The sequence below is a fragment of the Meles meles genome, chromosome 4 (assembly GCF_922984935.1).
Source record: "Meles meles chromosome 4, mMelMel3.1 paternal haplotype, whole genome shotgun sequence".
NCBI classification, from domain to species: domain Eukaryota; kingdom Metazoa; phylum Chordata; class Mammalia; order Carnivora; family Mustelidae; genus Meles; species Meles meles.
In genome coordinates this window covers 31,634,017-31,773,532 of record NC_060069.1, presented here as the reverse complement: position 1 = coordinate 31,773,532, position 139,516 = coordinate 31,634,017, and the positions used below count along the sequence as shown (strand labels likewise).

General features: G+C 39.6%; 1 protein-coding gene and 1 pseudogene across 3 annotated transcripts; one reads left to right on the top strand and one right to left on the bottom strand.

Moving 5' to 3' along the window:
- Positions 1-5,254: 5,254 nt before the first annotated feature.
- On the bottom strand, positions 5,255-6,105 carry LOC123940661 (annotated as a pseudogene).
- A 19,842-nt stretch (positions 6,106-25,947) lies between these two features.
- Positions 25,948-127,907, top strand: OXSR1 (oxidative stress responsive kinase 1). 3 transcript variants are annotated; one of them, XM_046002261.1, is made up of 18 exons: positions 25,953-26,356; positions 48,079-48,191; positions 57,115-57,223; positions 65,614-65,755; positions 79,248-79,303; positions 93,587-93,696; positions 97,190-97,291; positions 99,617-99,750; positions 104,200-104,248; positions 104,896-104,961; positions 107,817-107,939; positions 113,168-113,203; positions 116,305-116,451; positions 117,917-117,981; positions 122,348-122,400; positions 123,886-123,954; positions 124,807-124,871; positions 125,280-127,907. In XM_046002261.1, the coding sequence occupies exons 1-18, from the start codon at positions 26,287-26,289 to the stop codon at positions 125,352-125,354; spliced, it is 1,584 nt and encodes a 527-aa protein (XP_045858217.1). In that variant the 5' UTR covers positions 25,953-26,286; the 3' UTR covers positions 125,355-127,907. The 3 variants fall into 3 exon arrangements, with proteins under 3 accessions (XP_045858219.1, XP_045858217.1, XP_045858218.1); XM_046002263.1 differs by lacking the exon at positions 48,079-48,191 and having other exon boundaries at positions 25,948-26,356; XM_046002262.1 differs by lacking the exon at positions 124,807-124,871.
- Positions 127,908-139,516: the final 11,609 nt, after the last annotated feature.

The following is a 139,516-nucleotide window of genomic DNA, read 5'->3' as shown; positions in this document are numbered from 1 at the left end:
ACCAGTACCCCTAAAGATTTGATTTTTAAGTAATCTATACACCCAATGGGGGCTTGAACTTACAACCCTAATGAAGATCAAGAGTCGCATTCTCTACTGACTGAGCCAGCCAGGTGCCCTGGTTTTGATCTATTTTTTAAATAGAGTGCCACTTTTTTTACTGTTCACTCAAGAAAATTTTGAAAATACACTATTTTTAAAAATTCAGTGATGGGGGTGCTGGGTGGCTCAGTGGGTTAAGCCTCAGCCTTCGGCTCAGGTCGTGATCTCAGGGTCCTGGGATCGAGCCCCGCATCGGGCTCTCTGCTCGGCGGGGAGTCTGCTTCCCCCCACCTCTCTGCCTGCCTCTCTGCCTACCTGTGATCTCTGTCTGCCAAATAAATAAATAAAATCTTAAAAAAAATTCAGTGATAATTCTAATCCAAGATCTAACTCGAGTGATCTTTTAGAGTACCCAGACATTATCAGTGACCATAGCTTTTCACTCAGTGGTCTGTTACCATGTTCTGGCCCCTGAGGCTCCTGGATACTGGAGGCTCGCCAGCCTTGCCCCGTGCCCTCAGGGACTACTAGAAGTGCCCCATGTATTCAGGGCAGCCCCGAGATAGGACTTCCTTCTCCAATGTGCCCTGGGAAGCAGAGCCTCAGTGTGGTCCTGGAAGAGGCCCCCCCCCGCCCCCGGATCTGCCCTGTGCCACCTATGACTGGGGAGATAGCCTGTGGGTCGGCTCCTGGTCTTGGGGTTGGGCGGGGGGTGGGGGAGGGTGGTCCTCTGGGTAACACCAGTAGAGTCATGGAAAACACTTCCATTCTTTCAGGCCAGGCTGGTGACCTGAATGTGTTCACTCACTCCTTTCTGATCCTCATACCTCTCCCACATTCCTTCCACCGATGCCCGGTTCCCCGCAGGCAGGTTCCCAGATACCAAAAAAACTTCCTCTCCTCATTTTGGGCACAGTCTTCTAGGAACCTTTTATTAAGAAATCCTCATTTTTCAGTAGGGGAGATTCACTGCTGAAATTATCAAAGGTAAAAGCAGAAAATTTTGGAGGGCAAAGTTAAAATACAAAACAGTAAGACTACATGACTATGAACCTGAACTCTGCCATGAGTTAGTGACAGGGGGAAAACAACAGGAAGAGGGATTTCCTCCAGATTAGACAATAAAATATACATAATATAGGGTGACTGTATTGGATCCCGGTTCAAACAGATCAATTGTAAAAAGTCATTCTTGGGTCATATAACTGATGATAGATGATGATGAGAGGTTAATATCCAGAACTCCTACAACTCAACAGAAAAGAAATATTAACAATTTAAAAATGGGCAAGGGACTTGAACAGACATTTCTCCAAATCAAAACCATAAGAGGCACCTTGGTAGCTCAGTAGGTTAAGCGACTGACTCTTGATTTCTCGACTTGGGTCATGATCTCAGGGTTGTGAGATTGAGCCCCACATTGGGTTCTGCACTGGGCATGGATTCTTAAGATTCTCTCTCCCTCTCCCTCTGCCCCCCCACCCCCGGCAAACACACACAATCACACACAAGACACCATATCACACCCATTAGGATGCCTACCATCAATAAAACAATACCAGAACATAACAAGTGTTGGCAAGGATGTGGAAAACTTGGAGCAGTGTTACTCTCAACAGCCAAACCATGGAAGCAACCCAAATAACCCCTGACAGATGCATGGGATAGCAGAATATAGTATACACACAAATGGGATACTATTCATCCTTAGAAAGGAGTGAAATTCTAATACATGCCACAATATGAATGAACATTGAGGACCTTACACTAAGTGAAATAAGCCAGTTGCAAAAAGATACATACTGTATAATTCCATTTTTATAAGGTATCTAAAATAGCCAGATTTATAGAAAATAAAGTGGTGGTTTCCAGACTGTGAGGGGAGGAGAGAATGGAGAGTTACTGTTTAATGGGTACAAGGTTTCAGTTTTGTACCAAGAAAAAAATTCTGGAGATTGGCTGTATGACAATGTGAATGTACTTAACACTACTGAACTGGATACTTAAAAAATAGTTAAGACGGTATGTTTCATGTCATGTGTATTTTGTCTCTTAAAAAAAGACATTCTTGGGACGCCTGGGTGGCTCAGTGCCTTCGGCTCAGGTCATGATCTCAGGGTGCTGGGATCAAGCCCCACATTGGGCTCTCTGCTTGGCAGAGAGCCTGCTTTCTCACTCCCTGCCTGCCTCTCTGTCTACTTGTGAATCTCTGTCAAATAAATAAATAAAAATCTTTTAAAAATAAAATAACCTCATAAAAAAAAAAAGACATTCTTAGGACAATCGGGGAAATTTGAGTATTAGGTGATGCCAAAGAATGATCACTATCTTTCTAAGATGTGATAATAACACTGCAGTTACACAATATCCACATTTTAAAAAAAAGATTATTTATTTATTTGACAGATAGAGAGCACAAGTAAGCAGAATGGCAGGCAGAAGGAGAGAGAGAAGCAGGCTCTCTGCTGAGCAGGGAGCCCAATGCAGGGCTCGATCCCAGGACCCCATAATCACGACCCCAGCTGAAGGCAGACACCCAACCAACCAAGCCACCCAGGAGCCCCAAAATCCAAATTTGTTAAAAGAGTCCAAATCTGAAATATATTGGTATGAAATAAAAGGTATCTGGGATTTGTTTTTATTTTTATTTTTTAAACATTTAATTTATTTATTTGTCAGAGAGAGAGGGAGGGAGGGTGTGCACAAGTAGGGGGAGCAGCCCGCAGAGGGAGAAGCAGGCTCCCCATTGAGCAGCTAGCCTGATGTGGGATTTCCCAGGACCGTGGGATCATGACCTGAACCAAAGGTAGACACTTAACCCACTGAGCCATGCAGGTGCCCCAGGAGGGGAAATTTGATAATATATTTTCAGACGTTTGAAAATCTCATCTCTGACAATTGGCTCTAAAAATTACTCATTCATTTTGAAGCTAAAAATAGTATATCAAAAATATTTTAAGTCAAAATATTTTTAACTTTATCTTCAAAGGGATTTTCATGAACGGCATGGCATTTGAGTTAGAAGGACCAGACCCAGGGGCGCTTGGGTGGCTCAGTCATTAAGTGTCTGCCTTTGGCTCAGGTCATGATCCTAGGGTCATGAAATTGAGCCCCATGTCGGGCTCCCTGCTCAGTGGAGAGCCTGCTTCTCCCTCTCCCACTTCCCCTGCTTGCCTTTCTTGCTGTCTCTCTCTCTGTCAAATAAATAATTTTTTTTTTTTAAAAAGTAGAAGAAGGACCAGACCCACTGATACTGGACAAAGGGAGAAGGGCCATGGTTCCGTTTTGGCCACACCGAAAGCCTTGCTTCATAGCAAAGAAGGACCATGGCTCTTCAGCCAAGCCAGGAAGATGTGGATACAGTTCTTTCCCTCAGCAATGCAGAGCAGCCTCTCTGAGGCCTCTGGCAGACTGAGAAATCTCAGTCGTGGGGCTGAGAAGTGGCAAGTGGTGGAAAACTGGTGTATGCCTGTTCAAACCAGGCTGGAATGATTTCAGATTCTAGAAGGTGAACTCAGAATCCCAGAACAGAACACATTGGGCCATTGTGCAGGTAGGTGGGTGGGAGAGGAGGGAATGCACCATCAATTCGGGGCAACTTTGTCCCTGCTGGCTGCTGTATGCCAGATGATGCAGAATAAATGGTTTAAGAGGCCCTGGGACTTCTGGTCCTGGGAAAATATGGAGTAAACACATCTCTCCCTATTCCCTCTATTAAGTGTAGTTAAAAGAACAACATACGGAGACTCTGAAAGGTGGCGAAAAGGAGACATACTGGCTAGGGACCTAGGGACCCACAAAATGACATGGTGGTGATTCCCAGGGTTTTCTTTTTGCCTTATATAGCTCACACTGAGTACTGGAGAAGCCAGCAACCCAGAAACTAATTGGTACAGACCCCAAAAAGGGGGGGGGGAGGGTTTGCTCTCTCTAGCCAAAGGACTAGTAAGGGACAGCCTAGAAAGAAAAATTTTAGGGGAGCCTGGGTGGCTCAGTCAGTTAAGCGTCTGCCTTTGGCTCAGGTCATGATCTCAGGGTCCTGGAATCGAGCCCCGTGTTGGGCTCCCTTGCTCAGCCAGAGTCTGCTTCTCTCTCTGCCTTTCCCCTCTTCTTATGCTCTCTCTCAAATAAATCTTTAAAAAAAAAGAAAGAAAGAAAACTGTTAGATAATAACCACTCTACTCCAGCCATAAAAACTGTAGAAAAAACTGCAATACCACCTATGCCCTGCCAGGCATGGACACTTCTATTCCTACCTGCTGGGTGGTGGCAGAAGAGGCCTAGTAGGGAGTCAGGATTTTTCCCTCTGCCAGGGGCCATGTTGCTCCTCCACTATGCCCGTGGAGGCCACACGGGGGCAGTACTGACGCCTCCTGCCCCCTCCAGCAGGGCAGAGGCTCAGTGGGCAATCTGAATTCCCACCCTGGCCCAGCAGTTACTACAAACCCCCCATCCCCACTGCCCAGGATGTCAGCAGAGGCTGAGTAGGGAACCTGAACTTGGGACAGCACTGAGAAGGGCTTCTAAAACAGAAGGTTTAAGTAAGATCCAGAGTCTCATAGCACTCAAAATTTCCAAGGCTGAAAGTCATTCTTCACACCAACAACCAGGCAAATCTGGAGCAGGAAAAGACACTCCAATCCCACTGATGCTAATACCCAGGTGACCCTGATGTTGAAATTACCTGACAAGGATTTTAAAACAGCCAGTGTTAAAATGTTTCAGTGAGCAATTATAAACTCACTTCATTTTTTATTTGCTTTTTATTAACAAACAAAATAATGATTACAAAACAACAACACAAGGGGTGCCTGGGTGGCTCAGTCAGCTGAGTGTCCAACTCATGATTTAGGCTTAGGGTCGTGGTCTCAGGGCCACGAGATCAAGCCCCCTGTCAGGCTTCACGCTGAGCATGCAGCCTACATAAGATTCTCTCTCTCTCTCCTTCTCCCCTGCAACTTGCATGTGCTCACATGAATGCATTCACTCTCTCTAAAAACACCACCACCAACAACAACACAAGAACAACAAGCTTAAAGTTAGAACAGCAACGAGTCAGATTGCTGCTGGAGTTCCTGAATATACCAGGGGTCCATGCTCTCTCACTGCGAGGCAGGACCCAAGCACGACTGTGCATTTAGGTATATTTATGACCAAGAAAAGTCGGAGAGAGGGAAACCACTGGAGAACAGAAAGAATTAAGAGCTTTTCATCAGGCAATCCCAAAGCACTCTGCCCTTTTCCTCTTCTTGGCCTCTGTATCCTCTGTGGTTCTTGTTCCATTTGAACTTGTAACAATTTCAAATCACTCCTTCCTATTTCTGCTTCTCATCATCTTCAGACTTTCTGGAGATTGATGAGACATTCAGACCAAATCTTTGAGCTCTTTCCTTTAGTTTATCCAGGTTAACCATTGGTTTGGCATCAGATGGCAGGCCTTTTAACCCACGGAGCCACCCAAGCGCCCCAGATGACAGGCCTTTTGATGGAACTGAAGAAATCCCAAATCTCACTGCCCAGGCAGTGGTCTTACTCTCCAAGCTCACAGGTGCATTGAATCATTGACCTCTCTTCTGCATTCCCTGGGTCTATGGTATCTCCGATGTAATTTTTACCACTTTCTTCTCTGCTGCCGCCTCTTAGGAGTTCTTCCTCTTTGACAGACTGTTCTGTGGGCTTTGGTTCGTCCTCTGTTTCATCTCCCAGTACATCTTCATTTGTCTCCTCTTCAGCATGCTTCCAAGACATGCCTGGGTGGCTCAGTTGGTTAAGCATCTTGCCCTTGGCTCAGGTCATGATCCCAAGGTCCTGTGCCTGAGTCCCACATCGGTCTCTCTGCTCACTGGGGATCCTGCTTCTCCCTCTCCCTCTGCCTGCTCCTCCCCCTGCTTGTGTTCTCTCTCTCTTCTCTAATAAATAAATAAAATCTTAAAAAAACAAAAAGATTTGCCTGGAGCCTGTAATAAGATTTTATTTTATTTCCTTAGTCTCCAAACCATGAACAACACATTGCTGCTTTAGTTCAGCAAGCTTCAGATTATGGGCTCCACCTTCTGCCATCATCTTGTTACCCTTCTAAGTCCACTCACAACTGCACTTAAAAACAAACAAAAAAATTGTCTTGGAAAAGACATAAAAGAAATGAAGAACTAAATGGAAAATTTGGAACTGAAAAAAGTAGAAAAAAAAAACCCTCAGTGGATGAGTTCTGTGGTAAAATGGAGAGGACAAAGGAAAGAATCAATGAACTTGAAGACAGAATAATAGAAATCACCCAACCTGAGCAGAGAGAGAATAGATTGAAAAAAAAAATAAATGAAATCTCAGGAGTTTGTGGAACTTTAAAGAAAACATCTAATATTTGTGTCACTGTGATGTGGAAATGGTGGGTATTGGAACTGGTGGTCCAGAATAATTCTTGAGAGGTCTTGAGTACAGTGGTTTTATTAAAGCATGGGGATAGGACCGGTGGGGGGAAAGAGGTGCACTGGCGTTGTGACGAATTATACTTTGGAGTTGGGAGAAGTAAAGACAAAGGAAGTTTCCAAAAGGATTTTCATATTTAAAGAAGATTGGATCTTAGAGGTCAGGTTAGTATTAAGATAAGTTTGCCTTTTGCAATTAGCATATTATCACTGCGGCAGCTAAGCTCCTTGAAGAAGGTCACTCTGCCTGTCCCAAGCACTTGTCAACCAGCTATAAGTCATAAGATTTAATTTTATGTACATTTCCTTTGCCTTTGTTCTCCACATCAACTGGAATCCCAAAATTAGAGGAGAAAGAAGGTGGGGCTTTAAAAGTATTCAAATAAGTATGGCTCAGTATTTTCCAAATACGGCAAAAGACCTAAACCTACAGATTCAAGAAACTCATCAAATCCCAAACAAGATAACCCCCCCTGCCAAAAATCCATTCCAAGATAATACATCATAGTCAGACTTCTGAAAACTAAGGACAAAGAAAAAATCTTGAAAGCAGCCAGGGAGAAATGACACCTTCCCTATAATGGAAAAACATTTTGAATGACATAAAATTTCTCATTGGAAGCTTTAGAGAGCAGAAAAAGTGGCACAATATTTCCTTTCCTTTTCTTTTCTTTTTTGGCACAACATTTCCAAGTGCTGAAAGAAAAGTGTCAACTCAAAATCCTATATCCAGTGAGAATTGGGAATAAAAAGGACATGGACATTCTCAGACAAAGAAAAACAATGAGAATTTGTCAACAGCAGAACTACCCTTAAAAAAGTCACTACCGGAAGTTTTAGAAAGAGAAATTAAGTGATTAAAAAATGATTGAAAAAAGAATCTTGAATCAAGAAGGAAGAACTGAAGTGTAAAAAAAGTCTTAAAAAAGTTAATATAATATGCTTTCCTTCCTTATTTGAGTTTTCTAAATGACATCTGATGGTTTAAGCAAAGAATTAGTGGTTGAGTGCATGATAAATTAGGGAAGTTGGTAAGTGTAAGTTATAATTTCTCCTTCAAGCAACTGCACAACGAAAAGGAGAAATGAAGTGACAACTGGCCAGGAGGAGGGGCTCTGTGGTCCCCATGATTTCCTCTTTCCTCAAAAGATCAAAGCCCATCAGGCCCAGTCTAGTGTACCCTCCCAGTCTAGTGTCCCCAGTCCCACACACTCACTCATTCATTGTCTGATGTGATTCTCAATTTATGTTGAAGAAATATTTAAGACCGTTATAAACAGGGGCAAGTAAAGGGACTTAAACTTTTTTTTTTTTTTTTTAAGATTTTATTCATCTAGGGTCACCTGGGTGGCTCAGTGGGTTAAAGCGTTAAAGCCTCTGCCTTCGGCTCAGGTCATGATTCCAGGGTCTGGGGATTGAGCCCCGCATCAGGCTCTCTGATCAGCAGGGAGCCTGCTTCCCCTTCCCTCTCTGCTTGCCTCTCTGCCTACTTGTGATCTCTGTCTGTCGAATTAAAAAAATATATTAAAAAAAAGACTTTATTCATCTATTTGACAGACAGAGATCACAAGTAGGCAGAGAGGCAGGCAGAGGGGGCAGGGGGGAAGCAGGCTCCCTGCCGAGGAGAGAGCCGACATGGGGCTCAATCCCAGAACCCTGGGATCATGACCTGAGCCAAAGGCAGAGGCTTTAACCCACAGAGCCACACAAGTGCCCCTGGAAGAAACTTTTGATATCTCATTGAAACTGGTAATGTCAACACAAGTAGAACTGAGATAAATTATACACAGATAATATTATACTGACTGCCTACTAAATATCTATACAAAGAAATACTCTTCAAACACTGTCAATAAATCAAAATAAAATTCTACTCAAAATAACCAAAATTATTTGGAGTGCCTGGGTGGCTCAGTCAGTTAAGCATGTACCTTCAGCTGGGGTCATGATTCCAGGGTCCTCAGATGGAGCCCCACATCAGGCTCCCTGCTCGGTGAAGAACCTGCTTCTCCCTCTCCCTTTGTCTGCTGCTCCCCCTGCTTGTGTTCTCTCTCGGTCAAATAAATAAATCTTCGGGGAAAAAAATGACCAAAATTACAGAAATGGAGAATAGATTAGACAGCTGTTAGGGCTGACTAAGGGGAAAGGGGAGTGGTCAGTCTATAAAGAAGTAGCCAATAGAGATCTTGTAGGTAAGAGTTCTGCATCCTGACTGTAGTGATGGTAACACAGATCTCTATATGTGATAAAGCGGCAAGGAATTGCACACACACACTGTACCAGTATCAAGTTCCTGTTTTGATATTGTATCACAGTTACTTAAGAGGTATCCAGTGGGGGAAATTGTATGAGAGGTTCAGAAGCTACTCTGTACTATTACTGCAACTTCCTGTGAATCTATAATTATCTCAAAAGTTTTTTTAAAAAATTTTAACATAAAAATGAAGTAAAAAAATTATGCAATGATCAAAGTTTAATTTTCTATCTTGCCTCCCCCCCACCCCGCCCCATTTCACCGAGATGTAACTGGCATATAGTACTACATAAGTTTAAGGTATACAGAACAGTGACTTGACTTACATGCATTGTGAATGATTACCACTGTAAGTTAACATCCATCCTCTCATATAGATTTTTAAAAACACTTTTTTCCCTGTGATGAGAACTCTTAGGATCCACTCTCTTTAACAAGTTTCATTATACTATACAGCAGTGTTAACTATAGTCATCATGTTGTACATTGTATCCCCAGTGCTTTCTTATTTTATAACTGGAAGCTTGTACCTTATGACCACCTTCATCCATTTCCTCCTCCCCCGACCTCCCACCTCTGGTCACCACACATCTGATTTCTAAGAGTTTGGTTCTTTGTTTAGATTCCACCTTTAAGTGAGATACCATAGTGTTTTTCTCATCTGAGTTCACTTAGCATAAAGCCCTCTAGGTCCATCCATGTTGTCTCAAATGGCAGGCTTTCTTTGTCAAAATGGCTATTTCATTGTGTGTACACACACACACACACACACACACACACATGCACACACACACACACACACACACATATACCACAACTTCTTTACCCATTCATCTATCAGTGGGCACCTAGGTTCTTTCCATGTATTACATGGAAATTAATACAATTTCAAATTGTATTACAAATAATGCTGCTATGAACATGTTAGCGCAGATATCTCTTTGACACAGTGTTTTCATTTCCTCTGGATATATACTCAGAAGTGGAATTGCTGCATCATACGGTAGTTTTAATTTTTTGAGAAATGTCCATACTGCTTTCCATAGTGGCTCGGCTATGGCCAACAGTCCACGAGGATTTCCTTTTCTTCACATCCCTACCAGTATTTATCTTCTATCTTGTTTTTTAAAAAAATACCCTTCATTATAAAAATGATCCCTGACAATATATACTTATGTGTGGATAAAAGTCTTTGTATTTCCAACTAGCAATTTATGTTGGGAAAATGAACCAAACTATATTTTTTGAGGATCTACTTACTATATTGGTCCTGATATAAAGCAGAATTCAAACATAAACAAAACAGGGCTCTGTCCTCAAGGAACTTAAAGCCCAAGGAATCAAGGCACAAATGCAGGAAAACCTTCATAACTCAGGAGTTAGACAACATAGTCCCTCCATAACAGATGCTCTGGCTTGGGCCAGAGACAGCACCTCTTACAAGTTCTAAAGGCAGGCTTCGTGGGGCCAGTCCTTAAAAAACCCCCATGGAGGCAGATAACCTTGAAGCGGGTTTTAAAAGGTGGAGATGGTGAAGCCAGAGATTCAAGCAGTAAGGGAATAACTTAGACAGATGGTGAAAATGAGAGACACACTGGGGGCTGGTGCACTGGAAGACAAGACCCTCTGGGTTCAGTGGGGAGCCCCTGGAATGCAGGCTGCAACTGGGTGCATGTATCTGGGCAGGAAAGGGCTAAACCAGAGTGTGGAGATTATTTTAGTGGTTGTGTGCAGGACAGATCAGGGAGCTGGATAAGCACAGTGGTAATTTCTGCTTCAGACCACTGCACAAATAAGAATGAGAAATGAAGTGACTTCTGGTTGGGAGGGGCACCTCTGAGACCCCCAGAATCTCCTCAAACCTCAGCAGGCTTATTCCAGTGTCCCTATCCTAAGCACTCATACATTAATTCAACCTGCAACTACCTAACCCTGAGGTCCTGAGGTCCGAGGAGTGGGCCAAGTTCAAGGACCCAGGAGGCAAGTCTCACATGGTCCTTGCTGTATTAGGTTCTTCTGAGTATCCATAAGTGAAAGTGAATGTGTTGAAAGGCCACCACCCTTATCTACTTCATTACCTCCTTTCTAGAGTAGCACTATCCAACAGAAGCAGATAAGCCACATATGTATTTTTAAATTCTCTAGTAACACTTGAAAAAACGTAAAAAGAAGTAGGTGAAATTAACTTTAAAATATATTTTATTTAACCCAATATATCTAAAATACCATTTTAACATACAATCTATATGAAAACTATTGATGAGATTTTAACTAGTTTTCATATTAAGTCTTCAAAATCCAGAGTATATATACACTTACAACATATCTCAAGTTAGACTAGCCACATTTCAAATGCTCAGGTGACCAGTGGCTACCATATTGGACGATGTAGCTGTAAAAGCTTGCTACTCAAAGTGTGGTCCCTGGACCAGTAGCATCGACATCAATGTTAGAAATAAGGAATCTTGGGGCACCTGGGTGGCTCAGTGGGTTAAAGCCTCTGCCTTCAGCTCAGGTCATGATCCCAGGGTCTTGGGATCGAGTCCCGCATCAGGCTTTCTGCTCAGTGGGGAGCTTGCTTCCCCCCCCCCCCCCCCGCCCCCGTCCCCGCCTGCCTCTCTGCCTACTTGTGATTTCTGTCTGTCAAATAAACAAATAAAATCTTTTTAAAAAGGAGGCACCTGGGTGGTTAAGTGGGTTAAAACCTCTGCCTTCGGCTCAGGTCATGATCCCAGAGTTCTAGGATTGAGTGCCGCATTGGGCTCTCTGCTCGGCAGGGAGCCTGCTTTCCCCGTCCCCCTGCCCCCGCCTGTCTCTCTGCCTACTTGTGATCTGTCTGTCAAATAAATAAATAAAATCTTTAAAAAAAAGAAAGAAAGAAGGAATCTTAGGCCCCACTCCAGAACTAATTCATCAGGTTCTTTACTTCAATAGGAAGTACCTGAGTAATCCACAGGTACAAAAATGGAACAGTTCTGCCTCACACATTAGAGAAGAGAGATATAGGGTGCATAGTGTTTGGGCTATTCAACATCAACATTTCTCCTAGTCATCGAAGTTCCATGCCATGATTTAACTCAGTCCTAGCTCCAGACAGAGATCTAAGCCAAGCAGCACTTCTCCTTGGTGCTGAGCACTGTGGTTGGTTCAGGCATTTCATGTGACCCAACAAGACTCAACGAGACCCAATGGATCCTTTGATAGATTCATATGATAGAATCCTTTGATAGACTGAATGAAAAAGGTCGTGCATTCTGGAGCCATTTTTGAGCATGATGGGAGAGCCTGCCTGCATATGTATGAAGCCTGTGAATGGAGGAAAAACCAGAAACTGATGACCTCATTTGAGTCCCTGCTTCAGGGCTTACAGGTGGACTTTTCAGATTTGTGAGCCAGTAAATTACCTGTTTGTTTAAACTTGTTTGGGTTGTGTGCTAGTGAGGTATCTGTCTCCTCCTCCACATCCTCTCCTGGTTCTCTACCAGGCTCTGTGCCTCGGGATATTGACCTTCAAGGAGTACATCAATAGGCTCCCTTTGCCCTCTGGTTTTCTACGGAGCTTGGCCAATGGGAGGTACCAGCAGCAGAGTAGGAAGAGACTGAAGCCGGGATATTTATTTGCTTGCCTCCCTCCTTGTGAGCTTGCTGAGGGCTAACTTCCTTTCTATCAAAGCTACTCTCAGGTAGCTTTCTCCTTCACTTACTTTCTCTGGTTCTAGTAGTCCTCTGTCTCCTTACTCCTTTATGGCCTACAGCTGTCTGCTCCCCAAGGTGGTCAGTCCTGCACTACTGCCCATTCCTTCTGGTTGCCCTATTCCCTGACCATGACTCTGCAGTAAGTTCCTTTATCAAACTCTCCTTGAGGCATCCATTTAGAGTGTGCCATTTGTTTCCTTTTGGGAAAAGGAAGTCAATATTGTATTGACTGGTACAATAATTAGTATCAGGAGTGATCTTAAAATAGGATTCCATGGGTAAAAAAGAGGTGGTATATGTGTGTATGTGGTGTATGTGTATATATGCACACACACACACTCACACACACACACACACACACACACACACACACACACACACACACAGAGTGGACTGTTACCCAGGCATAAAAAAGAATGAGGTCTTGCCCTTTGTGACAACATGTTTGGACCTAGAGGGTACTATGCTAAATGAAATAAGTCAGAGAAAGACAAATACCATATAATTTCACTTATATGTGGGATCTAAAAAACAAAACATATAAACAAGCAAACAACAAATAAACAAAAGAAACAGACACAGAAATGCAGAGGACAAACGGGTGGTTGCCAGAGGGGGATGGGTAGGAGGATGGGTGAAACAGATGAAGAGGATTAAGAGGTACAAACATCCAGTTATAAAATAAGTCATGGAGCTGAAAAGTACAGTATAAGAAATGTAGTTAATGATACTGTAATAACACTGTATGGTGACAGATGGTAACTCCACTTACTATGGTGAGTACTGCGTAATACATAGAATTATTGAAAAAAAAAAAAGAAGATTCCAGAATTGAGTTGCCCATGTATCTGAGGAAACATGGATAACCTCCTTGTGGTGGTGACATGGGACCCTGGCAATCCGTAACATGCAGGGTCATCACTGCATCACTGGGCGTGGCACGGGATAAAGCACGGGTAGAGGAGGATAAAGACATGAGGAGATTCAAGATTTAACCAACTTGAAGTACCCATCACAAACTGTGTAATATCTGTCCAGTGAGCCACAAAATTGGAGAGGCATATCAGCCTGCCATTATAAAATGGAAATGGGTATACACTGGGCAGATCCAAAGGCACAGTGAACTACTTGATTCCCCAGGCATCCAACACCTCTGCCTGATTTTATCTCCTTCAACATTCTACCAGTGCCCTCAAGAGAAACAAATAAGGTCAGTTAGTGGCAGAAAAGAAAGCACAGCCTTCTCTTCCAGAAGCAGCCAGAGTGTTGCACCGCAGCCCACTCTGGAGTGGCTCCAAAAGCCTGGAATGAAGGGATGTTCTCCAGCGAGCAGTACTCTGCTACAGATCTAGCTAAGGCTCAGATCTACCCTGATGTGTGGGGAGTAACTAACAGGCTGGCCAGCTGGTCAGGAATTTTCAAAGAATAAGATCAGAAGACCAAGGGCAAGGCAGTCAAAGGAAAGGTGGACTTCTTGCTATCCACAAAGGAAAAAGATACTCATGTTCCACAGAAATGGCCATCCAAAGGAAGAAAAAAAAAAAAAAAAGAAATGCTCATCCAAGGGCCTCTGTTGTAGATGAGACTTTCAATAATCAGGAAGATAAGATGACCCAACCTGTGGACATCAGATGGCCTCTTCCTCAGATACTCTGGTGCTTGGTCAATGGACCCACTTACAAAGTGGTCATGATGACAGAAAAGGAGACAGTGATGGGCTTAACAACATAGACTTGACCTCACCAAGCTCATCTGGCTACTGCCAACATCTTCTGGGGGGGGGGGGCAGATTTTTAACTACAAATTCAAAAATTTTTATAGCTGTAACTCTATGCAGGTTATCTATTTCTTCATTGATGAGATTTGAGAGTTTGTGTCTTTCAAGAAATGCATCGATTTTGGGTCACCTGGATGGCTCAGCCAGTTAAACACCTGTCTTCAGCTTCGGTTATGATCTCAGGGTTTTGGAATCAAGCCTCACATTGGGCTCCCTGCTTAGCAGGGGAGTCAGTTTCTCCCTCTCCCTCCCCACACTCATGCTCTCTCTCAAATAAAATCTTTAAAGATGCATTAAAAAAAAAAAAAGCATCCAGGGACACCTGAGTGGCTCAGTGAGTTAAGCCGCTGCCTTTGGCTCAGGTCATGATCCTAGGGTCCTGGGATTGAGTCCCACATCAGGCTCCTTGCTCAGCGGAGAACCTGCTTCTCTCTCTGTCTCTGCCTGCCACTCTGCCTGCTTGTGCACGCTCTCTCTCTGACAAATAAATAAATAAAATCTTTTTTAAAAAAGTATCCATTTCATTTAAATTGTTAAATTTATTGGCATTAAGTTATTTATGAAATTTCTAAATTATCCTTTCAATACTTGTAAAAACTGTGATAATGTCAATTCAGTCATTCCAGATACTGGCAATTTGTGTTTTCTACACTTTTTCTTGATCAAAACTATAGGTTTAACAACTGTAGAGATCTTTTTTTTTTTCTTAAAGAATCAGTTTTTAGTTTCATTTATTTTCCTCTACTTTTTGTTTAATATTTCACTGAATTTCTCTCTGGTCGTTATTTCTTTTCTTCTGTTTATTTTGAGTTCAAATTACTCTTTTTCCCCCAATTTATTAAGATGGAGGCTGAGGTCATTTGATTTTTGACTGATCTTCTGTAAATACAACATTTAGTGCTACACATTTTCCTGAATACTGCTGCTGGGTGCTCCGCATGTTTATTCAGAAGCTGTGTTGAGCCCAGAAATGGTACCACTGCCACAGGGACCAGCCAGCCACCCAGGCACTGAACCCCTTTCAACATGTTGGGGAAAGTTATTTGTCTTTATAGGAGGAGACATATAGCACGGGTACAGATTTGCCTCCCCTGCCTAAAGCATTTCTGCCAGAATCACCAGTTTATGGGATTGCAAAATGCCTTACCTCTTGCCACATTTATCTCACACGATGCTGCTTCCATCAAAGGGACACATTTTATTGCAAACCAAGTGGGACAGTGGCCTCACTTAGAATTCCTGGTCTTACTACATGTTCTATCACCCAGAAAGAGCTAGTTTGGTAGAACAGTGGGTTGGGCTGTTTAGCTCTCAGTTTATAGCCTTAAGAATCAGCAGTCAGTCTATGGAGCCATCTCCCCATAGCTAGAATGCATGGCTTTGGGAAACAGGGGTAAAGAGGGGGGGTGACCCTCCTCACTGTTATCCCAGTACACTACAAAGAAATTTTTGTGTTTCCTATCTCTGCAGACTTGGGCTTTGTGGGTTTAGAAGTTCTATTGCCAAAGAGGATGATTCTTCCAGAGAACATATCCATAGTTCCATTAAACTATTAGAAGAAACTGCCTCCCGAGTGATAACATTGTGACAGACAGTGTCCTCAAACTCTAGCTTCCTTTTCTTTCTTTGGGAATAGAACTCTAGAATTTTAACTGGAGTTAATATGGCGACCCTGCTGAAGACCACAGACTAGATTATCATTTATAAGACATTGATTCCTTCCCTCCTCTCTTCCCTTCGTGAGCGTATACTTTCTGCCCTACTGATGTTGAGCTTGGGTATGTCACTTGTGTGGGCCAATGGGATGTTAGCAGACATGATCCAAGCTAAGGCTTTAAATGTGCTTGTGAAATTGGTGGGCTCAGGCCTTCATCTTGCCATTCTGATTCTGGACAGGGAAGAGCAGAAGTAAAAGGGTTCATACCTCTGCCAGGTCACCACCAATCTTGCTCTAAGGCAACCTTCTCCGCGTAGCTTCTAACCTATGTACATGACTTACCAAGGTGTATGTATGCTGCTTTTACCATGAAAGTCATTACTGTGAGGAACGCATGGCCTGGGAGCTTGCTGGTGGCAAGAGGATCAGAGATACATCCCAGAGGATGAGATCTGAACTGAAGGTGCAACGAGCCATGTCCAGCTGAATCCAACATAGACAAGCCAAACACCAGTTCATCTGTAGGTACATGAATGAGAAGTTAATGCTTACTATTGGCCGCCACTGGTATTTTGTGGTTGTTTGTTACACAGCATTTTTGCGGCACAGCCAACTGAGACTCTAAGGGTGGCCATGTGACTAAGTTTTGGGCTTTAGGATGGAAGAGAAAGTTATATGTGCAACTTTTAGTTCATGACCTTCACAGAAAAGTGTGTGCCCTCTGCTTTCCCTCTTCTTCGTGCTGCAGAAATGTGTGATGGGAGCTAAGTCTACGTGCTGAGGATGACAGACACAAGGTGGGAAGGGCCTGGGACCTCCACACTATGGCAATGAACTATCAGCATAGGACTGCTTACACTCAGACTTTTATATCAGAAAGAAACAACTTGTCATTTTGGCTACTGTTGCAGCAGGAATGCTAGCACCCTAATGCAGCATAGGTTTTCTGCCAGTAGCAACCAGGAGGTCCTGAGAAAATGGGTTGTTGCAAGCCCCCTGCAGTATTCATGCAACCACAGTCCCACCATGGCTGCTGCTGGTCTCCTCCTTGCTCTGCTGTGGGTCCTGCTCATTTTGCTGTTGACCACTGGACCCAAGGTCTGCCTTGAATCACTGCTGCCCCTATCACAAAGGCTCCCATTTCCTGCAGCACAGCTAGTGGTGAGGGTCTGTCTGGCTTGACTGAAGGGCTAACCGCAACTGGACACTTTATGTGCTTGCCCTATATTCTAAAGCACAAAAAAAGTTAAAGCAGGGATGCATGTCTACTTACCCTAGAAGTTGGAGGTGCAAAGACAATGGAGCGTCGTTGTTTTCTAGAATCTAATCTTTCTCGTAAGCCCCTGCCCTGCTGGGTGCAAAGGGGAGATTTAGATTTGCCAGTAAATAGTAGGTGGGATGAGTTTGGTTCAAGCAGTGTCTTTGGGGGTAACTTGGTTTCTCTTAAGTAAATGCTGCTTCTCTTTCCCCTTCCCCTTCATCTTTTCCAGATGGTTATCTGGGACTATGGAAAAGGAAAGGCACAAACATAACTGTGTGATAGAAGGAAAGAATTGCCTTGGATCCCTTTAAGTAGGTCCTCGTACTATTCTCTGGTTCTGCCATGAAATACTGGGTCTGATTCCTGAGTTCCTATAATTATCCGCTGAGACGCAGTGGGCCTAATCTAGTCTTTGGAGTGTGATGCCAGCACCCAGAGCTGGTGTCCATGGTCCCAACATTTGCCTTCTGCCACAAAGTCCTCCCTCTGAAGGCTTTTCATACCAGCTCTCAGTGCAAGCCTCTACAACACTTCTCATGCTTTCCTGGGGCACAGGGAAGATTTTGGTCTCCTGCAGAACAAGTATAGGTTGTCAGGGACTGGGTATGGTATCCTGGTTTTCATTGGCCTAGATTCTGCCCTCCATCGCTGCTAAATTATTGTTCCTACAGTATTTTGGTCATGATGCAAAGCCAAGTGCAAGGCTTCTCCTAGCAGCCTCCAGCCTCCCTCATGCCTTACCTGGGGAAGTGGTCCACAAGCCTCTGATGTTCTTGGATTCTTCATAGTCTCCGTACCTGTCTTCTATAGTTTCCCCTGGTCAAGATCTGGATGGACTGGGGAGGATGGACAGGGGAAAATAAGAACCCTGGAGCCTGCCTGCCCTCCTTCCTTTCCCTCCTCTGTTTCTCCTGTCCACATGCTTGCAGATTAAAAGACACAAGTGTTACTTTTATTTCCTCTTCCTTTTTTCCAGGGCAGTGACCCTTACGGTCTGGACACTATAGGTAGGTGGAGTTTCATCCCTGCAGTATGGAACAGGCACCATGCTCTGAGTGAATTAGTCATGGCTTTTGATAAGAGGGCTGCAGGGCAACTGTGAACTAGGACCCTCTAAGAACAATTATATTGATAGTCCATCCCTTGAATGCTACCTATTAAAAGGTTAAGATGCTCTGCTGGGGTGCTTGGTGTAAGCACCAAGCCTAGTCGCTGGCTTTTGTTTTGTGGGGTACCAGAAACACCAGTACTTCTCTTTGTCAAATATTTACAGTGTAAGTTCCTTTCTATCCTTTCTACATCCAGGGGTATGGCACGAAGTTCTGCTCCATTACCCCAGGCAATCTGTGGGCACACTCATCTCCTGGCAGTGCCTTTCCTACAGCCTTGCTTATTTAGTCTAGAAGAATGCCATATTTGTATGTGCCCTTGCATATGCACCTGCTTCCCCAGCACCCTCCAGGAGGTTCTCGGCACTCCAAATTTGTTTTTCAAGGTCTCCCTGCCAGGTGAAAAGTTAGTAACACCGCTTACGTACATTTACAGGTGAAATTACCCAACTCCTTACTGAGAAAGGCTTATTCCTAGCTGTGACAGACTCTACAGCTTTACTTTCTGAAGACCGGGGGTATGCGCTCTTGCAACATGTGCAGTTAGTTCCTCTTTGTTTCCCTGGTCACAGGCTGTTCCCCAAGCCTTACCTGCCACACAGGATGGCCTATGGGAGTGCCAGCTGTTCTATAGTAGTTACCAATATGCTACCGAATCTTTAACTAATGTTCTCTCTGGGATTTGGGTGGATTAAAATCTTGGGCAGGGCATACTGTAGGACACTTTTATGGAATTCTATATAAGAAGTCAAGGTGGGCTTTATTATCTTCATGTCCAACTAGATGCTCTATGCGAGGATGGAATGGGGACGGGGCTAATGGGGTTACCCACTTACCAAAGAGAGATCAAGTTTCCCCCCTAAGACTGAACCAGAAGAGTCTGTGAATAGTAGAATAACACCTTCTCTGTCTGCTGGATGAGGTGCTCAGACTCTGCTCTAAGATCATGGGGAGCCCTCCCTCTGTCATGGTTTGCTGCCATTCACCGAGGAAATAACACCAGTTCTGGGGGCCAGGTCCCTTTGGATGATGGAAGGCAATTTTCTCCTTAGGCAGACTGCTAACAGATGGAGAACAGTTCATAAATGTCTGGGCACTCCATTTGATAGGGCGTTTTTGTCCCCATTTCTTGAGTCCTGAATTTCCCAACTCAATGTCCAGGCAAGTCGGTAGCCTAAGTTTGGTAGACCTGAAACCTGCATTCACTTTTTCTATTTGGGTACTAATGGCAAACAAGCCTTCAAAATTCCCTGAGAATCAAAGAGAAAGACTTTATTTGCGCCATCAGATTTTGCAATCAGAAATGAGGCAGAGCCGGGGCAGCAGGGGGGCAGCAGCGGTGTGCTGTGAATGACATCACAGACATGGTGGTGGAAACCTGTTCGTCCTGAGTAAGCAGACCCGGGTCAGACATACAGCAGGCACTCGGCTCAGCTTCCATCCCTGGAAAGCTTTCTTGCTTTATTCCCACCAGCTAGTAAATGACATCCATTACTTACTAAGCACTTACAACAAGGCAGGTCCTACGCTAGGCATTTTCAGGAATTTCTGGAGGCAAGTTCCCCAAACTTGATGAGTTTGTTTTGTCTGTAAAACTGGCTTAAAAACCTCATGAGGCTATTTTACTGGCTACCTGAGCACATTGCCTGGCACGCTATGAGCACTTAAATTTAGTTGTTGCTATAAAGATTTTACTGGGCTTTGTATCTGAATTTATATTAGGAAACTAGGCATTAAGTTCCAGGCTGTCTGAATCCATTCAGTTCCTGAGTTCAGAAGGAAAGGATACCAAGTTATCAGAAGATAAATGAGTATTAGGTTTCTGAGTTTAATAAGAGATACTTGTATTTTTAAACGTTTTTTATAAACTACAGCTACCCTCAGAGGTTCTGAAACCCCTACCTGAGGTTGAGAAGTAAAATGGCATACACCTTTGTGCAAACTTTCCCAGAGAGAAATGTGGTTCTTCGTACATTTCTAAACTGTCATCATGCTGGCAGAGCTTAAGGTGGGCAAAAAAGCAAAACAAAATACCAAACCCCAAACTCCACAAGAATCCTTTACTTCCTTTCTAGTGAGAGGGTATTCCATGCTCCTGATGGGTGACCCACAACCTATTCTGAAATACAGGATAACCATAAAAAGAGAAGACTATGGGTCCATGGCAGCACAGGCTCAATGCCCAGAAATGATTTGGGTGAGGCAGAAAGTGTACATGACTTTGCTCAGGCCTGGAACAATGTCAGAGCATTCAAAGTGGAGGTGGACCATCAGCCGAAGCTGATCGAGTCAGCAAGACTTGGACACATGGACAAGAAAGGTGGCATCCCTGAAAAGAGGAACAGTCTGAACAGAGGGGCCAAGGGAAGCGCAGTGAAACCAGGTTGAAGAGCGTGTTGGAAGTCCCCTCAGTTTTCAAGAAAAAAGCAGATCATGGGGTACCAGAAACATCAGTACTTCCTGATAGGAGAAAACCAAACTTCAAACTACAAAATATACTTTATTTTTTTTTAAGATTTTATTTATTTGACAGACAGAGATCACAAGTAGGCCTCTAGAGAGGCAGGCAGAGAGGGGGAAGCAGGCTCCCTGCCGAGCAGAGAGCCCAACGTGGGGCTTGATCCAGACTCTGGGATCATGACCTGAGTCTAAGGCAGAGGCTTTAACCCACTGAGTCACCCAGATGCCCCATATGAAATATACTTTAAAAGAGCACATATACATATACAAACTTGTAACCCGAATCTTGAAAGTCTTCTGCGTGCCCGCCCCGGATGCATCCCTCTCCTTTCTCTAGAACCAATCACCAAACTGCATTTTTTTGGTTTCCTTGCTTTCTGTAAGTATTGAATACAGAAAAACTTATTCAGTTGGGCCTACTTTTGACCTTTTTGTGAGTGCAGTCATAGTGTATGTGTTCTTCTGTTACTATGTTTCTACCGTTTTGGAGATTCCTCTGAGTTTTTTTATATCGTTGTAATAAGTACCTTTACACTGTATAGTACCCATTCTATAGATGCTTTTACACCCCATTTGAGTGACTTCCTTTGCTTAGCTAATTATTATAAAGCATACTGATGTAATTATTTTTATATATATTACTTGGGATATACGCACAGGAGTTTATTGAGGATACAGACCAAGGAGTGGAAGTGCTGGGGCTGTGGGGGAACTATAGGTCCTACTTTACTAGGTAATACCAACCTGCTTTCCAAAGAGTTGCCTCAAATGATGTTCCAACCAGCAAAGTCATAGTTTATGCTGCTCTTCATCTTGGCCAATACTTGCTGTTCTCTGGCTTTTGAATTTTGCGCAGCTGGTGAGGATGAAATGGTACCTCACTTTAGATTTAATTTGCATTTCCTTGATTATTGGGGTTTCTATTTCTGGGACTCCAAAATACTGTTGGGGAATCAATCTTACTGAACTACTTCAAGAATTTACATCATTAGTGCTATAAATTATTGGAATGTTTTGTTCTTACAGTTATAACAATACACATAAAGCAAATGTGAATTGCGCCCCCAAACATCTCCCAGACCTTATTCTACACACTCACATACATGTATGTTATAGAGTAAACATTTGTGTCTCCCCCAAATTCATATAATGAAATCCAAACCCTGAATGTGCTATGAGGATTACTTTTGGAAGGCAATTAGGTCATAAGGGTGGGGCCCTTAAAAATGGGATTAGGTCTTCCTCCTGCTCTCCGCTCTGCGCCATAGGAGGAAACAAGGAAAAGACGACCATCTACACGCCAGGAAGCAGGCTCTCACCAGACACCAGACCTGCCAGCACCTTGATCCGGGACTTCTAGATTCCAGAACTGTGAGAAAAAGATGTCTGTTGTTTAAACAAGCAGTCTATGGTGATTTGTTGTAGTAGCCCAAACTAAGCAACGCTGAAATCTAATTTAACTACAACTTGCTTCTTTATGTGAATTGTGGACCATCCCATTCCAGTATGCATGGACGTACTTCATTCTTTCTAGCTGCTGTGTAATATTTCACGGTATGGATGACCCATAATTTCACAATCTTCTCTTTATTAATTTTTTTGAGCATGTACTATTTGGATTTATAAAATCTAGTGTGTATAAGAGCATATTCCTCCTACTCCTCTTCCTCAGGAACTCAGTAACACTGGCCTGGAGGCAACCAAAGTTATCGGATGCAGTAAAAACTGACCAGATGGGGCGCCTGGGTGGCTCAGTGGGTTAAGCCTCTGCCTTCGGCTCGGGTCATGATCTCAGGGTCCTGGGATCGAGCCCCCTATCGGGCTCTCTGCTTGGCGGGGAGCCTGCTTCCTCCCCTCTCTGGCTGCTGCTCTGCCTACTTGTGATCTCTCTCTCTCAATCTGTAAAAAAGAAAAAAAAAAAACAAAACAAAACAAAACAAAAAAAAACTGACCAGATGCTCACCACTGCCATTTCTTCTTCCTGAGCACACAGGAAGCCATGTCCCAGTTTCCTTGACTTGGGTTGGGGTCAGATAACTCGGTCTGACCAACACCACATGGGAGGAAGTAACAAGCACAATTTCCAGTGTTTGCTACCTTTCGTGGTTTTCTCTCCCTTAGCTAACCAGCTGGCTGAATGCAGAGTCCAGTGGAGAACTCCAAGGAGGCCCTAGAAGATGCTGCCATAAGACATTATACGCCAAAATCTCCAATTCTCTGCTTGGAGGAGAGGAACTAGGAACATCTGCATTAAGAAATAAGCTTTTGGGTTAAACCAGTCAACTTTTGGGGCTGTAATTTTAGCTAGCATTAATTATAACAATACACATATTTCTTTTTTTTTTTAAGATTTTATTTATTTATTTGACAGAGAGAGATCACAAGTAGGCAGAGAGGCAAGCAGAGAGAGTGTATCATGAAATATTCGAAGTAACAAGCAGTTGCCAGTTCTCTATCAATGAACACGTAGATTATTTCCGGCTTCTCCCTATTACAATGATGCTATAATAAACATCCTAATGAGGTAGGTTTTTAGACATATTAAACCCTTAAGTGTTTGAAATGGAGCAGGCACCTAGGAACCTGCTCCACCTCGATGAGGTATTTCCTATCTCTTGCTTCATTCAGCTGGAGCTCATCAAGTTGGCAGCATGGTGCCAGTCTGGCTGAGCCTCAAGCTACTCCCTGGCTCAGAGTCCAGCTGATGCTGAGATTTGCCCTTCTGCACAGACTGATTTTTTTTTTTTTTCTATAGTAACCTTTGCACCAACCAATTTCTTATATGCTCTGAGTGCCTGTCCCCTTGGACATTCGATTCCTGGGTAAGCCAAGACATCAGCTTCTCACCAGGCTCCACACTCCTAGTTTGTGCATGTCTCCTGTATTCTCATGCTTCCACCACACTGGAGTAGATGCTGTCTCCATCATAAGTTGGAGATCTGCACTGGCCTTTTCTGCATGATGCTTTGCAATGATTTACGTATTTGCTTAGTTGTTTACTATTTCTCTACTAAACTATGAACACAGTAACGAAGTCACTTTGTTTACCACTGTATATCTGAAGTTTATGACAGTGTTCTCACATGGAAGACATGCCATACGCTGAGAACGAGGTTGAGGTTTGGGCTCCTGGGCTCAAAGAGTCACCAATTCCTTGCTCATTAAGAACATGGAATCTTAACTTCTATCAGGCCACATGGAGAAAGCCCTGGAGATAGCCAAAATTAAATGACCAGATCTGCAGAGCAGATTCTGGCTCAACTACACCATTAGGCAATGTGTGGAGGAGGGAAAGAACTCACTGATGAATGTATAGTAACTCTCCTCCCCACCAGAAATGTGGGTCAATTCATAAACTATTTTCACTATTAGGTTAGTAGCTCCTTTCCATTGAGGAAGGGGGAAGGAGGAAGATGGTCAAAATCTCTCCCTCAAGTATATACTATTCAGCATATAATTTCAAGGGAGTAAAACAAAACAACAAAAAACTTACACAAACTTCTGAAGTCTGTCCATGGTCCATGCAGGCTAACAATCCCAGGTTAACAATCTCTATGGATTTTTTTTACTGGTACAAACCTCGAGATCTCTAATCTTTACCATCAGCTTTAGCTCCTATCTGATATATTTGATCCTTATCCCTCTTCTCCCTGCAAAAAGGCAACACATGGCAGTAAAGGTGTCAGTAGTGATGGCTGAAACCAAGTGCTACAGCAAGGCCTGTGTTCTGCTTTCAAACTTGGGGGCAATGGCTCTTTGGCTGTCACTGGAATATTCCACCTTCTCAATTTCCACCTGTTGAAATCATTTTACCTTTGCATGGTCTGGTACGAATGCCACCTCTTCAGGAGAAACGTTCTCCAATTCCACCAACCAGGTGGAAACCTAACTTCCACTCCTGCGGCTCCTAACTGAGTACTTTTGTTTTGTGGTCATCCGCCCTCCTATAGCTGAGCTCAGCACAGGGCTTCCGGGCCTGGCAGGGTCTTGGCGAAGGTCTCTTTTTCTTTCTTCCTTTTTAATATTTTATTTATTTGACAGAGAGAAATCACAACTAGGCAGAGAGGCAGGCAGAGAGAGAGAGGAGGAAGCAGGCTTGGAGCAGAGAGCCCGATGCGGGGCTCGATCCCAGAACCCTGGGATCATGACCTGAGCCCAAGGCAGAGGCTTTAACCCACTGAGCCACCCAGGCGCCCAGGTCTCTTTTTCTTAATGGCTACTATTGGCCTGAAAGATGTTCAAGAGGGAACAGTTTCGCACCTGGCCCAATTCATGCCGATACTCTTTTTTCCATTTTACCAAGCGCGCTCAATTTTCACCTTCAGGAATTTCCCCAATGGACCTAAGTGGTCAACCTGAGAAAACTCAAGTTAGGGGAGGTCACACAAAAGCCAAGGCCCTTGCAACGATGCCAAACCACAGGGACCGAGTCTCACTTGTTTAATGGCCCAAGCCGCGGCAGGAGAAAAGCCCCAACTTTTCGAGCCCCGCCTCGAAAAGACAGGTGCTCCTTTGAGCTCTGGACTCAAAGCTGAGACTGGACAAGAACTCCCTCTCTGCCCAATAAAGTGACAAAGAGGGCGGCGATAGACGCTGCAGAGAGCACTTCCGCCTTGAAAAAGGTGTCGTCAAGGGGCAAGCTTCCACTTCCATTCCTTCCACAGCTCAAGGCCTTTCATCGTGGGCTGTTGTCCACACCCAAGGCTACCACACCCAGCTGCGCCCTCCAGCTTCTCCACACCCTCCCGAGCTGTTTGCACGTCTCGAGGGTGTGACGGTTACGCCGTGACATCACTCCAGGAAAAGGGCAAAACGAGCAAGGTACGGGCGATCTTCACGCGGCCCTGGCGCCAGGAAGCGCGCGGAGAGTCCGGACGCAGGACTAACTTTGACTGACGTCCACACCCACCCATTGCCTTGCCGATCCCTTCTCAAACAAACCAATAACTGAGACGACGGAGACGGCAACGTGCCCCAGCCGTCAGGAGTGGCTCCGCCCCATCCATTGAGTCGTCTTTTGGTCGCCATGATTAGTGTGGCTTCCACTTTCTTGCTACTTTAGGCTCTCTGGCTATCTGATACCCTCTCTGAACTCCTTCTTGAGCCTTTGTTCCCTCTCACTGTCAACTTCCACATCCCCGGGGTTCTTGCTAGCTCGGTGCCTCTACAGCCACACTTGAGATGGCGGCCGGAGGCGGGGCCAAGGCGGGGCCTGCCCGGCGCGGTGACGTCAGCGCGCTGCGTGTCGGCAGGTGGAGGGAGAAGGGAAAGTTTGGCCCGTGCGTGGGGCTGGGGTGGAGGGCGGGACAGAGGGGTTGGGCCCAGGCGAATACCCTGTAGCTGCTGCAGCGGAGGCCGAGGCCGGGACCTGAGCCGGTCAGGGAGTGCCGGTCGCCGAGGAGCAGGAGGCGAGGTCCGCCGGAGCTTCGAGCCCTCGCCGCTCTGCCGCGCGGTGACCCCGCGCCCAGACGCCGTCCGACCCGTGGTTGTTCCCGAGGCGGTTGGTGGGGGCGCGGCGGCGGCGGCGGTTGGGGGTGGGGAGAGGCGCGGTGAGGAGACGAGAGGTCAGCGAGTTTGAGGGAGGATCGCGAACCCTGCAGCCGTCATGTCCGAGGACTCGAGCGCCCTGCCCTGGTCCATCAACCGGGATGATTACGAGCTGCAGGAGGTGATCGGTGAGCGCTGGCGTCGCTGAGGGGGGGAGGCGCCGCGCTGGGCGGCGGGTGACACGCGGGAACGTGGGGGACCCGCGGAGCTCGGGGAGTCCGGGACTCACGGATACTCGTGGGCACTCGTGGGACCCGGGGTTTGTAGGGCGCGTGGGTGAGGCTCTGGGTTTGTGCAGCGCGTGCGAGGCGGGGAGGGGATTTTGTGGCGAGCCTGTGAGGCCGGCGGGATGGGGTTTGAGCGGCTCGTGAGAGATTTAGGTAGTGCCAGATATTTGAACCTGAGCGATAGATGGGTTTGGGAGGGGAAGAAAAGTGCAGGCACAGGACAGGCCTTTAGCAGGCTGTGTGAGAAATAGGCTGTTGGAATTGTGCGCACAGCCACCTATTTGGGGGATTGTGGGACGGGGGCTTTGGTTCATTCCCGCGCGGGTATGAGATCACTTGAGTGCCCACGAAGTGCCAAACATTACTGGGGTGGAGCTGGGGATTCTCTCCGGATGAAGCTGAAGGTACCGGGCACCGAGACAACGTAGGCACAACTTCCCACTCTTTGGGAGTGACTTTCTGGTCAGAGAGGTAGACATTGAATAACCAGACAAATGAAAAGAATTTCAAGGTTTGGCAAGTGCTAGGAAGGAAATAAACAAGATGTTCTGATAGAGAGTGACCTGGAGACCTAGTTAGTGTAATTTCAAGGAAAATTCTTTTTCTGAGGCGTTGACATTTAAGTTGAGCGTTGAAGGATGAGTCGTCTTCGGATTCCAGGGAAGAGTTTTCCCTGCTGAGGGATGAGGAAGTGCAAAGGTCCTGAGGAGGGAAAGAGCTTGATGTGTTTCAGGACCTGAGGGAACACTGGCACGGACAGAAAGGCAGAAAGGGGATCTTACCAGGCTTGATCAGGATTTTGGAATTTTATTCTAAGTGTATTGGAGGGCTTCAGGCAGAGACAGGACGTCATCTGAAGGATCTGGCTGCTGTGTGGAGTGGATTTGAGGTCCAGGAATACCAGTTGGCAGAGACCAAAAATTGTACAAAGGTGGATTGTAATTCTCAGGCGCAGTGATGGGGGGAGGGTGGGGACTTGGGATGAGGAGAGTATTTGTTGGACAACAATAATCCAGTGACTTTAGAAATCAAAAGGGGGTGGGTTTAGCTTCACAGAAGCTCAATCTCCCTGACATGAGCAGACCCCTCTGTATTGGAGGAAGGAGATTGTCTGCTTTGCTAGATCAGCATCCTGTCCTAAAATTAGTTTTATAACAAAGACTGGCTGAAAGCTCTTTAGCTGCCTTAGAGGTGTGTTTATTGCAACGTGGCTGTATTTCAGAGAAACTTTTATCTCATATATATATATTTTTTTTCTTCTTTTTTTGCCTCTTGTTTCAAAACAAATCTGGGCTAAGTTTTATCTGAAAGAAATCACATCTTTTTCCTTAAGCCACATCATGGGTGTCCTTTCTGGGTATTTGACATACACTGGTTGGTTCTAAAGACAGCTCGTTAGGTGTCTGTCTTGATTGATTGCTTCTGGGTCCCTCAGTCAGTTTCATATTGAAGAAAGAAATTAAGTGAGAGATTTCAAAATGATGTCTGAAGTGCAAGGGAAGGGGATCCTTATCATTGTTTTAGAAGAGAATTTTGCTTCCTTTCTGGGAAGGTATACATCTTTCTGTGGTCATTTTTTATGCCTAGTCATTAAGGTGGCATAGGGTTCTAGATACTTAAAGACTTATTAATTTGGGATTCTCAAGCCTATAGGGTGTCTGTAAGTGGGCAAAAGAGAGTCTTAGTCCTCTGGGATTGGGTTAGTTTTCATCTCATTCTTAAAGTGGGCCATGGGTAAAAGGTTACTCCAGTGTGATTTGACCGTCTTAGGTGTTTTGTTTTGTTTTTAATTTTTTTATAAACATATAATGTATTTTTATCCCCAGTACAGGTCTGTGAATCGCCAGGTTTACACACTTCACAGCACTCACCATAGCACATGCCCTCCCCAATTGACCATCTTAGTTTTAAAAGTAACTTTACTGAGGTATTATTTACTGCTATAAAATTCACCCATTTTTAAGTACAAAATTCTGTGGTTTTTAGTAGATTTACTGTGGTGTGCACCAGCCAGCATAATCTAGTTTTAGAATATTTTCATCACCCAGTAAGATCCTTGTGCCTGTTTACAGTTTATCCCTGCCCACCCCCCAACCCAAGGCAACCACAAATCCTTCTGTCTCTATAGGTTTGCCTTTTCTGGACACTTTTCTATAAATGAGATCATAATAACATATTGTCTTTTGTGTTTGGCTTCTTTCACTTCACATAATATTTCTTCATTTGTAAAAAAACAATTTTACTGCGTTATAATTTCTATACCACAATCCACCTGTATAAGTATACAATTGTATAATTTTTTAGTAAATTTGCAGAGTTGTTCAATCATCCCTACAATCCAATTTTAGAACATTTCCATCATTCCAAAAAGATGCCTCATGTCCATTTGCAGTCACTCCCTGTTCCCACCCCCTGCCGCAGGCAACCACAAAACTACTTTCTGCTGCTATAGATTTGCCTTTTCTGGATATTTCATGTAAATATAATCATATGATATGTGACCCTTTATAGTGGTTTCTTTGACTTGCCATGTTTTCCAAAATTCATCGATACTGTAGCCTGTTATCAGTACATTATTCCTTTTTATTGGATACCATGTGATGAAATTGGCTTGTTTCTGCTTTTTGGCTATTTGGAATAATGTTGTTATGAGCATTCACTCAGCAGATCTTCATGTGAACATGTTTCCTTTTCCTTGTGTGGAATTTCTGGTTCATATGGTAAATTTATGTTTAACTTTTCAAGAAACTGATAAACCTTTTCAAAATGACTGTAATTTTTCATTCCCACCAGGCATGTATGAGGGTTCCTATTTATCTTTGTCAGCTTTGTTGTCTTTGATTATAGCCATCCTAGTGGGTATGAAGTGGTATCTGGTGGTTCTGTTTTGCATTTCTTTAATGACTAATGATGGTGAGCATCTTTTCATGTGCTTATTTACTAGCTTTTCATCTATCTGCTTTGCTGAAATGTCTATTCATATGTTCTGCCCACTTGGGTTGCCCCTGGGTTCTTTTTTTTTTTTTTTTTTTTTCCGATTTTATTTATTTATTTGACAGAGATTACAAGTAGGCAGAGAGGCAGGCAGAGAGAGAGGAAGGGAAGCAGGCTCCCCGCTGAGCAGAGAGCCTGATGTGGGGCTCGATCCCAGGACCCTGAGACCATGACCTGAGCCGAAGGCAGAGGCTTTAACCTATTGAGCCACCCAGGCGCCCCGCCCCTGGGTTATGTTCTTATTGAATTATAGGGTGTTGTGTCTATGTGTTCATTTGGTTGTCAGTCCTTCACCTGATACATGATTTCAAATATTTCTTCCCCTAGTCTGTAGCTTATGTTTTCATTTTCCTAATAGCGTCTTTTAAGGCAAAGAAGTTTTGAATTTTGACAAGTTTTAATTATCCCTTTTTCTTTATTGATTGTACTTTTGGTGGCGTATCTAAGAAATTTTTACTAATCCAACTTCACAAAGATTTTCTTTCCTGTGTTTCCTCCTAAGTCTTTTTAAAATTTTTTTTATTTTTTTTTAAGATTTTATTTATTTATTTGACAGAGAGATCACAAGTAGGCAGAGAGGCAGGCAGAGAGAGTGAGAGGGAAGCAGGCTCCCTGCCGAGCAGAGAGCCCAATGTGGGACTGGATCCCAGGACCCTGAGATCATGACCTGAGCCGAAGGCAGCGGCTTAAACCACTGAGCCACCCAGGCGCCCCCCTCCTAAGTCTTAAAGTTTTATCTCTTACATTTAGACCTCCAGTACATTTTGAGTTAATTTTTTAAGGTATGGTGTGAGGTAAGATGAACCATCTTGTTTCACAGATGAAGACAGTGAGCGCATAAAAAGGTAAAATGACCTTCTAAAATCATAGAGCTAATTACTGGCACAGCTAATACCTGTGTCCAGCTCTCCTGTTGCCTAATTCAGCATCCTTGTTCTGTGTAGAAATTTGATTGGTTTTTGTATATAAAATGGAAGATAATGGTCATAGTGTGAGGGTGTAAGTGAAATTAATTAAGGGAAATATTCTTACAATGAAGGATTAAGGGAAATATCCTTACAATGAAAGATCAAATAGGAGCAGATATTTTGAAGGTGACCCTTTTGGATGTAGTAGAATTTTTCTTTTGTGTATCCTATTTCAGTTTTAAATGTCACCCCCTCATTTGTAAGTTCCTGAAAGTTCCTAATATCCTTCCATTCCACTCCCAACAGGGAGGGGGAAATTTTTTTTCCTTGAACTGTAGCTTATATATTATTATACATAATGTATTATATCATGATATACAATATATACATTATATAAAATAATATATTATATATATAATGTTATAATAATATAGCCTCAACAAAGAGGTGTTTTTTTTTTAAATTAATTAATTAATTAATTAATTTGACAGAGAGAATGGCAGGCAGAGGGAGAGGGATAAGTAGGTTCTCTGTTGAGCAGGGAGCTGGACGTGGGGCTCGATCATAGGACCCTGGGATCATGATCTGAGCTGAAAGCAGCCACTTAATTGACTGAGCCGCCCAGTCACCCCAAAGTTGTGTACTTATTCTGGATTTGCTTCCATGCTGAAATGTTTGGAATACAGTATTTTGAAATAAGCTATAATCTTCAAAATGAATCTTTATGATTTCTTCAGATTACACGTAATTTTTTCAGGAAACACGTGATTGGCATTCAGAAAAAAACATTTGGGGGATCATTTGAATTTTCTCTTTTCAAAGAATTGTGTTTTAAGGCAGTGGTTAAATGATGCCTCCTTTCTGATCAAAGCATGTGCATTTATTTGAAATGTAATTTTTTTTTTTTTTTACACTTTCTACTTAGCCTGTAATATTTATAGTGTTGGGGCACCTGGATGGCATAGTCGGTTCGGTGTATGACTTTTGGTTTCGGCTCAGGTCTGATGTCAGGGTCTTGGGATCGAGCACCTCTTCAGGTTCCATGCTCAGAGCAGAGTCTGCTTGGGTTTCTGTCTCCTTCAGGTGACACCCCCCCCCCTTGCCCCCCCCCCCCCCTTGCTCTCTTTCTCAAATAAATCTTTTTTTTTTTTTTAATTTTATTTATTTATTTGAGAGAGAGAGATTGAGTCAGAGCACTAGCCTGGGGTGAGAGGCAGAGGGAGAAGCAGACTCCCCTTAGCAGGGAGCCTGACATGGTACTCTGTCCCAGGACTCTGGGATAATGGGTCATGGGATCACGACCTGAACTGAAGGCAGATGTTTAACTGACTGAGCCACCCAGGCATCCTGAATAATTTTTTTTTTTTAAGATTTTGTTTGTTTATTTGAAAGAAGGAGACACAGTGAGAGAGGGAACATAAGCAGGGGTAGTGGGTGAGGGAGAAGCAGGTTTTCTGCTGAGCAGTGAGCCTGATAAGGAGCTCAATCCCAGGACCCGGGGGTCATGATCTGAGCCAAAGGCAGATGCTTAACAACTGAGCCACCCAGGCATCCCTATCCCTAAATCTTAAAAAAAATATATATATATATATACATATATATATATATATATATGTATATATATATATATATGTAGGGTTAGTTGTTTCTCACGTTCTGTTTTGTTTTCTCTCTTTCTGGGAAAATCCTATAGCAAAAAGAAAAATTCCCTTCCTAGAAAAGCATACAAATTGGGAATTCAAAGGACTTCCTTTTAAAGAATTATATCATCTTAAGCATACTTTGGCAAGATTTGAAGTTCTTTAGTATGATTACTTGTAAAAGGTGTTAGTAGTATTGTCACTATCGCTTACTCACCTTTTCAGTGTTTTTGAGCTCCTTCCTAACCATTATTATTGTATCAGAATTTCTGACCAGGTGTTGTACTGTATTTGACATGTGTTGAAGCAGCTGGAAGAGTATGGTCTTAAGGTTGTACAGACCTAGATTCAAATCCTGGCTTGACCTTTTTATTACCTATGTGATCTTGGGCAATTTATATAACTGATTTTAGTGTCAGCTTTTTGTCTATAAAATTGAGATAATGGACTTAAATCATTGGGGCTGTTATGTAGATGAAGCATAATTGTGTACAGAAAATGTTTAGTTTGCATTGAATGCTTCTTTTTTAAAAAATTTTATTTATTTGACAGAGAGAGATATCACAAGTAGGTGGAGAGGCAGGCAGAGAGAGAGGAGGAGGCAGGCTCCTCGCTGAGCAGAGAGCCTGATGTGGAACTCGATCCCAAGACCCTGGGATCATGACCCGAGCTGAAGGCAGAGGCTTTAACCCACTGAGCCCTCCAGGTGTCCCTCTTTTTTTTTTTTTTTTTTCTTAAGATTTTATTTATTTATTTGACAGAGAGAGAGAGAGATAGAGATCACAAGTAGGCACAGAGGCAGGCAGGAGGGGGAAGCAGGCTCCCTGCTAATAAGCAGAGAGCCTGATGGGGGCTCGATCCCAGGACCCTGAGGCTAGGACCTGAGTCAAAGGCAGAGGCTTAACCCACTGAACCACCCAGGCGCCACCACATTGAATGGTCCTTAACATAATGGTTTTTGTTATCTCTTTTTTCTCCTCCTTATGTTTTGTAATTTTTGATATTACCATGAAATATGAAATACTATATGATTTTTTGTAATGCTTATTGGAACATTACTGCATCTTTTTTCCCCTAGATCTTTATTAAAGTTTAGATGGATTTCAGGATTTACGGTGGACACGGTACTGTAGCTTCATAAGACCCTGCCACCCGTGATAATTGTCAGCAATGTGGTATGACGGCAGATCATACCATACTTCAGTCTGGCAGTGTCTGTGCTGTGTGCCTTTTATTTTTCTGTGTCTTGAAAAACCCCACAAGTATTCACTGTTTACGTTGGATTAGATTTAGAAAATTGTTCATTAAGATCTGTTTTTAATAAGATATGATATTAAATATAAATATGAGAAATATTTATAATTATTATAAATATAATAAATATGATATTATGATGTTACCTAACTTTGATATTTGGTGAGGGCAGCTCATTAGCTTTATTCTTTTTTTTTTTTTTTTTTAAGATTTTATTTATTTATTTGACAGAGATCACAAGTAGGCAGAGAGACAGGCAGAGAGAGTGGGGGAAGCAGGCTCCCTGCCAAGCAGAGAGCCCGATGCGGGGCTCAATCCCAGGACCCTGGGATCATGACCTGAGCTGAAGGCAGAGGCTTTAACCAACTGAACCACCCAGGCACCCCCATTAGCTTTAATCTCTACTTTCCTCTCTCCTTTTTCATTTTCTTTATTCACTAGCCACACATTTTGATGTCCGAAAGTAGTGGTTGTCAATTCCAGGTTGTCGGATTCCAGGATCTCATCTCTAGCCTCCATAAATGTGAAAGACATGCTCTATCAATAAAACGTTTCTTAATGCTTAGTGTATTTTCTCCCCGTGGTTGGGAGACTTCACTGTGGTGATATTATCAGTAAAGGCCAGCCTTGGGCCAACAAGTTCATAGGGCTGTATCAGGTAGGGCTTGCATTGGCTGCATGTGATGGATAACATATAATAGTGGCTTAATAAAGTACCTTTTTCCCCTTCTGTAACTGGAGTGGCAGCCTCTGTGCCTTAATTAAGCACCCAGGCCCCTAGTTTCTACTCCACTGCACTTAGCACGTAACTCTCATTCTCATAGTTGCAGCATAGTTGTACTCCTAGCCTCATTCTCGTGTTCCAGACTGGAAGAATGTGGCAAAAGGACAAAGGCATGTGATGACTGAGTTGGCTCCCTTGCAAAGAACTTTCTTTACTGGAAGCCTTACCCAGTGACTTCCATTTCTAGTTTATTGGCCAGAACTATGTAATTTGGCCATTTGCAAGGGAGGCTATGAAATAAAGCTTGCTGGGCACATTATTACTTCAAACAGAATGGGTCAAGGTTCTCTCATTAAAGAGGAGGGGAAAATTGTATGTTGGATAGGCAACTAAAAATGTTGGCTTTGGTGGTTTTTTAAATTAAAATAGTTAAATAATACATTACGAGTAAATAATTTAACCTTAGTAAACAGTTAATAAATGTTAGCTTTAATCTAAGGAGGCAGTTGCTTACCAGTTAAGAGCATGGTATTGAGTCATCATGTATTTCTGGTTTCTAGACCCAACTCTGCCTCTTACTAGTTTATGACCCAAGTCTTATTTTTATAATTATTGTTATTATTGTATTAGATGAAAAAAATGAAATGCAAGTAAAGAAAGTGTTCAGCATAGTACTTGGCATGCAGAATGAGTGTTCGATAGATGTTAATGCTCTTGATGGTAATAATGAGCTCATGCCCATGAAGACTGGGTCATTTTTGTGTTTGCTCTGCCTTAAATGAGTAATTTTTTCCTTGAGAATATATGTCACTGCTTGGCCAGTTCATCTAGTCAGCAAGTATTTATTGAACTGTTGTGTGCCAGGTACTGTTCTGGATGCTTGGGATACAGCAGTGAAATCCCTTTGGGATACAGCAGACGTAAATCCCTTTTTTATGGAGTTTAGAATCTAATGGTGATAAAGGACAAAAATCAAGCAGAGAAAGGGGTTGGAGACTGCTAGGGGTGGAGGTGAGTTTTTGTTTTGTTTTAAAGATTTGTTTATTTTAGAGAGATAGAGAAAGCGGTGGGAGGGGTAGAGGGAGAGAGAGCCTCAAGCAGACTCTGCACTGAGTGCAAAGCCCAACCAGGGCTTCATCGCAGGACCCTGAGACTATGCCCTGAACCCAAATCAAGAGTCAGAAACCCAACCCACTGAGCCACCCAGTTGTCTCTAGAGGTGAGTTTAAAATAAGTCAGGGAAGCCTCACTGAGCAGATGACATTTGAGAAAAGACCTGAAGGAGTTGGAGAAGTGAATATTGTGGTTATCTGCAGGCGGCTTGCTCCAGGCAGAGGGAGCAGCAGGAGTGAACTCCTGGAAGTGGAATAGAAGCATCCTCGTGTGACTAAGGAATAGGAGGCAGGAGTGGCTGAGCAGAGTGCAACAGGGTGAGGAGGCAGATGGGAAAAGATCAGAATAGTAAGGCGGTAGGTACGGTTGTGTGGTCCTGACCATAAGATGGGGTGAGGCCATAGAAGTCATTATGGGTACCTGGCTTTTGCTTTGAGTGAGAACGAAAATCATTACAGGGTTTTGAGCAGAGGATTAAAATAACTGTGTTTCAGAAGGATAACTCAGGTTTCTATGTAGAGAATAGTTTTGTAAGGGTGCAGGGGTGGAAGAAGAATTTATCCAGTGGAGAGGGGTAATATTGGAGGTGGTGAGAAGTAATCAGATGCTGGATATAATATATTTTGGAGTTAGAGAGTTGCCATTGGTTTAGATGTGAAAAGATTCTAAGCGTTTTGGCTGCAGCGTCCGGAAGGATGGAGTTACCATCCTTTGAGATGAGAGATTACGAGAGTGAACAGGGGACAGAGAGATGATTCATTACAAAACCATCATGCTGTGTGAATAATTACTCAAAGCATATGGCAGTGTGTCTTATTTTCATCTTTGTATGGAGAGAATATCATGATTTTCATGATGACTATCCTTACAGCTGTTTTACCAGTTCTAGGAGCTTTAATTTTCAACATGATGCTGATAAGAGAAAAGGGTTTTCAAAATTATAATTTCATTGATTCAGGTGACAGTGCCTTAATCATCTTTCAGAATGAAGAGTCTGACCTGCCTTTTTTTTTTTTTTAAGATTTATTTATTTATATGACAGAGATCACAAGTAGGCAGAGAGGCAGGCAGAGAGAGAGGAAGAAGCAGGCTCCCCACTGAGTGGAGATCCCAGGACCCTGGAACCATGACCTGAGCCGAAGGCAGAGGCTTTAACCCTCTGAGCCACACAGGTGCCCCTGGCCTAGCTTTTTAATTGAATGCAAAACCTTACTAAAGAACACTTTTAAAAAATTAAAAAATAAAATAGAAAAGAACACTTAAAATCTTTAGAATATGTATCTGTTATAATGATGGCTGGCCAAAATTTGGAGGCAATTTATCCTCAACTGATTTTATTTTTTTTCCTCATGCTTAGGAATAATATCCATTTTTAACTTTCTTTCTTAAATTTCTGGGTCTGCTAAAGTGGCCAGATAGTAAAAATTTTTTTAGTCTTCCTTATGCCTTTGGGCATCTCCTTTTCTGTCTTGAGGGATGAAGTTACCCAATTTGAAGAGTTTTAGGAGAAAGATCATTCATATTTTTGTATACTTAGTCCATTCTGTTTGTAATGTATGTTAAGACTACAGTTTAAGAGCTCACTAGGAGGGGTGCTTGGGTGGCTCCGTAGGTTAAGTGTCTGCCTTTGGCTCAGGTCATGGTCCCAAGGTCCTGGGATCAAGTCCCACATGCAGCTCCCTGCTCAGTGGGGAGTCTGCTTCTCCCTCTGCTGCCCCCCCCCCCCCGCCCCCGCCAGCCTGCTTGTGCGTGCTCTCTCTCACTCACTCTCCCTCAAATGAATAAAATCTTAAAAAAAAAAATAAGAGCTCACTAGGAGATGACAGGAGAGTAGAAGAAATGGAGAGGTAGGGAGTGATGCAAGGAGGAGGATACACAACTGTGTAAAGTATTGAAAGTCTGAATTAGGGTGTATTATTGGAAACTGATTTACGTTTTCCATTATATTATTCTTAATATTAGTCCCATGCTTAGTATAGGGCATTAGAGCAGTAACTTTTACACTTTTAACTAAAATGTTCCTAAGAGATCTCTTTTTAAATTAACTTGTTTTTTGTTTTGTTTTGTTTTCATTTTTGGTTTTTGTTGTTTTAAGATTTAATTATTTATTTGTCAGAGGAGCACAAGCAGGCAGAGTGGCATGCAGAGTCAGAGGGAGAAGCTGACTCCCCGCTGAGCAAGGAGCCCAATGCGGGACTCAATCCCAGGACTCTAGGATAATGACCTAAGCCGAACGCAGCTGCTTAACCAATTGAGCCGCCAAGGTGTCCCTTGACTGGGAGTTTAAAAATTTTCTCATAAAGGAACATGCTTTAAAGAGATGAGTATTTTTTAAATTTGTATCTCTTTTTAAAAAAATAATTTATTTTATTTTTATTTTAAGTAGGCTCCACAGCTAACTTGGAACTTGAACTCACGACCCTGAGATTAACAGTCCTGTGCTCTACCAACTGAGCCAGCCAGGGGCCCCAAAATTTGTATCTCTAATCCTGTGTTTTCAAAGTCTTTTAAAAAATTGGTGAATAGTTAAAATGATTATAAAGACATTTTAAAGGTATTCTTCCTTCTCCTCTTACCTACATTATTGATATTTTCTGTGAGTAAATTTTTTTCTAATGAAGATAGAACATTATTAGCTGTTCTGAATTAGTGGTATTGAGTTTAACTGCATATTACCGTAAGACTTTATGTTAGAACTTCAAAATATTTTTCAGTTGCTGAATAATGTTTTGGTATTTGGGGAAAATAATATGAAGGTCAATGAAAGTGATTTATTGTTAGCATGGAGGAAGTAGAGCCTGCAAGTCTCTTTATCATTAAATGTGGGAAATGCTTATGACTTTGTCTTTTGGCCTTTTATTAAATCACATCTTGCCTCTAGGAAGATTTATTAAATGAGTGATTCTTTGTGTAAAAGAAAGGTATTTTAGTGTGTAGACAATTATGATTGATAATACCTCGGTTTAGTGTTTCATTATTAATTCTATGTTTAATAATGACTAGGAATTAATAAGTGAACTCCCCAAATTGCTGTGTCTGTATTTTTAATGCCAGCATAGTTTTGATTTATGTATCATATGACATTAGTATGTTTAAAGTTAGTATTTCAGATTTTGTATAAATACACAGTAAATCATCAATGCTTGATTATCCAGGGGTAGAGAGTAACTGGTTTGAGAGTTAATACCAGTTTTAAAAAATACCACTAGGTAGCACATTTGCAAAAATTAAAATGAAATGAAAAAGCATCAGGGAATACATTTACATATTAGAAGACATCTGTTATCTAGGACTGAAGGTACCCTGTAGAGGCCTCATTGTGTCTTCTGTGACTTGAGAATGCCTCTCATCTTAGCCTGACAGATACGTGACCTGCATGATTAGCGTCCTTCCTCTGGGGTTTCCCAGAGTGAGGCGGTAGCCTCTCATTGAAGGCAAAAGAGTTGTTAAATTTTCTAAAGGGATTCCATGCAGAAAGAACTTGAAAAGGAAGGGATGGGAGCAGGAGAATAGTTAATACCAGGCCCTACTGTACTGCCTAATTCTGTCCCATACTCATGTGCAAAACAAAGGGAGTTCAGTGAAGAAGCAGACTGCAAACTATTTCAATAGAAGCCTATTGGAACCTTCTTATCAAGGAATATGTTAGTAGTCCTAAGCTTTTGTCAAAATAATTCAAGTACATTATTGGATAATGTCATTGAATACACATGTGTTCTTGAATATTGGATTTTATTTGGATTTTGCATGTCATGAGCTTTGTGCATAGTTTAGTTATAGATGTAATTTTGTAATTTATCTGTGTCAGTGTTGACTATGGCTGTGTATGTATAGCTTTGGTCAGAGACTTTAAAATGGATTTTGGTATTACAAATTCTGTTGAATTATGTTTTCAAATTTTAATATCTGTAGCACATTCATATTAGAAATCTGATGTCATACTTAAAGAGATTTTTTAGTAACAGCTTTATTGAGATACAGTGTACATACTATGAAATTTGCCCTTTTGAAGTGTGAAGTTCAGTATAGTCATAGAGTTATGCAACCATCACCACTGTCTAATTCCAGAACATTTTCATAGCTCTTGAAACTCCATATCCATTAGCTGTACTCCCTATTTCCCCCTTCCTCTAGTTTCTGGCAACCTCTAATCTATTTTCTGCAGGTATGGATTTGCCTATTCTGGATATTCTAATAAATAGAATCATACTAACATGAAATGTTGGGGTCTGGGAGCAAACGGTCAAGAAAGAATTCTTGAGACGTCTTCATTGCCAAAAAAGTGTGGTTTTATTAAAGCATGGGGACAGCACGTCTGGGCAGAAAGAGCTGCACTGGAATTGTGAGGAGTGACTGATTATATAGTTTCAAGTTGGAAGGGAGTTAGGGATAGCATAAGTCTCTAAAGAATTTGGAACCAAGGTTTCCAAGACCTTGAGGGGCTAGCTTTTGTTAGGAAAAGGTCATTTACTACTGTCCAGTGAAACTTTAGTCATAAGACTCTTCAGATGTGTATCAGTGGGCCATATGCTTGAAAGATGATTGCTAACGTATATCTTGGGGTAGAGATAAAGGTAGTTTCTAAAGGATTTTTACAGGATCCTAGAGGTCTGGCTAATGTCAAGCTAAGGTTGCCTTTTGCCTTAGCAAAATATTAACATTGAGGCAGCGAATAAGATCCTCAAGGAAGGTCCGTCTGCTGGTCTCAAGTAGGGCTGTAAGTTGTAAGGAATTTTAATTTTTTTTCTTTTGCCTTTTGTGTCTGGCATATTTACTTAACGTGTTTTCATGGGTCATCCATGTTGTAGCATGTATCAGTACTCAATTCTTTTTATTGCCGAATAGTATCATTGTATGGATATACCACATTGTCTTACTCTGTTCCTCAGTTGGAAATTTGGGTTGCTTCCACTTTTTGGCTTTTATGAGTAATACTGTAGTAAACAGCTGTGTGAAAGTATTTATTTTTTGTTTCTTGAGTATATACATAGGAGTTGAAGTGCTGGATTGTGTGGTAATCTGTGCTTAACATTTTGAGAACCTGCCAGATTCTCTTCTGAAGTTAGTACGTTACTGTACAGTCCTACCAGCAGTATAGGAGTGTTCCAGTTTCTCCACATCCTTACCAACACTTATTATTGTCTTTTTGATTACAGCCATGAAGTGTTATCTTGGTGTGGTTTTGTGAAGAGAGTTTTAAAATTGAAAACTTCGTATTATAAAGTGTTAGTTATTGTAGCTTGTGTGTTAATTTTTATTCTGAAATATCTGAGGGAATATATAAGAACAGTAAGTAGTAATTAATGAAATAACTTAACACTGAAATAAATGATAATTACAGAGGGTAAATATAAATGCCTGTGATGTTTGAGACTGACTTTTTTGGATATTTCACTACTATTAGACCATATAAACAAAGGAAACTCTCAGTTCTTAGTCTTTTTTCATTCCCATATTCTGGTGTTCATGTAAGTTGATTTGTAACTTGAAAATGATTTCAAAATCATTACCAAACTTTTTTTCTTTCCTAGAAAGAAATTTCTGAAATTTCCTAGAAATCCAAGTATCTTCTGGAGGATTTGAATATTTCATTTTTTTTTTAAAGATTTTATTTATTTATTTGACAGAGAGAAATCACAAGTAGGCAGAGAGGCTGGCAGAGAGAGAGAGGGGGAAGCAGGCTCCCTGCCAAGCAGAGAGCCCGATGCGGGGCTCGATCCCAGGACCCTGAGATCATGACCCGAGCCGAAGGCAGAGGTTTAACCCACTGAGCCACCCAGGCGCCCCTCATTTTAAGATGATGTGGTATCTCTTGGTCTAAATCTGATGGGGCCCCCAAATGTGGTATGACAACCAGGTAGAAGCCAGCAGGGCAGACAGTGAAAGGATTCACCCAAGACAGAATAAAGGAGAAAGGAGACAGAAGTTTATTGAATATACCACAAAGGAGAAGCAAGATAGAGAGAGGGACAGGGGAGAGGGGCAAGGAGGGAGGGGGAGAGATATACACACATACAAAGACACAGTGAGAGGGAGACAGAGAGATGGATGTAAGTAGACCATGGTTAGTTAGAGCCTATGGATATTTTGATGTGGGTCACCCAGGGGCTTGTGGGTCACTGTGGGCCCTTTCTACATTCCATTGCTCAAGCCTGTTTGCCGGAAAGTGGTCTCTACAGATGATAGAAATGGACATTATTTCTTTTTTTTTTTTTTTTTTTTTTTTTTTTTTTTTTAAAGATTTTATTTATTTATTTGACAGAGAGAGATCACAGGTAGATAGAGAGGCAGGCAGAGAGAGAGAGAGGGAAGCAGGCTCCCTGCCGAGCAGAGAGCCCCATGCGGGACTCGATCCCAGGACCTGAGATCATGACCTGAGCCGAAGGCAGCGGCTTAACCCACTGAGCCACCCAGGCGCCCTGGACATTATTTCTTCTGGTAATGTACATAATAGTATGACTTGTAAATTGGGGGAAATGGACATTAAAGGACAGAATACTATGTATTTTTGTTTGTTTGTCTTCTGCTGATGATAAGCTCTTCTTCTCACTCTGTCTCTGTTAACTACTCTTAATTGTTCCTGTGGATTTTTTCAGAAAACTTTAACACACATATATCCTTTTGTAGAGTGTTTTGCTCTTCGATTTTTTCCACTTAGATATTTAAGTTTTAAAGCCCTAGGTTTTAAATTGCCATGTACTTATCTTAGATGACCTAATTAGCTTTTTTTTTTTTAAGATATTTATTTATTTATTTGACAGACAGAGATCACAGGTAGGCAAAGAGGCAGGCAGAGAGAGATGTGGGAAAGCAGGCTCCCCACTGAGCAGAGAGCCTGATGGCACCGGGCTCAATCCCAGGACCCTGAGATCATGACCTGAGCCGAAGACAGAGGCTCAACCCACTGAGCCACCCAGGTGCCCCTAATAAGCTCTTTTACAGGGTGTCATATGATTATTAAAGTTAATACCTCATTCTCTAAACTGAATGCTCCCCCTGAGAATGTTTAAGTAGTATTTCCCCCCAAAATTGAACGCATGTTGCATTTTACATGAAGCATTGTGCTCAGTTATTTTTCTTAATATACTGTGCAGTACATAGAGCACTTTCTCTTTCCCTGTGTTCCCTTTGCCTACATTTTATCAAAATGTAGGAAGAGGATGAGAGAAAGGAGGGAAAGGGGAAAAAATATAATGTTTGCTCATTTTTCCTTTTTTAGTGTTTACAATTCAGTTTTTTTCAAGACTGAGTATTTGTACCAGAGAATGTTTAGTCTGTGGTCATACCAATGATTAAGATAGTGAGAAACCAATTTTAATGGAATGGGTATAGATGGGGAGTTGGTGAGGGTAATTTTTCCTCGTTTTGGTTAAGATTTAAGTACCTTAAAAGCATTATAAACCTGCCTTATGCCAAATATTTGAGACACAGCAATGTCTTTTAACAGTTTAAACATCTAACAAAAAGATAAAGGGTGAAGAAATGAACAATAGTGACATTTATTGACCATTTATGTGCCCCCCCGGCACACAGGCAGGAAATGAAGACTTAACGCTGTTCACGGCAGTGGGGCTGAAGTTTGAATCCAAGTGTGTTTTCCATGGATCTTCCTGAAGTTAGGTGAGTTAGCAGTTGGGCTTTTAAAGGAGGGCCAGTATGGATTAATACAAGCAGAGTGAATGGCTTCTACAGAGGCATGGAGATGGGGATAAATAAATTGCATCTGGAATGTGGAAAGCAAGTTAACTTGTTCAGTTACCCAGTGGTATAGTGTCAGGTGGCTGCTATGGTTGACTGATCTGATGAGTGACCTTATGCAAATGGTGTTTGAAGATTATGTTATTAATGGCCAGAATGGGTTGAGGCCTAGGCTCCCCCCCCAAAACACAGAACTTAACTAAAATTTTAGTAGTTACATGTATACTGTACCTATTTGTATATGTGTGGTCTGTATAGTTCTATGCAGTCTTATTACACATGTGCTTTTGTGGAACTGCCAGTAAACTCAAGATACTAAACTTTATCCCATCACAGAATTCCCTCAGGCTACCACTTGATAGCCATACTTAACCCCTCTCTGCATATCCCTATCCCCTGACAACCACTTATCTGTTCTCCATCTTTTTTGTTATTTCAAGAATGTCATATACAAATGGAGTCCTGAAAAAGTGTAACTTTTTGAGATTGGCTTTTTTTACTCTGCATAATGCCCTTGAGGTTCTTCCAAGTAATTGTGCATATTAATAGTTTGTTCATTTTTCTTTGCTGATAGTATTTCTCTGTATGGATGGTTCTGTTCTGCCAATACTGCATTGTCTTGTTTATGCTATATCATAAGTCTTTTTAAAAAAATTCATCAATCAGCATTTATTCTTTGAGAACCCAATATGTGTTTTTTTATTGAGGTATAATTGTCATGGAGTATCCTCTTAGTTTCAGGTGTACATCATAGTGATTTGATATTTGATTCTTTTGAAGCAACGGTGAGTCCAGTTATCTGTTACCATGTAAAATTATTACAATTTCATTGACTATATTCCCTATATATATGACTTTATATCCCCATGACTTACTTATTTTATACCTGGAAGTTTGAACCTATAATAAGTCTTGAAATTAGATATTATGAGTCCTTCAGCTTTCTTCTTCTTCATAATTGTGTTGGCTATTCTAGGGCCTTCCCTTTTCATATGAGCTTTAGAATGAGCTTGTCTGTACACAAAATACCTTGCTGGTGTTTTGATAGGAATTCATTAAACCTATATATAGTCATTTTGGGGAGTATTGACATCTTTAGTGTGTCGAGTTTTCTAATCCATGAACATGGTAAGTTTCTCCCAGTTTTTAGATCTTCTTTGCTTTCTTTCATCAGTATTTTACATTTTTTAGCATACATATCCTCTTCATATTTTGTTGGATTTATACTTATTTCCTTTTGAGGGAGCAGTTGTAAATGATGCTGCGTTTTAAAACTTTGGTTTCCACTTATTTGTGTTTGCATGTAGAAGTGAAGTTGATTTTCATGTTGATCTTGTATCTTGCAACCTTGCAAAATTGTCTTATAAGTTCTGGGAACTTTTCTTGTGCATTCCTTGGGATTTTCATTATAAACAACCACGCCATCTAAAATAAAGACAGTTTTATTTCTTCTTTTCCAATGCAGATGCCTCTTATTTCTTTTTCTTGCCTTATAATGAAGGCTAGGATTTCTATTACTGTGTTACTTATGAGTGATGAGAATGGACATCCTTACCTTTTTCTCAGTCTTAGAAGGAAGGTATTCAGTCATTCACCTTTAAGTATGTTGTTTGCTATAACTTTTCCTGTAGGTATTCTTCATGAAGTTGAAGAGCCCCTCATTTCCTAGTTTGCTGAGACCTTTTTATTATAAATGGTGTCGAATTTTTTAAAAAATATTTTCTATGTCAGTTGATATGATCATACCATATTTTTTCTTTAGCTTATTGATATGTATTGCATTGATTTTTTTTTTTTTTTTTTTTTAATTATACCAACCTTACATACTTGGAATACATGTTACTTGGTTGTGGTGTGCTAACTATTTTGGATTCAATTTGCTAATATTTTCGTAAGGATTTTGCAGCTAAATTCATGAGATATACTGGTCTGAAGTTTTCTTAATTCTTGTGATATCTTTGTCTGGTTTTGGTATTGGTAATAATTGGTTTCATAAAATGAGTTGGGATGTGTTCCCGCTTCTTCCATTCCTGGACAACGTGTAAAATGGCAGTTAATTCTTCTCTCAGTGTTTGGTAAAATTCTCCAGAGAAACCATCTGGGCCTGGAGGGTTTTCAAGAACTTTTAAATTATAAATTTGATTTCTTTAATAGTGTTATTATTATTCAGGTTACCTATTTTATCTTGAGTGAGTTTCGATAAGTTGTTTTCAGAGAACTGGCCCATTTTTTTCTAAATTGTGGAATTATGAGCTAAAGTTTTTGTTGTTGTTGTTGTTTGTTTGTTTTTTAAGATTTTATTTTAAAGTAATCTACACCCAGTGTCGGGCTCAGACTTAAAACCCTGGTTTCAAGAGTTTTATGCTCTCCACCTAAGCCAGCCAGGCGCCCTGAGCTAAACTTTAAAGTTGTTTGTAGTATTTTCTTACCTTTTTTAAGAAATTGAAGTAGAACTTGTATAACATAAAACCTACCATTTTAAAAGTGTACATTTTAGTGGTTTTTTAGTATATTCATGGTATTTTGCAACCGCCAATTCCAGAGTATTTTCATCACCCCAGAAAGACATCCCTTTCCCATTAAGCAGTAACTTCCCATTATCTTCTTTCCTAGCCCCTGGCAACTAGTAATAGAGTTTCTGAATGGATTTGCCTGATGGGACATTTCATATAAATGGAGCCATACAGTTTGTGATTGGTTTATTCCACACAGCATGATGTTTTCATGTTTATCCATGTTGTTGTGTATATCAGTACTCAATCTTTGGTTCTTGGTCCCATCACTCTGACCTCTACTTCCATTATCTCATCTTCTTCTCTGACTTTCCTGCCTTTCTCTTATAAAAGAAAGACCCTTATAATTATCTTGGGCCCACCCAGATTATTCAGGGTAATCTTCTCATCCTTAATTTGACTTAATAACGTGTGCAGAGTCTTTTTGCAGTATAAGGTAATGTTAACAAGTTTCAAGGATTAGGACGTGGATACTTTGTGGGAGGCCATTATTTTACCTACTGCATGGACTTTAGATTTTTTATATTATCCACTGCTCCCTGAGGCTCTGTTCTTTTTTCCAGTCCATTTTCTCTTTCTTGTTTGTTTTTTATTTTATTTTATTTTCGAGGGGTGTCAAATTTTATATCAAGATAATGTTTAACAATATACACTTTTTTAAGTATAGGAAGAGATAATTCTAGCTGGTTGGAGAAACAAAGGAGCAAGTTGGAATTCACTGACAGCTTTAATTTATTTACTTAATTTATTTATTATGTGATGTTAGTCACCATACGGTACTTCATCAGTTTTTGATGTAGTGTTCCATGATTCATTATTTGTGTATAATATCCAGTACTTATTGCAATACGTGCCCACTTCAATACCCATCACAGGCTCACCCACCTCCCCTCTAAAATCCTCAGTTTGCTTCCCAGAGTCCACAGTCTCTCATGGTTTGTCTCCCCCTCTGATTTTCCCTCCTTCATTTTCCCCTTCCTTCTTCTAATGTCTTCCATGCTATTCCTTATGTTTCACATATAAGTGAGTGAAACCATAGATAAGTAAACTGTTGATCTTGTCCTCAGGACTGAGTTTATCCTCCTTCATCTCCACTGTTGAACCTATATATATCACTATTTTTATTTTGGAAGTTGCATATTTCAGTTGTATACATAATTTCCATTTGGTAGTTTTTTTTTTTTTTAAACTTCTATTTCTTTGCTGAAATATTCTATTTTTTTATTTAAGAGAATTCTTAATTGTTTATTGAAGTATTTTTATGAAGATAGCTTTAAGATTCTTGTCAGGTAATTCCAGATTGTGGTTGATTTTGGTGTTGACATCAGTATGATTGTGTTTCTTATTCATGTGTGTTTTTCTTGGTGTGTGATTTTTAAAAAATTTTATCCTGGACATCTAAGATATTAATGTGAGGAGAGTCTTTATTCTGCTAAAATCTTCTATTTTAGTAGGCAATAACTATTTAGGGTTAGTGTGTAGGTTCTGGCCTGCTTTTGGGAGCTGTGTATTTCCTGTGATAATTTAGTTTTCGGAGCTCTTGCAGTGCTATTCTCTTTATTTTTCTGGCATCGCAGGAGCTCCTGCTTGATCTCTACAGGTGTTGCCTGGGCTGACTGGTGGTTTGGGTCCCCATCTCTGCTACTGCTAAAGGGCAGATTGGCTGGACATTGCCTCAAGTGCGGCAGATCTGGCCCACTGCTGTCTGGGGATGGGGTGGAGACCCTGCTGATGCCAGTGTTGTAGTGAATTGGGGTCCCCTGCTGTCCTGGCTAGGGTTTGGGGAGTCCTGGGGAGGGTCTGTCTCCCCTCTAGGTCTCTGCTAAGCTAGGTCTCTGCTAATACTTTTACAGCCCTTTGTCCAGAAAGCAGGACTTTCTCTTTTGTCTATCTGTGTTGGGGTTCTGGGTTTCAGGCTGTTCATGGATATGTGGGAGGTAAGAGGAAAACCCAGTGAACTCACAGTGGTGCTTTTCCTCACATCCGAAGGCCCTTAACTCATACACTTTCTTTCCACCTGTTAGGGTCATTGTATGATTGTCTGTTAAATTATTTCTAGGGTATTCAGTTGTATTTAGAGGAGAGGAACAGGGAAGTGCGAGCCTGTGCCATCATACTCTAGAATTGGAACTGTAGCCATTTTGATTCTTCCTCCCTGCTGGTGTTTATTAGGAATTCTATGAAATGGTCAAGGCTTTGGCTTTTATTGACCGACGCCTTACTTTTTAGGGTGTTATCTGTTGTTGAGCGTAGGAACAAGGTAGGAATTATTCTCTTGTTTATTTTATTATTTATTTTTCTTTTTAGAGGGAGAGAGCATGTGCACGAGCTGAGGGTGAGGGGGAGAGGGCGAGAGAAGGTCTTAAGGGGAGCCCAGCGTAGGGCTAAGTTTCACAACACTGAGATCAGGACCTGAGCTGAAATCAAGAGTTGGATGCTTAACTGACTGAGCCCCCAGGCGCCCTGAATTATTTTCTTGTTTAAATTGTGTGGGAATTAGAAATGTCATGTTCTTTTTCTTTTTCTTTTTTTTTTTTTTAAATATTTTATTTATTTGACAGAGAGAAATCACAAGTAGGCAGAGAGGCAGGCAGAGAGAGAGGAGGAAGCAGGCTCCCCGCAGAGCAGAGAGCCCGATGTGGGGCTCGATCCCAGGACCCTGGGATCATGACCTGAGCCGAAGGCAGAGGCTTTAACCCACTGAGCCACCCAGGCGCCCGAAATGTCATGTTCTTATCTGTTCATCTATTTATTTACTCATTTATGTATTTATCTTTAGGGAGTGGAGCAACGGCTGTGGTCCAAGCAGCATATTGTGCCCCTAAGAAGGAGAAGGTGGCAATCAAACGGATAAACCTTGAGAAATGTCAAACTAGCATGGATGAACTCCTGGTATGCACATCTCATATTTTTTATTGAGAAATATACTCCTATTTGTATTCATGTTGGAGTGGGAAATAACTTGAAAATTTTGATTACTTTTCTTAAAAAAAGGTGTTGTGATTGGCTCAGTAAATAATGCTTATTGTAAAATATAGAAGGCTGAGGCTAACACTTGCTATATAGTCTTTCATAATATAAATACAAATATATTTCATACATTAAAATACCTTTATATTTTTATGATAATGTAATCATTTACTTGTTCTTTTCATAGAAAAATTTATCAAATTCTGTCTATAAATATGAATTAAAATGCCTTTCAGTGTATGTGTAGTATTCTGTTGCATAGGCAGACCACATTTTATTTAACCTATTTCTTGTATCGGACAATTACCTTTTTCCTCTTTTTTATTGTTTTAAATAATGCTTCTTTACTTCTCTCTTTCCTTAAACTAGTTTCATGCAATTGTGATACCTGGTCGATGGAATATGCTTTAAAATGCTTTGGCCTCCTAGGAACATGGTACCAATCTGCATTATGACCATTGATGCAAGATGGAAAGTAGAAGGTGGTGTTGCCTTCTCCAAAGGCTATGGAAAAAGAGAAGAAAGGGAGTCTCAGGGATTAATAGCTGCAAGAGATGCTCTGAGGCATTAAAAGCTAGACACACAGGGATTTTTGTACTTCTTTATGAGCCATGGAACCCAGAATTGTTTGAAGTATGTAGTAAGTGCTCAGTAAAGGATATGAAGTAGATTTTCAAATCATTTAACTTTGTAAATCCTCCATTTCTTTGGCTTAAAATGGAAATAATAATATCTGCTTCGTGTACCTCATAAGGTTTTTCTTTCCTTTTTTAAAGATTTAATTAATTAATTAATTAATTTACTTAGAGAGTGGGGAAGGGGCGGAGGAAGAGAGAATCTCAAGCAGACTTCACACTGAGTGTGGAGCCTGATGCAGGGCTGGATCTCACAACCCTGAGATCATCACCTGAGCCAAAATTAAGAGTTGGATGCTTAACGGAGTGGGCCACCCAGGTGCCCCCTTCATGAGGTTTTTCTTGAGGATGAAATGATCTAGTACTTGAAAAGTATAAACTGCCATACAAATAGAACTAATGTTATTTTATTAAGTATTTCTTTTATTAAGTATTTCTCCACAGTCACATACAGCTAGTGACAGAGAGGCAGGAATTAGCACTGAGATGTTCTGACATTCCAGAAGTCATTGTGTTCCCAGGTTGGATTTAATTTCTGGTGGAGCCTGTACTGAGTATTAGGGAATATTGGAATAAAAGGAAAAGAGATAATAGAATTATGCATTGAATTTTTAGGAGATTAAACAAAAGCATGTTGGGGCGCCTGGGTGACTCAGTGGGTTGAAGCCTCTGCCTTCGCCTCTGGTCATGGTCCCAGGGTCCTGGGATTGAGCCCTGTGTCGGGCGCTCTGCTCAGTGGGAAGCCTGTTTCCTCCTCTCTCTCTCTGCCTGCCTCTCTGCCTACTTGTGATCTCTTTCTGTCAAATAAATAAATAAAATCTTTAAAAACAAACAAAAAGCAAACCAAAAAAAAGCATGTCTTCAGGAGTTGGTAATGTGTGAGTGGAAGCTAAAGAAAAAATTTGCTATAGTGATCTTAAGCCACTTTTGTGAGAATATACACTTAAAAGGACATGCCGATGGAAAATCGTAGGTAGAGATCTTACATTTAGAGATGCCTACAATCCCTTGGAGCACCATTTGGATATTTGAACTGCAGTCATCATAAAAGAAGGCTGTAAATTGTAAACTAATTATTTTGAGGGAAATCAGAATTTTTAGCCTATATATATATATTAAGACTGGAATTTGAGAAGCCCAGTACGAATTTGTATCATTTGCCAATTATTTTACATAACCCATAAGGATAGCATAAAGGTGAATGAAAGTGTTATTTATTACCTCATGACTAAGGAAATGGAAGTTCAAAGTTTAAATAACTTGACTGTGCTCACATGATAATAACAACAAACATCTTTTTAGTGATAGGCCCTTAAGTGTACTTTACCCTCATAAATGCCTCCATGAGACAGGTGGTAGCTCCATTTTAGATGAAGGAAGTAAATCATATAATAAGTGATAGTCTGGATTAAAAATTCGGTCTTTCTGAGTAAAGTCTGTTGTTTTCTAATTATAATCTTGGTTCAAAAGGCAAAAGAGCATCTGTCAGATATTTGACATCTTGAAAATAATATTTGTGTTATTACACTAGGCCGTACTTGTAGAGGAGTGCAAATTTGGTATAGCATAATAAAAGAAAAAAAAATTAGACCTTCATCATTTTGTCTGCATAGTCCAGTAAGCTTTATATTGCAAATAAGTAAGGGGGGGATGTGACTTTTAGTAAAACATTTTAAAAATTTATTTGAGAGAGAGAGGGAGCGTGAGTGGTGGGGAGGGGCTGAAGGAGAGGTAAAAGCAGACTGTGCTGAGTATCGTGTCCCATGCAAGGCTTGATCCAAGGACCCTGGGATCATGACCTGAATGCAGACACTTAAGCGACTGAGCCACCCAGACGCCGCCCCTTAGTAGAAGCAAATTTATAACAATTGGCCTTTTTGGAGGGCAAACAAGTGAGATCCCACTGAAGTCTGGAGAAACATTGGGAATATAAAGAAGGCTGGTTTATTTGTGGTGTTTGTAGTGTCAGGGACCTGAGATCTGAGTGAGAAGCGCTCAGTTTCTAAGAGATAAGAAGCCCTTTAGTTTTAGATCAGCCTACCAAACTTGTGTTGTGGTGATTGTAAGTTTGTTTTCAAAATGGTCTCTGCTATAATGTAGAAAGGGTGCTGATGCGAACTAGGTTCTAGGTGTGTATCCTGTGTGACAGTTACTGGTGAAGAGGTAGTATATTGTTCCTTTCTCTTGTCAAAATGTTTTCTTACCTGACAACCTTTGCTAAGTGTGATGGGAAATCAGCTGTCAAATCTTACTACACTTACCTTTTCCAGAGCTGTTACTCACAGGCACACTAGGCAGTGTTTTGAGCTTTTGCTCTTCTCTGGTAGTTGCTAGTACTAGATTCATTGGCCAGAGAGCTGAAGGGAACACAAGAGACATAAAATGTCTCTCATTCTAGTGGGAGGCTCACAATCCAGTTCAATGAAGAGTTAACACTCTTGTCTCCTGTATAGGACTGAGCGGGACAGATGCGAAGGAGAGGTGTCAACCACTGTGAAGTAAGAGGAGGAGATGTGCTCCTAGTTACAAAGATGAAGGCCTCTGTGGATATTTTTGTGTTCTGGCCCACCAGGGCTGGGGACACTTTGAACAGACAGAGATAGAAACCTTACCAGGCAGAGGTTTAGAATTAGAAAAGAATTAGTTATGTATATATTCATAAATACTAATATGTAACTGAAACAATATTTTCATAAAACAATTCTTAATTATATTCTGTAGAATGCACTCTGATTTTCTATTTCTTTTTTGTTTCTAACTTTATCTACTTAGTTTGTGTCGTGGCCTGTGTGGGTTGCAACCCATGGTTTGAGGTACACAGGGCCACACAAAGAAGTATTAAGACTCTAAATTCAGGCAGTGACAGTGATAAGGGTAAGAAAAACATATTCCCTAGACATTTTATAGATGGAAGAATTGTTAGTTTTATTTATTTTTTATTTTTATTTTTTAGTGGCAGCAAAGCAGGGTTTATTAAGCAATAGCAAAGTGATAGCACAAAGCTCTCAAGGAGGGAGGGGACCTGAGAGGGGTGCCTGAATTGTTAGTTTTAGAATGAACATTCCTGGAGGGCAGGGACTTCATTGTGTTCAGTCAATAGGAATGAATGAGTAAATTAACATTGCTTGGGGACTGTGAGTAAATTAACATTGCTTGGGGACTGACTGAATGGTGTGAAGTGGAGGTAAACTGTTTGTGTTGGGGTAATTAGAAAACCAGGAGTAAATGTTAGAAATCAAGATGAGTGAGTTCAGGAAGGAATGAAAAGTCATCATTAAGCAATGCTTGAGAAAGCTTCAGGCGGAGAACAGAGAAATCCACACGAAAGCTTTGGCAGCAGCAGGTAACAGGACTTTAAAGAAAGTCCTTTCAGTGAGACGGATGGAATTCACATAGGTGTGGGAGGGAGCTACTGGGAAACTTGAGTCAGAGTGAATATAGCACTTTCACAGAGCACTTACATACTTATTTTTGCTTTTGAAAGGAAAGGGAAAAGGATAACTCCAATGGGAGTTAAGATAAGGGAACCCCTCTCTACCCCCACCTTTAAAGGAATAGAAGAAAGGAAAGAAATATTTAAGGCCCTTTCAAAAGTTCGAATTTGATGGTTCTCTAATAGTCTCCTGTTAGAGGACCCTTGGTGGTTCCCTCTCTCAGAGTAGAGCTGAAAATGAAAATCCTTAGCTTCACTTTTAAGACATTGGACCATTTGACCCCAATTCTATGTGCATGAATTGTCACCCTCTGTCTCCCCTACCCTATCCAGTTGGTCACCAAGTCCTGTGGTTCGTACCTCTTCAGTATATCTCGTGACTCCTTCCTTTCTTTCCATTCATATTGCCATGTATTTTTAATTTATTTTTATTTATTTATTTTTTAAAGATTTTTATTTACTTACTTGACAGAAAGAGCACAAACAGGGGGAGCACCAAGCAGGGAGCCCAATGCAGGGCTTCATCCCAGGACCCTGGAATCATGACCTGAGCTAAAGGCAGATGCTTAACCAACTGAGCCACCCAACCATCCTACTATGTATTTTTTAAAAACTATTTTGAGGTAGTTTAAATTTCTAAAAGAGTTGCAGAAGAAGTACAGAAAGTTCCCAGATGCTGTTCACCCATCTTCTCCTAATAGTAATGTGATCACAGTGTGATTATCCAGACTGAGTAACTAGTTATTTATCATTTTTTTAGGCCACCATCGTCCCTCACCCAGGTCATAGCAATAGCGTTCAACAGTGTCTTTGGCTCTAGTCTTGCTTTCTCTCATTTATTTTCTATATTGCAGCCATAGTAATTTTTATGAAACAGTATATATAATTAAGCCTTTGATACCTTCCCTTTGCTGTTAGGATGAAGTCTAAATGCTTGAACACAGTTATACAGACCTTTATGACATGGTCCCATGTGATTAAACAGTCAAACCTATAAAGTCTAGTTACCTTTCCTGTGTCAGTGTAGTAAAACTTATAGGAAGCCTTCCCTGATTATCATTCCTGTTTTCTAATAATTTGCCTCTCCAGTGAAGTCATGTTGTATCTGGTACTTCTCCTGTCCAACTGTTTATCACTGTGTGTTGTGAAATTAATATTTGCCTAATGTCTTTACCAAATTGTGGGTTTCTTGAGGGCTCACCATTGTAGTCAATTACCTAGCACTGTGCCTGGCACACAGTAAGTGCTTGGTAGTTATCTCTTGAAAGCATGAACCACTTACCCTAGACAGGTCTACTCATTGCACCTAAAATATGTCTTGTATAATTCATCTTTTTTTTTTTTTTTTGTAATTGTGTGTGCCTTGCAGTGCTGTAATTTCCCCATATCCTGTAGAACTAAACCTCCCCTGAGAGGACTTCTTGCCTACCTTCACTCTTCTTTCCAATGAATTCTTATAATATTTACTGTCTTTACGACTCACTGGGAATATATGTTGCCATATGTTCCTCTCATACGTCTTCTCTTATTTCTTTTAATCTTGTGTAACTATGTCAACAGGGAGGTGCTTACTTTGGTTTTACTTAGTTTTTTTTTAGTTCAGAAGACTGCTGGTGACTTCGGAGGTTTCAGAAATGTATATGACAAAGACCTTGCTATAAAGGAATTTACATTCAGTTAGAGAAGATGAGACAAGAAAAATTAATGTTCATGGAGCATTGCTTTTGAATCCAATTTTGGGCAACTTCTACACAATTTATTTTTACTATACAAATATCATGGTCATAGGACAAGTATAGTACTTGAATAAGTAAAAAGTTTTATAAAGCACTATAGGATTTAATTCATTTAGTAAATATTTATTGCAGGTGTACTGTGTACCAGGCAGAGTGATAAGTGCCAGGACTACAGAGGCTCAACTTTCATTGAGCTTAAAGGTTTGTGAAGGATACAGAAAAATAAGCAATTATAGTATAATACGATAAGTTCTGCAGTAAGGGCATCCACCTTTTTTCATGGATTTTTTTTTAAATTCAAGTACAATTAACATACAGTGTTACATTAGTTTCAGGTGTGCAGTGTAATGATTCAACAATTCTGTGCATTACTAGTGCTCATCACAATAAATGTTCTCTTAATTCCCTTCATCTCTCTTTCACACACAGCCCCCCCACCCCACCCCGCACTTCCCCTCTGGCAACCACCAGTTTGTTTTGTGTATTTAAGAGTCTGGCTTTTGTCTTTTTATTTTGTTTGTTTTGTATTTTAAATTCCACATAGGAGTGAAACCGTATGGTATATTTGTCTTCCTCTGACTTATCTCACTTAATGTTATACCCTCTAGATCCATCCATGTTGTTGGAAATGGCAAGACATCATTCTTTTTTTGACTGAGTAACAGTCCTGTGTGTGTGTGTGTGTGTGTGTGTGTGTGTGTGCGCGCGTGCACGTGTGTATGCACCAGCTTGCATTTAGGGATCCACTTTTAAGTACTTGCTTTCTGGAGTTCTCAGTCTACCAGGGAGGGATAGATAAATAAGTACCCAAGGTACTGCCAAGTGCATATGTGCCATGATGTAAAGAGATACACAGGGAGTTTGGAAGATAAGAGATACCTAACTCAACTTGGGGAGCTGGTAGAATTGATATTTTGACTAGATTAGAAGGAAGAATTAGCATTTTTAGCCAGGGTAAAATAATGAGGGAGGTGTATTTGAGGTAGAGGGAGCAACGCCATTAAATATCCATGGTCACCTAAGTTTACTATGGCTGGATCATAGGGGTATATTGGGGTTGGGTCAGTGAGAGAGTAGGATTGAGATGAGAGAGGTAAGCAGGGCCCAGATCACTCAGGGCTCTTTAAGTCCCTTTATCACACCTAAGCTAATCTAAATTCATAACCTGAGGTAGAGTAAGCTTAGAGGGAGCTCATATTTCTACTTTGGACTTGGTTTCTGACCTTGCCGTTTCAGGATATTTCTTATTAGAGTGAGAATTGTTAATTATTTCACAAAAATGGGAAGGAACAGTATTTTCAAAATAAAACAAAACCCATAAACCAAAAAGCACCTTCTACCTGAATAGACATTTTTCTAAGGAAGACAGCCAGATGGCCAACAGACACATGAACAGATGCTCAACATCACTCATCACCAGGGAAATGCAAGTCATAACTACAATGAGGTATCAACTCAAACCTGTCAGAATGGCTAAAATCAAAAAGACAAGAAATAACAAGTGTTGGTGAGGATGTAGAGAAAAGGGAACCTTCTTGCACTAGTGGTGGGAATATAAATTGGTGCAACCGGGCGCCTGGGTGGCTCAGTGGGTTAAAGCCTCTGTCTTCGGCTCAGGTCATGATCCCAGGGTCCTGGGATCGAGCCCTGCATCGGGTTCTCCGCTCAGCAGGGAGCCTGCTTCCTCCGCTCTCTCTGCCTGCCTCTCTGCCTACTTGTGATCTCTCTCTGTCAAATAAATAAATAAAATCTTAAAAAAAAAATAAAATAAATTGGTGCAACCACTGTAGAAAATAGTATGGAGGCACCCCAAAAAATTAAAAATAGAACTACCATATGATCCAGTAATTAATTCTGCTCATGGGTATTTACCCAAAGAAAATAAAAACACTAGTTTGAAAAGATATTTGCACCCCTATGTTTATTGCCATAGCCAAGATAAGGAGGCAACCCAATTCTATAGATGAATACATTAAAAAAGAGGTGATTTTACACACACACACAGACACACACAATGGAATACTACTCAGCTATAAAATGAATGGCATCTTGCCATTTATGACAACATGGATAGGCCTAGAGGGTATTATGCTAGGTGAAATAAGACAGAAAGACAAATACCATGCGATTTCTTTTACATGTGGAATCTAAGAAACAAAACAAGTGAACAAAGGAAAAATAGACTATTAAATGTAGAGAACCTCACTGCCATCGGCTGCAGAGATGGGTGAGACAGATAAAGGGGGTTAAGAGATACAAACTTAGAGGTATAAAATAAGTCACAAAGATGAAAGTACAGCATGGGGAATAATAATGTTGTATGGTGACAGATGGGACTACACTTGTGAGCAGTGAGTAATATATAGAATTGTCAAATCATTATGCTGTATTCCTAAAACTAATACAACATTGTATATCAACTGTACTTCAGTACTTCAGTAATAAAAGTAAAGTAATGGGGTGCCTGGGTGGCTCAGTCATTAAGCATCTCCTTCGGCTCAGGTCATGATCTCAGGGTTGTGAGATTGACCTCCGAGTCTGGCTCCCCACTCAGCGTGGAGTCTGCTGGAGATTTTGTCTTCCTCTCCCTTTGCCCCTCTGCCTGCTCATGTGTGTGCACGCCCTCTCTCACTCTCTCTCTCTCTGAAATAAATAAAATTTAAAAAGAAAATAGACACTTTAAGACATGATAAAACAAAAACAAAACCACCCTCTATTTATTAGTAATTATCCTCTGTGGCTGTAAAACCAGATTTCCCAAGAGAGTTTTTCAAGAGCACCTTAAAAAAAAAAGTGTCCTAGTGGAGGCCTCTGTGGTGCTGTGTAAGGCTGTGATAAAGCAGGCATGTTTCTAGTTAAAGAGGTTATGAGTGGAATGATCAGTCAGAATGGACTGAGGGAAACTGAGGAGTTTTTTGGTTTACCTGTAGATCTTGCAAAGGTGGTTATATAGTCTTGGGATTTTCACATCTGAATTCACTAACTTGTAGTGTTGTTTAGGCTTGCGTCTGATATATTACCATGTTTTCTCTTCTTTGTAGAAAGAAATTCAAGCCATGAGTCAGTGCCATCATCCTAATATTGTGTCTTACTACACATCTTTTGTGGTAAAAGATGAACTGTGGCTAGTCATGAAGCTGCTAAGTGGAGGTGAGTAGAGTACAATGAAATGCTAACTTCCATTGGTTGGAAAGTTACTAAAAATATTCTTCTTTATCCTGGTTTGGTGTTCATAGATATTTGCTTTTGAGGACATACTGAAAATACAGTATCTGCTAAAGACGCTAGTATATGAGCTGAGACAGGTTTCACACACTGCATTTGGTTGCAAGCTCTTAATCTGTGATGATTCCCTCCAGCTTCCTCTGTTCCATGACAGAAATTTGTTGAAGGTTCTAGTCTGAAGGGTCTGAGAATAACTGTCTTGTAGAGTGACCCACATTTTGGATTTATCTGCTTATTTTTTTCTGGTATTTAACTCGATTTGTATTCCCCTCTTTATGCAAATTGAAAATTGGACCTAAAGGCTGATTAGATTTAAGTTAAAATTTTTTTTGACAGTATTTTGTGGGTAATGCTGTGTATTCATAGTGCATCACATCAGAAAGTATTTGCTCTCTTGTTATATCTTTAATGGTGGTGTTACTTTTGATTGCTAAAGGTTTTGACAGCCAGGCCTCAGCATGGAAAGGTTAACTTTTTTTCCTTTTGCAGCTAGCAGGTAATCTGGGAGATGATACTTGGGCGCTTGTGAGTATCCAGTTCCCCACCTAAGTCAGTCAGTCTTTCTCTTTCTTCATTTCACTTCATTTCATTTCATTTCATTTCATTTCTTTATTTGAAAGAGAGAGAATACACAGGCAGAGGGGAGGGGCGAGGGAAAGGGAGAAGCAGACTCCCTGTTGAGCAGGGAGCCAGACACAAGGCTCCAATCCCACATGACCTGAACAGAAGGCAGATGCTTAACCAATTGAGCCACCCAGGTGGCCCTCCCCCCACCCTCACCTAAGTCTTTCATTTAATAATTCTAGCATCCATTCACAATCCTTATTTGAGTCATTTATTCTGTCAAGGTTTGCAGAATGGAGACTTATTGCATCCTTTCTTTTACATGTATAAACTGTCATTCTTCTGTGTAAAGGAACTTCAGCTTATTAACTGGGACTCTTTGATTAATCTGTATTGTATAGTTCCTATAAAAATGGAAGATACATAATTGATTCTTTTTACTTAAGTACCAATTTTCAGAATAAAAAGTTGGTTTAGTATTCACCTCCAGTGGTAGCAAATGAGAGGGTTTTTTTTTTTTCCTTGTTGGGTAAGGCTTTCATTTCTTTTTAATATCATTACATAGACACAAAGAATTTTACATATTTGGTGACTTCCAGTCTATTACTCTATTTTTTTGGTGCCCAGATTGTCTGAAATTTTGTCAGTGGATCTCCCTTTAAGCTTACTCTTATGTCCTTTTGACGTGAATCCTTTTGTTTTTGGTTCAAGATTTCTCAGAGTCACATTTATATTGCTTTTCCCAGACCCAGAATCAGCCAGTACTCTAAGGGATTCTGATCTTTGTTAGAAGAAAGTTATTTAGAGAGCATAACTGGGATGTCTGGGATGTCGGGGATGTTCATTGCTACTACGTTGTCATCACTTCAAGTTGTAATAACTTGGAAATATAGTGTATTAAAAATTATGATTTGGAATTAGTGTTTCCAGTTTAAGTTTAACATTATAGACTTAAAACTTCTTAAGATTATAGTTGAATCTCTTTTCTCTTACACAGAAAATTTTGATCCCCAATATTAACATAGTTAATTATGGTGCTTTATCCTGCAGTATGTATACAATTATTTCTGCTCAAGCCTTTAGAATAAAGTGTAAGTATTGCTGATTGCCAACAGCGGACCATTGTCATGTATAACCATAACCATTTTGTTATGGTTACCTGAAGGCCCAAGTCATATGGTAAATTAGACATTTTGCCAAGGCATGGATTTGGATCATGAAGCAAGATTGGGAGGACCAGTGAGTGATGGAGCCACCAACCTTTCCATCACTATGCTTCTTGATTTTTGTTTGCATATGTATTTTGTATGGGAGCATGATTTTCCATTTTAGAATTGATAATGCTGTATTTCATTGAACACCTTACCTCCCCAGAGAGGCAGTAAAAGAGCTCAGGCTCTAGAATTAAATTCCACTTTTCCTACTTAGCAGGTTTATGTCATTGGGCAAACTTTTTAATTTAAACTCTTTGAACCTGTTAACTTTTCTGTCAAATGGGGATACCTTTCTGTATTTTAGGGTGTTGGGGTGTAGTAAATGAGGTGACATATGTCCCCCATCTTTCATTGTGCTGACATGTAGATGCACAGGAAATTTAGCCATTAATAATAATCCCTTGTTATTTGATGCTTTTCAGTGTAGCCAGAATCACCTTTTTGTTTCAATCCCATTAGTGACACACTGGAGAAACTGGATGGCTTTGTTAAAGGCCCTGTTCATATGATGGTTGGAATCCTTGCTAACACCAACCACCTTTCAAGATGGTGGTCAAGCATGGTTCTTTCAGTATGGACAGATATGGGAATATTAGGTAATACTGTATCTTTCATTATTGATCACCTATAGCATAATTTGCTTTATTTGTAATTTACAAAAAATGTATAATGCAAAGTTTTTACTGTTTTGCTAAAAAGTCCTTTGATGAATAGGAATACATTGTCTTGCTTTATTCCTATGCAAACCCATCCTTTCTGCTATTCCTAAGCAGAATGAATATATATATTTTAAAGAATCCCTGTTTTTCTCTCAGGGAGTATATATCCTGATCTTAGAAGGGGCAGGACATGTAGCTGGGTGGGATGTCTTTTAAATGTACCTCTCTGCCTTTCCTGGTCTTAGATTTCCTGGGACAGTGCCCAATTTTTCCAGCCCTGGGACGCAGCAGATTTCCTGGAGGATAATTTTCAAACATGTTCAGCCATTAACTCTCTTTTTAATTACTTCAATTTCTATGAGTCAACATAATCTTATATTTAAACCTTTTAAGATATTAAAGAATTGACATCTTAGAAAAATGAAGTCTTGTTTTTCTAGTTATAAAGTGAGTAAACATTTAAATTGAAGGGATACATTAAACACTTTTTTAGAAAACAAAAGCTACAACTAAGCAGAACTTTAAAATGCTTTTAAAATACAGAGAAACTGCCAAGATTTAGAGCTCAATTAACATTCCATTCATCAAATACTTATTGATCACCAATATATTGGTGAATCATACCCTTAGTTCCTTGCTCTTACGGACCTCATAGCTAGTAAGGAAAAGTTACAGTTAAATAATTAAGTATGTAGAGGACCAGGAAGAAGTTTCAGGTGCCATCGGAACAGGTACCAGGAGAACGTAACCTAACTGAAGGAGAATGGATGCGGAGGGGTTAATGAGGACTTCCCTCAGGAGGTGATGTTCAGCTGAGACCTAGAGAATAGGTCATAATTAGCCAGGTGAAGTGGGAGGTGGAGGTGGTATCAAGGGAAAGATGGGGGAAGTGATCCACATAGAGGGAACTCTGTGCAGAGAAGGTTCTGGAGACAGGATGGAGGAGTATGGTGTGAACTGTTGGGGACATACACCTGGAACCAAAGGAGTGAGAGGAGAAGACCGTTGATAAGCAGAGGCTCCCTTTGAGTAATTAAATGATATAAATAACCAGAGTTGACAGAAGTATGTTTAGGCGACCTTCTTTCACATCAACTTTTTTAGCCAAAATATTTAAAACAAAAGCATACTTTTCATTTAGCAACATTGCACTAAAAAATTTAATAAGCTAATAAAATCATAAACTGAATTGCAGCTATCACTCTTACACCTATCAAGCAGGTGGACATCATGGTTAAAGTAAGTTTAGATTCAGTGTGTCAATATTATAGTCCTTTTTTAAAAAAACCATTATTTATTTGACACAGAGAGAGAGATCACAGATAGGCAAAGAGGCAGGCAGAGAGGTGCAGGAAGCAGGCCCTCCACTGAGCAGAGAGCCCAACTCGGGGCTCGATCCCAGGACCGTGAGGTCAGGACCCAAGCCAAGGCAGAGGCTTAATCCACAGAGCTACCCAGGTGCCCCTATTATAGTCTTCTTATTGCTTCCTTGTAACTGTGATACTCCTCTGTGAATTAAACTCTGATATTGAATATTGGAATTAGCGTAAGAAGTTAATCTTCAGAAATTAGAAGCAGTTCTGATCTAAGTAAATATTTCTGCAATTTATTAGCACAAAACTGCAAGAGTTTCAGAAATCAAAGTAATTAAGAAAGCTGCTGAAAGGAGAAGAGAGAGAATTATCTGTAGGATTTAGAGGTATGAATTGTGATACTGAAGAAAGCTAATTTAAAATCACTATCTTAGTGAATTAATTTTGTTCTTCAGGGATGCTCTCAACTTTGTCGTCTTCCATGGGCACTTGTGTAGTCTAAGCAGGACCCAGGTAACATACCTGGTATTAATAATAGTCACCAACTTTGGTTGTTCAAGCAACAGTGGAGGGGCATGTCTGTTGGAAATGGAATACTGAGCCCAAGCAAATTTTGTCACCTTTGAAACCTTCCATGGCTCAGGAAGACAAGAACAAAGCCCAGTGGCTAAATACTGGTTAAAGCTTCTTGGCAGAAATTCTAGTAACCAAAATGAGCTAATTTTGGATTCAGAGAGTGTTTTTTCATAAAAGTAAACTGAGGAAACGAACATGTTGACTGAGTAATTTGAGCTGTAATTATGACACTTAAGGGTCTAAACCAGCAGCTGTTTTGCCACTTTTTCAATATTATTTTAATATTTAATAATGATTTTCTGGGCAGTTAAAAGTTTTGCGTTGCTTTTTAAATGTTCTATGCCATGGGCTAGGAAAGCAGACATGAGATGGATTTTTTGGAATAGGTGTCTGCATTTTAACTTTTTGCTTTGTTACCTGATTTGTACCCATTCCCTCTTATTTTCTATTCTGCTTTTACTCTGAGAGATGCTTAGATTTCAGTGGACACTGTTCAACAGTAGTCAAGTTTGTTAAAATACATCTTTTGGGCCCACCTTAGATCTCTTGAATGACAGTCTGCAAGATCTGGAAATTTGCATTCTTAACCAGTTTACCAACTAATCCCTTCATGTGTTAAAGTTCGAGAACCCATTATCCCTGTGGAGTGTTTTTTCCAGATTGTGCCCAAGGACATAAGATTGTGTGCGCTGTTATCGCCTTCCCTCATTATTCCTACTTTTCTGTTAATTGAATCATACAGTGGTAATCTACAGTCTTCCTTTGCTTAACATATTTTACCTTCACATTTCTTAGTTGATACGAAGATCATAATTTTGATACGAAGATGATAATTTTGATATTAGAGGAAGGAGGATTGTAAGCACCATCATCGTGTTAGATGCTGCAAGATGCTAAAGAAATCATATGGGAAAAAATGAACACCTTCTGGGACCAGTATTTGTCAGTTAAAGATCAGAGTCTTTGTGACATAAATATCTTTCCACCTATAAGGGAAGACTGAAATGGAAAAGAGACTGTATATAAGAAGAGGGGACTTCTTGGGGGCACCTGGGTGGCTCAGTCAGTTAAGTGTCTGCCTTTGGCTAAGGTCATGATCCCAGAGTCCTGGGATTGAGCCCTGCATCAGGCTCCCTGCTCAATTGGCACCCTGCTTTTCCCTCTCTACCACTTGTGCTGTCTCTTGCATACATACTCTCTCTCTCTTTTCTCTCAAATGAATAAGATCTTAAAAAAAAAAGAGAATGGGAACTTCTTATATAGCTTACTCAGAAGGTCTGTCCTGGATGCATAGACTGGGAATGTGCACTGCTTTAATTTCCCTGTTGATCATTAATGATGATCAGGACCTGGGTGGCTCAGTGGGTTAAGCTTCTGTCTTCGGCTCAGGTCATGATCTCGTGGGTCCTGGAATTGAGCCTGGCGTCGGGTTCCCTGCTTAGCAGGGAGCCTGCTTCCCCCTTTCTCTCTGCCTACTTGTGATCTCTCTCTCTCTCTGTCAAATAAATAAAATCTTTAAAAAAAACTTGGAGGATTTTAAAAAAGAGTCCCTCCTTCAAAGTCATTAAAAATACAGATCTAATAACTTTCTGTATGCCCTGGGACACCAGGGTGGCTCATGAGCGTCTGTTCAGCTGCTGCCTTCAGCTCAGGTCATGATCCCAGGGTTCTGGGATTGAGTTCCACATCAGGCTTCTTGCTCTTTGGGGGAGCCTGCTTCTCTCTCTGCCTCTGCCTGCCACAGTGCCTGCTTGTACTCTCTCTCTCTGCCTCTCTGACAAATAAATAAATAAATAAAATCTTTAAGAAAACAAAAACAAAAACTTTCTGTATGCCCTAAGTCTCTGTTACTACATGTTTTTGATTCCCCCAGACTGGAAGTTCCCAGAAAGTCAGCAGTATCTTGACATATTTTGTGGTACCCAGATCTAGGTCTTGCATATAAAATGGCCAAATTTTTGAATTGATAAGTTGTGTTAATTTTTAATTCTTAGTAGGAATTTCTCCCTTTGCATTCCTTATTTTAGATGTTCTTTACATTACAAACATATAATTCAGTTGGCACTTATTTATATAAATGTCTTCTTACTAAGCAGTTCCTGTGTGGCCTGAGTTTCTCAGAATGAAACATACGACCTTTTGGTATAGTTACTTCGCTTTGGGGACTAATATGTGATTGATTAAACTAAGCAGAACAAAATGTCTCCTTTAGGCCTCTCCCTATGTGAGTCACAGTCTCGTGAATCCCGGCAATAAAGAGGGGAAAGTGTGTAATAATGTATTTGAAAACGCCACTTGGAATCTGAAGCCTTCCTGGTTCATTGTCTCCAGAGAGTAAACTGTCTCCTGCAGGACGTGGGGAGCAGCAGGGGCTTCCAGAGAAAGGGGAGGAATTTGGGCATCTTTCTTCCTGGATAAATGAACTTACAACAGTTTTCCTGGTTTCAGCCCTATTCTTCAGTCCCCTCGCACTTCCCCTTAGGTAGACTTTGCTGTATGTATGTGCTCTGTAAGGATATGCTGTTTCCTAATTAACACATTCTTCCACAGGCATCTGGGTTTCAGATGTCTCTACTCTGCTTAGTTAGTTAACTTGTTCTGTTTTCCTTCCTCCAAAAAATGATTGATGTCTCTCCTCTTTATCTTCTTTGTTTTCTTTTTCATCCTGGTTTTATACCTTTTTTTATTTTTTTATTTTATTTTTTTAAAGATTTTATTTATTTATTTCACAGAAAGAGATCACAAGTAGGCAGAGAGGCCGGCAGAGAGAGAGAGAGGAGGAAGCAGGCTCCCCGCAGAGCAGAGAGCCCGATGTGGGGCTCGATCCCAGGACCTGGGATCATGACCTGAGCCGAAGGCAGAGGCTTTAACCCACTGAGCCACTCAGGCGCCCCTATACCTTTTTTTAAATCAAGTTTGTCACAGTGGATTTCAAGTGGGAACTGAAGTAAATGTGTGTGTTTTGAAGGATTCCATCTAGATCCTTCTTTCCATCTATTTGGAAATATATTTTTTCTTGTAAGTGTGTGAAATAAAAGCCCCCACTAGGGCAGATTTTCAACATAACCGTGTGGTTTAATTTTAGTCTTGATCATTGAGGCCTTGTGCCAAGAAATGGAAATCCAAACTTTTTTGTGCCATTTGTGTTATATTCTACTCTTTGGCATGATTTCTGATATCAGAGATGATTTTGTTTTGCTTCTGTGGTCTTTATGGGCCATTGTACTGCCAAAAATCTTAACGCATCTCTAGCAAACTTTTTGGATTATAATAACTAATTATGGTAGTCAGCAGTCTATGATTTTAATTACTGTGTAGGTGTTTTTTCTCTGTCTCCCTCCCAGTTTTTAGTCAGAGTGTTATTTCAGATCTGGGGAAGAATAGGAATGATAATATATCTGGGCTGTTATTGAAAGAGGACTGCCGTTTTTATCCTTTTCATTTTTTTTCTTGTCGTACCTATTTTATTATTATTTTTTAACCTGAAGAGTAATTTTAACCCTTTAGTTGGTTTGCATACACATGTGATCTTTACTTGCCAAGTGTTTCTTCTGTAATTTGACCTGCATTGTAATTGTAATTTTATGTATTTATATGTACAGTGTTGCATAATCTGACCCAATACTGGAAACCTAAATTAGTTTGTGGTATCTTACACTGAAGTGTTATTGATGGGTATGGTTTACCTAGGTAATTTTCAGATGTGGTTAAAAATCCTCTTACCTTTTTCAAATTCTTATTTTAATAGTCTAAAGGAAATTCTGGTGTAACACTGCTGTTTGGATATTAGGCTGCTTTCTGTTTTAGATTGCAATCAAGAATAAATTAATAATTTTACTAAACTTCTATATTTCCTTGTATTTGCTCTTTTTTCCTTTCCTACACATTTAAGTTTATGAAAAGGCTTACATGTGGTTTGATTTCAAAATGTCTCTGAATTATATTGAATGATTCAAAAATTCATATCAAATTTTGTCTTCTGTTTTCAGGTTCTGTTCTAGATATTATTAAGTACATTGTGGCAAAGGGGGAGCACAAAAGTGGAGTCCTAGATGAACCTACCATTGCTACAATACTCAAAGAAGTGCTGGAAGGGTTGGAATACCTGCATAAAAATGGGCAGATTCACAGGTATATGAAAGACAACTCTGCTTTTTTTTGAAAATGCAGTGGTAGTTGTGCTGTATCATTTTGTTGAGACCATTCCCCATTTTTCTGCAGAATTGATCATAATCTCTGAGTGTTATCATGGCTTTTTGTATCACTAGTTTCAGCGCATTGTGGTTAGGGTTTTAGTTAGCAGCTAGCAAGTATTTAAAAAGTAACAAATATTTTAGTCAGACTGGAAAATACAAAAACATCATTTCATGCTGTCAAGAGGCAAGCATCACAGTCACTGGTGACATTTTGTAGTATTTCTTCCCAATTTCTTTTATATGCTTAAAAGATATATAAAACAGAACTATGTATAATTTTGTCTGTTGCTTTTATTGTTTTTTTTAATATTTTACCTTGAGTGTTTTCTCAAATTATTAAAAGGTCTTTGTAAAATAATTTTTTATTAAGGCTTCTTCTTTTTTTTTTTTTTTTTTTTAAATGTGAAAAGATATGTATCATTGCATGGTCCAAGTATTCCTGGCTGCCTCTTTCTATTCAGCCCCTAGGTAGAGATAATAAGAATCCAAATGATGATAGAATCTGTTACCCAAATCTCTTTAATCCCTGGATTTGGCTTTCCTTCATATCAGGCAATCTTTTTAGTCATTCTTAAGGGATAGTCTCACTGGATATAAGAATTTGCTGCTGACAGTGCTTTTCTCTCAGCAATTGAAAGATGCTGTACTACTTAATTCTAGCCTCCAGGATTTCAGATGAGAAGTCTGTAGTTTGAATTGATCTTCTCATAATGTTATTTTTCCCTGGCATCTTTCAAGATTTTTTTGTCTTTGGTTTTTGAAGTTTGATTGTGATGTCTTGGTTATGGATTTCTTCAGCTTTATTCTGTGTTGGGTTCCCAAACTTCTTGAGTCCGTAAGATTTTGCCTTTCACTGAGTCTGGGGAGTTTTCATCCGTTCTATCTTTGGCTAGATTTTTCAACACATTATTTCCCTCCACTTTTTCTGGGACTCTTAAATACAGGTGTTACCTGTTTTGTTATTGTACCTTAAGCCCTGAGGCTCTGCTCAATTTTTGTCATCCTATTTTTTTCTCTGTTCAGATTGAGTAAATTCTCTTGCTTTGTTCTCAAGTTCTGATTCTGACCTCTGCGTTCTGTGCTAGAAACCCATTGAGTTTTTTCAGTTATCATAATTTTTTAGATAATTTTGTTCTTTTTTATGGCTTTTCTTTGCTGAGATTTTCTGTTTTTCATGTTTTGATAATCCCAAACTGCATGTTGAAGCATTTTTATAATGGCTGCTTTAAAATTCTTGTCAGATAATCAGATAATTCCAGGATCTGATTGATCTCCGTGTTGATGTCAGTTGTCTTCTCTTATTAAAGTTCTTCCTGGTTCGTTCTTTTTTCTTTTTTTTTTTTTTTTAAAGATTTTATTCATTTATTTGAAAGACAGAAATTACAAGTAGGCAGAGAGAGAGAGGAGGAAGCAGGCTCCCTGCTGAGCAGAGAGCCCGATGCGGGGCTCGATCCCAGGACCCTGGGATCATGACCTGAGCCGAAGGCAGAGGCTTTAACCCACTGAGCCACCCAGGCGCCCTAAAGTTCTTCCTGGTTCTTGGTGTGATAAGTGTTTTTTTAATTGTATCCTGGATATTTTGGATATGCGTTCGGAGACTCTTGATCTCATTTAAATGTATAATTTAGCAGGTGTTTTCCCTGTCTGGGTAAATATAAGTCTTGGTGTATTTTGGTGGGCCGTAGTTGCAGTGACGGTTTGAGTTTTAGAGCTCTTACAGTGCTGTTCTGGTTTGTTTTGCTCACTTGGCACTGCTGGAGCATTCTACTCAATTCCTGCTGATATAGTCGTTGAGACCAAAAGTGCGCATACCTGGGTCTGGTGCTGCTAGGTGGAAGGTGGGAGATAGACGCTGTACCTGTGGGTCTGTGAGCAATTTTGTGGGCACACTCTATGGGCCAGACCACTTGTGCCAGTGGGGCTCCCATTCATTCTCTGATGGTATTGCCTCTGGGGTTGAAGGCATATGCCTGAGCCACCTTTTGCTGCTGGGTTGAGAGTTGGAAGACACTGGTCCTGGGTTGTCCTTCCACTGTGTGGAGAGCCAGAAAGTGTTGGGCCTGGATTGTTCTCTGCAGCGGGGTAGCAGGCTGGGTGGTGGGCTATTGGTGCTGCTGGTGTGGGCAGTATGGGCCTACCTGCTGCAGTGGATATAGGGTGGAGAATGGGGTTTTCCATTTGGTTCTTCATTTAAACCTCTGGTTCAAGGGACACCTGGGTGACTGAGTTGGTTAAGCATCTGCCTTCGGCTCAGGTTGTAATTCCAGGGTCCTGGGATTGAGTTCCGTGTTGGGCTCCGAGCTCTGCGAGGAGCCTGCTTCTCCTTCTCCCCCACTTGTGCCCTCTAGCTCTCTCTCTGTCTCTCAAATAAATAAATAAATAAAATCTTTAAAAACAAACCAACCAACCACCCAGCCTCTGGTTCTGGTATAGTGGGCCAGCTTGCAACTCCAGCTATGGGTTCCTTTGCTAGGTCTGTGCTAGGTTGGCTCTTTGTTGCTCCTTTGGCTACAGAGAGCAGGCTTGGAGGGTTTTTTCCATTTTTGTTTTTGTTTGTCATTTATGCCTATTGATGCTAGTCCCCAGTTCAGGATATGTGAGATGAAAAGAAAACTCAGAGAAGTTGTATAGTGCTCCTATAGTGCTCCTGTACAATTTAGATTAGTGTAAATGTTTATAGCAAACTCTAGGGCAGCCGCTAAAAAAAGAAAAAAAGAATTGATATACTGAGAGGGGAGGAGAATGGAATCTTGTAAAATGCTTAGTTAAAATCAAGGCAGAAAAAGGTAGAAGACAAACCAAGATTGTTATCTTAAAAATCATCTACTTTTAAGGAACTAGAAAAGAAAAATAAGAATAAATTAAGCCCAAAGTTAGCAGAAAGAAATAAATAAAAAGAATAGAAATACACGAAATACATATGTTTTAGATGTGACACTAATAGCAAAGGCAACAAAAAAAAAAGCAAACAACTGGGACCACACCAAACTAAAGAGCTTCATGGCAAAGCACATCATCAACAAAATGAAAAGGCAGCCTATGGAATGGGAGAAAATATTTGCAAACCACATTATCCAATAAGGGGTTAATATCCAAAAATACACAAGGAACTCCTACAACTTAGAGACAAAAATACCGTAAATAACTTAACTAATTATGAGCAAAGTTTCCAAATAGACATTTTCCCAAAAACGATATACAAGAAAAAGTACTCTACATCACTCATCTTGGGGAAATACAGTCAGAACGACAATAAGACACTGTCTCACATCTGTTAGGATATCTGTTTTCCAAAAAGAGATAACAGATCCTGGATGAGGATGTGGAGAAAAGAGAACTTCGGTGCACTGATGGCGGCAGCATAAACTAGTATAGCCGTTGTGGGAAACGGTAGGGAGGTTCCGCAGAAAAGTTAAAAATAGAACTACCATATGATCCAGCAATGCCTCTTCTGGGTTTATACCCAAAAGCAGTGTGAAATCACTATCTCAGAGCCAAGCTATGAAAATGACTTAAGTATCCATCAGTGGATGAATGGATAAAGATGTGGATTATTATTGAGCCATTAAAAAAAAAAGGGGAATCTTACAGTTTATGACAACATGGATGAACCTGGAATGCATTATGCTAAGTGAATTAGCCAGACAGAGAAAGACGAATACTGCATGGTATCACTTATAAGTAGAATGTTTAAAAAAAAAAAAAAGTCAAATTCATAAGAACAGATAGTAGAAAAGTGGTTGCCAGCTACTGACTGGACGGTCAGGGAAATAGGGAGACAGTGATAAAAGGTTACAGACTTCAGTTACAAGATGAGTAAGTTCTGCTTAAAGAATAGAACTTAAATGTTCTCACCAAAAAGTGAATATGTGAGATGACGGATGTGTTAGTTAACTCGATGAGAATACTTGCCCACTGTATACATATATCAGACTATCATATATATAAATATAAATATATATATTTAAGTATCTTACAGTTTTGTCAGTTTTCAAAAAAAATCACCTAGTTAACCCTAATCCTTCGCCAAAAATAAGCAAAGGTCCAGAAAAATAACTGATTAAAGATCAGGCAACTGGGACCCCTGCATGGTTTCAGTTAAGTGTCTGCCTTCTGCTAAGGTCATGATCTCAGGGTTCTGGGATCAAGTCTGGCATCCGGCTCCTTGCCTCTCCTGCTCCCTTTGCCTGTGCTCTCTCTCTCTCTCTCTGACAAATAAAGAAGTAAAATCTTAAAAAATAAATAAATAAAGATCAGACAACTATCAAGTGCTAAACTGAGTTTTTAAAGAATAATCAGGATATGCTGGGGGGAAAAAGCAAGGTATCATACCCCCCCAAAACTTTAATTAGGTTATTCTGAGAATAGGACCATTTTAAAGAAATTACATCAGTGAAATTAGCCCATTTAAAAAAGTATCTTATTCTAGGAAAACATAAATAATGCTTTCTAGTTGTCTAAATTTTCCAACCAGCTTATATCTTAACAAAGAAAAATGAACTCCTCTTGTGGTTATGAAGCAGAACAGTTGACTCTAAGGAATGATACGTAAACTAGAAATCGTGGAAACATTGAAGGCATATTCTTCAGACAATAGGATTTTTCACCTCAAATTATATCCATTCGTTTCATATCTAGTTAAAATAATGTGTTAACAGGTGACTGGAAAAGGACATGACCAAAGATTTGGGAATATATTTCCTGCACTGTCAAGAGGAAAAGGTGCCTGGGTGGCTCAGTTGGTAAAGCGACTGCCTCAGGTCCCAGGATCAAGTCCCACATCAGGCTACCAGCTCTGTGGGGAGTCTGCTTCTCCCTCTGACCTTCTCCCCTCTCATGTTCTCTCTCTCAAATGGATAAATAAAATCTTAAAAAAAAAAAAATGAGGAAACGGTGCCCTGAAAAACGGGATTCTCATCCTCTGGATAGTGGTAACCCTATGGATACATACTTTGATACTAGCAATTAATGTAATTCAGTTACTGATTTCATGTTCATCAAGCAGTCTTCTAGAAAATAAAAAAAAGTGCCAGAAGCTGCTAATTTGCCCCTAGCCTGTCTCCTCTCCTTTTTGAACTATAAAAACATGACATCTTTACCAGGCATATGACCATCTAGAAGAAAGGCAACATTTCATAGCCTCCTGTAAGGATCAGATATCACTGTGTAAATTAGTTTCTAGCCACTGTGGTGAAAACAAAAATGTATATACTACTTCAGAGTTGTTCCCTTAACAGGTTTTGTCAACCCCCAGCCCTGCTGACATTTGACCTGGACAGTGCTTTGTTGCAGGGGCTGTCCTGTGCATTGTAGGATATATTTAGCAACATCCCTGGCTTCTACCCATTAGGTGCCAGTAGCTCCTCCCCTGCCCCAACCCAGTGTGACAACCAAAGATGTCTCCAGACATTGCCAAATGTCCCGAGAACCACTGCTAATAGAAAGTGACATAACCTCTATTTCCTCTTTGCTTCCTTCCATTGAAATGTTGAGGTGGTAATAAGCCATTTTAGACTATGTAACGAGAACTTAGAGATGGTAGAACAATCAAATAGAAGGAGCATGAGTCCCTGATTCTGTGGAGTCACCATACTGAACTGATGTCACTTATGCCTCGACTATTACATGAGAGAAAACCAGTCTTCTACAGCCATATAGATCATCAGGGATCAACAAACGCACCAGTTAAATCAAGTCTGATGACTGGTTTTTTGTGAAAGCAACAAGAAAACAGTCATGCCCATTCATTTACAGATTGTCTGTGGCTGCTTTAGCACTATGAAATTAAAGTAGCAGTGACAGAGCATCTGGCCCAAAAAGTGTACAGTATTTACTCTTTGACCCTAAAGAAAATGTTTGTTGACCTCTGGTGTAGATGATAACAAGCATTCACTGAAACTTGTGTGCCATATAGTATTCTAAGTGCATCCTGTATGTTACCTCATTTAATCTTTATAGTAATTTTATGAGGTATATACCCTCTTCTCCCCATTTTACAGATGAGGAAACCAAGGCAAAGAGAGAGGTAAGTAATTAGCCAAAAGTCACCCACCTAATGACATAGCTGGGAACTGAATTTGGGCAGTGTGCTTCTAAAACCTGCCAGGAAAGAAAGATGGAACTAATCCATGAATCTGGGTATACATTAGTTTAATGTCAATTACATTTTTTAGTTACTCAAATAGAATTTAGATTTGTCACTGGGGTTATTTTATTTAAATACCCTATGTGTTGTCTTATTTACTATATCCAATCCCTATTTTAATTGTCAAAATCTTCACTTCAGAACACAAATAAAAGTACGTTCTTTATCCTAAAACTTTACATATACAGACTTTATATAGTTAAAGGAAATTAACCCAAAGTATACATTAAGGTCACTGTCTTTTTTAGAAAACAAAGAATAGATTTCATATCCAGTTCAGGCAAAAAGTCAGTCTTTGCTCAGTTTTGTACGACCATAACATCTACTTTGAATGTATATCAGCCCTTCTTTAGCTGAATGAATGAAAGAGCCAGAAAAAATATTGGAAGAAATAATGGTGGAAAACTTCCAAATCATGAACCATGATGAGGACAAATACAAAGAAATCTATGAATAGACACACTATAGTTACACTGTCGAAACCTAAACACACAGAGTGTCTGGAAAGCAGTAAGATTTGGGAAACAACTCATCATGTAGGAGGAGTACGAAAGATAGAATGTTTGTGTCTTCTCAGAATTCATATGTTGAACTCTAGTCAGCATTGTGCTGGTATTCAGAGGTAGGGGCCTTTGGAATGTGATTAAGTCATAAGGGTGGTACACCTTCATGAATGGGATTGTCCTTGTAAAAGAGACCCCAGGAAAAAAAAAAAAGAAGATACCCCAGAGAACTCCCTTGCTCCTTCTGCCACGTAAAGACATAGTGAAAAGATGGCCATCTTTTGTTAGAAGGTGGAGGAGGGTCAGTAATGTATCCTTCACATTGAGAAGGCACTTGGAGACCAAAAAGCATGCACCGCTCCATACTGTTTCCACTGTTTTATTGGCAGTAACTTACTGATGGGGCATTGCATGGACTGACAATCCAGGCAGCTGTGCAACTATTCTCTGCCCCCATTCTCTGTCTAGTCCAGATCTTAACCCACAGTTTTTATAGTGTGAGGGGCATGGGGGCGATATCAAACAGTAGTTATCTAAAGTGATGCCTTCTGTGTGCGTCACTTTAGGGAAGATCAGAATGAGCCTTCTCACATCTGGTCAGGACATGCATTAACCTCTGCAGAGCCTGGAACACATGGCTCTGATGAAGAGAATTGGGGGAACAAATATGGAGTCCATGTTGTCAGCTCTCCTATGCCTATGAACCGGAAAGTGGATCCTCACCAAACACCAAATCTGCCACTCCCTTGATCTTGGACTTCCCAACCCCCAGAACTGCAACAAATCAGTGTTGGTTGTTTAAGCCACCCAGGCTGTGATATATTTGTTATAGCAGCTTGAATAGAACAAGCTAAGACAATAGCAATATGATTGAGAACTGACTTCCCATTAGAACAATGGAAGCCAGAGGTTATGAGAAGGAGCCCTACAATCCAACAACCCCTCCAGGATTCTTATCTTTCTGGTGAGTTATTCCCGTTTTTAAAATTACATAATGGCCCTTTTCATTCCTAGAAATGCTTTTGTGTTAAAGACAATTACATCTTATTTCAGTATGGCTATACTTACTTACTAGCTTACTTTTGCTAAGCATATCTTTAACTGTGGCTCATTTTTCTTCTAGGGTCCCAATATTATGAAGGGGTCTCAAGTCTACTTTCAACCTTAAACTAGTCCAGTGCCATGTTTTCTGTTTAGGGGGTGGGTTTTAAAACCTGAGGTTTCTAGCCATTTGTCCCTCCCTCCCAAGGCTTACTGCTCTGGCTCTTAAGTGTCCCTTTGATTTCTGAAACTTGAGGATTTCCTGGTCTTTATTTCATGTCCAGCTATGTGACAATTTCCCTTCCTAATTTACCCAGCATTTCTTTGTTTGTAGCAGGGGAATATGATGGGTTTTCCCCTAAAGTCCTGGGCAGTAGTGATGACTGTTTGCCATGTTGCTGGAATGGATTCTCGAACTCACACTTTAAATCAAAGACCCTCATCCTTGGCTGCATATTGGGATCACCTGGGAAACTTCAGTAAGTACTGATTCCTGGATCCTTTGCAAGAAATTCATTTAGTTGGTCTGAGATGACACATTAACATTGGGGCTTTTAAAGGCTCCCCAAGTGATTCTAATGCAGTCAAGGCTAAGAACCCCTGCTTACACTTCAGCAACAACCACTCCAAGCTGTGAGTTCCACTGAGGCTTCGGCAGGCTTGGGAGGTGGTGGTCTTACTAGGCAACAGCTGGACATGTTTTGTAGGTTTCTCCACTCCTCATCTTTATTTCTGGTCCATTTGCGTGTTATCCTGGTGGATCGGGTCAGATAATTTTTCTCCATCTTCAGTGTGTTCCCCACTGACACTCTAGGCTTTAGAGGTTTTAACTAGGGTGAACAAGTCTCTGAATTAGACTTCTGCTTTTGTCTCTGTATCTATCTACTCCAATATTTTTCCTGTTAAAGAGGTCAGCTCTAACAGAAATGTTGGCTTGTTGGTTTAAGATGCCCAAATGCAGTGTATTTTGCAACTTTTCATTTTGATTCATTGCTGGTCTTGACCTTTTTCAAGTTTTCCACAAACTGTGCCTATTGATGAGTCATAAAAATGTCCTGGGCAGTAACTTGTGCTGTGTGCTAATGAAAAAATTAAGCATGTCCATGATACTCCTTTTAATTTTACAAGGAATTTGTAACTTTGGTGCAGTAGTGACGTGTGAGAAATGGCATTAAGCTGTGAAAAACAAAACTCACTGTTCTTATTTAAGAGTGGATGGTAGATTTAACTGTTGGGGCTGCTGGGTTGCTTGATATTCTTTGTGGCTGAGTGAAAAAAGTTTCTTAAGGACTCTACTGATTTCCAGATACTTAGTTAAAAATCTTTTCCTTGAAAGGTCAGCTATTCTATTGGGTAGGAAGACAGACTGGTGTGTTTGATCGTCCGGTGAGCCATTGACCTTCATGATATTCCTTTGCTTTTATTCCTGGAAGCTGTTCTACAGATTGCACTTTAGTTTCTTTCTTTTCTTTTAAGATTTACTTATTTAAGAGAGAGAGAGATTGAGAGCATGCAAGTGTGAGTCGGGGGGTATCAGAGAGAGAGACTCTCAAGCAGATTCCCTGCTGAGCATGGATGCCAATGTGATACTCTATCTCACGACCCTGAGATCATGACCTGAGCCAAAATCAAAAGTTGGACGCTTATTCAGCTGAGCCACCCAGGAGTCCCTGCACTTTGGTTTCAAATGGGAAACAGGAATTGGTTATCTGAAGATTTGATAAGTAGTCACCCAAAGCGCATGCTCTACTGAAATGGATTACCCTGTCTTCACTTATGAAAGACAGAAACTTATAAAACATTTGAATAGATAATACATATATGTGGCTTAAAAATTGAAAAAGCTCAGAATGGTATATGATAGGGGCGCCTGGGTGGCTCAGTCATTAGGCTTCTGCCTTTGGCTCAGGTCATGATCCTAAAGTCCTGGGATGGAGCCCCGCTCAGGATCCCTGCTCAGTGGGAAGCCTGCTTTTCCCTCTCCCTCTGTGTTCCCTTGTGTTCCCTTTCTCTCTTATCTCCTTCTCTCTGTCAAATAAATAAAATCTTAAAAAAAAAAAAAAAAGGTATATGGGGGTGCCTGGGTGGCTCAGTGGATTAAAGCCTCTGCCTTCAGCTCAGGTCATGATCCCAGGGTCTTGGGATCGAGCCCGGCATTTGGCTCTCTGCTCGGCGGGGAGCCTGCTTCCTCCTCTCTCTGCCTGCTTCTCTGCCTACTTGTCATCTCTGTCTGTCAAATAAATAAATAAAAAATCTTTAAAAAAAAAAAAAGGTATATGATAATAAACAGGTCCTGTCAGTATCAGCTGTGCTAAACCATGTTGATTCTGTGTACTCTTGATACGATGTGATGAAAATGGCACTTTACTTCTGTGGTTTTCCTTCCAAAAATTCATAACACTGGTCTAATCATGAGGAAAATTCCATTAGAGGGGCAGCCTATAACATATTTGACCATTAGTCCTCAAAACTGCCAAGGTTATCAAAAACAAGGAAAGTCAAATTGTCACAGACAAGGGGAATCTAAGGAGACAATAATTAAATTTAATGTTGAATCCTGAATGGAATCCTGGGACAGAAAAAAGACATTAGGTAAAAACTTTTTAAAAATCTAATACCCAACTTTTGTAGCAACATGGACGGGACTGGAAGAGATTATGCTGAGCGAAATAAGTCAAGCAGAGAGAGTCAAGTATCATATGGTCTCACTTATTTGTGGAGCATAACAAATAACATGGAGGACATGGGGAGATGGAGAGGAGAGGGATTTGAGGGAAACTGGAAGGGGAGATGAACCATGAGAGACTATGGACTCTGAAAAACAACCGGAGGGTTTTGAAGGGGCGGGGGTGAGAGGTTGGGGGAACCAGGTGGTGGGTAACAGGGAGGGCACGTACTGCATGGAGCACTGGGTGTGATGCCAAAACAATGAACACTGTTATGCTGTAAATAAACAAATTAAAAAAACAAAAAAAAAAACTTTTAAAAAATCTGAGTAAATTGCAGACTTTAATAGTAATGCATTCATATTGGTCTCATTAAATGTGGTGAAAGTATCATACAAATGTAAGGTGTTAATAATGGCAGAAACTATAAGGTGTAGAGAACTCCTCTGCAGTATCTTCTCATTTTCTGTGTAAATCTAAAACTGTTCTAAAAAATAATGTATTCTTGGGACGCCTGGGTGGCTCAGTTGGTTAAGCGGCTGCCTTCGGCTCAGGTCATGATCCCAGCGTCCTGGGATCGAGTCCCACGTCGGGCTCCTTGCTCAGCAGGGAGCCTGCTTCTCCCTCTGCCTCTGCCTGCCACTCTGTCTGCCAGTGCTTGCTCGCTCTCTCTCCCTCTCTCTCTGACAAATAAATAAATAAAATCTTAAAAAAAAAAAAATAATGTATTCTTTAGAAAGTCTTCCTTTCCTGAACCTCCAATACCCTGGTCTAGGGTCTTGTGACTCCTTTGAGAGAGATTTTATGCCAATATAAACACAATATATGTATATCCCTCTTTCTTCTGCTAAAAAGAAAAAAAGTGGCAACATATGTATGTAGTATTATTTCACTTAAGTGTATTTGGTGATTTTTCCATATTATCTCATGTTCATTATTATTCATAGTATTTCATTATATAGCTATACAACAGTTTAACTGATCTCCTGTTGTTGGGTAGTTAGGTTGTCTTGTTTGACTGCAGGTGATTAGTTTATAATAACCCTATCATTTGGAACAGAGCAGGTGGGAGTTGGGGTTTGGGGTGGTGGGGGAGGGAATAGTCAAGTTTTATTTTGGTTTGATTTATTTATTTATTCATTTATTAATTTAATACTCCACTTATTTATGGAAGAGGATTTGAGGGAGATTGTTTAGTTATTTAAATCTGTTTGATGAATATCTCAGAGATGCCTCCTGTGTACTAATCATAATGCTGAGTAAGTGCGGGTGATACAGAAATGTCTTAAGGTTCAGGTCCAGATCTTAGCTCATGGTGAAAGAGATAGTCCCAAGTCCCAAGAATATAATCATATTTTTGTAGTCTTTGCTAACACTGTGCTGCAGAAACACAAACGAGGAAGTGACTAAACTAGACATTTTGAGTTTTAGATGTCATTCCAGATGAACTCAAAAGGCAGTTGAATGTTCATGGTTGACTCATTTGGTTGGTTTTTGTCCTCAAGGAAGGGAAAGTCCTCAGTTTTCTTTTGTCCGTGGTACCTGGAGTCAGAGACTTTATGTTTGTAGAGCAGACTTAGCCTGCCTCCACTCTAAGGCAGCCTCTGGGAGATGTCCTGTCGATTGCTTACCTTCATAAGCAGTGAAGAATACTCAGTAGCATGATTTACTTATGCTTCAGTATGCATTCAGGGAAAGTATTGGATACTGTGGTTCGGTGAAGCTACTACACACAGTTGTGGAACCATTGTTAATTTTTTCCCCCAAGGAATGGTTCATCCAGGAGAAGGCATGGGCAGGGAAAGGGATGAAGTGTTAATGCTTTTCACTGGTTCCTTTTCGTGACAAGGCTTTCTTCCATGAGCTAGAAGTCTAGCTTCAAAGACTGGCTCTCTTTTGCTTATTTAATTATATACTTAGTTTTAATTACAAAATAAATACATGATTGCATTTCCACAAGATATTCAAACACTGTTTGCCTTGACTCCAATTCCATTCCATTCCACAGAAGGAATCATTTATTGCATCATTTGGTGTATATGGAAAATGTATGTGTGTGTATATTTGTGTTTTACATTATTGTCCTACAAAATACACTATCCTCTTACTTGATTTGTTCACTTAGTAAAATGTATTAGATAATATTTCAAGGCATGACATGTTGATTGACCTATTCCATTTTTATGGCTATAAGAAAATTAGTTCAAACTTTCTGCTATTGTTAGCCTTCTAGATTGTTACCATTTTTGATTTATGATTATGAACAGGGCTGTAGTGACCCCTTTGTACATTGTGGGGGTTTCTCTGGGTTATTAAGAAGTGATTTTGCTACTCATAAGTTTTAGGGATTTTAAATTTTGCCAGATACTTATGATGCATTGTTAACATGAGAAACACAAGTTGTAGATTTGAATGGATAGTGTCATATCATTTATGTTGGAAGAAAAGCCCAGATATGTCACAGGAACATATTCTATTGGCTAGACTGGTAATAATTGAAAACCTTCAAGAAGATACTAGATTTGAGAATGCTGGTCAAAGGGACTTTGGCCTTTTCAGTGATATTTAGGTTTTTATAAGAAGAATGTGTGTATGTCCTATTCGAATTATAAATAGTTACCAATAAAAATATAAAAATGTTTAAATAATTTTTATCTATCTTTATGTCTAAGGCATAGAATAGTCCTGTTTTTAACCACATACTGACCATTTAAAATTTTGATCATGTGTTGGAAAAAACAACAGTATTTTTCAAAAAGTAGAATTAGGTGATGGTAGGTGAGGGTCATGTTCTTTGGCCACTGTTATCCCAGTCAAGTATTTAATCATCTTGGGTTTTCTGGATTTTACAGTAAAAAGCTATCTCTTATTGTAGCTTTCTGTTTATAATATTTAGATTCTAGTACAAGTAACTAAAATTTTAAAAATTTTTACTACTGACTTTAATACTCTTTAATGTAAAATAGAGTATTTAGATATTGCCAGTGTTGTATGAATACAGTAAACAATTGCTTCAATTATGTGACTCCAGAGAATAGGTGTCTTTAATACGTAATTTTTTTTTTCTTCAAGAGATGTGAAAGCTGGAAATATTCTTCTTGGAGAAGATGGCTCAGTACAGATTGCAGGTAATGATTAGTATTTCTTTTTATTTAACGGTCAGTAGAACCACCTTACCTATGTTTTGTGTTTGCAGAGCTAGTTTTCTCTTCTAGTCCCTGGACTGTCTCTAGTCAAACAGCCTGTATTGGCACATCCCTGCTGACTCTCAAGATATCTTCCACTATTCATCCTTCATTGGACATTTTTCTGTCCATTAATCATTACTTTCCAGTTATCACTCCTCACTCCTGTGGAGTCATCTTCTGTGGGTTCTCACAGCGTTCTGTGCTTTCCTTTGAAGGAGAAGAAGTCAGGAATCCCCACCATGTGTATGAATGAATATTGCTATGGAGGAGTGATACTGAGCTGCCTCTGTCCTGGGGCGATTAGGGTATTTGCCAGTTAGGAGGAGGCATCTGAGAGGCGGAAGGGAAGTGCACTGTGAGCAGACTCAGAGCTGAAGAGATAAGAGTTGGTGCCCAGGGCCTACCAGGCAGCCATGCTGGTGAAATGCCCCTCCTGCAAGCTGAGACTCCAGAGTGGTTGTACCACAGGATTGTTAAACAAGCCACTCATCGGAGGCCTCAGCTTGGTCCCACACCACTGGGATGGTCAGGTGTTTGGCAGGAGGAAAATAATCACCCAGACCCTAAATTGTTTCTTTAGCTTTAGAGGATAATTTAGGTGCACATCTTCATTCATGTCCCAACCTAAGGAAATACTTTAATAAAGCCACATAATGCTTCAGCATAAAAGAAGATATTGATAAATTTGACTCCCTTAAAATTCATAGCTTCTATTTAGTGAAAGAGGAACAAATGGTTTATCACCATTAATAAGCAGGAAGGCAAACCACATAGTAAAGAGGATATTTGCAGCATGAAATAACTGATATCGGGCTCAAATTTAGAGTACATAAAGAACCATTAAGAAAAATCAGATAAGGGCGCCTGGGTGGCTCGCTTGGGTAAGCAACTGCTTTTGGTTCAGGTCCTGGGGTCCTGGGATCGTGTCCGACATCTGGCTTCCCCTGCACGGGGAGCCTGCTTCTCCTCCTTCTGCCTGCCACTCCCCCTACTTGTGCACGCTCGCTCGCTCTCTCTCTGTGTCAAATAAATAAATAAAATCTTTTTTTAAAAAAAGAAAAATCAGAGTAAAAATGGGCAGAAGATGGGCACCTGGGTGGCTCAGTTGGTTAAGTGACTGCCTTTGGCTCAGATCATTATCCTGGAGTCTCAGGATCAAGGCCTGCATCAGGCTCTCTGCTCAGTAAGGAGTGTGCGTCTCCCTCTGACCCTACCCCCTCTCGTGCACTTTCTTTTTTCCTCTCAAATAAATAAATAAAGTCTTTTCCCAAAAAATGGGCAGAAGACTTCCCAAATGAAGACGGCAAAACATAAATGTAGTAAAAGATGTTCAACGTCACTAGTAATCAGTTAAATGCCTATATGGTAGGCATGCCTTGTAGATATTGTGGGTTTTGGTCCAGACCACCACAGTAAAGCAAATATTGCAGTAAAGCAAATCAAATGGTTTCCCAGTGTGTATAAAAGTTACGTTTAGGCGCCTGGGTGGCTCAGTGGGTTAAAGCCTCTGCCTTCGGCTCAGGTCATGATCCCAGGGTCCTGGGATGGAGCCCTGCATCGGGTTCTCTGCCCAGCAGGGAGCCTGCTTCCTCCCCTCTCTCTGCCTGCCTCTCTGCCTACTTGTGATCTCTGTCTGTCAAGTAAATAAATAAAATCTTTAAAAAATAATGATAAATAAAAGTTATGTTTACACTATTCTATAGCCTATTAAATGCACAATACAGTATTTAAAAAATGCATACTTTAATTAAAAATACTTTATTGCTAAACATGCTAACCATCCTTTGAGCTTTCAGTGAGTCATAATCTTTTGCTGGGAGAGGGTCTTATCTCTGTGTTAATGACTGCTGACTGATCAAGGTGAGAGCTGCTGAAGGCTGGGGTAGCTGTGGCAGATTCTTAAAAGAAGACAATGACATTTACTACATCAGTTGACTCTTCTTTTTATGAATGATTTCTCTGTAAGCATGCAGTGCTGTTTTCCCACAGAACTTCTTTCAGAATTGGAGTCAGTCCTCCGAAACCTTGCCTTATCAACTGAGTTTATGTAATATCCAAAATCTCTGTTGTCATTTCAGCAATCTTCACAGCATCTTTACCAGGAATAGATTCTATCTTGAGAAACCACTTTCTGTGCTCATCTGTAAGAAGGAACTCCTCATTCGTTCAAGTTTTATCATGAGTTGCAGCAATGCAGTCCCATATGCAGGCTCCACTTCTAATTCTGGTTCTCTCGCTGTTTCCACCACATCTGCACCTGTGCTCTCCACGGAAGTCTGAACCCCTCAAAGTTGTCCATGAGGGTTGGAACCAGCTTCTTCCAAATTCCTGTTAATGTTGTTATTTTGACCTTTTCCCATGAATCATGAATGTTCTTAATGGCATCTAGAATAGTGAATTCTTTCTAGAAGGTTTTCAGTTTACTTTGCCCAGATCCAGGGGAGGAATCACTAGCTTAATAGTATGTTTGTTAAATAATAAGACTTGAAAGTCAAAATTACTCCTTGATCCATGGGCTGCAGGATGGATGTTGTGTTACCAGGCATGAAAACAATATTAATCTCATTGTACGACTCCATTGGAGCTCTTGGTTGACCAGGTGCATTGTCAGTGAGCAGTAGTATACATATATATTTTTAAAGATTTTACTTATTTTAGAGAGAGAGCATGTTGTGTGTATGAACAGAGGAGAGGGAGAGAATCTCAAGCAGACTTGGCACTGAATGCAGAGCCCAACATGGGTCTTGATCTCATTAATCCTGAGATAAAACCTGAGTCAGAACTGAGTCAGTCGAATGCTTAACCAGCTGAGCCACCCAGGTGCCCCAATGAGCAGTAATATTTTGAAAGGAGTCTTTTTTTTCTGAGCAATAGGTCTCAACAGTGGGCTTAAAACATTTAGTAGACCTTGTTGTAAACAGATGTGCTGTCTCCAGGTTTTATTCTTCCATTTACAGAGCACAGGAAGAGTAGATTGAGCTTCATTCTTAAGGGCCCTAGCATTTGTGGACCAGTAAATGAACATTGGTTTCAACTTAAAAGTCTCCAGCTGCATTAGCCCCCAGCAAGGGAGTCAACTTGTCCTTTGAAGCTTTGAAGCTAGGTATTGACCTCTCTAGCTAATTAAGTCGAAGATGGCATCTTCCTCCAGTAGAAGGCTGTTTTGTCTACACTGAAAATACATTGTTTAGTGTAGCCACCTTCATGAATTAACTTAGCTAGATCTTCTGGATAATCAGTACTTGCTGCTCCACCATGCACTTTTATGTTATAGAGATGGCTTCTTTCCCTAAACCCCATGAACCAACCTCTGCTAGCTTTGAGCTTTTCTTCTGCAGCTTCCTCACCTCTCTCAGCCTTCTTAAAATTGAAGAAAGTTAGGATCTTGCTCTGGATTAGGGTTTGGCAAGGAAATGATGGGGCTGGTTTGATCTTCTATCCAGACCACTAAGACTTTCTTCACATCAGCAATAAGACTGTTTCGCTTTTCTTATTTTTGTGTTCACTGGAGTAGTAGCGCTTTTAATTTCCTTTGAGAATTTTTTCTTTGCATTCACAACTTCCCTGACTGGTACAAGAGACCTAGCTTTTTCCCATGTCGGCTTTCAGCGGGCCTTCCTTACTGAGCTTAATCATTTCCAGCTTTTGATTTAAAGAGAGACTGTGTGACTCTCCCTTTCACATGAACACTTAAGAGGCTGTTGTAAGGGTCTTTAATTGTCCTAATTTAACTGTTGTTGTGTCTTAGGGAATGGGGAGGCCTGAGGAGAGGGAGAAAGATGGAGGAATGGCTGGTCAGTGGAGCATTCAAAACACAACATTTATTAAGTTCTCCATCTTATAAGGACCTGGTCTGTGGTGCCCCCCAAACAGTTACAATAGTAACATCAGAAGTCACTAATCGCAGGTCACCATAGCAAATACAATGGTAATGAAAAATGTCAAAATATTGCAAGAATTAACAAAATGTGACAGAGATAAGAAGTAAGCAGATGTTGTTGGGAAAATTGTGTCAATATACTTACTCAGTGCAGGATTGCCATAGACCTTCAGTTTGTTAAAAAAACAAAAAACAAACAAACAAAAAAAAACCAACACAGTATTTGTGAAGCCTAGTGAGGGTGAAGCATTAAAAACGAGGTATTCCTGTGAAATAACATTAGGATACCAAGTTATACTGACTGACCTGGCCTAAACATCTGACACTGCAGTTGTTAGTGTCATTGTAAATCAAGGGAAAAAAATCTCCTGTTCCAGTGGTGAGAGAATAAATGAGTACAAACACTATATTAAGTTGAAGTATGCATATCCTAAAACTTTGGCTTCTAGGTGTATGGCATAGAGAAGATCATGGTTATGTGTGTCCCAGTGCTCCTAAGCATTGAAATTGTGAAATAGTCCCAATACCCTTCAATAGTAGAATGAACAAATACAAATAAATTGTGGTTAATTTATGCATTGGAATATAGATAGAACTACATAGTGATGAATGTAGATAGAACTACAACTTCATTCAAAAGCATTAATAAATTATACAAAGATAAGGTGAAAGAAAACAGTTGAAAAAGAATATATAGCATATGATTTCATTTATATAGGTTCAGAACCAAGCACAATTATGCTTATTGTTTAGAAAGATAAAACCAACTGGTCAAAACAAAACACACAAACTAAAGAAGAGGGGATTCTGGTGAAGTAGGAAATACCAGGAATCTCTCCACATCTAGACAACAGCTGAACCAGCAGAATGTGTCTGATGTAACTTTTATAATTCTGCAGTTCCTCCAAAGGTTTGTAAGTTCTAGGGGAAGATTTGGAAGGTAAATTGCGGTAAATTTCAGTCAGTTTCAGAGCTGTGTATCCCCTAGCCATCAGGCTGCTGGCAGGCAAGCAGCTATGCACCTGTTTTTGGAGCAGCTTGCACACACCCTGTGGCACCCACAGTGGGCAAAAATGGACCCTGTCTTCGAAATACCATGGATCTGTGCTCTGATCACTGATTGCTGCTTCTGATCACATTGGTGCAGATAAAGAGGCAGACAACCATTGTTGTGGCACACCCTCCCCAAATGACTTCCAGGGACTTAAAGGAGCAGCACCTTTTTTTTTTTCCTTCCCTTCGTTTTTCTCTTCTTCCCACTTTTAGAGCCAGACATTAAAAAATAACTACATTGGTGGGGAAAATTGGAAAGTGACTGTACATGCCAGGAAAAGGTGCGGAAAAGTCCTGAGAAGAGCTTATTTATACTTCGGGTTGATGCTTGACACAGAGATAGTCTATAACAACCAAAATAAAACAACAAAACCTAAGCATCAAACCCTGAGAAAGGGAGATAATCTGATTTCCAGAATAACTACATCATTAGACTCAAATGTCCAGTTTTCAACAAAAGAAATCAAAAGGCATTCAATGAACAGTAAAGTATAATCCATTCAAAGGAAATAAATAATAGAAACTGTCACTGAAAAGGTCCTGACAGAAAATCTATTAGACAAAGAAAACCAAAGGAAGATGTGAATAAACTCAAGAAAACGATGTGTGGATAGGAGCTACCAATAAGGAGAAAGGACTAAAAAACAAAAAAAGAAATTCTGGAGCTATAAAGTACAGTAACTTGTATTATGAAATGAAAAGCCCACTAGAAGGATTCAAATGCAAATGCAGATTTGAACTGGCTGAAAAAAGAATTGATGAATTTGAAGATGGGAAAATGGAAATTATCATATCTAAGGAACAGGAAGGACAAAGATTGAAGATAAGTGAACAGAGCTCAAGGGATCTGTTTGACACCATCAAGCAGACCAACACACATGTGGGAAGTTCCAGGAGAAGAGAGAAATGGGCAGAGAAAATATTTGAATAAAGAATGGCTATAAACTTTATGGAAAACATGAATATAAACATCCATGAAGCTCAGTGATCTCCAAGTAAGATGAACTCTAAGAAACCTACACAAAGATACATTATAATCAAACTTATAAAAGCCATAGAAAAAGAATCTTGAAAGCAGGAAGGTAGAAGTGACTCACCATCTACGAGGTATCCTTAATATGGCTATCAGCAGGTGTCTTATCAGAAACTTTGGAGACCAGAAGGCAGGAGGCCAATATATTCAAAGTGATAAAAGAAAAAATTTGTCAATCAAGAATCCTGTATCTGGCAAAACTGTCCTTCAAAATAAGGGATAAATTAAGATATTGCCAGATAAACGAAAGCTGAAGAAATTTGTTTCTGATAGACCTGTCTACAAGAAATGCTCTCAGGAATCCCACAAGGTGGAATGAAAGGACACTAGACAGTAACTCGATGCAGTATGAAGAAGTAAAGATCTATCTCATAAAGGTAAATACATGGGCAAGTATAAAAGTTAGTATTGTTGTAACAGTGGTTTGTGACTTCACTTTTTTTTCTACATGATACATTACTAAAACCAGTGGTTCAAAAGTTAATATTACTGATAGCTGGTTTGTGAATCCAAAACATGTTTTCTACTTAAGAGACCAGTGTATTTAAAAGAATTATTGGGGCACCTGGGTGGCTCCGTCATTGTGTGTCTGCCTTTGGCTTGGGTCATGATCCCAGGGAACTTAGATCGAGCCCCACATCGGGCTTCCTGCTCAGCAGGAATCCTGCTTCTCCCTCGTCCACTCCCCCTGCTTGTGTTCCCTCTCTTGCTGTGTCTCTCTCTGTCAAATCATAAGTAAAATCTTAAAAATAAATAAACGTTTTAAAAGAAAGAATTATCAGTTCATGTTTTTGAGCACACAGTATGTTAAGATGTACTTTTGTGACAGTAACCAACAGAGGTGGGAACAGTGCTGTAAAGAAGAGATTTCGTGTTACTGAAGTTAGGCTGGTCTAAATTCAAGATTTTTTTTTAAGTTTTTTTCTTTTTTAATTAAGTAATCCTTATGCCCAACATGAGGCTTGAACTCACAACCCCAGGATCAAGAGTCGTGTGCTCTACTGACTGAGCCAGCCAGGCACCCCTAGGCTGGTATATATTCAAATTAGAGTGTTGTAACTTTATAATATTAAATGGAATCTCTATGGTACCAAAAACAAAATAGTTAATATAAACAAAAGGAAATGAGAGAAAAATTAAGCATTTCACAACAGAAGTCAACTGAACAGAAAAGCAATACAGGAAATGAGGGACAAAAAAACCATAAGACATATGGAAAACAAATAGGACAATGACAGAAGTCAGTCCTTTATCAGTAGTTGCTTCAAATGTAAGTGGGTTAACTCTCTAATCAAAAGACAGAAATTGGCAGAAAAGGTTAAAATACTTAATCCAACTATATGCTGTCTGTAAGGGACTCATTTTAGATCCCAGACAGAAATACATTGAAAATGAAAGGAAAGGAAAAAGATATTCTATGCAAAATATAACCATGTTTCTCATGTCAGAGAAAATAAACTTTAAGTAAAAAAGGGTTACAGAACAAATAAGGACTAAAAAAAAAAACAAAACAAAAAAAAGGACTTTACCTATTAACAAAAGTTTCAGTATAGCAAAAAGATATAACAGTTATAAATATTTGTATACATACTAACATGCCAATAAAATATATGAAGGAAATACTGACAGAACTGAAGGGAGAAATAGCTCCACATTAGTAGCTGGAGATTTCAATACTCCATTTACAATAATGGATACAATAGGCAAGAGGTAAGAAAATGAAAGACTTAATACATTATAGTGCACCACCTAGAGCTAACAGACATAGAGACCTAGAGCTCAACAGGATCAGGATATACATTCTTCTCAAGTGCACACAGGGCATTTTCTGGGGTAGGTCATGTTAGATCACATATTAAGTCCTGATAGATTATATTTTATTTTATTTTAAGATTATTTATTTTAGAGAAAGAGTATGCATAAGCTGGGGGAGGGGCAGAGGGAGAGGAAAAGAGAATCCCTAAGCAGACTCCTCCCCACTGAGCATGGAGCCTGAAGTCGGCCTCAGTTCCAGGCACCTGAGATCATGACCTGAGCTGAAATCTAGACTTGGTTGCTTAACCCACTGAGCCACCCAGGTGCCCTGAGTCCCAATATATTTTTTAAAATATTACACAAAATACTTTCTCTGACTACTGTGGAGAGTGAGAAATCAATGGCAGAAGACTAAAAATTTCACAAATTTGCAGAAACTAAACACACACTCAAACAACCAATGGAAAAAGGAAAGCTTCACAAGGAAAAATAAAAAATACCTAGAGACGAATGAAAACAACATCAATATATTAGAACTTACGGGACATAGCTAAAGTATTGCTAAGGGGCAAGTTTTTACCTAGAGATGAATGAAAACAAAATCAATATATCAGAACTAATGGGACATAGCAAACGTATTGGTAAAGGGCAAGTTTATACCTAAAGACACTTTATTTAAAAAAAGTTAGCAAACCCACAATCTGACTTTACACCTTAAGGAATTAGAAAAGGAAGAAACTAAACCTAAAGCTAGCAGAAGGAAGAAAATAATAAAATTTAGAGAAGAGATAAAGGAAATAGAGAATAGAAAAGCAGTAGAAAGGTGATTCTTTGGAAAGATCACCAAAATTGACAAACCTTTAGCTTGATGGACTAGGAAAGCAGGAGAGAAGACTCAAGTGACCAAAATTGCAAGTGAAGTAGATAGATCAAAGTGGACTTCAGAACAAAGATCATAATAAGAGAGAAAGTAGGGCATTACAAAAGGATAAAGGAGTCAATCTCAAAAAAGAATAAAACACCTGTGAATATTTATGGACCCAACATTGGAAGCATCTAATTTTATAAAGTAACTATTAGTAGTCCCAAAGGGGGAAATAGACAGTAAGTAGTACAGTAATAAGAGTAGGGGGGGAGGTTTTAATACCTCCACTCTAATCAGTGGATAGATCATCCAAACAAAATCTAGAAGGAAACATCAGCCTTAAATGATAACATTAGGCCAGAGAGAGACTTAATACACATTTACAAAACATTCCATCCTAAAGCAGCAAATACACATTCTTCACAAGCACACATGGAACAGTTTCAAAACAAATCGTATGTTAGATGACAAAATAAGTCTTAATAAACTTAAGAGGCCTGGAATCAGGGCAAGCATTTTTTCCAAACATGCCTTTTAGAAACTAGAAATTTATGTGAAGAAAATGGGAAAATTTACAAATATGTGGGGATTAAACAACTTGCTTCTGAACAACCAATGGGTCATTGAAGAAACTAGAAAATACCTTACGACAAATGAAGTAGAAGGGTAACATACCACATTTGTTGGATGCAGCGAAAGCAGTTCTCAACCCCCCGACCTGAATCACCAGTCACTTGGTTCTGAAAACAAAAGCAGTTCTCTTTTTTTCTTTTTTAAAGATTTTATCTATTGATTGAGAGAGAGCACACGCACAAGCCAGTGAGGAGAGGGAGAAGCAGGGAGCCTGACCTGGGGCTTGATCTCAGGACCCTGGAGTCATGACCTGAACTGAAGGCAGGCGCTTAACCAACTGAGCCACCCAGGCACCCCAACAAAAGCAGTTCTAAAAGGGAAGTTCATAGTGATAAATGCCTACCCCAAGAAATAAAATCCCGAACAACTTTATACCTCAAGGAACTAGAGAAAGAAGAGCAAATGAAACCCAGTTAGCAGAAGGAAGGAAATAAAGATTAGAACAGAAGTAAATGAAATAGAGACTATAATGACAATAGAAGAGGTCATTGAAACTAGAACTAGTTCTTTGAGAAGAAAACAAAGTTAGCAAACGTTTAGCTTAGATTCACCAAGAAAAAGAATATTTAAGTAAATAAAATGAGAAATGAAAAAATAGAAGTTACAATTGATAGTATAGAAAGGATCATAAGAGACTACTGTGAGTAATCATATGCTAACAAATTGGGCAATTTAGAAGAAATGGATAAATTTCTAGAAACATACAACCCACCAAGACTGAATCATGATGAAATAAAAAATCTGAGCAAACCAATTACTAATAAAGAGTTTGAATTAGTAATCAAAAACCTCCCAACAAACAGAAGTCCAGTATCAGACAACTTCACTGGTGAATTCTACCAACCATTGAAGGAAAAATACCAATCCTTCTCAAACTCTTACAAAAAATAGTGAGAGATAAGAACTCTTCTAAACATATTTTATGACACCAGCCTTACCGTGATACCAAAAGCAGACAAGAATGCCACAAGAAAAGAAAATTACAGGTTAATATTCTGACGGACATAGATGCAAAAATCTTCAGCAGAATTGTAGTAAACTCAGTTCAGCAGTACATTAAAAGGACCATACGCCTTGATGTGGTAGTGGTCTTATTCCAGGGATGTAAGGATTGTTTAACCTATGCAGATTAGTCAGTGCGATATACCACATAAACAAAGTGAAGGATACAAATTATGTCATCTCTGCAGTTGTGGTAAAAGCATTTAACAAAATTCAATATCCATGTCTAATTCTCTGTAAAGCCAGTATAGAGGGAGCATACCTTATAGCAAAGGCCATGTATGTTAAGCCCACAGCTAACGATATACTTAGTGGTAGAAAGCTGAAAGCATTTCCTGTAAGATGATGAACCAGAACAAAGATGCCCACTTTAGCCACTTTTATTCGGTGTAGTACTAGCAGAGCAGTTAGGCAAGAAAGAGACCAAAGGCATCCAAATTAGAAAACAAGAAGTAAAACTGTCACTGTGTGGAGATGACATGATATTAAAATATAGAAAATTCTAAAGACTCCATCAGAAAACTGTTAGAATGATCAAGTTGCAGGATACAAAATCAGTACGTGGAAATCTTTTGCATTTCTGCACGTTAATAATGAACTATCAGAAATTAAGAAAATAATCCGATTTGTAGTTGCATCAAAAAAATAAAAATACCTAGTAATAAATTTAACCAAAGAGGTAAAAGACCAGTACATGGAGAACTACAAGACATTAAAGAAAGATGTTGGAGACATTAATAGATACTCTGTGCTTATGAATTGGAAGAGTTTATATTGTTAAAATGTCTATACTACCTGAAACAATACACAGATTCAGTATAATTTCCTTTTTTTTTGAAGACTTTATTTATTTAACAGAGAGAGCGAGCGTGTGCACAAGCAGGCAGAGTGGCAGGCAGAGGGAGAGAGAGAAGCAGGCTTCCCGCCGAGCAAGGAGCCGGATGCGGGACTTGATTTCGGATCTTGAGATTATGAATCTGAGTCAAAGGCAGCCACCTGACCAATGGAGCCACCCAGGTGTCCCAATTCAGTATAATTTGTAACAAAATTATAATGGATCATTTCTTCAGAGCAACAAAACAATCCTAAAATATGTGTGGAACCATGAAAAACTTCATATAGCCACAGCAGTGGTGAGAAAGAAAAAAGCTGGAGGAGGCATCATGCTCCCTGATTTCAAAGTATGTAGTTAAGTATATTGTAATAATTAAAACAGTGTGATACTGGCATAAAAGTGGACACAGAGATCAATGGTACAGAATAGAAAGCCCAGAAATAAATCCACACACGGGTAATTAATATATCCTAGAGGAGTCAAGAGTATACAGTGGGTATATGTCTTCATAAATGGGAAAATTAAACAGCCACATGTAAAAGAATGAAGCTAGAGCACCATTTCATATCATGTGCAAAAATTAACTCAAATTAAGGATTTGAAAGTAACACATGAAACTGTAGGGACACCTGGATGGCTCAGTCAGTTCAGCATCTGCCTTCAGCTCAGGTCATGATCTCAGGGTTCAGGGATCGAGTTCCACATCGGGCCCCTGCTCAGCAAGGAGCCTGCTTTTTCCTCTGTCCCCTCCCCCTGCTTATGCTCTCTTTTGGTTACATACATTCTCTCGCTTAAATAAATAAATAAGTAAATAAATATCTTAAATTAAAAAAATAAAGACGTGAAGCCATAAAACACCTAGAAAACATGGATAACAGTCTCCTTGATACAGGTCTTGGTGATGTTTTTTTGAATCTGACACCAAAAGCAACTAAGGCAAAAATGAACAAATGGGAATATCAAAAATGTGCACAGCAAAGGATATCAACAAAATGAAAAGGCATCCTACTGAATGGGAGAAAATATTTGTAAATCATATATCTGGTAAGGGACTAATATCCAAAATACATAAAGAATTTGTACAACTCAATATCAAAAACTGAATTACCTGATTAAGAAATGGGCAGAAGATCTGAATAGACATTTTTCCAAAGAAGACATACAGATTGCCAACAGATAAATTGAAAAGATGCTATACGTCATTAATTCTTAGGGAAATGCAAATCAGAGCCTCATACACAAGATACTGTTTCACACCTGTTAGAATGGTTATTATCAAAAAGGCTGGAAACATCAAGCATTGGGAAGGATGTGGAAAAACCAGAACCCTTGTACACTGTTGGAGGGATTGTAAATTGGTGTGGCCAGTGGAAAACAGTATGGAGTTTCCTCAGAAAATCAAAAATAGAACTGTTGTATGACCTAGTAATTCCACTTCTGGGTATTTATCTGAGAAAAATGAAACACTAACTCAAAAAGAAATATGTGAGTTAATCTCATAGTTATTTATAATAAAACGAAGAATATACAGTGGGGAAAGGACAGTGTCTTCAATAAGTGGTTTTGAGAAAATTGGATAGCCAAATGCAAGAGAGTGAAGCTGGATTGGATCACTCTGTTACACTATAGATAAAAATTAACTCAAAATAGATTCAAGTCTGGAATATAAGACCTGAAACATTAAAGCTCCTAGAAGGAAATGTAGGTAGTAAGCTCATTGATACAGGTCTCAGAATGGATAGAGAAATTGTGGTGTATACATACAGTGGAATATCATTCAGTCATAAAAAATAATGAAATCTTGCCATTTGTGGCAACATGGATAGACCTTGAGGGCTTTGTACTATTTATAATAAGACAAGAGAAAGGCAATACTATGTAATCTCTCACATATGGAATCTAATATATCTATTTGACACTAAGCTCATAGATACAGAGAACAGATTGGTGGTTGCCAGAGGCAGGGGTGGGGGACAGAAAAATGAGTGAACTGGTTTGGGTTTTAGTTTAAATAAATTGAATTTTTTAGAATATGGGCTTAAGTAGACATTTCTCCAGAGAGGACATACAAATTGCTAATAAGCACGTTAAAAATATGTTCAACATCACTAATCATTAGGGAAGTGCAAATCAGAACTACAGTGAGATCCAACCTTGGATCTATCAGGATGGCTACTATTCAAAAAGCCCCCCAAAATTAGAAAATACAGAGGATGTGAAGAAACTGGAATCTTTGTTCACTGTTGGTAGCAACATAAAATGGCACAGCTGCTGTGGAAAATAGTATGGCAGTTCCTCAAAGAACGAAAAGCAAAATTACTATGTAATGCAGCAGTTCCACTTCTGGATATAGAATCCCAAAGAACTGAGAGGAGGGACTCAGACAATTATTGGGACACCCCTTTTCACAACAGCATATTCTCCATGGGGAATGGGGAATGGGGAAGCAACCCAAGCGCCCATTAACACATGAAAGAATACACAAAATATGGTATATACGTATTAAATCAGCCTATAAAGGAAGGAAATTCTGTAATATGCTGCAAAATGGATAAACATCAAGGACATTATGCTAAGTAAAATAATCCAGCTACAAAAGACAAATACTATGTGATTTTACCTATATGAGGTCCTTAGAGTATTCAAAATCATAGAGACAGAAAGTTAAAATGATGGTTGCCGCTGGCTTGGGAGAAGGAGAATTAAGAATTATTGTGCAGTAGGTACAGATTTTTAGTCCAGGGGATACTAATTGAATGGACTGGAGCAAGGAGGAAAATCTGTTGAGATGGTCATGTGTGAGGGTGGAGAGAGGAGTGAGGGACCTGTGAAGCTATGTCTTTAGTTAAGAATTTCAGTGGAGGGCGCCTGGGTGGCCCAGTGGGTTAAGCTGCTGCCTTCAGCTCAGGTCATGATCTCAGGGTCCTGGGATCGAGTCCCACATCGGGCTCTCTGCTCAGCGGAGAGCCTGCTTCCCTTCCTCTCTCTCTGCCTGCCTCTCTTGTGATTTCTCTCTGTCAAATAAATAAATAAAATCTTTAAAAAAAAAAAAAAGAATTTCAGTGGAAAGAAGAGAAAATGTCATGTTGTTTGTATGTAGACTATATTATTTTCCTGTCCACCTCCGTTGATATACTTCTAATACCTTGCTCTTTTATCTATTTCAGACTTTGGAGTTAGTGCTTTTTTAGCAACTGGTGGTGATATTACCCGAAATAAAGTGAGAAAGACCTTTGTTGGAACTCCTTGCTGGATGGCGCCTGAAGTTATGGAACAGGTACTTTGTCTTTAATTTTTTTTAATGGTTTATGGTTTTGTACAGAATGAAAAAAATAACAGCAACAATTGCTTTTGTTTGGTGTACAGGTATCCCCCACTAATGGAAAGTAGTTTGTTCTGTGAAACCCTTTGTAAGCTGAAATGGCACAAAGGAAAGAAACAGTGAGCACTAATGTATTTGTAAAAATTTTGCAGCATTTCGAGACACAAAAAAATAACCTCTCTTAGGCCTTTCCGATACCATAGAACACATCTTACTATTGGATACACAAAACGAATTGAGTTAAAACTCAGACAAGATACTAAAGATACTCACATAATTCAAAGCTCTGGTGGATTGACTTGAATTGAATGTGGTTCCCCGGGAAGGAGCTGACTATACCAGACTCGTTGCTCCGCCGGGGCACTGCCTCTGTCATGGCGAGCACTGAACGTCATTTTCACTTTTTTCATAAAAGGGGAAATCATTTCCCAATTTCTTTCCATAGTGTAAATAGGAACTACTATAGGTCTTTCATACAAGCCAAATGGCTTAATGGGGTCTTTGAAAAAGTGGGGATACGTATGCTAGGTCAGCTTCAGGAAATACATGTTTCTGTTCCTTGGTTAGGATTTGGGTCCACCCTTATAAAAAACAGACCTCTAGATCTTTACAAATGATACATGAAACTCAGGATTTATACCAAATACAACCTAAGGAAAAATATAATGAAGATTGGTTTAGTAATAGTTTCCATGTTACAAATTAAACGACCTAATCTTTGTACATGTAGATTCACTACTGTGGTTCTAGAAGGACTAGTTTTGTCCACAACCCCATTTCCCATTTGCTTTCAAACAACTACAGTCAGATGTTGCTCATGTAGTCATTTTCTGGAAACTCTGCTAATTCTCAAATCAGCGCTCATTTCTTATTCCTTGCCTTACTTGTTCTCTTGTCATTTGAAACAGTTGATCATTTCCACCTTTATTTACATCTTCAGCTTTTTTAGTGTAGTTTCCTCATTCTTCCCCTACCTGTCCAGCCAGTCTGTGTCTCTGACTTCTTTTCTGCCTTCCTTCTACTTCCCAGGACCTGTTCTTGAATTCTTCTCTCACTAATTAGCCTCATCTCTGCTTCCCACCCATTCTATTTTCTTTTAAGTTTTTTATGTTTTTTTGAAGTTTTTATTTATTTATCTATTTATTTTACCTTAAGTAGTCCACACACCCAGTGTGGGGCTTGAACTCAACAACCCTGAGATTGAGAGTTGTGTGCTCTACGGACTGAGCCAGCCAGATTGCTCCTGAAGAGCACCTTTAGGAGTGCTTATAAACAAAATTAAATTTTTTTTTAAAGATTTTGTTTATTTATTTGACAGGCAGAGAGAGAAAGAGGAAGAAGCAGGCTCCCCCCTAAGAGAGCCCGATGCGGGGCTCGATCCCAGGACCCTGGGATCATGACCTGAGCCGAAGGCAGAGGCTTTAACCCACTGAGCCACTCAGGCGCCCCAACAAAATTAAATTTTTTAAAGATTATATTTATTTGAGATAGAATGTGAGCCAAGGTAGGGGGTAGAGCGTGAGGGAGAGGGAGAAGCACAGTCCACAGAATGCAGAGCCAAATGCAAGGCTCCATCTCATGGCTCTGAGATCATGACCTGAGCTGAAATCAAGAGTGGGTTGCTTAACTCACTGAGCCCCCAGGCACCCCCTTAAGATTTTGTTTTTAAATAACCTCTACAAAAATAAATCTACATTTATTTTTAAGTAATCTCTACATTTTAAGTAATCTCTACATTTTATTTTTAAGTATTCTCTACATCTATTTTAAGTAATCTTTGCGGGGTTGTGGCTCCAACCCACAACCCTGACATCAAGAATCATAATGCTCCACCAACTGAGCCAGCCCGGCGCCCCATCTATTATATTTTCTAAAGTATATTCATGCTAGTCTTATTTCCTAAACCCCTAGATGGAAGTTTCAAGCTTCCTCTAGATGTTTTACATAAGTATCTTTTAAGTATATCAAAGTCAGTATGTAGAACCGAATTCACTTTTAACTCTTACAGTGCTTGTGTTCACCCTGTTGGTGAGGGAAGCATTCCCACTCTAGGGTTATGCAGATGCTGGACACCTCACAATGGACTGGTAAGACTGACAGCAGTTCATTCGTCACGTACACACAGAGCTGCAGGGAGGACGCGACATGACACATGGGGCTCCGCTCGGGAAGAGAGTGGGTAAATGGTTGCTGTGGGAAACAGACCTTGTAGTATCAAGAGAGTGAGGTGCCCCTTGCTTTCCTTGCGAGGGTGATTGGCTCATTTGAATAATTCTGAGGGCTGGTGGGGAGCTGAAACCTGCTACTCAAGGCTGAGCAGGAACTTGGCCTGGTCCAGTTGAGCAGGATTTTGGGCTAAGGGACCTTATCCTTAGGAGCCGACTGGGGAGGGGAACTTGGACTTAGTTCATTAGGGGCCCACCTTCTTTTGCCACATGTCAAGGCAGCACATTGTATGGAGCTTTAATTTCAGGTCCCAAACCACATTCTCCCCCCATATATTTCTTCTGCTGTGTTGCTTAAGATAGAAAATGAAAATATTTGGGGCGCCTGGGTAGCCCAGTTGGTTAAGTGACTGCCTTCGGCTCGAGTCATGGTCCTGGAGTCTCAGGATCCAGTCCCGCATCGGGCTTCCTGCTTGGTGAGGAGTTTGCTTCTCCTTCTGACCTTCCCTCTTCTCATGCTCTCTCTTTCTCTCTCAAAAAAATAAATCATTTTTAAAAAAGAAAATACTTAATTTTATAATGTGCTCATGACAGTATAAAAGGACAAATTTGGCCACATGTTCACATCAACAACTGAAAATATTCAAACCGCCTGTGTCTTTTTTTTATTATAAAAATTAAGGAGATTAAACAAGACTATAGCATAGAAAATTCGGAACACCAAAGACATAGCACTACTGCCTAATAGTTTTGTTCTAGTTCTATCCTTTCCTTTAACAACAACAACAAAAAAAGATTATATGCTTTTGTAATGAGTATCAAAACTTGTGAGGAATTTTGTATTCTTTTTTCTGCATAAAGGCTTTATCACAAGTGGTTTTCCGTATTTTCATGTAGAATTCATTTACATTGTTTTTAGTCGACTAACATTTCTTTTAAGTGAGTATTCCATACTTAACAATTTCCCCATTGTTGGGGAACGTTCATTCTGATTGCTTTTTCTTTCGTCTGTTACCAAATATATTTAGCCTTTGCCTACTCTAGATTACTTTATTGATTTAAAGTGAATGAACAGTTTAATGGTTCTTGATACATATTAGAAGTTACTTTTTAAAAGTGTTTTTAGGAGTACTTGGCTGGCTCAGTCAGAAGAACATGCTACACTTGATCTCAGTCATGGGTTCAAACCTCGCATTGGGTGTAGCGATTACTAAAGAAAAAACAAATTTAAAGTGCTTTTAGGGTGTTAAAAGTAATCATGTATATCTTTATGTTCTTTACAGGTCCGAGGCTATGATTTCAAAGCTGACATCTGGAGTTTTGGGATCACAGCAATTGAACTTGCTACAGGGGCAGCTCCTTACCATAAGTATCCACCAATGAAGGTGAGGTTCATAGTCAAAGTACTATCCCAGCCCCCGTCCCAGTTTCTTTTCAGAGCCTACTCCTAGGAAATAAATCAATTTGAAAACGGTGAGTTTTTAGAACTGTAAAGTGGGAAGCTATTTTAAGGCCAAAGGAATGGTTTATTTTTTAAAAGGAGGTGGGGAAGGAGATGAGATTTATTTTTCATCCACCAAGGGCAGTGAGTCCTGTAATTGTAGCGAGACATACACGTTAGCCTATTTGCCCAGAATGAGAAATACCTCCATCTTTTAGTAATTCCATTTCAGTAAACATAAATTGAATCTTAAAAGCAAGTATTAGTTCTGACTACAGCCCCCTTTCATTCTTTAGTGTTAACTTTGTGTTTAAAAAGTGGCTTATGTGGGGCATCTGGGTGGCTCAGTGGGTTAATAAGCCGCTGCCTTCAGCCCGGGTCGTGATCTCAGGGTCCTGGGATCGAGCCCCGCATCAGGCTGTCTGCTCAGCAGGGAGCCTGCTTCCCTCTGTCTCTCTGCCTGCTTCTCTCCCTACTTGTGATCTCTTTCTCTGTCAAATAAATAAATAAAATATTTTTTAAAAAGTGGCTTAGAAAAATCACCCCGAATCTCATTATATAAATATAATCTTCCTTATTAACACCTCTGTGCATCGAAGTAGTATGTTGCCATGAAAGTCAAGGAAGAGATTTAGGATGGACAGAATAATCAAAACTGTCAGTTACCACAGAGAAGGTAGGAGGAGTGAGAACTGAAAAAGGCTGCAGCTCTGTTAACTAGGTATTATCAGTGGTTTCTCAGGAATGGCTGAGGAGAAGAAATGAACAGACATTTCTGCAAAGAGGACATCCAAATGTCCAACAGACACATGAAAAAGTGTTCAACATCACTCGGCATCAGGGAAATACAAATCAAAACCACAGTGAGATATCACCTCACACCAGTTAGAATGGCTAAAATTAACCAGTCAGGAAACGACAGGTGTTAGTGAGGATGTGGAGAAAGGGGAACCCTTCTACACTGTCAGTGGGAATGCAAACTGGTGCAGCCACTCTGGAAAACAGTGTGGATGTTCTTCAAAAAGTTGAAAATAGAGCTACTCTGCAACCCAGCAATCGCACTACTACCCTAAAGATACAAATGCAGTGATCCGAAGGGGCACGTGCACCTGAATATTTATAACAGCAATGTCCACTATAGCCAAACTATGGAAAGAACCTAGATGTCCATCAACAGATGAATGGATAAAGAAGATGTGGTATAGGTATACAATGGAACACTACCAAAATCTTTCCATTTGCAACACCGTGGATAGAACTAGAGGATATTATGCTAAGTGAAATAAGTCAATCAGAGAAAGACAGTTATATGATCGCTCTGATATGAGGAATTTGAGAGGCAGGGAGGGGGTGTTGTGGGGGGAAGGGAGGGCAAATGAAATAAGATGGGACCGGGGAGGGAGACAAACCATAGGAGACTCTTAATGTCTGGAAACAAACTGAGGGCTGCTGGGGTGGGGGAGGGATAGGGTGGCTGGGTGATGGACATTGGGGAGGGTGTGTACTGTGGTGAGTGCTGTGAATTGCATAAGATGATGATTCACAGACCTGTACCCCTGAAACAAATAATACATTATATGTTAATTAAGAAAAAAAAAGTGGCTGAGGAGTTCTGGGAAGAGAAGGCCAGATTACAAGGGGTCATGTTAAAACAGAGCCAGGAATAGGTAGAATCAACAAGATCACATTTTTAATTTTGCTGTGGTTTTATTTATTTATTACTTGATCGTATTTTATTTTTAAATTTGCTATGATTTTAACTGTTTTGTAAAGTTTTTTTTTTAAGATAAAGTCTTTTTTTTTTTTAAGATTTTATTTGTTTATTTGTCACATAGAAAGAACAAGCAGGGGAAGCAGCACGCAGAACAGACAGAGGGAAAAGCAGGCTCCCCGCTGAGCAAGGAGCCCCATGTGGGACTTGATGCCAGGACCCTTAACTGACTGTGCCACTGAGGCATCCCTGTTTTTAATTTTTTTTGCAGGTAGTTTGGCAGTATAAGAATGGGGACAGAGGGCATGAAGAAAGGGTTCTTACTAAAGGGCATTCAGTGCTGATACAGTTGAGCCCTTGCAGCCACTTTACCTGAGAAACCAACTATCTGTAGGATATTATTTGTGTGGAAAACACCTAAATAACTCTGTGTTCAAATAACTGGTCTAGAGTGAACTGCTTATATATTGGGAGGTTGTCTATATTGAAGAATGTTGACCACAATATTAAACTTAATGAGACATCAGAAATTTTATATTATATTGAAAATTTTTCCAGGTTTTAATGCTGACACTACAAAATGATCCTCCTTCTTTGGAAACTGGTGTTCAAGACAAAGAAATGCTGAAAAAATATGGGAAATCGTTTAGGAAAATGATTTCATTGTGCCTTCAAAAGGATCCAGAAAAAAGGTAAATATGAGATAAAGCTTACATTTCTCTTCACCTAATATTGTAAACCATTGTGGGAAGTCTAAGTATCAGATACGTACATTCATGTGCAGGAAGTTATTTGTGCATATTCACATGCATTTGTATTTATTTAAATATAAACTTTAGAAAAAATATACAGGAACTGTTACACTAGATTGTAAATGAATGAATTACTTTCTCCCTTCTTTTTAGTATATAGTGTACTCTATAGTTCAGCTAGTTCCTGGCTCATTTTTTGTATATTTTTTTGTGAATTCTGTGTTAATAAAATATGTTAGTGGGAAGGCTTGTTTTTAATGTATTTAAAAGTCATAAGCAAACAAATACTTTGATGCTGTTTACAATTTTAATAACAGAAATACACAAAGCAAATGTTATATGTGATAACAAATAATCATATGTATTTCCTTATGGGAAAGATATTTTGATGAGTGGACCAAAAATGCAAAGCACTTAACTTGTTAACACTAGACAGATTGGAAGGCAAGTAAGTGAATAAAAATGATCATCTAATGTCTGTATCTTTATGAATTAAACAGAATCAAATGGTGTTGGAAGTCATTGAGTACAACCTTTTATCTTTAAGGTCAGTCAGCTACCTAGTCATTGAGATGGGACTTGAATCCAAAACTCCTGATTCTTTACCTAGGGCTCTGTTTGCACTGTATCTCATTTTTCTGTTTCACACATATATTCTATTCAGTTTTTTAGCACTAAGAGTTTTTAAATTTTGATTTCTCTAACAGTCAACAAAAGTAAAAGATTTTAGTTGATACCCTTTGTCACGTCTTTAGTATATTTCATGGGGCTTCAGAATTTATTGTTGGAAGTACTGGAAAGGACAAGAAAAACAGGTAGCAAAGTTCAGACCTGTGCTATTAGAACTTTTTTCTTTTTGTGAATAAATTAGTATTAAAAAAACAGGGAATACTTTTGCTTCTGTTTAGTTAACTGACTAAAATAACAAGATTTTTTTGTCACAAATACCCAAAAGTGCTGAATAAATTTATCAAACTTAAAAACCAAACCCAGAGATAAGCTTGCACCTCAGGTGCTAGAAATGATGAGGATGACCTAATTTAGAGAAGATACATCATGAACTGATCCTGTGGCCACCCTCAGTGGGACACTGTTCATTCCAATAACATACTCAGATTTCTGATTTCCAGGTGAGGACTGAAAATGAGATACTGGCCCAGCCAATGGGGATTCTGAACTTAGATCCCTGCTTATGGCTGGGACCTTTACAAGTCTGCCTTCTGAGTAAAAGGACAGACCAGAAAACAAAATATGGTCCATCATCACAAAGACACAACAGAATTTCTCCTGAATAATGCAGTCCTCAGACCTGGACATTCCATAAATTGACAGTCGGAATTTATATGGCCCATATTATCCAGGAGCCCACAAGATTAGAGAATAAAAAAAGTTTTGCCAAGCCAGTTTTATTTCTGGCAGAAGCAATTAGAAAACTATACCATTCGAATTGTTCTAAATTCCACACATGAGATTCCTGCAAATAATGCCCCACTGAAGAGACCAGAAGCTGAAATTATAAAACACATAGTAAAACGCTACACAGCAAACCAGAGTCAGCAGACACAGCAAGCAGAAGGATTAGTGCTCCGAGAACTTTGGATAATGCAAAGATACCTAAAAAGACTATATGTATATTTAAAGTAATTAAAATTCTAATGGAGGAGATCAAAACTATAGGAAAAGAATATGAGTATGACCAAGAAGACAAAACAAACGGAGCTACTAGAAATGAAAAATACAGTAACTAAAACTTAAAAGTGGACACCTCCTTCACAGGTGGTCCAGGTTAGCATTAGCAGTAGTAAGACATACTTATTATTGCATACTCCCAGATATTGATACCAGGTGCAGGACATACCACTCCTGAGGCATTCCTTCCCCAGATCTTTAACTTCAGTCTGTAATGAGAAAACATCAGACAAAGCCAAATTGAGGAACTGTAAATTCCCTGACCACCACTCTTCTAGAGTGAGGAAAGGGATGACTGAGAAAGTGGCACAGGTTGGAGGAGATGAAGGAGACACGAAGACTAAAAACAAAATGATGTCCTGGATTGGATCCTGGAGCAGAGAAAGGATGTTAGTGCAAAAACTGGGGAAACCTGAATAAAGTCTATAGTTTATAATGTTGTACCAGTATTAATATTTTAAAGTCTGTAGCAATGTTAATATTTTTAGTTAATTTCTTGATAATTATATCACGGTTATGTAAAATGTTAACTAACATTGGGGGAAGCTGGTGACAGGTATGTAGGACCTCGGTATTATCTTTGCATCTCATCTGTAAGCCTAAAATTATTTCAAAAGAGAAAGAAGCTGTAGAACATCTTATGTATGTATGCATCTATGTATGTAGCTTGTAAACCAAAATTACACCTTGTTTAGAATATTCCGAAGTTAAAAAGGAAATAAAACTTCAGTGGATTGGTCAAATAGAACAGTCGATAAAACAAAAAAGAGATAATTGTTGACTACTGATCCAAGTTACCAGGCACTTTTGTAAACACAACATATATCATCTCATTTAATTTTTACAGTACTCGTATGAGGAGGGTGCTATTATTTTTCCTGTTTTACAGATGAAGAAACTGAATCACAGAGTGGTTAAGTAACATTGCCCAAAGTCACACAGTTAATAAATGTTGGAGCTAGAATTCCAACCCATACAATTTGACTGTGGATTTTCTGCTCTTACTTAATTACACTATACTGAGGAAATTGCTCAGAATGAAACACAGAAAGATTTTTTTAAAGTGGAAATATAAAAAGAAAGATGAATATTTGGGGGATAGAATGGGAAGGTTCAGTGTGTGTGTGCACACATGTACATACACATATACATGTATATGTATCTGTAGACTTTAAGGAGAGATTAGGGAGGTCAGGAGAAGCAATATTTAAAGCAATAATGCTGACAATTTTCTAGAATTGATGAAATATTTACAGCCTCAGATTAAAGAACCATCCCTCCACCAATTCCAAGCAGTATTTCCCTTTTCCCATTTGTACACAAGTCTCTGAACTGCTGGATTCAAAGGCAAAGAGAATTTGTTAAATGCAAGCTAAGGGGGCAGATTACCTACTGAGGAATATAGCAGGTAGACTGACAGCCACTTTCCTAATGACAGTTAAGGCCAGAATATACTGGAACAATTCTGAGAGGAAATAACAATGCAGAATTCCCAGTCTAGCCAAACTATTACTCAAGAATAAGCATGAAATTAAGATTTTTTTCAGACAAAAATTGAGTTTCCAGTCATGTATATCACTTAAAGAACTCCTAGAAATGGTACACTAGAAAGAAGGAAATGAACTCAGAAGAAAAGGATTAATCATATAAAGCAATGTTGAACTGTTGAACGTACTGAAATCCTGATTGAGTGAGAAAAATAGGAAGGATAATGTCTGCTTTCAGTTTGCATAGCACTTTTACATCTCTTCTCTTAAACTGTACAGTAATCCTCTGAGGCCCTGGTTCTTAAGTGTGAGCGTACATTAGAATCGCTCGGGGAGTTTAAAAACTAATGATGTGTGGGTTTGCCCCCACAGATTCTGCTTTAATTACTATGGGCCTCGGGATTTGTTTTAAAAGTCCTAGCTTATTATAATGTACAGTAATGTTTAAGAACACTGCCTTCAGGAACTTGATCAGGAAATACAGAACCTTGGAGAAGAGATTTGCTGAGGGTTACATGGTAGGTGTATGGTGTAATCAGGTCCAGTCTCTTAAGTGTAGTATTGTTTATTCTTTATTCTCTGTCATACTATTTACAAGTTTGTATAATTGACAATGATGATGCCTTTATTCAAGCAAAGAAAGACAGTACAGTCGAGCAAAAAACTGAGTGTAGATTCAATATATATATTGAATATATACATTACTTTCAGAATCTTCCATTTTTTTTAAAGAAAATTGTTAGATTTATTTTTAAGAATATGTAGTTTCCTAAGTTGAAGGCTGGCAGGCAGGCATGTGTCAAGAGGCACAGAACTTGACTTGGTCCATTTCCTCTTTGTGAGGTTACATGTATTTTTATGCCTTGTTAAAGTTGATACTGCCCACTTTTTTTGGGAAATGATATTCTTGGCAAAATAATAGCAAATATGTTGAAAGCCATGAAGAAGTCATGATTTCAGATGAAACATTTCACTAATGAATTTTGCAAAGGACCTGTAATAATTATCAGAACATTTCTATTTGAGTTTTCTTCTCTACTGTGTGTCTTGTACCGAGTTAGTTTATCCTGCTTTTTGCTTTTTAGCCCATTAAGGAAAGTGGAGAACACCGAGATTTTATCTCGCTGCTCAAGAAATCCTTTTCCCATTTTTGAAGATGGAAACCCACAATTGCACTTGAATTAACTATTAAAACGTTCTTTTCTGGTTTTAGACCAACAGCAGCAGAACTGTTAAGGCACAAATTTTTCCAAAAAGCAAAGGTAGGAAATTCTTTTGATTTTATGTGTTCATGTGATCCTCCTCATTACCTAATTAGATTTACTGCTAAGAAGTTGCTTTTTCTTAAGGTGATGTTTGGAAAAATGATGGTAGATCAGATATTTGCTGGGGGCATTATCTGTATGACCTTTGGTAATTAAGACACATGCTTTAGAATTAGTAAATGTATTTTTCGTATAAATTAATTTGAACATCAGGTTAAATTTTAACAGGAACAATTGATACTAATTTTGCCAGTAGTAATATAATCTATGAAAAATACTCAACTCTCATTTCAGAGTTTGCTACTGAGTTAGTTAACATCTCATTTCCCAAAGAGGAATAGATAAGTGGGATGTTACTATAGTTGAAAATGTGGGACCATGATCCTGAAGGACATATGGTTAAGCAAACTTCTCATATATAATGGCTCATACAGTATACTAAGCTTTGTCTCAATCTGTGAAACTCGATTTGTGAAACTCCTTTTCTAAAGGAGCTTTAGAATTAAAGAAAAAAGAATGGAAACTTTCCTCAAACTTCTTTATAAAACAGTTACTATATAACATTTTAATTGTAGTGAATATTTGTGTCAGCTTCTTTGGTTCAGTAAAAACTTGTAAGAAGAAAACTTACTTTTCCTCTCCAGAATAAAGAATTTCTTCAAGAAAAAATACTGCAGAGAGCACCAACTATTTCTGAAAGAGCTAAGAAGGTAAATGGAGATTTTACTCTGGTTTCCTAGGAAGTTGGTTAAATTTACTTCTGCATTTTGAAAGTATATGTTAAAAAATGCTTTGTTTTGTTATGTTATGTTATGTATATGTTAAAAATGCTTTTTTTAAAGTGTTACTCATTTTTTCCAACCCTTTCTTTAGTATTCTTTGATATATTCATTCAATCAGTATTAGCCTACAGTATGTCTAGGTGTGCTGTCTACTAGAACGAAAAGGTATGTTACACAATTGATTAATTAATTCTAGACTCTGTTAAATCACTGTCTGTACCTACCAGAGTGAGCTGTGAAGTTCAGCCCTTTCCTCACACTACACAGAAAACAATGAAGACCCATTAAGATGACCGTAATAAAAAAGACAGACAGTAGCAACTGTGATAAAGATGTAAGGAAATTGGAACCTTCACACACTAATGATGAAAATATGAAATGGTGCAACCACTTTAGAAAGTAGTCTGGCAGTTTCTAAAAACACTAAACAAAGCTGCCTTATGACCCAGCAATTCCATCCTAGGCCTACTTGGGAGAATTGAGCACATATACACACAAAGGTATGTACATGAATGTTCCCAGCAGCGTTATTCATAATAACTAAAAAGTGGAAATAGCCTGATTATCCATCTGTAGATGAATGGATATATAAAATGTCATGTGTCCATAATATAGAATATTATTCAGCAATTAAAAATGAAGTACTGATATGTGATAGAATATTATTAAGCAATAAAAAGAAAGGAAGTACTGATGCATGTCATAACATGGATAAACCTTTAAAACATTATGCTAATCATGGGAGCTACTTACAAAAGACCACATACTGTATGATTCTGTTTATGTGAAATGTCTAGAATAAGCAAATGTGTAGAGACAGAGAGTAGATTCAAGGTTACCCAGGACTGGGATTATATGGAAATGGGCAGTAACTACTAATGGGTCTGGGGTGTTGTTTTTGCCATGTGGAGGAGTGAAGAAAGTGATCTAGATTTAATTATGGAGATGGTTGCACAACTTAGAATATACTAAAAATAATTGAACCTTAAATGGGTCAATTATATGGTATATGAATTTTATTTTAACAGAGCTGATACTTAAAAAAGGAGCATCTGGACAGTGACACCATCATGAACAAAAAGCTCTTAGAAGTGGAAAACATTATAGAAGAAATGAAAATAGTTAATATGGTTGTATGGTAAAGCTAAGAAAATTTCCCAGAAAATAGAGCCCCAAACGCCAAGAGATAAATAACAGAAGAAAAAAGACAAGAGCGTTAGAGGATCATTTGAGAAGGTTCAATTTTGAGTAAATAAGTTCCAGAAAAGCAGAATGGAGGAAAATAGAAGAAAGAGAATCACTGAAAAAATAATTCAAGAGAAATTTCCAATGGATAGTCACAAATTTCCAGATTAAAAAAGCACAAGTACGTAGCAGAATGAATGGAAATAGACCAGCACTAAGACACATTGCTGGAATACTAGAGGCAAAAAGAGGATTATATAGCTTCCAGAGAAGGGGGAAAGATCATGGACGGTGTTGGATATCATAATGACATCCGTAGCTCCCCTACAAGCCAGGTCACAGCGAAGCAGTTATATATAGTGTTATGAAAGAAAATGATTTCTACTAACCCAGACTTTTTTTTTTCTTAAACCAGGTAAACTGTACATTCTAGGGATGGAATCAAAGTTGAGAAATGCATGGCTTTAATTAGTGTGCCATGCTAATAATGGAGGAAGTACTTAAACTGAGAAAGAGGAAGTCATGTGGCAGGTGATAGAGGGAGATCTGAGAAACCAGTCTAGGTTGGAGCAGATCAGGAGGCTGGTGTAGCATCTTCCTCTAGAAGGTGATCCTGAGAAGTACCTAATGCATATGAATGTGGTGAGAGGAGATTTACACAACTGGGAGACAGTTTGGGGCTAAATATGATAAGTACATGAAAATAAGCAAATATTATTAATTCCAAGGGAAATAAAAAGGTTACACAAGAAAGAAAAGTAATTGTAATATACAATAAGGCCTAACTGTCTCATTAATGAAATCATGTGGTGAAACACTGAATACTGATTTAACCAAAATTTCACTGTATCTTGAGAAAAGAGTTATGGGGGTTGATAATAGGGTTAAATTCTCATCTTTCATAGTGGGAAGTCTAGTAGGTAATCCTTAAAACCAAAGAATCAAGGGGTAATAATAACACATTACTTAAAGGAATATGAATTTACAAAGAATATGCTAGAATGAGTTGAAAGTGGTTCCCTGTAAGAGGATAAAAGAAGATTGCTATTTTTCTTTTTCTTCTTTTTTTTTTTAAAAGATTTTATTTATTTATTTGATAGACAAAGATCACAAGTAGGCAGAGAAGCAGGCAGAGAGAGAGGGGGAAGCAGGCTCCCCGCCAAGCAGAGAGCCCGATGCGGGGCTCGATCCCAGGACCCTGAGATCATGACCTGAGCCGAAGGCAGAGGCTTTAACCACTGAGCCACCCAGATACAGTGCTCTTGAAACTCTAGGTATAATTGTGATTTTTAAATTTAAAATTTTGAAAAAACCAGAATCTTCTCTGTCTTGGATTTATTTATTTTGGGGGCTGAAGAAAAATTTTTCAAATCTCTCAGCATGAAACCATTAGTAAGATTTGGTCTGTGACTTCACATAGAAAGGATTTGGATGGCGCTTGGGCCCAAGAGTATAGATGTATAGGGAAAGTCAGTGGTTGGAGTAAAGACAGGTAGGTAGTGGAGCACAGAGAGCAAGGGAGGGGTGCAAGACACATACAGTATATATAGTAAATATCAAACACTACCATAATCCACATCTCTCTTCCTCATGTGCAGGTTCGGAGAGTACCAGGTTCCAGTGGTCGCCTTCATAAGACAGAAGATGGTGGCTGGGAGTGGAGTGATGACGAATTTGATGAAGAAAGTGAGGAAGGGAAAGCAGCAATTTCACAACTCAGGGTAAGTCTTGTTAAACTCTATGCTTAAGACAGAGCTCTGTCTTCTTGTTTGAAGCCTCTGAGATGATGTTATATTCTCTGCTTCTGTTCAGCTTAACCATCTAAAACATAGAAAATACAAGTATTAATGACAGAATTTCCTTGAAGACGTTAGTAACCATAGGAGCCCATTTAATCCTACATGGAAGAGTGGACTGACACATCTATCTGTTTGAATATGATATTTACGGTATATAAAAAGGGCCAAAATCTAGAGATGTAAACTGGGTCTGAGATGAGAGTACACTGGATAGGACTGATGACTGATTAAACATTGCAGAAGAAGCGATCACTGAACAGTATATCTAGTATATATACTAGTATATATACTAGTTGCTATATCCTGGATGGTTGTGTGTGTCTGTGTATGTGTTTGCTTGAAGCAGTGAAGACAAAGCTTGTTTTGTTTTTTTCCCATCACTCTTTCCTAAAGTTAATGCCTCAAGTTGATTGTTAGGACTCATTCCCAGGAATAGAAATATGTATGGGAAATATTAATGTTTGAGGTTCATCACAGCCTTGACTGCCTAAAACCTTTCTGTATTAGTGGTGGGTAGATGGTATATCTCTTCCTGCCTGTAAGATCTCCTCTGCCATAGCACTCATGACTTTGCTGATCAGCACTGAATATTTGTTGATCTTATCAGATGAAGTCTTTTTGCAAAGCTAGAAGTAACGCTTTACTTTGCAGAGACCTTGCTAATGAGAATCGGCAAAAATTTATTAACATTCTAACCTTGGAAAGTTCTTTAAAAATATATATATAAACACTTGTTTACATAGGATTGTGAGTTTATTAAAATGTGAGACAGCTTTCTTTTCTCCTTACTTTTTATATGATTCCTCCTTAAATCGATATTGTTTTATAATGTTACATTGAAGTGATCAAAGGAAGCCAGAATTATTATCCCCTAGCCATCTGCAAGAGAAATTTATTTAAAATTTTGTAGTTTGGGTGGCGCCTGGATGGCTCAGTCCATTAAGCATCTGCCTTCAAAGGCTCAGGTCATAATCCCAGAGGCCTAGGATAGAGCCCTGCGTTAGGCTTCCAGCTCACATGGAGGCTCCTTCCTCATCTCCTCCCCATTTGTGCTTTTTCTTGCTCTCTCTCTGTCACTCAAATAAATACATAAATAATCTTTAAAAATAAATGAAAATAAAATCTTGTAGTTCTGAAATACTTACAACAGCTTTTTTATAACCTAATACACTGGCATGTAAATAGCTTAGAAAATTATAGAATTTGTTCTCAAAATAAGTAATTTTCTGTATTTCTCATATTCTGTAACTCTTTTGGGGACATGAATTCTTTTGTAAAAGGAAAGTCTTGTTTAAATTGAATTACGTTGAAAATGCACACGATCATCAAGTGGGGTAGTCTGCAAGGATGGTTCAATATTAGGAATTCTTATCATATTAATAGGCCTAAAGATAGATGAAAAAACTTCGACAAAATCTAATGGCCTACTGAGAAAACAAGTCATACTCTTATTTTCATATGTTCTGAAAAAACTTTGACAAAATTCCGCACATGTTCATTTTAGACTCTTGTGTAGATCCAAATTTCTGTCTTTATATCATTTTCTTTTTTCTGAAGAACTTTCCTTAACATTTTTTGTGATGTGGATCTGCTGGTGTTGATTTCTTTCAGGTTTTTGTCTGAAAATGTCTCTGTTTCACTTTGTTTTGCAAAGATATGTTTGCTAAGTATAAACTTTTAGATTGATAGGCTCTTTCTTTCAGTACTTTAAAGACGTTGTTTCACCATATTCTTGTTTGTATTGTTTCTTTTGAGAAATCTGCTGGTATCCTTGCCTTGTTCTTTTATAAGTTGTATGCATCTTTACGCTGGCTGCTTTTAAGATTTTTTTCTTTTTGAATAGAGTTGAGCAATTTGATGCCTAGTTTGGTTGTTTGGTTGGTTTATTTACATGTTTTGTGTGCTTGGGGTTTATTGAGCTTGCATCTGTGGGTTTATTGGTTTCTATCAAGTTGGGAAATTTTTTAGCCATTATATTTTCAGATACTTTCTTCTGCCCTTCATGCACTTTGGAGACTCCAGTAACTTGTATATTAAGTTGCTTTAAAATTGCCAGCTCATTGATTTTCTTTTCATTTTTTAAAAATTCTCTTTTTACTCAGTCCCATTTTGCACAGTTTGTACTGCTGGCTTTCAGGTTCATTCATCTTTTCTTCTGCGGTGCCTAATGCTGCTAATCCCATTCAATCTATTTTGTATCACAGATATTAAATATTTTAAGTTTGATTTTGTGTTTGTTCATTTTTATACCTTCATGTCTTACTTTTTGAAGGTAATGTGAGATGTAGTAACTACAGTATAGTTAAAATAGCTATATTAGTGTCCTTCTCTGCTCATTCTAACACTTATGTCAGTTGTGGAGCAGTTTTGTTTGATTATTCCCTTCATTATAGCTTGAAGAGTGTTTTCCTGAGTTGAGGCAATAGGGCTAAGAATCCAAGGAGACCGAGGCAGATGAAATTGATAAGGTAGAGTACCAGGGAGGAGAGAGCTATACAGAGAGAGAAGTTTATAAGTCTACAGAGCTTCCTTTTTGAGTGTTCAGCAGAATACTCTTTAAGAAATACATGTGAGAAAACTACCTGAGACTGGGTGACAGTGCCCAGCACTCACAAAGAGTCAAGAACAGTGCCTCTTCCCACCAGTCAGAGTGGAGAAACTTGTAATTCACAAGGCATTGGGAAGAGTTCTCAGAAAGGTCTTATCTAAGTATTGGGGAGCATATGGCCCTATACTGAGCCCTGCTGCAGATCCAACTAACAACTCATAAAAGCAAGATCCAAAAGGCTTAAGCCATTTCCAAGTAACTTTAGTGTATTCCAGAACAAAGCTTGAGAAGATTTATAACAATACAAAATTATCAGCTTGCAACAAAGTAAAATTCACAGCATCTGGCATCTAATCAAAGATTATCAGGTATGCAGAGAGCCAGGAAAGCAGTAACAGTGAGCCCAGATCTTGTCTTTAATGTCATTCTCTACTAAAAGAATGAGGGCTCCTTGGAGAAATGGATGATTCTGAGGCTTACATGGGGAAAATACAAGATGAATCTGGAATATCTTCTTTTGTGAAAAAGAAAGGTTTTTTATTAAAAAAGAAAGTCATAATTTGATAACAGGTGCACCAGGTTGAGTGAGCTCCCACTCACCAAATTAGAATTTAACTATCAAAATGACTAAGTGTAGTAATAAATTAATTGTAAGTCATTTTAAAAATTGGAATCCTTGAATCCATGCCAATAATGAATAGATGGATAAATAAGTGAGGGGGGGGGTTGCTAATTCTTCATTACAATAAATTGCCAGTGCTGACTGGTAAGTGTGGAAGAGTTTTGGAGGGGAATATCATCATTTTATAGTCATGATAAAGCAGTCAATAAAGATTAGGTCAGACAAGGATCATCAGCAGTTGCTAAATCCAGGGGAAATTTTTAATGAGCAGGATATTTACAGGACTTGAAGTGTCTCTTCAAAATTGCCATTAGTTGGAAGGGGAATATAATTACTACATACTGGAGAACTTGGAAGAGCCTTGACTCTGTGATTAAAATTGACATTATTGTGAAATTTACAGAAGTTGATAACTTTAGTAGTGTGAATTTACATAAGAGGATATTCCTGTTCTTATGAAATACACAGTGGCTGTTCAATGGTAAGCAGCTAGGACATATGCAACTTACTCTCAAATGGTATAGGAACAATATGACTGATTAAATATATATGTATATCTATTTAAAAAGAGAGAAAGTGAACATCTTAAATAGGGAAAGCAGATAAGGAAGAAAGGTTAATGATTCTCATTCTAACAACTTGTCTGTAAGTTTGAAATTATGTCCAAATACTAAGTTTTTTTTTAAAGGTTTGGTTTGGCCAGTATAGTTGCTGTGATATGTTAGTTATCACCTGAACCTTGATTCTACTTAATAAAGTGGTGATGAAAATTCACGAAAACCTAAGCTGGAGAATCTGACCTTTTAGGTAGTCTAAATTGACACTTGGTAGCATTGACCATAAATTGGTATTTGTTTAGATATAGGGTAAGGGTGTTTTGTTTTGTTTTGTTTTTGTATCTCCAATTGCCTGTATCCAGAATCACTGATGTTATGATTTACTAAATAAATTTAGCTTAGATGTTCATATGGCAGATTACAACTGGTTTTTCAGTTTTGACTCGAGAGTTTTCTTCATTAAAGCCCATAACCTGAATTACTCTGCTTTGAAGATGTATTGGATAATTAGCTTGAAGGCTTACATTTGGTCTGGGATATTATATATATAATATGTTCATGATAACACTGGGTGTTAAACACAACTGATGAATTATTGAACTCTACATCTGAAACTAATGATGTATTTTTTGTTGGCTAATTGAATTTAAATTTAAAAAATAGTATGTTCATGATTAGTAGAAAGAATTGTACTTTGAAGAATGTGACCTCCTGGGTGCCTGGGTGGCTCAGTGGGTTAAAGCCTCTGCCTTCGGCTCAGGTCATGATCCCATGGTCCTGGGATCGAGCCCCACATCAGGCTCTCTGCTCGGCAGGGAGCCTGCTTCCCTTCCTCTCTCTCTGCATTCCTCTCTGCCTGCTTGTGATCTCTGTCTGTCAAATAAATAAATAAAATCTTTAAAAAAAAAAAAAAAAAAAAGAATGTGACCTCCTATTGCCTGAGAACTCAGTCCCATTATATTTGGTTATAAACCTCAAGTTGTGGGGCACCTGGGTGGCTCAGTGGGTTAAACCTCTGCCTTCAGCTCAGGTCATGATCTGAGGGTCCTGGAATGGAGCCCCGCATCGGGCTCTCTGCTGGGCAGGTAGCCTGCTTCCCCCTCTCTTTGCCTGGCTCTCTGCCTGCTTGTGATCTCTGTGTGTCAAATAAATTTTAAAAAACAACAAAACAAAAAAACAAACCTCAAGTTGTGAACTTTTAAAATACCATAAGACATTGATGTATTAAAGGCCACCTGGACAAAGAATACAATAGTATCATGATATTTTCTTTTTCTAGAAAACTCAATAGAGTTACCAGTGACTTAACTTATGGATCAGAATGAAATGGAGTTTACTTGCGTTTCAACATTCTGTGCAGTTTGGAACTGACTATAAGTAACCTAAGTTTTGAGTTAATAAGCCTTTTTTGTATTTCTTTTAGTCTCCCCGAGTGAAAGAACCATTATCAAATTCTGAGGTAAGTAGTTGTGGTTTTGAATCATTAAAAAACCAGTCATTTTGTTTTGGTTTGGTTTTAATGTTAAGCACATCTTTTTATATGGGCCTAAGTGAGAATGAGAATTCATTGCTCATTCTGAGCAATCAGATTTCACTGGAGGTATTGATTTCTGAGTTTAAATGGACTTCTCCAGTAAGTTGATGCTGTTGCACTAATTTAAAAGTTGACCTAAAGACTCAGAAAGTTGTTCCTTCCTTGCTTACCTGATTTTATGAATGACTTTTCTGGCTTGGGTAGCTTCATGTGGAAAGTCGTCTTATTGCATTAATCTGTCCAGGGATTTGTCATATGCTACTTTTTGTTTTTGTCTGTACCCCCCACCCCATGTCTTTTGTCATGTAGATTCTGTTTTCTTTAGTTCTTGTCTTTTGGTGACAGGAATCCTACTAAACAGAGTCCTGTTAGGCTGGCCTGCCTTATGCTCATTTCTTGAAGGTAACAATTATTTCTGGAGATACATTCTGTGATACATTCTTCCTTCTGGCAGCCTGCATTACAAGCTCAGTATTTGGTTTCATGATACACGTCTTGCCCCCTTAAATCAGTTTGATTTTGCCCTGGTGCTTAGAAGTACCTATTTTTCTACTTGATTTGTGTGGATGGCATATGATTTTTGCACACCGTTAAGTACAGGATTTGTGCACATAGTATTGTTTAAGACTAAAATATTGTACTGTAGCATATTTATAGGCCAGTATCTAACAACTTAATAGCAGAACTGTAGTTCACTAGGATTTCTGGCTCCTCTTCTTGCTGCATGGTGGAATTGCATCTCCCTACCCCTTGAAGTTACTCATGCTCATAGCAGTGGCTTTGGGCAGGAAAATGCCAGCAGGAAGAAGAGCCCTTCGGTTGTTCCCTGGGTGCTCTGGCTCCTGCCACCACAGCCTGTATCCCCGAACGAGGATGGTACCAAATTTAGCCTCTGCTGGCCAGAGATAGAGACGAAGTGTGTGCAAGAAATAACTTTTTTTCTTGTAATCTTCTGAGAATTTAAGATTATTTTTTATGCTTACTTTATCTTGACTAATTCTTAGTTTCTCCACAGTTGATGGAGAGGGCATTTTATAGACGATCCGGAGTTGTTCTGTGATCTTTTCCTTGTCCCTTTGCCTCAGTAGCGCCCCCACACGGACTTCCAGGTGCTCATACTCATACTCCTGCGCTCCTTATTCTGTCGTTGGGTTTGAAATCCCTGGTGAAGTACACATGACGTAAAAGTTCCCATCTTCACCATGTTTAAGAGTATAGGTCAGTAGCGTTTAGTACATTCACACTGTTACACTGCTATCCACTGTCCATCTCCAGATGAACAATCATCCCATGTTTTCCACCCCCTACCCCTGGCAGCCACTCTACTATGTCTGAATTCTACTGCTTTCTGTATACCTCATGTACGTGGACTCACACAGTATTTGTCCTTTGTGACCAGCTCATCTTACCCAGCGTAATGCCCTCTAGGTTCACCCATGTAATGTGTCAGAATTTCCTTCTTTCCTCCCTTTTTGAGGCTGAATAATACTCCATTGTATATATCTACCACATTTGTTTCTCTGTTTGACGGGACAGACACTGGGTTGCTTTCACCTCTGGACTATTGTGAATAATTCCACTGTGAACATGGCTACATAATAAATATTTTTTTAGTTCCTGCTTTCAATTCCAATTTCAATTTCAGTTCCTGCTTTGTGGGGGTCTGTATCCAGAAGGGGATCATTCTGTTTTTAATTTTTTTTGAGGAATCACCTTACCGTTTTCCATAGTGGCTGCACTATTCTCCACTCCCACCTGCAGTGCACAAGGCTCCAGTTTCTCCATATCAGTTCATTTCTTGATTTTTGTCTAACATTTCTTTTCTTATTATAGGTAAATACGTGTATGCAGTTTGGAGGCTCCTTTTGAAATAATGCTAATACTTAATGTTAACATTTTCAAAAGTAATCTTAATGTTCTGTATTTCTGTCAAAATCCAGAACCAGAGTTACTTTTAATTTCCTCTCTATGAAGCTAAAGGAACACAAAATTATACTACTTTGTCTCTTAACTTGGTTTACGTAATATCATCTATTAGACCTCTTTTGTTGCCCTTTCAGTTTTTTTCTTTCAATTCTAAATTGTAGCCAACTTTAGTATTTTTTTAACCAACTTGTAATTTTGAATAGTTTAATTTTATTTTCGACTCAGCATCAGTCTTTTGTCCCCATATTACATAATTAAAATTTATAAAATATTATAAATTTAAAATTTAGAAATTTAATATTTATAAATATTAAAAATTTATAAAATTATATACATAATGTCTGTGTTGGTTATAAAGCTTTATATCTGTTTTGAAAAGCATTTCAGATTCGTTAGTGAATCACTGATTGTCTTTCTTTTTAAGTCGTGGAAGGTTTTCAGACCTAGAAAAATGTAGCTTCTGTAGAAGATTTACTGCTTAAATCTGTGTCTTAGAGGTGCTGTTTTATTGGGCAAAGGAAATAGAATAGATGTAGTTAAAAATAAATGTGATGCAATGAAATTTTATTCTGAAGGAATAAAAGCAAACTGTGGGCTATAATACAGCTAAACTCAGAACATTGTGCTAAGTGAAATAAGGCAGACACAACAGAGTGCGTGCATTTTATTTATGTGAAGGATCTGGAAAGGACAAACTGATGGGGACCGAAAGTAGGTCAGTGGTCACCTAGGGCTGGGTGTGGGAGCAGGAATTAAATGTAAATGGGCACAAGAGAACTTTCTGAGTTGATGAAAATGTTCTAAAACTAGATTGTAGTGATGTTTGCTAGAATATCATCTAGAAATCATCCAGTTGTAACAGTGGGTGAATTTAGTGGGATGTGAATTACACCTCAAAAAAGTTGTTACAAACAATAAAGCCTAGTAGAATATTTGACTTCCATTTGAAACAGATGTATTCAAGAGAGGTAGGGATGTGGCAGTACACTACACAAAAACTACTCGGAAAATGTCACCCTGGGAGGCTCTGCTTGCCCATCAGTAGACCTGCCTCCTTTTCCACTCAACTAAGCAGCATTGTGTGTACGTTTCTGTTACAGCTGTTTCCAACAACTGATCCCGTGGGTACTTTACTCCAAGTTCCAGAACAGATTACTGCTCATCTACCTCACCCAGCTGGGCACATGCCTGCACAGCCAACTCAAGTCTCTCCCCCACCCCCAGCAGAGCCAGCAAAAACAGCTCAGGTAAAGCAGGAGTGCACTTCAATGGCCGGTCTTCTGGGTAGAGGAAGAAAGCAGAAACTGATGTGGAGCAGCACCTTATGGAATAAGGTTGATGTTGTAGTAGTTTTTAAAACAAGTTAGAAATTCTGTTTTCACAGTTTTCAGTGTATGCCGATAAGAGAACTTTTCAAGGATCATACAGGCTTTTAAGCAGCAAAATAAGTTAACAATGGAAACATTCCAAATATCAGAAATTTGGGAAGTTGGTTTTGTTGTAGTTATGTAATATAGTCTGTGATGCCCATCATCAGTTACACACAGACATCATTAAATCCTCATACACTGAAAGCAGTCAAAGGAAGGAGGGCACTGGCCTCCTTGTCTGTGAATTGCTCCTTGTGTTCCCTCAGGAAACTTCAAATACTGTGCATAACACATGATGTGAGGTTTCCAGAGTCTGTTCACTTATTAAATATTAGAAACTTCATTTTTTTGGTTCTAACATTTTAGACTGAAAAACGTAAAGATGGGGGCACCTGGGTGGCTCAGTGAGTTAAGCATCTGCCTTCAGCTAAGTTCATGATCCCAGGGTCCTGGGATCGAGCTCCACATCGGGCTCCCTGCTGCTCAGTGGGGAGCCTGCTTCTCCCTCTGCCTGCTGTGCTCTCTACCTCTCTGTCAAATAAATAAATCAATAAATCTTGGGGGGAAAAAAGGAAAGAGAAAGAAAGGAAGGAAGGGAAAGGAAAGGAAAGAAAACAAAGGAAAGAAGTAAAGATGGAAGTTCTCTGATTTTTTTCCTTTTGCATTGTGGTGGTGATCTGCCTTTGGAGGCCACTGCTCTAAGAGCTTCCAGTTAGTCATGGTGCTGGCTTCATGTAGTCTTTTCATCAGACCCAAGCTTTCCATTTCTTTCCTTCATATCTAAAAAGATACAGTTGTTGTAGGAAAACTGATGGAAAGATTGGATTTACTTTATAAACTACTTAAGTAGAATATATATTCTGTAGTACACAGGGGATAGCTTACAATGCAGAGAGGATTAATTTACCCATTAAAAGATCTGGAATCTCAGGATGGGTGGATTCCTAAGGGGCAGACGATTTAGATCCTACCTTGTATCCTACATGATACACTAGCAGATTTTTTTAAAGGAAAGAACCCCAGTTTTACTGTCTTTCACCCTTGTGGAGGGAAAGAAGGATCTGAGTAAACAAAATATAAATGTGGCTATGTATGGAATTTCATGTGGGTTTGAGAATTCTCTTTTAAATTGTGCTTGCCTCAGGTTGACATTGAGCTCTTGTTGCTGCCTCAGAGTGCACGTCCTGCCATACCAGGGAATGTCCCAGCCCCTGGTCTGGGTCTGGCCTCACCGAGAGTAAAGGAAATTGCTGCCATGTGGACATTTCTCTGCTGATGACCATTAGTCACCTTCATGCTTAGTAGTCCAGACGCTGACTTTATACCTTTCAATGTTTTTTAGGCTCTGCCTTCAGGAGCAGGCTCACAAGAAACCAAGATCCCAATCAGCCTAGTACTCAGATTAAGGTAAGTAAACATCTTCTGTTTGTTTCCTGCATACTCTAAATGTGCTATTTTCTCTTTGAAAGGGACTCTTTTTTTCTAATAGTCCGTGCCTGGACAAGATTGTGTGCCCCCCAGTATCAAGTGCTGGGCATCGCAGGGGTATTGTTTCCCTCAGAAGTAAGAGCTACAGGGCCCCTGTACGCCCCTGGGTGGCGTAGTCAGTTGAGCGTCCGATTCTTGGTTTCATCTTAGGGTTGTGAGGTCAAGCCCTGTATCGGGCTCCACACTCACTGCCTAACATTCTCTCTTCTTCTGCTCCTCCCAAATAAATAAATAAATAAATAAATAAAATCTTAAAAAAAAAAAAAAAAGTAATACCAACATTGCAAGGACATGGATGTTAACACATTCTCTTAGCTGTTTTTCCATTAGTCGTTTTTCAATACAGCTAGTTTAGGTTCTGTAATTGAGTATGGTCTGTAACTGAGGAACAGTTTTTAGGGGAACAGCACTGGTTGGCTTATCTGAAGATTAGGCTTGTAATTTTGACCATATATCGTGGACTCTGCAATCAACTGACCCAAGAGTGGAGTGCTTTCTGATTGTGATAGATCATATCAAAGCCTTGTTCTTAAAAGATGAAAGGAAAACCCTCTGAGAATATATTTGGTCTCTTTGTTTTACAGCAGGTGTTCTGAGTCGTTGGTTCTTGGTGGGGCTTATAGCCAGGCTCTGACAGATTGCTCACAGATGTGCCATAGGTGGCAGTCTGTTCATTCTGACCCTCTCCTCTTGGAGGTAGTTGGGTTAGGATTGCAGAGCTTTCTTGTTAAGCTAGCAGTGGCTGTTGTATTGTTCTAATCGGGTCTCGTTCTGTTTGTGAAATTAAAAGCATCACCTGAGACAACTCAGACCTTCTTTACTACTAACATTTTTTAAAAGGGTTTCCTTGAATTACCGTGGACTCATTCCTCTTCCCACATACAAATTTCTAGTCATCTTCTCAGTATGACCATAACCAGAGATAGAAGCAGGGAGACCTTTTTTGAGAATGTTTTGATTCCACCACCCAGAGCAATGAAACTGTGCCATCAGTGTGAAGAAAGCAGATTGGATTACTTTCCTTTACAAAAGCCTAATCAATATACCTAGTCTCATCACAGATAGTTTTGGACTCATTAAAGTGTCTTGATAATCTTGTCCAATTCTTTTTTTTTCTTTTTAATTAATTTATTTATTTTTTCAGCTTAACAGTATTCATTGTTTTTGCACAACACCCAGTGCTCCATGCAATACGTGCCCTCCCTATTACCCACCACCTGGTTCCCCCAACCTCCCACCCCCCGCCCCTTCAAAACCCTCAGGTTGTTTTTCAGAGTCCATAGTCTCTCATGGTTTGCCTCAATCTTGTCCAATTCTTTTTTTTTTTTTTAAAGATTTTATTTATTTATTTGACAGAGAGAGATCACAAGTAGATAGAGAGGCAGGCAGAGAGGGGGGGGGGGGAAGCAGGCTCCCTGCTGAGCAGAGAGCCCGATGTGGGACTCGATCCCAGGACCCTGGGATCATGACCTGAGCCGAAGGCAGCGGCTTAACCCACTGAGCCACCCAGGCGCCCCAATCTTGTCCAATTCTGATTGTGCAAAAAGAATGCCACTTGCCTCTTTTAAAAACTTTTTTTTTTTAAATCATGTAGCAGCTAATAGTACAAAACTTATATTTGACCTGTGCTTCAGGAAGTTAGAGAAGATACTTACTTGTAAGTGATACAACTAGCTTTTTGAGAGAGTGTTTTTTTAGTGGGCTGTGTTCCAGACTTGTTTATGGAAGAAGAAACTCTGTTCTCTCTCTCACTGATGAAGACTCTGAGGTGAAACCACTAGAAGAGACGGTAAACATATTTTGTCCGGTTTACTGTCTTGCTGTCTCTGAAGGATTTGTGCTTAGCATGCCAGCTCAATCACTAAAATGATGCTGAATGTTCAATCTTTTTATTCAGCTTTCAGAAAGAATGGATTGACCAATTATGTATCAAGAAGACTGTATATCACACTGTTGGTTATTGTGGCAGGATACTAAGTAAAGAGTGAATAAAATGCCTCACTTGTTAGTCACATCTAGCTTGGAAGCTGATTTGTTTTATGTACTTACCACAGGTTAAAGACACTTCGGGTGGTATACATGCAGATGTATAAATCTGTATACAGGTACAAAGAGAAGGCAGTACGAAGGGGAAAATCATTTGGGGATAGATTGTGTTAGAGACGGGTAGCTACATTCTAAACACAACTTCAGGAACATCTTCACGTACCCATCAGGTAGACCTAGCCCTCTGCATTGTTTAGATAAAGTGGATTTGGGTCTTTAGTGAACAAGCATGTCTGCCTTTACGTATATTATTCTAAATGCCCACCTTTAATCAGAACCTCCAGGGAGCCTGGTTAATCTCAGTATATGGTTTGCTGAGTGATTACAGTAACTGTCCCTCACCGCTGGAGCCATGTATTAACTCTGCTGCCAGTATGGGTCCAACTCCTTTTCTCATCTTTTCCTTCCCCCTCATTGTCTGAACTCCTGTGGAATTTGGGGGAGCATTCATGTATTTCATTTTGTGAGGCTGCCAAGACTGAGCACCTGTAGTGGGCAAGGCACTCTTCTAGGGGAGCCTGGGGTGGGAGTGAGGAGGAAAAGGGTATCCTCTTTTTTTTTTTTTTTTTTAATGCTACCACACATTTAAAAAATTTTTTTTAATTCCAGTATTAAAATAATTTAATTCCAGTTAACATTTGGTGTTAGATTCAGGTATATAATACAGCGATTCAGTAATTCTGTATATAGTACTCATTGCTCATCAAGATAAGTGTACTCTTATCACCATCTCCTATTTCTCTGTCCCCTTCCCACCGCCCCTCTGGGAACCATCAGTTTGTATAGTTAAGAATCTGTTTTTTGGTTTGTCTCTTTTTTCCTTTGTTCATTTGTTTGGTTTCTTAAATTCCACATAGGAGTGAAATCATACGGTTTTTGCCCATCTCTGACTGACTGAGTTCCCTTAGCATTATACTCTGTAGCTCTATTCATGTTGTTGCAGATGGCAAGAGTTCATTCTTTTTTATGGCTGAGTAATATTCCACTGTATATACACATATCTTATCCATTCATCAATCGATGGACACATGGGTTGCTTCCATATCTTGGCTATTGTAAATAATGCAACAGTAAACATAGGGGTGCATGTATTCCTTTCAATCAGTGTGTTTCTGTTCTTTGGGTAAATACCCAGTAGTGTAATTATTGGATCATATGGTTAAATCTGTTTTTAACTTTTTGAGGAATTTCCATACTGTTTTCCATGGAGGCTACACCAGTTTGCATTCCCACCAACAGTGTGCAAGAGTTCTATTTCTCCACATCCTCGCCAACACATGTTGTTTCTTGTGTTGTTGATTCCAACCATTCTGACAAGAGGAAGGTGATATCTCATTGTGGTTTTGACTTGCATTTCCCTGATGATGAGTGATATTTAGTATCTTGTCATGTGTCTGTTGGCCATCTGGATGTCTTCTTTGGAAAAATGTCTGTTTATGTCTTCTGCCCATTTTTAAATTGGATTATTTGGGGGTTTTTGGTGTTGAGTTGTGTTATTTGGATACTGATTTTTTCATCCTGTATCATTTTAATTATACCTTCCTGTGCACGTACATTTTCCTCTTAGTTTATATGATATCTTAATGGGACTAAGGGTGGAAGTAGGCATAAAAGAATCTCCTCAAGGGGTGCCTGGGTGGCTCAGTGGGTTAAGCCTCTGCCTTCGGCTCAGGTCATGATCTCAGGGTTCTGGGATCAAGCCCCACATCGGCTCTCTGCTCAGCGGGGAGCCTGCTTCCCCATCTCTCTCTCTCTCTGACTGCCTCTCTGCCTACTTGTGATCTCTGTCTGTCAAATAAATAAATAAAATCTTTAAAAAAAATAAAATAAAAAGAATCTCCTCAAAAGCATGAGGGCATTTTGTTTTTGTTTTTTTCTTACTTTGTGCTTAGGTAGTTTTTTCCCCATTTAAAGTATAGTGCTATATTAGTTCGGGTGTATAATATAATGATTCAGCAGTTCTGTGTATTACTCAGTGTTCCTCACAATAAGTATAGTGTTAGCACGAGGTTTTTATATTGACTACTGGAGGACATCAATTAAAAGGGTTGTAGGACGGTTAGATGGTCACTCTGAGTAGTTTGCTCTGAGCCCTGCAGTGTGAGTTCATTAGGATAGGTCATAGGATCTATGGGAGTAAAATGGTTTTTCTTGAGGCACAGGTTTCCTGTTATATGTTGGCAGAGTCATTATGCATAAATCCAGAAATTTATTTTACACATTTCCTTTTCTTTTTTAGGAATTCAAAAAAAGAACTAAATGATATTCGATTCGAGTTTACTCCTGGGAGAGGTAAGCCATCAAAACATTGAAAACAAAATAACATCTAATTTATTTAATGAAATGTGTGGTGATGTTTTTGTCCTTTAGATATATTTTACTTTTAAAAGATGATGAAAATGTTCCTGGTTTAAAGGGTTTGGGTAGCATATGAATAAAATAAAAACTCAATTTATTTACTACTAACCTCACTTGTAAAACCTGGTATAATACAAACAGTAATGAGTGTAGCTCTAATTTACTCCCTACCATAGTAGGCCAGGCATTATGCTAAGCTTTCTATCATTAAATTCTCAGAACATTCCCCTAAGGAAGATTATTGTCCCCCTTGTGTAGGTGATGAAACAAGGCTTAGAGTGAGGGGAGGTAACTTGTCGTTCACACAGCCGGAAGAGGTGCCTCTGGAATTCATATCCACACTTGTCAGGGTGCAGAGTTCTCACTCTCAGTACTGAACATGGTTGTACTTCTCCATGACAGTAAAGAAGAAACAAGGCTTCTAGCCTCCTCTATTCCCAGGCTGAAGCAGAGTCCTGTCAGGCATAGTTTCTGGCCATGAACTTCTCCCTGGGATGAGATTTGTTTCTTTCTTGCCTTTGTTACTCAAGCGTTCAGATTGGGGAGGTGGCCAGCAGCCAGCACATTCATCCTGTGTGCAGTGCTCATTCTTCATGCTGTCTCAGTATCATCAGCAACTAAGTATGAAAGAGGACAGAAGCAGGTGTGCAGAGGTGTATCCATCTCACTGTTTAAAACCAGGAAGAGTCCCATTTCAAGGAACTAATTTAAGTTGCTGCTCATCGGCACAAATGTGTGCCCACCCACTCCCCAGAGCTCCTCCTGTTCTTTTGGGCTCAGTGCTCAACCCTCAAGAAGCAGCAGCACTGGCTTAGTTGGAGAGGAGATCAGTTAGGGGTGCTGTGTCCCTGTCTTTGCGTTTCTTTTACAACCATTGATCGGATTATACGATGTAAAATCACTAGATATGAAGAAAAGCCCACCAGACTAAAAAAGAAAATGGTGTTAGCAAAAAACTTGGGATGTGATCTCTGAAGAGAAGAGATTACAATTTGTCATTTCAAGATGTGCTTGAAAAGAAATCATTCCATTATACTAGCCCTGAAGATGTTGCACACACATCATCACGTCTCAGAGCTGGTGGGGCTTGGGGCCAGGGCTGCCCTCAGAATGGGACTTTCCTCTGTAGTATCACTGGCAAATTGCAAGTTATCTTTACGGTGAGTTGATACTGGCCATTTGGTTGCTAGAGATTCTGCGCTCTAGCTAGACCTAAGAGAATCTCCCACCTGAGGTGAGCCCAGTGGTAGGAGAAACCTTTGTGTGGAAGGAAGACCCACCCCCCACCAACACCCCCTGCCTCTTTGGTTCAGTGAATTTAGCAGCTAGCTTGGGCCTGGCAGTGCCAACATCTGCTCTAGGAGTTAGCAGTAACATGCATGCACAAGAAATGGAGCACCTTCTTTTTTTTCCTTGCAGATACAGCGGAGGGTGTATCTCAGGAACTCATTTCTGCTGGCCTTGTCGATGGAAGGGATTTAGTAATAGGTAAGTAACTACTTTGTGCTCTGCCCTGCGCCCTGGTGTCTCTATGTATTTAGGACCTAGAAAACAGGCTTTGAGTCCACTGAGTGGATCTCACAGGACTTGGAATGGTCTTGGCATTGCTGAAATACAGGTATTGGTATTGGTAGTAGTTCCTCACAAAAAAGAAAATTTCGTTTCATACTTCACTTTGTGACTTCAGTGACAGTAGGTGAAAGCTGGGAGACTCTAGTAGAATTGATGACATAATCACAACTTAGCCATATCTAGTTCATTTTGAAGGGTGAAACCCTGCCCCTAATAGAGCAAGAAAGAAGTAAGCAAAACTCATTAGAGGCTTATTTCTGGAATAAGCAGAAAGTAAGAAAAGGTACAATCGGCCCATGTGTATGTGTTATTGAAGGCAAAGACCATTGTCTAGGGCCAGTCAGCAAAGTTTTTCTGTAAAGGACCAGTTAGTGAATAGTTTAGGCTTGTGGGCCATTCACTATCTCCAGCCTCTTTAAACCATTCTTAGCCCACAGCCAGACTAGAAGTAGGCTGCAGGCCAGAGTTCGACAGCTCCCAGGATAGAGCTTTCTGGCCCATGAGTAGGCAGATCCTTCCTCTTTGACCTGTGTGTCTTGCCCCAGTTAACACAGCATCTTAAAGAAAGTTACTTTGATCATGATTCAAGATTTATTTGTGCTACTTAAAGTTGAGTTTAAAAGATAATTTTTGTTTGGGGAGTGAGTTATCATTCCACTTCCATTTTGGTTGAACATAGAAGATTCTGAGCTATCATTTAAGTTTTTAAAATATGGTAGGAAATGGATTTACTTAACTTCTTATTACTTTCTGTTTGTATGATTACAGTGGCAGCGAATTTGCAGAAAATTGTGGAAGAACCTCAGTCAAATCGATCTGTCACTTTCAAACTGGTACTCATTTCTTCCTCTTTATTAAACTGTCCTTACACAGCAGCAGCTTCTGTAGACCAGCTTCTATATTCCCTGAACGCTGAGAATATTAAAATATGGTGGATTGTGTTCATTTAGCCTCCCTAAGGCCTTAGGCCAGTGTCTCCTTTTGAGTGGCCTCCCTCTGTTCTCCCTCCAGGAAGCCTCCTACCCCAGGCCCTTGACTCTTAAGAGAGAATGTTTCCAATCTGACTCCAGCTTTGTACCCAGACCCCACCTTTTCTGGAAGAGACACCTTCATCTGCATCCTCGTATCCCAAGGACTTGTACCCTGCTGTCTTCCTTCCCACAATTCTTATATCAGTTTTAATTGCTACGTGCAATTTTGTTTACAAATAACCACAGCTTCTCATTTTGTTTGGTTCTTAGGCATCTGGTGTTGAAGGCTCGGATATTCCTGATGATGGTAAACTAATAGGATTTGCCCAGCTCAGCATCAGCTAAACCACAGCCCTGAAAGAGGCGGCCTAAGGAGATTCCACACATGCGTATCTCTGTTGCTTCTGTTGGCCTAAACCCACTACTGCCAAAGAACCCAGCAACAAACCTCCCGGCTAGGAGCTTTAGAGGTCTTTCTTTATGTTCTTCCTGCCATCATTCCCCCCTTTTCCCACAGGGAAAGAAAAGTTGGATCACCAGTGGCCAGCATCCCTTTAAAGAGTTCCGTTAGTAAATACTGTACATGTCCCCTGTCTTTTTCCAGCTGGGAAGGGGACTGTGCCTCAAGGCTCAGGAGGGAGATCTGGCAGCTCATCTTGCCTTACTCCAATGATGGCGCTGGGTGGAAAGTAGCAGCTATATTGGGCTTCCTCATCCTGCCTGTTCTCCCACACCTGACAGGATGTGGGCATCTTGGGATACATCTTCACCACTGAAGTAGCAATTAAAAGTTGATTGTTTATCTGGAGCCCAGAGAATTTAATTTAGTGATTTTTTTTTTTTTTAATCTGATGTGAATTCTAGCAACCTTTGTTAGGAAAAAGCACAGCCTCAGAAAGAGGCAGCCTAAACTGTGTTCTTGTTTTGTTCATGTTTCTAAGCGTTTTGCTGAAGCTGCTCTCAGGCACCCCTCTTCATCACTCCCTCCAGAAAGGGTTGCTAGCCTTAACTTCAGCTGGTGCAAAACATCTGACTGTAGTCGAACTTCAGCCATCAGATCCTAAAAAGTGGAACTTCGGACTGTTTTTAGCGAAAACATCAAGTAATGGCTTATAAAAGTGAATTTCCCCAACAGTGGTTTTGAACAGGAAAAATCATAACACATATCATTGTGGAAGTATTTATTTTCAAATCTTAAAAAATTCAGTTGAAGAAAAACTGCTCCTCAGTCCTCCCATGAAAATTTGCCTGGCCTCCACATCATAAGGAAATGCAAGGCTGAGCTTTCTACAGCAATAAAGGAGACTCACCAGGCCAGCGAGGCCTGCTTTCCAGCCCTCTCCTGCACTGACCCTTTGGAGGGGATCCACACTTCTGTGCGCTGAACCTGACCCAGGATGGAAAGTGAAACCACATGTGCCGAGACTTTTAGGATTTATGAGTAGACAGTGTTCATTTGATTTTCTATAGAAATAATATAAATTATTCTTTAGGTTTAAAAACAAGCACTCATAATGCAATATGTGAGTAATCGGTGGGGCCGATTTTCTTTCCTACTGTTTCACAGTCAACCTCTGTCTAACTGCAAGTAGCCCTACCAGTTTTTGTATAAGAAAGGGACACTCAATCTGGCCTTAAAACGACACATGAAAATGGGCTTTGGCACCACGGAAAGGGGAGAGCTGCCTCTTACAGAATCACGCACGCAAGCCCTTTCCAATACCATTGGTATGTGAATAACAAGATTGCTTCACCTAGTTGTCTCTTGGAATATCTCTGGAAGCTTTCCCCACAACTGAGTTGTTGCAGGTCTTGTTTGGTTTTGAGCTTGTTGTTTTAGTCATGGGCTTCCTTTCCCTGCCCTGGGTGCAGAGGCATACTGGGAAAGGAGTGGATGTTGGGGAGAAGGATGGGATGGGTTTGGAGTGGCCGTTGGGAGGAAAGTAGATTGAGAGGATCAGACACCAAAGTCCAGAGTCCCAGCAGGATTGGTAAAAAGTGGGAGGCCTGCCAAGCCTAGAGAGGGAAAAGATTGATCAGTCTGCTGGAAAAATACTTAGCTTTTCTTTTTCTTTTTTCCTTTTTCTTTTTTTTTCTTTAGAGGGATGGGAATAACATATGAAAAGGAGATAGTGTCCTCTTTGTCACAAGGCTAGTGGCTTACCTTTGAGTCATCATCTACTTACTGATAAATCCAGAGGGTGGTGGCCTCACTCTGTTCTAGCATTCTGTTTGGAAGTGGTCTGGAGCCCAGGCAGGAGGTGAGCAGCAGCCCATTGCCGTGTTCAGTTTCCCCAGCCAGCCATGACTTTTAAACTGCAGTGGGACAAGCATGCCAATAGAAGTGGGCTAGGGCTTTCTCTTTATTTTCAGTTCATTGTTTGCCCTGCTGGGAATTAGGAGCCAGACACCAAGACCCAGGACAGTGTTATTTCTTCTGCGTGATGTATGGTGGACTCCCTTTGCTGACTTTCGCAGCGATGCTGAGAGAATACATGAACAGAAACTTCCCAGGTTGGACTCCTTTCAAGGAGCAGTGGTCTAGGGTACACCTCTGTCTCTAGGTCTCCAGGATCCCTTGGTCCCTGGGGGTAGGGACTAATTTAGCACAAGGTAACATGTGCCAATGCTGTTTGTGAAATGTATGGTCTTATTCGAAATGACTAATGGATTTGTTTGGATTTTTTGCTTAAGTTTTGAACCAAATCCTAGAGCCAGCTGATACTATTTAATAATCTGAGGATAAAATAATGGTGTATCAATAAATGGAAGTTCCTCCTTATGACGTATGCTAGATTATGGAAGATGTAAAATATTTGACCTTCCCTTCTCCCTTTTTTTGACTTTGTATTTTGCTGCATGTTTCCTTCATTTTTAATCAATAAAGAGTAAATTGTCTGTGGCGGTGTAAGGATTCTTTACTTCAGTGCTTGCTGGTGGGGAGTGTGAGGAGTGGGTCAAGGAGTCACTAGTAACTTAATTTTTCACACAAATGGAGAAAAAGTGCACATAAACTAAAAAAATGTGTGTATTGACCTACAAATGATCTAGGACAGCTTAAAATCATTGTACAAATGAGGAAACTGAAATCTCAAAAGGGAGAGATAAGATATGGCCAGGGAAATTTCATAGCATGGGGCACAAAACTCCTGTACTGTTGTTTCTGTTTGGTTCTGCTTATGCAGTTGGATAGGGGAAAGAGGCCACATTCAAAGCTTTGTGAGTCCATTTTGGAAAACTGAGAGCAGGGCTGAGCTTGTCGCTATTTGACTTTGCTATTGAAATGGTGGGATTACATGTGAGAGTCTAGGCTTCTCTGTATTCTTCCACCTCCCATGTAAGTAATCTTGATCATAATACCTTCTGCGACAGGACTGCTTGTGGATTCTTGTAATTCAGAGCTCAGGCATTGACAGGATTGTATCTGAGTGATCTTCCTCTCAAGATAAGCGGGTTGTAAAAGTGGACTCTGAGGCACCTGGATGGCTAATGATCTCATTCACCTTAATTAAGTGAGTTTAAATTATGACTCACTTTTTCTTCTCAGAGCAGATTGTAAATAATAGCACAGAATTTCAGTTGGCTTAGATAAAATTGCTTGATTAATTAAAAGTTTGACTGATGTTCCTTTTGTGTGAAATATACTTAGCAGTTCAACGTGAAAAAAATCTAATCCTGGAGAGGATTGTCATCTTAGAACTTGAAAGAAATAATGACTTCGGGCACCTGAGTAGCTCAGTGGATTAAGCTTCTGCCTTCAGCTCAGGTCATGGTCTCAGGGTCCTGGGATCAAGCCTCACATTGGGCTCTCTACTCAGCAGGGAGTCTGCTTCCCCTTCTCTCTGCCTGCCTCTCTGCCCATTCGTGATCTCTGCCTGTCAAAGAAATAAATAAAATCTTAAAAAAAAAAAAAGGAAATATTGAATTGGTAGTTTCCTAGTTTATGCCAATATGAAATTCCATTTCATTTGGTTTCTCAGGAATGTTGTCTGTCCTTTAAATGATTATGCAAGAAGAAAGATGTCTTATGACCAGAAACCTAGAACTTGAACATACTCTCTAATTTCCCAGATGATAAGGGCCACTCCTAGTTTACTGAGCTCCATATTGTACAGATTACAGGCTTTTTGTCCCTTAATTGAAAAACTAAAATCTTAAACAGGCTGTGAAAGTGAACCCTAAACCGCCTGGATGGCTCAGTTGCTTAAGTGTCCTGCTCTTGATTCTGGCTCAGGACATGACCTCAGGGTTGTGAGATGGAGCCCCCTTGTTGAGCCCCGTCAGGTTCCATCCTCAGGGCTGGGTCTGCTTGAGATTCTCTCCCTCTTGGCCCTATCCCCCCACTCACTCTCCCTCACTCTAAAATAAATAAAATCTTCTTTAAAAAGTGGACTCTGACTATTGTTGGGACAGAGGAAGTGCTAGTTACTCAAAAGTGACTGTGGTGCTTGTGGGGAGAGGTGGCAGGGCAAGAATAAATGGAGCCTTTCTGTTGGCCGTTCTCTAACAAGTTCAGGCATTCTCAAGAGGACTGCTTCCTTAGCTCTACCTCCTCATAGTAGCAATTCTCAGTGCAACAGTTTATGAATTTCTCCTTCAGATCAGTTCATCTACACCACACTTTCGGCCCTTTTAAAAAAAAAATAGGCTTCATCTTTTACAGTGGTTTTAGTTTCATAGTGAAATTGAACAGAAAGTACAGAGTTCCCATATCTAGTCACATATCTTGACCCCATCTAGTCACAGCTTGCCCCACTGTCAACAACCTGTGCCAGAGTGGTACGCTTGTTACAACTAATGAACCCACATTGACGTCATTATCACCCAAAGACGATAGTTGACATTCATGTTCACTCTTGGCTGTTGTATATACTACAGATCTAGACAACTGTATAGTGACATGTACCCATCATTGTATAAAATAGCTTCAGTACCCTAAAATTCCTTGTATTGCACCTATCCATCTCTCCCTTCCCTCTAGTCCCTGGCAACCACTCATCTTTTTAGTGTCTCCATAGTTTTTTGCCTTTTCTGCAGTATCATGTATTTAGAATCCTACAGTGTGTAGCCTTTTCAGAATGGCCTCTTTTGCTTAGTAATATGCACTTCCAGGTCTCAATTTTGTGTGTGTGTGGGGGGGAGGGGGTTAATAGCTCTTTTTTAGGGCTGAATAATATTCTATGCCTGGATGTACCACAGTTCATTAATCCATTTACCTATGGGTTGCTTTCAAGCCTTGACAAATTATGAACAAAGCTGCTGTAAACATCTGTATGGAGGTTTTGTGTGGATATGAATTTTTTAACACCTTTTGGTGATTACCCAGGAGCTCAATTGTGGATTGTATGGTAAAGGAATAGTTTCATAAGAAACCGTCAGTTGTCTTTCACCATGGCTATATACTATTTTGCATTCCCACCAATGAATGGGAGAGCTTCTGTTGCTCTACATCCTTGCCACCATTTGGTGGTGTCAGTGTTAAAGACTGGCAATTCTGATAGGCCTGTAGTGTTATCTTGTTTTAATTTGCAATTCTTTAGTGAGGTGCTGTGGAACATCTTTCCATATGTTTATTTGCTTTCTGTATTCTTAAGTGAGGTGCCCATTAAAGTCTTTTGCTCATTTTTAATAAGATTGTTTTCTTATTGTTGAGTTTTAAGAATTCTTTGTATATTTTGTATAAAAGTCCTTAATCAGATGCAAGCATACCTCATTTTACTGCATTTTGCTTTATTGTGCTTTGCAGATAATTACGTTTTTTAGAAGTTGAAAGTGTGTGGCAACCCTGCATTGGGCCTGTCTCCCAGTGACATTTTTCCAACAGCATTTGCTCACTTTGTATCTCTTTGTCAATAAAGTATTTTTCAACTAAGGCATGTATATCGTTATTTTAGACATTATGCTATCACACACTTATTATACTACCACATAATGTAAACATAACTCTTATATGCAGTAGGAAACCAGGAAAGTCATGTGACTGCCTTTATTGCAATGTTGGCTTTACTGCAGAGACCTTGAATCCAACCCTCATTATCTCTTGTCTTTTTATATCTGCAAATATTTTCTCCACTCTGTGGCTTGTTTTTTTCTTTTCTTTTTTTTTTTTTCTTTCTTTTTTTTTTTTTTTTTTTGGCAGAGCAGGAGGTTTTAATCCTAATGAAGTCCAGCTTATCTATCATTTCTTAAATGGATCATATTTTCGGCTCTATAGCTTAAATCATTACCATACACAAGGTCATCTAGATACTTGGCTTGTGTTGTCTTCTAAGAGTTGTATGGCTTTGAATTTTCTTTGCGTTCTATGATCCACTTTGAGTTAATTTTCTTAAAGAGTATAAAATCTGTATCTAGAGTTATTTTTTGGCCTATGGGTGTTCAGTTGCCTATGGGTGTCCACCACCATTTGTTGAAAAGACTATTTTTCCTCCATTGTATTGCCTTTGCTCTTTGGTCAAGATCAGTTGAATCTATGATTTGTCTCTGTTTTCTGTGCCATTGATATGTTTATTCTTTTGCCAATGCTATACTCACTTGATTACGATAGCTTTATATAAATCTTGAAGTCAAGTATTGTCCTTTGACTTTGTTCTCCATCAATATTGTGTTGGCTCTTCTTGGTCTTTTGCTTCTCCGTATAAGCTCTAGAATCAGTTTCTCAATTTTCACAAAAACTTAGTGGAATTTTGATTGGAATGTTGTTAGTCAACAGATCAAGCTGGGAAAAACTGACATAACTATCCATACACATTGAAATCTCTCCGTTTTCAATTCATTGATTTTCTTTATCAGAATTGTCTAGTTTTCCTCATGTAGATCTTTTATGTATTTGTTAGATTCTATTTCATTTTGGGGGTGGTAATCTAAATGGTATATTTTTTATTTCAAACTCCACTTGTTTGTTGTTGGTATATAGGAAATGATTAGCTTTTGTATCTTAACCTTATATCCTGCAAACTTACTATAAACACTTAGTTCCAGGAGTATTTTTGTCAATTCTTTTAGGTTTTCTAATAGATACTAGTGTCTGGTGGATTATAATGTTATCTGTAAACAAAGACCATTTTCATTCTTCCAAATCGATATATACCTTCATTTCCTTTTGTTGTTAAGATTTATTTATTCATTAGAGCATGTGTGTGCAAGTGAGGTGAGGGGAAGAGGGTGAGGATCTCAAGCATAGAGCCCAATGGAAGGCTCAATCTCAAGACCCTGAGATCATGACCTAAGCAAAATCAAGAGTTAGACTCAACCAGTTGAACCACCCAAGTGCCCCTCATTTTCTTTTCCCGTACTGTGTTAGCTGGGATATATAATAGGATGTTAAAAAGCAGTGGTAAGAGAGGATATTCTTTTCTTGATCCTGATTGTAGTGGAAAAGCTATTTTCTCATTAAGTACGGTGTTAGCTATAGGAATTTTGTAGATTTTTTTATATAACATTTTTAAAATTTGAATTCAATTAACATAATATATTATTTGGTTCAGGGGTACGGCTCTGTGATTCATCAGTCTTATATAATACCCCATGCTCATTACAACACATACCTTCCCCAATGTCCATCACCCAGTTACCCCATCCCACCACCGCTCTCACCTCCAGCAACCCTCAGTTTGTTTCTTGTGATTAAGAGTCTCTCATGGTTTATCTCCCTCTCTGGTTTCACCTTGTTGTATTTTTTTTCCTCTCTTCCCCTATGATCCTCTGCCTTCTTTCTTAAATTCCATATATCAGTGAGATAATATGATGATTGTCTCTCTCTGATTGACCTACTTAGCATAATACCCTCTAGATCATCCAGGTCATTGCAAATGGTTAGATTTCATTTTTGATGGCTGTGTAATATTCCTGTGTGTGTGTGTGTGCGCGCGCACGCGCGCACACGCGCACCACATCTTCTTTATCCATTCATCTGTCCAATAGAGCCAATAGACTCCATAGTTGGCTATTGTGGACATTGCTGCTATAAACATTGGGGTACAGGTGCCCCTTTGGATCACTACATTTGTATCTTTGGGGTAAATACCCAGTAGTGCAAATGCTGGGTCATAGTGTAGCTCTATTTTCAACTTTTTGAGGAAATTCCATACTGTTTTCCAGAGTGGCTGCACCAGCTTGCATTCCCACCAATAATGTAGGAGGTTTTCCCTTTCTCTGCATCCTTCCCAACATCTGTTGTTTCCTGACTTGTTAACTTTAGCCATTGTGACTGGTATGAGATGGTATCTAACTGTGGTTTTGGTTTGTATTTCCCTGATGTTGAGTGATGTTGAGCACTTTTTCATGTGTCTGTTGACCATTTGGATGTCTTCTTTGCAGAAATGTCTGTTCATGTCTTCTATCCATTTCTTGATTGGATTATTTGTTCTTTGGGTGTTGAGTTTGATAAGGTCTTTATAGATTTTGGATACTAGCCCTTTATCTGATGTCATTTGCAAATATCTTCTCCCATTCTGTTGGTTGTCTTTTGGTTTTGTCAACTGTTGCCTTTGCTGTGCAAAAGCTTTTTATTTTGCTGAAATCCCAGTAGTTCATTTTTGCCTTTGTTTCCCTTGCCTTTGGAGACATGTCTAGCAAGAAGTTGCTGTGGCTGAGGTCAAAGAGGTTGCTGCCTGTGTTCTTCTTAAGGACTTTGATGGATTCCTGTCTCACATTGAGATCTTTCATCCATTTTGAGTCTATTTTTGTGTATGGTGTAAGGAAGTAGTCCAGTTTTTTTTTTTTTTTTTTAAGATTTTATTTATTTGTCAGAGAGAGAGAATACACACAAGCATGCAGAGATGCAGGCAGAGAGAGAGGAGGAAGCAGGCTCCCTGCCAAGCAAGTAGCCCGATGCAGGACCCAATCCCAGGACCCCAGGATCATGACCTGAGCCGAAGGTAGCAGCTTAACCAACTGAGCCACCCAGGCGTCCCAGTAGTCCAGTTTCATTCTTCTGCATGTGGCTGTCCAAATTTCCCAGCATCATTTGTTGAAGAGACTGTCTTTTTTCCATTGGATATTCTTTCCTGCTTTGTCAAATATTAGTTGACCATAGAGTTGAGGGTCCATGTGTGGGTTCTCTATTCCATTGATCCATTGTTCCATTGATCCTCTATTCCATTGTTCCATTGATCTGTGTGTCTGTTTTTGTGCCAGTACCATACCGTCTTGATGATTACAGCTTTGTAGATAGAGCTTGACGTCCGGAATTGTGATACCATCAGTTTTGGTTTTCTTTTTCAACATTCCTTTGGCTGTTCAGGGTCTTTTCTGCCTCCATACAAATTTTAGGATTATTTGTTCCAGTTCTATGAAAAAAGTTGATGGTATTTTCATAGGGATTGCACTGAATGTGTAGATTGCTCTAGATAGCATCAACATTTTAATAATATTTATTCTTCCAATCCACGAGTATAGAACATTTTTCCATTTCTTTGTGTCTTCCTAATTTCTTTTATGAGTGTTCTATAGTTTTCTGAGCACAGATCCTTTGCCTCTTTGGTTGGGTTTATTCCTAGGTATCTTATGGTTTTAGGTGCAATTGCAAATGGAATCAGCTCCTTAATTTCTCTTTCTTCTGTTTCACTGTTGGTGTATAGAAATGCAACTGATATCTGTGCATTGATTTTACATCCTGCCACTCTGGTGAATTCCTTTATGAGTTCTAGCAATTTTGGGGTGGAGTCTTTTAATTTTTCCACATAGAGTATCATGTCATCTGCAAAGAGTGAGAGTTTGACTTCTTCTTTGGCAATTCAGATGCCCTTTATTTCTTTTTGTTTTCTGGTTGCTGAGGCTAGGACTTCTAGTACTATGTTGAACAACAGTGGCGATAGTGGACATCCCTGCCGTGTTCCGGACCTTAGAGGAAAAGCTCTCAGTTTCTCCCCATTGAGAATTATATTCACTGTGGGTTTTCATAGATGACTTTTATGATTTTGAAGTGTGTACCCTCTGTCCCTACACTGTAAAGACTTTTTAATCAAGGAAGGATGCTGTACTTTGTCAAATGCATTTTCTGCATCTATTGAGAGTATCATATGGTTCTCATTGTTTCTTTTATTAATGTAGTGTATCACATTGATTGATTTGAGCATGTTCAACCAACCTTGCAGCCCAGGAATAAATCCCGCTTGGTCATGGTGAATAATCTTTTTTATTTTTATTTTAAAAATTTTATCTATTTATTTGACAGAGAGAAACACTGCAAGAGAGGGAACACAGGCAGGGGGAGTAGGAGGGGGAAAAGCAGGCCTTCTGCTGAGTAGGGAGCCTGATGCGGGGCTCTATCCAGGACTCTGGGATCATGACCTGAGCTGAAGGCAGATGCTTAATGACTGAGCCACCCAGATGCCCCATGAATAATCCTTTTAATGTACTGTAGGATCCTGTTGGCTAGTATTTTGGTGAGAATTTTTGCATCGTGTTCATCAGGATATTGGTCTTTAATTCTCCTTTTTGGTGGGGTCTTTGTCTGGTTTGGGGATCAAGATAATGCTGGCCTCATAGAGTTTGGAAGCTTCCCTTCTATTTTGATTTTTTGAGACAACTTCAGAAGAATAGATACTAATTCTTTAAATGTTACGTAGAATTCCCCAGGGAAACCATCTGGCCCTGGACTCTTGTTTGTTGGGAGGTTTTTGATTACTGCTTCAATTTTCTTGGCTGGTTATGGGTTTGTTCAGGTTTTCTGTTTCTTTTTGGTTCAGTTTGGGTAGTTAATATGTCTCTAGGAATGCATCCATTTCTTCAAGATTGTCTAATTTGTTAGCATATAGTTGCTCATAATTTGTTCTTATAATTGTTCATATTTCATTGGTGTTGTGATCTCTTCTCTTGCATTCATGATTTTTTTATTTGGGTCCTTTCTCCTTTCTTTTTGATAAGTCTGACCAGGGCTTTATCAATCTTATTAATCCTTCCAAAGAACCAGCTCCTAGTTGTATCTGTTCTACTTTTCTTTTGGTTTCTATTTCATTGGTTCCTGCTCTAATCTTAATTTCTCTTCCCCTGATGGGTTTAGGTTTTATTTGCTGTTCTTTTTCCAGCTTCTTAGGTGTAGGGCTAGGTTGTGTATTTGAGATCTTTCTTGTTTCCCTTTTTTTTTTTTTTAAATATTTTATTTATTTGACAGAGAGAAATCACAACTAGGCAGAGAGGCAGGCAGAGAGAGAGGAGGAAGCAGGCTCCCCACGGAACAGAGAGCCTGACGCGGGGCTCGATCCCAGGACCCTGGGATCATGACCTGAGCCGAAGGCAGAGGCTTTAACCCACTGAGCCACCCAGGCGCCCCTCTTTCTTGTTTCTTAAAAAAGGTTTGTAGTGGGGCACCTGGGTGGCTCAGTGGATTAAGCCGCTGCCTTCAGCTCAGGTCATGATCTCAGGGTCCTGGGATCGAGCCCCGCATCGGGCTCTCTGCTCTGCAGGGAGACTGCTTCCTCCTCTCTCTCTGCCTGCCTCTCTGCCTACTTGTGATCTCTCTCTCTGTCAAATAAATAAATAAAATCTTTAAAAAAAAAAAAAAGAATTGTCCTCTTGGACTCAAATTAAATCAGTAATGAAAGAGAAGAACAACAACACCACAAAAATACAAAGGATTATAAGAGAATGTGATAAAAAATTATATGTCAATGAGTTGAACAAATTAGAAGAATTATATAAATTCCTAGAAACATATAGCCTTCCAAAACTGAATCAGAAAGAAACAGGAAAGTTGTACAGACTGACGTGATGAAATTGATTCAGTAATCAAAAAAACTCCCAAAAAACAAAAGTCCAGGACCAGTTGGCTTCATGGGTAAGTTCTACCCAACAAGAAGAGGAAAGAAAGCTTCCAAATTCACTCTGTGAGGCCAGAATTACCCTGATATCAAAACCAGATAAAGACACTACAAACAATGAAAACCACCACCCATTTTCTCTGATGAACATAGATGCAGAAATCCAAAACAAAATGGTAGCAAATCAAATCCAACAATACATTAAATAAATCACAGAATCAAGTAGGATTTAATCCGGGGATGCAGGATGGTTCAATATTTGCAAATCAATCAGGGTAATTCATCAGATTAGCAAGAGACAGGATAAAAACCATATGATCATCTCAGTAAATGTAGAAAAAGCATTTGACAAGCTACAGCATCCATTCGTGATTAAAAATTCCCAACAAAGTAGGTTTAGAGGAAACATGCTCAACATACTTAAGGCCATATATGAAAAACCCACAGCTAACATCATACACAATGGTAAGAAACTGAGAGCTTTTCCTCAAGATCAGGAAAAATAAAAGGGTGTTTACTCTCACCACTTTTTTTCCACATAGTACTGGAGGTCCTAGCCACAGAAATCAGACAAGAAAAAGAAATAAAAGGCATCCAAATGGGTAAGGAGGAAGTAAAACTGTCACTATTGGCAGATGACATGACACTACATACAGAAAACGCTAAAGATTCCACCAGAAAACTTCTAGACCTGACAAATGAATTCAGTAAAATCTCAGGATACAAAATTAATATACAGAGACCTATTGTATTTCTTTATACTAATAATGAAGTAGCAGAGAGAGAAACTAAGAAAATAATCCCATTTACAATTGCACCAAAAATAATAAAATGCCTAGGAATAAATTTAACCAAGGAGGTGAAAGACCCATACTCTGAAAATCATAAAACATTGTTGAAAGAAACTGAAGATGGTACAAGCAAATGGATAAGTATTCCATGCTCACAGATTGGAAGAACCAATATTGTTAAAATGTCCATACTACTCAAAGCAATGTACAGATTTAGTGCAATCCCTTTCAAAATATCAACATTTTTCACAGAACTAGAATAAATAATCCTAAAATTTGTGTGGAATCACAAAAGACCCCCAAATAGCCAAAGCAAATAGCCAGATGTTGAAGAAGAACAGAACTGAAGGGTGTTATAATCCCAGATTTCAAAATATACTATAAAGCTATAGTAATCAAAAGTGTTGCTCTGACACAAAAATAGACACACAGATCAAAGGAATAGAATAGAAGCCCAGATAGAAATCCACACTTAATCTATGACAAAAAGACAAGGATATACAATGGGGAAAAGACAGTCTCTTTAACAAATGGGGCTGTGAAAACTGTACAGCTCCATGCAAAAGAATGAAACTGGACTGCCTCTTATACCAAACACAAAAGTAAATAAAAAATGGATTACAGACCTGAAACCATAAAACTCCCAAAAGAAAACAGGCGGTAATGTCCTTGACATCAGCCTTGGAAACATTTTTCTAGAACTTTCCCTCAAGCAAGGGAAACAAAAACAAAATTAGACTATTGGGATTATAGTAAAATAAAAAGCTTTTCCATCAGCAAAACAAAAAGACAACCTACTGAATGGGAGAAGATATTTGCAAATTATATATTTGATGAGGGATTAATATCCAAAATAAATTAATGTATATAACTCAACACTGAAAAAACTTTCCTATTTTAAAATGGGCAGATGACTTGAATGGACATTTTTCCAAAGAAGCCCTATAGATGGTCAACAGACACATGGGAAAAGATCCTCAACATCACTCATCATCAGGGAAATGCAAATCAAAACCACGATGATACATCACTTTACAACTGTCAGAATGGCTAAAATCAAAGAAATAAGAAATAACAAGTGTTGGTGAGGATGTGGAGAAATAGGAACCCTCATGCATTGTTCATGGGAATACAAACTGGGGCAGCCTCTCTGGAAAACAGTAGAGATTCCTCAAAAAATTGAAAATAGAATCACCATATGATACAGTAACTCTACTAACTGGGTATTTGTCCAAAGAAAATGGAAATACTAATTTGAAAATATATGTGTACCTTTATGTTTATTGCAGCATTATTTACTAGCTAAGATATGGAAGCAACTCAAGTGTCCATATAGATGAAAAGATAAAGAAAATGTGGTATTATATGCAATGATCTGTTACTCAGTCAAAAAAAGCATGAAATCTTGCCATTTACAGCAACATAGATGGACCTATAGGATAGAATGCTGAGTGAAATAAGTCAGAGAAAGATAAATAGAATATGATTTCACTAATGTAGAATTTAAGACACAAAACAAATGAATAACAACAACCAAAAGACCACTCTCAAATACAGAGAACACATCGGTGTCTGCCAGAGGGGAGGTGGTTGGGGAGAAGGGGGATAAAATAGTGAAGAATATTAAGAGTAGATTTACCTTGGTGAGCAGTGAGTAGTGTATAGAGTTGATGAATCAGTATATTGTACACCTGAAACTAATATAACCCCGTATGTTAATTATACTTGAATTTAAAAAAAATTGTCCTCTTGGAGTATTGACCCCTTTATAACTATGTAATACTTTTCTTATCCCTAATAAAAATCCTTGCTCTGAAGTCTGCTTTCTGAAATTGATATAGCTATTCTTACTTTTTTGGGGGATTACTATTTGCATGATATATCTTTTTCCATTCATTTACTTTTTTTTTTTTTTTAAAGATTTTATTTATTTATTTGACAGACAGAGAGAGGA

What these genes read in the sequence shown, in the direction of transcription:
- OXSR1 (XM_046002261.1), top strand. Translation starts at nt 26,287, where the DNA reads ATGTCCGAGGACTCGAGCGCCCTGCCCTGGTCCATCAACCGGGATGAT. An exon ending in CATGAAGCTGCTAAGTGGAG is followed by an intron (nt 57,224 to 65,613) that starts GTGAGTAGAGTA and finishes TTCTGTTTTCAG; the next exon opens with GTTCTGTTCTAGATATTATT. An exon ending in TGGAAGGGATTTAGTAATAG is followed by an intron (nt 123,955 to 124,806) that starts GTAAGTAACTAC and finishes GTATGATTACAG; the next exon opens with TGGCAGCGAATTTGCAGAAA.